The 142,635-nt window shown below is 54.6% G+C and overlaps 2 protein-coding genes across 2 annotated transcripts; one reads left to right on the forward strand and one right to left on the reverse strand.

Moving 5' to 3' along the window:
* Nucleotides 1-22,945: 22,945 nt before the first annotated feature.
* LOC142244920 (leucine-zipper-like transcriptional regulator 1 homolog) lies at nt 22,946-36,333 on the forward strand. Its single transcript, XM_075317024.1, has 8 exons — nt 22,946-23,053; nt 28,508-28,713; nt 28,926-29,005; nt 29,516-29,594; nt 33,625-33,665; nt 33,743-33,863; nt 33,938-34,124; nt 35,493-36,333. The coding sequence occupies exons 2-8, from the start codon at nt 28,551-28,553 to the stop codon at nt 35,737-35,739; spliced, it is 918 nt and encodes a 305-aa protein (XP_075173139.1). The 5' UTR covers nt 22,946-23,053; nt 28,508-28,550; the 3' UTR covers nt 35,740-36,333.
* A 4,285-nt stretch (nt 36,334-40,618) lies between these two features.
* EPB41L5 (erythrocyte membrane protein band 4.1 like 5) lies at nt 40,619-110,176 on the reverse strand. The gene is given in 28 exon segments (XM_075317025.1): nt 40,619-41,201; nt 41,418-41,551; nt 41,786-41,825; nt 41,903-41,990; nt 42,564-42,570; nt 44,060-44,153; nt 44,362-44,451; nt 44,531-44,586; nt 44,698-44,820; nt 45,740-45,779; nt 45,781-45,832; nt 45,961-46,127; nt 50,454-50,567; nt 58,630-58,677; nt 58,759-58,786; nt 58,894-59,000; nt 59,613-59,782; nt 59,981-60,050; nt 67,816-67,904; nt 72,009-72,096; nt 72,225-72,345; nt 74,528-74,580; nt 91,686-91,730; nt 92,178-92,256; nt 93,749-93,791; nt 95,239-95,343; nt 105,166-105,352; nt 110,095-110,176. Coding segments are annotated over 27 exon segments (2,289 nt in total). The 5' UTR covers nt 105,346-105,352; nt 110,095-110,176; the 3' UTR covers nt 40,619-41,143.
* Between the last annotated feature and the right edge of the window lie 32,459 nt (nt 110,177-142,635).

Below are 142,635 nucleotides of genomic sequence, written 5' to 3' on the forward strand. Positions count from 1 at the left end.
GCACCCAATCACAGCAGCCGGTGGGCGTGTCTATACTGTGCAGTAAAATAAATAAATAATTAAAAAAAACGGTGTGCGGTCCCCCCCCATTTTAATACCAGCCAGATAAAGCCACACGGCTGAAGGCTGGTATTCTCAGGATGGGGAGCTCCACGTTATGGGGAGCCCCCCAGCCTAACAATATCAGTCAGCAGCCGCCCAGAATTGCCGCATACATTATATGCGACAGTTCTGGGACTGTACCCGGCTCTTCCCGATTTGCCCTGGTGCGTTGGCAAATCGGGGTAATAAGGAGTTATTGGCAGCCCATAGCTGACAATAAGTCCTAGATTAATCATGTCAGGCGTCTATGAGACACCCTCCATGATTAATCTGTAAATTACAGTAAATAAACACACACACCCCTGAAAAAAATCATTTATTAGAAATAAAAAACACAAACAAATTCCCTCATTACCAATTTATTAACCCCGACAAAGCCCTCCATGTCCGGCGTAATCCAGGATGGTCCAGCGTCGCATCCAGCTCTGCTGCATGCAGGTGACAGGAGCAGCAGAAGACACCGCCGTTCCTGTCACCTCCACGCAGCTAATGAGATTAGTAGCGCGATCAGCTGCTGTCACTGAGGTTACCCGCGGCCACCGCTGGATCCAGCGGTGGCCGCGAGTTACCTGACTGACAGCAGCTGATCGCGCTACTCATCTCATTTGCTGCGTGGAGGTGACAGGAGCGGCGGTGTCTTCTGCTGCTCCTGTCACCTGCATGCAGCAGAGCTGGAAGCGACGCTGGAGGTCCGTGGATTACGCCGGACATGGAGGGCTTTGTCGGGGTTAATAAATTGGTAATGAGGGAATTTGTTTGTGTTTTTTATTTCTAATAAATGATTTTTTCATGTGTGTGTGTGTTTATTTACTGTAATTTACAGATTAATCATGGAAGGTATCTCTGAGAGACGCCTGACATGATTAATCTAGGATTTAGTGGCAGCTATGGGCTGCCAATAACTCCTTATTACCCTGATTTGCCAACGCACCAGGGCAAATCGGGAAGAGCCGGGTACAGTCCCAGAACTGTCGCATATAATGTATGCGGCAATTCTGGGCGGCTGTTGGCTGATATTGTTAGGCTGGGGGGCTCCCCATAACGTGGAGCTCCCCATCCTGAGAATACCAGCCTTCAGCCGTATGGCTTTATCTGGCTGGTATTAAAATGGGGGGGGGACCGCACGCCGCTTTTTTTAATTTATTTATTTATTTCACTGCACAGTATAGACACGCCCACCGGCTGCTGTGATTGGGTGCAGTGAGACAGTTGTCACTCAGCGTGGTGCGCGTGTGTGACTGCAACCAATCACAGGCGCCGGTGGGCGGGTAAAGCAGGGAATACGAGATTGATTAATGAGCGGCCGGGTTTTTCAAAATAGTAAAAGCCGCCGGAGTTTTTATAACAGCCGTGCAGCGCCGCGCCGGAGATCGGGGAACGGTAAGTATGAGAGAGGGGGGGGAACTGACCGACAGACAGCTACAGGGACAGACAGACAGAGAGACCGACCGACAGACATAGAGACCGACCGACGGACTGAGGGAGAGAACGAAACAGAAAAAGAAAAAAGACCGACATCACATGAAAAAAGCACAAAACGTACAGGGAGCAAACAGAGATGCGTCCGTGTCACTCGGACGTGCGCACAGACCCATTGACTTTCATTGGGTCCGTGCTGCGTGTTGCGTGCAGAAAACGGACATGCTGCCGTGCAAAACGCACACAGGTACGGATCACGGACACGGACAAACGGACATGCATCAAAAACGCACGTGGAGCTTTTATCATACAATAACATTGGTGCACGTTTGGCCGTGTCTCCAGTATACACGGAAACGGACCAAACACGCACGTGTTTCACGGATGTGTGTTTCAGGCCTGACATGTAGCTGCAGTACACGTCAGGTAATTAACCCCATGTGTACTGTAGCTAGGAGAGCAGGGAGCCAGCGCTAAGCAGTGTGCGCGGCTCCTGCTCTGTGCACATGTAGCTGCAGCACACATCGGGTAATTAACCCCATGTGTACTGTGGCTAGGTGTGCGCTGGTAACCAAGGTAAATATCGGGTTGGTTACCCGATATTTACCTTAGTTACCAAGCGCAGCATGCTTCCACGTGTAGTCACGCTCCAGCGATCCCTGCCAGGTCAGGTTGCTGGTGGGATCGCTGGAGCGTCGCAGTGTGACATCTCACCAGCAACCTCCTAGCAACTTACCAGCGATCCCTATCAGGTTGGATCGTTGTTGGGATCGCTGGTAAGTTGTTTAGTGTGACTGGGCCTTAAGGCTTCATTCACACCGGCGTCCGGCATCGGAGGTGACAGAATTGGACGCTGTACGGTAACGATGCTCGTCTGCCAGCGTCACCCAGAGTCTCTCACATGCCATAATCAGATCACAGGAGCGGAGAAGACGGAAGATTCGTGTCTCCATCTCCGCCGCCTGCCCGTACATCAGACTGATGTCACCCGAGCGCCGTCCGATGTGTCACACACTCCATAGACTTCAATGGGACTGCACCATCTGATGTGTCACAGGCTCCATAGACTTCAATGGGACTGCATCGTCCGATGTGTCACACGCTCCATAGACTTCAATGGGACTGCATCGTGCGATGTTTCACACGCTCCATAGACTTCAGTGGGACTGCCCCGTCCGATGTGTCACACGCTCCATAGACTTCAATGGGACTGCCCCGTCCGCTGTATCACACGCTCCATAGACTTCAATGGGACTGCACCGTCCGATATACATTATTAACCTATTTTTTTTTTTACTTGAAGTGAGTTTTATTTGATAAACGATGAGCCCTATCAGTGAGTCATCTTGTTAATGAAAGAGAAATTAAATACAAACAACATTGTAAAAATACTGAAGTTTGTGAACAAAAGAAGTTTTCCGAGATCACTATGAAAAAACCCCCAGAATAGTGAATGCAGCTCTGGAGTAAAATACAGGAGGTAACTCAGGATCACTAATGTATGTACACAGTGACTGCAGCAGCAGAATAGTGAGTGCAGCTCTGGAGTATAATACAGGAGGTAACTCAGGATCAGTAATGTAATGTATGTACACAGTGACTGTACCAGCAGAATAGTGAGTGCAGCTCTGGAGTTTAGTACAGTATAAGTAGGTCACGCTGTTACTTTGCTGTGGATGTTGCCTTATTGGTATCAGTAGCTTTTGCTCTTTACGATCTCCAGCGATGAATTTGCCTTTCTCCCATCTGATCTCGCAGCCATAGGTAATATTTTCGGTAGGGTCAGATTAGTCTTCCCTTTGAATAGACTGTGGCCCTAATCTCGGAGATGTCGCTCGTCTTTATCCATAGGGATGTGACTGTATGGATGGTTTCCCGCCTCAGCCTCTTGAAACTAATGTTCCCTGATTGTTCCCATTTGAGGGTCTGGAGTGGGCCACATAAATCGGTTTATACCAAAACAAAAAAAGGAGAAAGAGCGACCATTTGTCAGGACTTAAGTGCGACAAAAATCTCCAGGAGCTTCCAACTGTGTGATGAACCCAAAAAAGGGGCTTGAATTGGCGTCACGTTTCGCCGAGGCTTAGCCACGGACACACACGTCGCAGAGATGAATGGTGTCCACAATGGACGCTTTGGCGAGAACAATGGCCTCTGTAAGCAAAACAGCGGAGAACTTGGCTTGCAAGGGAAAACGTGGCAAAGCCTGATAATGGGAGAATGCAGTCGCCCCCAGTCCCTGCGCCAAAGAGAATTGAGTTACCTCTTAATTTGACATTGTGGGATTCGGCCCCCACATTCTGTATGCTGATCCTCACAGCCACCCTGAGTGAGGGCAGTGATGCCGAAAACTGTGAAATGGTCACTGAGCAAAGCGAAAACAGGCCCCTCTCCCCCAACACACGGGGGACAAGACATCCCGGAGAACAATGGCGTCACCCTACATACAAGGCAGAGGCATTTATTGCAATGTGCGGGCCATGGATCTACGATAAGTCATGGAGGAGAGGGAAATTCATCTCTAAATACAGAATAACAGTGTCCGTTATCTGGAAGGTGAAAATACAGAGCAGAAAAACATGGGAACCTTGTAAGCTCAATGCCAGGCGGCAGCTGCGACAGCAGATACAATCTAAAGCTGCCGGGATAAATCCCTGTGAATGTAATGAAATATTGACAATATAAATCACTTGAGTACGTATATTGAATATGGGACACCAGGGATAGGAGAAGTTATCCTGGTGCCCAAGGCAGGGATTTCCAAAAGTGCCCCATCTGGACAGTACAGTTTGGAATCCACAATCTTATCATGATTTAGGAGAGATGGTGCCATCCGCTCATGGTGCTAGTGTAGGGGATGCTGTCCTGAATCCGTACTTTGCGCCCCTCAACCTAGTCCACTCAACTCTGTTGTGCTCCACATCAGGTGGCACGGCTGCTCCCATGTGATCATTACCTCTGGCCAATAAGACATCAAGATGCACACATGTGTTTAGGCTGATGTTAGGGTTGGGGCTGACGCTGATACTGGATCTGACTCTGACTCTGGGGCTGACTCTGGGGCTGACACAGGGACTGGAGTTGATGTTGAGGCTGTTGCTGAAGCTGACTGTGAGCCTGACTCTGTGGTTAGGGTTGAGACTGATGCTGGGGCTAAGACTGACTCTGGGGTTGAGGCTGACTCTGGGGCTGAGGCTGACTCTGAGGCTGGGATTGAGGCTGGGGCAGAGGCTGACTCTGGGGCTGAGGCTGACTCTGGGGCTGGGGTTGACTCTGGGGCTGGGGTTGACTCTGGGGCTGGGGTTGACTCTGGGGCTGGGGTTGACTCTGGGGCTGGGGTTGACTCTGGGGCTGGGGTTGACTCTGGGGCTGGGGTTGACTCTGGGGCTGGGGTTGACTCTGGGGCTGAGGTTGACTCTGGGGCTGGGGTTGACTCTGGGCCTGGGGCTGACTCTGGGGCTGGGATTGAGGCTGGGGCAGAGGCTGACTCTGGGGCTGGTGTTGACTCTGGGGCTGGTGTTGACTCTGGGGCTGGGGTTGACTTTGGGGCTGGGGTTGACTTTGGAGCTGGGGTTGACTCTGGGGCTGGGGTTGGCTCTGGGGCTGGGGTTGGCTCTGGGGCTGGGGTTGGCTCTGGGGCTGGGGTTGACTCTGGGGCTGGGGTTGACTCTGGGGCTGGGGTTGACTCTGGGGCTGGGGTTGACTCTGGGCCTGGGGCTGACTCTGGGCCTGGGGCTGACTCTGGGGCTGGGGTTGACTCTGGGGCTGGGGTTGACTCTGGGGCTGGGGTTGACTCTGGGGCTGGGGTTGACTCTGGGGCTGGGGTTGACTCTGGGGCTGGGGTTGACTCTGGGGCTGGGGTTGACTCTGGGGCTGACTCTGGGGCTGGGATTGAGGCTGGGGCAGAGGCTGACTCTGGGGCTGGTGTTGACTCTGGGGCTGGGGTTGACTCTGGGGCTGGGGTTGACTCTGGGGCTGGGGTTGACTCTGGGCCTGGGGCTGACTCTGGGCCTGGGGTTGACTCTGGGGCTGGGGTTGACTCTGGGGCTGGGGTTGACTCTGGGGCTGGGGTTGACTCTGGGGCTGACTCTGGGGCTGGGATTGAGGCTGGGGCAGAGGCTGACTCTGGGGCTGGTGTTGACTCTGGGGCTGGTGTTGACTCTGGGGCTGGTGTTGACTCTGGGCCTGGGGCTGACTCTGGGGCTGGGGTTGACTCTGGGGCTGGGGTTGACTCTGGGGCTGACTCTGGGGCTGGGATTGAGGCTGGGGCAGAGGCTGACTCTGGGGCTGGTGTTGACTCTGGGGCTGGTGTGACTCTGGGGCTGGTGTTGACTCTGGGGCTGGGGTTGACTCTGGGGCTGGGGTTGACTCTGGGGCTGGGGTTGACTCTGGGGCTGGGGTTGACTCTGGGGCTGACTCTGGGGCTGGGATTGAGGCTGGGGCAGAGGCTGACTCTGGGGCTGGTGTTGACTCTGGGGCTGGTGTTGACTCTGGGGCTGGGGTTGACTCTGGGGCTGGGGTTGACTCTGGGGCTGGGGTTGACTCTGGGGCTGGGGTTGACTCTGGGCCTGGGGTTGACTCTGGGCCTGGGGCTGACTCTGGGCCTGGGGCTGACTCTGGGGCTGGGGTTGACTCTGGGGCTGGGGTTGACTCTGGGGCTGACTCTGGGGCTGGGATTGAGGCTGGGGCAGAGGCTGACTCTGGGGCTGGTGTTGACTCTGGGGCTGGGGTTGACTCTGGGGCTGGAGTTGACTCTGGGGCTGGGGTTGACTCTGGGCCTGGGGCTGACTCTGGGCCTGGGGCTGACTTTGGGCCTGGGGCTGACTCTGGGCCTGGGGCTGACTCTGGGGCTGGGGCTGACTCTGGGGCTGGGGTTGACTCTGGGGCTGGGGTTGACTCTGGGGCTGACTCTGGGGCTGGGATTGAGGCTGGGGCAGAGGCTGACTCTGGGGCTGGTGTTGACTCTGGGGCTGGTGTGACTCTGGGGCTGGTGTTGACTCTGGGGCTGGGGTTGACTCTGGGGCTGGGGTTGACTCTGGGGCTGGGGTTGACTCTGGGGCTGGGGTTGGCTCTGGGGCTGGGGTTGGCTCTGGGGCTGGGGTTGACTCTAGGGCTGGGGTTGACTCTGGGGCTGGGGTTGACTCTGGGGCTGGGGTTGACTCTTGGGCTGGGGTTGACTCTGGTGCTGGGGCTGACTCTGGGGCTGGGATTGAGGCTGGGGCAGAGGCTGACTCTGGGGCTGGTGTTGACTCTGGGGCTGGTGTTTACTTTGGGGCTGGGGTTGACTCTGGGGCTGGTGTTGACTCTGGGGCTGGTGTTGACTCTGGGGCTGGGGTTGACTCTGGGGCTGGGGTTGACTCTGGGGCTGGGGTTGGCTCTGGGGCTGGGGTTGGCTCTGGGGCTGGGGTTGGCTCTGGGGCTGGGGTTGGCTCTGGGGCTGGGGTTGACTCTGGGGCTGGGGTTGACTCTGGGGCTGGGGTTGACTCTGGGGCTGGGGTTGACTCTGGGGCTGGGGTTGACTCTGGGGCTGACTCTGGGACTGGGGTTGACTGTGGGGCTGGGGCTGACTCTGGGGCTGACTCTGGGGCTGACTTTGGGGCTGAGGCTGACTCTGGGGCTGGTGTAGACTCTGGGGCTGGGTTGACTCTGAGGCTGAGTCTGGGGTGGAGGCTGGGTTGACACTGATGCTGGGTCTGAGGCTGACTCTGGGGCTGACTCTGGGGCTGGGGCTGACTCTGGGGCTGGGGCTGACTCTGGGGCTGGGGCTGACTCTGGGGCTGGGGCTGACTCTCTGGGGCTGGGGCTGACTCTGGGGCTGAGGCTGACTCTGGGGCTGAGGTTGACACTGACGCTGGGGCTGGGGCTGACTCGGGGGCTGAGGCTGACTCTGGGGCTGGGGTTGACACTGACGCTGGGGCTGGGGCTGACTCGGGGGCTGGGTCTGACTCTGGGGCTGGGGTTGACACTGACGCTGGGGCTGGGGCTGACTCTGGGGCTGGGGTTGACACTGACGCTGGGGCTGGGGCTGACTCGGGGGCTGGGGCTGACTCTGGGGCTGGGGTTGACTCTGGAGATGTAGGGATACCCATAGAGGGGCACGAGTCATAAGCCCCAAAAAGACAGTGTTTCATTAGGTCGTCGCTGTTCAAGGATTTCCATTTGTGACCAGATGGCTGATAACAGGGAGTGATAGGTAAGATTCCCTGGTCCTAGACTCATCCTCTATCCTGTAATGGCTAATAACAGAAAGTCATTAATCTTACATTCATTATATCCCTCACTGTAAATAGCTGATAACAGAGGGCAATAGACTGCATTGGCTTGTTATTCCCTCCATGGCCTGAAATACCTGATACCAGATGGTGTTTGTGACGACATGGCCTCTGTCAGTGCCTAGCGTGGGTTACATTTCTTAAAATTCAGCCAGACATGATGATAGTTTGTTTATAAATGGGGGATAAGCCCCTCATTGTTTCTACAAGACTCTTCAAGGAGTCTAGTGTTAAGGTGGGTTCACACATAGCGACGACGACAGCGACGTCGCTGCTACGTCACCATTTTCTGTGCGCTGTCGCTGTGTGTGACATCCAGCAACGACCTGGCCCCTGCTGTGAGGTTGCCGCTCGTTGCTGAATGTCCAGCTTCATTTTTTGGTTGTCGCTCTCCCGCTGTGACGCACATAACGCTGCGTGTGACAGCAAGAGAGCGACGAAATGAAGCGAGCAGGGAGCAGGGAGCAGGGAGCCGGCGTCTGACAGCTGCGGTCAGCTGTAACCAAGATAAACATCGGGTAACCAAGGTAAGCCCTTTCCCTGGTTACCTGATATTTACCTTAGTTACCAGCGTCCGCCGCTCTCGCTGCCAGTGCCGGCTCCTGCTCTCTGCACATGTAGCTGGAGTACACATCGGGTAATTAACCCCATGTGTACTGTGGCTAGGAGAGCAGGGAACAGGGACGCCCCCTGACGAAGGTTACACACCGAAATGCGCATTGGGTGCAATCCACTGCAGTTGCTTATATCCAGGTAATATATAAATCTTGATTTACCTTGCATTATTCTGCCCAATTCTGTTCTGGCTCTTGGGTCTATGGATTTTATCCATAAGCCTATGTGTATGGTTTGTGCACTATATGGGGGGTAAATGGATGCCTTTTCTGCTGGTCTAAATGATCCACAATTCTGTGTGTTTTGACCAGTGTTAGTGCAGGCATATGCTAGATTAACTTTTTGCACTATAAATATCAGGTCCTTATTTCCCTCCCCCCCCCATCTATATCATAGATTGAATACTGTGTATTATATTATGCACTAAAGATATTTAAAGTACCTATATTAGGTGTCTCTTAACTGCACGCTCTATACTATCTATTCTAACAGCGCTTTATATTGTTATATGCAGGAGATACACCTTATTTTAAGGTTTGTTTATATCTTCTTTACGACTAGGCCAGTATCAGTAATGATTTCTTCCCTTTTTGGGCGCATTTGTGCAATGTTTTTCTTACATATATCCTTATGACTGAATATTGTACAGCATGTCTATTTTTGCATCCATCTTTTTGCTAACTGCAGTGATGTAAACCGTTTGTTGACCCCTTTTCACTACTCTGCACTAATAAAATTATAATTCAGACCTAATTGATCGCCTCTTTGTGTATTTACTGGATTGGAGTAAGCAGCCCCGGAAGCTCTGAGGCACGGACCTTCTAATCCCTGGTGAGCAGCGGAAGGGGGAGACTCTGTGGCCGGTTACATTTGTGTTTTGCTGGTTATGTGTTATGTACTGTTAATTGTTTGGGATCCAATAAAGTCTTAATATTGTGGTTCCCTCACCCTGTGTTGTCTGAGTAGTGTTCCGCCCACGGTTAAGGAGATCGGCGTTCAGTTGGGATGAGCCCTGGGCCACGCTGTCTTTCTAAAGGCGGCCGGGCCAGCGGACGAGAGCACCCACTGACCCCCATGTCTCCACAGGAGAGCACCCACTGACCCCCGTGTCTCCACAGGAGAGCACCCACTGACCCCCGTGTCTCCACAGGAGAGCACCCACTGACCCCCGTGTCTCCACAGGAGAGCACCCACTGACCCCCGTGTCTCCACAGGAGAGCACCCACTGACCCCCGTGTCTCCACAGGAGAGCACCCGCTGACCCCCGTGTCTCCACAGGAGAGCACCCACTGACCCCCGTGTCTCCACAGGAGAGCACCCGCTGACCCCCGTGTCTCCACAGGAGAGCACCCGCTGACCCCCGTGTCTCCACAGGAGAGCACCCGCTGAACCCCGTGTCTCCACAGGAGAGCACCCACTGAACCCCGTGTCTCCACAGGAGAGCACCCGCTGATCCCCGTGTCTCCACAGGAGGGCACCCACTGACCCCCGTGTCTCCACAGGAGAGCACCCACTGACCCCCGTGTCTCCACAGGAGAGCACCCACTGACCCCCGTGTCTCCACAGGAGAGCACCCACTGACCCCCGTGTCTCCACAGGAGAGCACCCACTGAGCCCCGTGTCTCCACAGGAGAGCACCCACTGACCCCCGTGTCTCCACAGGAGAGCACCCACTGACCCCCGTGTCTCCACAGGAGAGCACCCACTGACCCCCGTGTGTCCACAGGAGAGCACCCACTGACCCCTGTGTCTCCACAGGAGAGCACCCGCTGACCCCCGTGTCTCCACAGGAGAGCACCCGCTGACCCCCGTGTCTCCACAGGAGGGCACCCACCGACCCCCGTGTCTCCACAGGAGAGCACCCACCGACCCCCGTGTCTCCACAGGAGAGCAACCACTGACCCCCGTGTCTCCACAGGAGAGCAACCACTGACCCTCGTGTCTCCACAGGAGAGCACCCACTGACCCCCGAGTCTCCACAGGAGAGCACCCACTGACCCCCGAGTCTCCACAGGAGAGCACCCACTGACCCCCGTGTCTCCACAGGAGAGCACCCACTGACCCCCATGTCTCCACAGGAGAGCACCCACTGACCCTATGTCTCCACAGTGTTCACCTCTCCTATATTGGCCCTCTGCCTGACCTGAAGTGGCTGATAACAGGAAGCAACAGAACATATTCACCTGTCCTGTACTTATCCTATGACTGGCCAGAAATGGCTGATAACAGAGAAAGAAGAGAAACAATAGGCTGTTTGTAGTCACACAGCGAGATGACACAATACAGACGGCCGGGTCCCTTTAAATCCATCCGTCCTGTTCTAATTTTGGAGCTCGTGTTTCTATATTTAGATGAATATTGATCGACAGCAGAAAACAAACAAAACAGTAAATAAGTCAATTAGTTCTAATACATCCCCCCTCCCCCGCTCCTCGCTCCCCCCGGGTCACCACTGAGTCGCTCGTGGTTTTCCAATATTTATTGACTTTACTTTGTGTATAACCTCTAATATCCGGCCATCACATTGTATAACATAATGCACTTAAAGGAGCAACACACAGTACATAGAAGAGCGCCCCCTGCTGAAATCTACAATATACGGGGGACATAGGTCCAGGCTCTGTGCGGAGTCATGTTCCCCCCTCCATGTCTGTATGGACCTTGTGCACTGGGCACAGTCATGGGGAACAGAGAAGGGTCTTCCCCAAACTGTTCCCACAAAGCTGAGCTACAATTGTCCACAATGTCTTGTGCTGAAGATTAAGATTTCCCATCACTTGTATAAGAGGCTGCAGCCGCCCCCTGATAACAGCCCGGAGCATCATCATCATCCATCATCTGTACAGCGGGCACAATGCAATAAGGGGGTAACGTCCTCCATCACCAAACCCAGACTCATCCATCAGCAGATCCATCAGCGCACAGAACACGTCTCCTCCAGAGTCCAGTGGTGGTGGTGTTACATCCCGCTCCATCCGATTCTTGGCATAGGGCTTGGTGATGTGCGGCTCGGCCTTGTGCTTGGTGATGTACGGCTCGGCCTTGTGCTTGGTGATGTACGGCTCGGTATTGTGCTTGGTGATGTATGGTTCGGCATTGTGCTTGGTAATGTACGGCTCGGCATTGTGCTTGATGATGTATGGCTCGGCATTGTGCTTGGTGATGTATGGCTCGGCATTGTGCTTGATGATGTACGGCTCGGCATTGTGCTTGGTGATGTACGGCTCGGCATTGTGCTTTGTGATGTATGGCTCGGCATTGTGCTTGGTGATGTACGGCTCAGCATTGTGCTTGGTGATGTGCGGCTCAGCATTGTGCTTGGTGATGTAGGACTCGGCATTGTGCTTGGTGATGTATGGCTCGGCATTGTGCTTGGTGATGTACGGCTCGGCATTGTGCTTGGTGATGTACGGCTCGGCATTGTGCTTGGTGATGTAGGACTCGGCATTGTGCTTGGTGATGTACGGCTCGGCATTGTGCTTGGTGATGTACGGCTCGGCATTGTGCTTGGTGATGTACGGCTCGGCATTGTGCTTGGTGATGTACGGCTCGGCATTGTGCTTGGTGATGTACGGCTCGGCATTGTGCTTGGTGATGTACGGCTCGGCATTGTGCTTGGTGATCTACGGCTCGGCATTGTGCTTGGTGATGTACGGCTTGGCATTGTGCTTAGTGATGTACGGATCGGCATTGTGCTTGGTGATGTACGGCTGCAGTAGCTGCTCGGCATTGTGCTTGGTGATGTATGGTTCGGCATTGTGCTTGGTGATGTACGGCTCGGCATTGTGCTTGGTGATGTATGGCTCAGCATTGTGCTTGGTGATGTACGGTTCGGCATTGTGCTTGGTGATGTACGGCTCAGCATTGTGCTTGGTGATGTACGGCTCAGCATTGTGCTTGGTGATGTGCGGCTCAGCATTGTGCTTAGTGATGTACGGCTCGGCATTGTGCTTGGTGATGTACGGCTGCAGTAGCTGTTCGGCATTGTGCTTGGTGATGTATGGTTCGGCATTGTGCTTGGTGATGTATGGATCGGCATTGTGCTTGGTGATGTATGGCTCGGCATTGTGCTTGGTGATGTACGGCTCGGCATTGTGCTTGGTGATGTACGGCTCGGCATTGTGCTTGGTGATGTATGGCTCGGCATTGTGCTTGGTGATGTACGGCTCGGCATTGTGCTTAGTGATGTACGGCTCGGCATTGTGCTTGGTGATGTACGGCTGCAGTAGCTGCTCGGCATTGTGCTTGGTGATGTATGGTTCGGCATTGTGCTTGGTGATGTACGGCTCGGCATTGTGCTTGGTGATGTATGGCTCAGCATTATGCTTGGTGATGTACGGCTCGGCATTGTGCTTGGTGATGTACGGCTCAGCATTGTGCTTGGTGATGTACGGCTCAGCATTGTGCTTGGTGATGTACGGCTCAGCATTGTGCTTAGTGATGTACGGCTCGGCATTGTGCTTGGTGATGTACGGCTGCAGTAGCTGTTCGGCATTGTGCTTGGTGATGTATGGTTTGGCATTGTGCTTGGTGATGTATGGCTCGGCATTGTGCTTGGTGATGTACGGCTCGGCATTGTGCTTGGTGATGTACGGCTCGGCATTGTGCTTGGTGATGTACGGCTCGGCATTGTGCTTGGTGATGTACGGCTCGGCATTGTGCTTGGTGATGTACGGCTCGGCATTGTGCTTGGTGATGTACGGCTCGGCATTGTGCTTGGTGATGTATGGCTCGGCATTGTGCTTGGTGATGTACGGCTCGGCATTGTGCTTGGTGATGTACGGCTCGGCATTGTGCTTGGTGATGTACGGCTCGGCATTGTGCTTGGTGATGTACGGCTCGGCATTGTGCTTGGTGATGTACGGCTCGGCATTGTGCTTGGTGATGTACGGCTCGGCATTGTGCTTGGTGATGTACGGCTCGGCATTGTGCTTGGTGATGTACGGCTCGGCATTGTGCTTGGTGATGTACGGCTCGGCATTGTGCTTGGTGATGTACGGCTCGGCATTGTGCTTGGTGATGTACGGTTCGGCAATGTGCTTGGTGATGTACGGCTCGGCATTGTGCTTGGTGATGTACGGCTCGGCATTGTGCTTGGTGATGTACGGCTCGGCATTGTGCTTGGTGATGTACGGCTCGGCATTGTGCTTGGTGATGTACGGCTCGGCATTGTGCTTGGTGATGTACGGCTCGGCATTGTGCTTGGTGATGTAGGGCTCGGCATTGTGCTTGGTGATGTACGGCTCGGCATTGTGCTTGATGATGTACGGCTCGGCATTGTGCTTGGTGATGTACGGCTCGGCATTGTGCTCGGTGATGTACGGCTCGGCATTGTGCTTGGTGATGTACGGCTCGGCAATGTGCTTGGTGATGTACGGCTCGGCATTGTGCTTGGTGATGTACGGCTCGGCATTGTGCTTGGTGATGTACGGCTCGGCATTGTGCTTGGTGATGTACGGCTCGGCATTGTGCTTGGTGATGTACGGCTCGGCATTGTGCTTGGTGATGTAGGGCTCGGCATTGTGCTTGGTGATGTAGGGCTCGGCATTGTGCTTGGTGATGTATGGCTCGGCATTGTGCTTGGTGATGTACGGCTCGGCATTGTGCTTGGTGATGTAGGGCTCGGCATTGTGCTTGGTGATGTACGGCTGCAGTAGCTGCTCGGCCATGAAGCTCTCGGCGGACGCAGTGTTTGTGCTGATGTCATTGGGGAGGTCTGCACTCTGCAGTTACGGGGTCAGGAGAGCGGTGGAGATTTTTCCTATTTGTTATTAATCATCTGTTATTCATTATTTTCAATCAAAGATAAAAATCTGCCTCTTCTGGTGACAGCGAGTCGTGTGCTGCAGCGACACCTGCAGGTGAGAGGAGGTAGTGCGCTGTCACATGAGGGTGGTAGTTACTTTCCGGTCCATTGCCTCCATCCTATAATCCTGCGGAGCTGATCCAGAGGAAAGCGATGGCCCTTATGAGGCAGATGACGATGATACTTATATATCGGTTGCAGACGTTGCGCTGTGACCTTCCATCCTATGTGACCCCCATGATGGCGTCGTCTCGTCCCCGGGATGTCCAGGGCACCGGCTTCCCCTGATGCGGAGAATAATGAGATGACAGTGAATAGCATTTTAATTTCCAGACACGAGGACAAATGTCTGATTCATCTCTGATGGGGGGTTATAGTGCATGTCATTGGGGTGAGTAGTTATAATATAAGCAGCCGATCAGATACGTGACCGCTGCCAGCGATCTATGACATGAGCGACATCATCGGCCGAGATCAGGGGTCAAGCTTCAGCCTGAAGGTGACGGAAGACACCAGGGTCAGAGACTTGTGGTGACCTCTTGTAGGGGCCAGTGTCCTCCTCGCTGCTTCCTTCCTCTTCAGGACGAGTTTTGCATTTGAAAGATCAGTGAATAATAAGAGGAGGATGAGGCTCAGTGCAGCGGCCATCACTGCGACCAGCCTGTGGTCAATCACTGATCAGGCGGCATCACTGCGACCAGCCTGTGGTCAATCACTGATCAAGCGGCATCACTGCGACCAGCCTGTGGTCAATCACTGATCAAGCGGCATCACTGCGACCAGCCTGTGGTCAATCACTGATCAAGCGGCCATCACTGCGACCAGCCTGTGGTCAATCACTGATCAAGCGGCATCACTGCGACCAGCCTGTGGTCAATCACTGATCAAGCGGCATCACTGCGACCAGCCTGTGGTCAATCACTGATCAAGCGGCCATCACTGCGACCAGCCTGTGGTCAATCACTGATCAAGCGGCATCACTGCGACCAGCCTGTGGTCAATCACTGATCAAGCGGCCATCACTGCGACCAGCCTGTGGTCAATCACTGATCAAGCGGCATCACTGCGACCAGCCTGTGGTCAATCACTGATCAAGCGGCCATCACTGCGACCAGCCTGTGGTCAATCACTGATCAGGCGGCATCACTGCGACCAGCCTGTGGTCAATCACTGATCAAGCGGCATCACTGCGACCAGCCTGTGGTCAATCACTGATCAAGCGGCCATCACTGCGACCAGCCTGTGGTCAATCACTGATCAAGCGGCATCACTGCGACCAGCCTGTGGTCAATCACTGATCAGGCGGCATCACTGCGACCAGCCTGTAGTCAATCACTGATCAAGCGGCATCACTGCGACCAGCCTGTGGTCAATCACTGATCAAGCGGCATCACTGCGACCAGCCTGTGGTCAATCACTGATCAAGCGGCCATCACTGCGACCAGCCTGTGGTCAATCACTGATCAAGCGGCATCACTGCGACCAGCCTGTGGTCAATCACTGATCAAGCGGCATCACTGCGACCAGCCTGTGGTCAATCACTGATCAGGCGGCATCACTGCGACCAGCCTGTGGTCAATCACTGATCAAGCGGCATCACTGCGACCAGCCTGTGGTCAATCACTGATCAAGCAGCCATCACTGCGACCAGCCTGTGGTCAATCACTGATCAAGCGGCATCACTGCGACCAGCCTGTGGTCAATCACTGATCAAGCGGCATCACTGCGACCAGCCTGTGGTCAATCACTGATCAAGCGGCCATCACTGCGACCAGCCTGTGGTCAATCACTGATCAAGCGGCATCACTGCGACCAGCCTGTGGTCAATCACTGATCAAGCGGCATCACTGCGACCAGCCTGTGGTCAATCACTGATCAAGCGGCCATCACTGCGACCAGCCTGTGGTCAATCACTGATCAAGCGGCATCAGTGTGACCGCAGCGCCACCCAGTGCTGACTCCGCGCATTACACCCGGCCTGGTATCACTGACTATGGAGGACACAGACTGCAGAGGCCCCTGTGAAGAGCAGTATATGGGCCCTGTGCAGTCCAAAAGCTCCTCATAATGCACAATTCCACCTGCTCGTGAGGCAGATAAGGCCCGCAGACCTCCTGGGCCCCTGCGGGCACTACCATGCTCAGGGGCTCAGTACTCGTAACTAGTGATGAGCGGGCACTACCATGCTCAGGGGCTCAGTACTCGTAACTAGTGATGAGCGGGCACTACCATGCTCGGGTGCTCAGTACTCGTAACTAGTGATGAGCGGGCACTACCATGCTCGGGTGCTCAGTACTCGTAACTAGTGATGAGCGGGCACTACCATGCTCGGGTGCTCAGTACTCGTAACTAGTGATGAGCGGGCACTACCATGCTCGGGTGCTCAGTACTCGTAACTAGTGATGAGCGGGCATTACCATGCTCAGGGGCTCAGTACTCGTAGCTTCAAGAGGAACCTCAAGACCCACCTTTTCCAACAAGCCTACAACCTACAATAACCCTCAGTCCAGTACACCACTGCGCAACCAGCTCTGTCCTCACCTATTGTACCATCACCCATTCCCTGTAGACTGTGAGCCCTCGCGGGCAGGGTCCTCTCTCCTCCTGTAGACTGTGAGCCCTCGCGGGCAGGGTCCTCTCTCCTCCTGTAGACTGAGCCCTCGCGGGCAGGGTCCTCTCTCCTCCTGTACCAGTCTGTTTTGTACTGTTAATGATTGTTGTACGTATACCCTCTTTCACTGTAAAGTGCCATGGAATAAATGGCGCTATAAAAATAAATAATAATAATACTCGTAACTAGGGATGAGCGGGTACTGCCATGCTCGGGTGCTCAGTACTCGTATCTAGCCATGAGGCAGAGGGGCTCCGAGCTGCAACATTGGAGTAGGGGGGGCCCAAACTGTGACATTGGGGCAGGGGGGCCCCGAGATGTGACATTGGAGCAGGGAGGCCCTAAGCTGTGACATTGAGGAGTGGGGCCCCGAGCTGTGACGTTGGGGTAGGGGGGCTCTGAGCTGTGACATTGGGGCAGGGGGGCCCTGAGCTGTGACATTGGGGCAGGGGGCTCTGAGCTGTGACATTGGGGTAGGGAGGCTCTGAGCTGTGACATTGGGGCAGGGGGGCCCTGAGCTGTGACATTGGGGCAGGGGGGCCCTAAGCTGTGACATTGAGGAGTGGGGCCCCGAGCTGTGACGTTGGGGTAGGGGGGCTCTGAGCTGTGACATTGGGGCAGGGGGGCCCTGAGCTGTGACATTGGGGCAGGGGGCTCTGAGCTGTGACATTGGGGTAGGGAGGCTCTGAGCTGTGACATTGGGGCAGGGGGGCCCTGAGCTGTGACATTGGGGCAGGGGGGCCCTGAGCTGTGACATTGGGGCAGGGGGCTCTGAGCTGTGACATTGGGGCAGGGAGGCCCTGAGCTGTGACATTGGGGCAGGGGGGCTGTGAGCTGTGACATTGGGGCAGGGGGGCCCTGAGCTGTGACATTGGGGCAGGGGGGCTCTGAGCTGTGACATTGGGGCAGGGGGGCCCTGAGCTGTGACATTGGGGCAGGGGGGTCCTGAGCTGTAACATTGGAGTAGGGGGGTTCTGAGCTGTGCTATAGTGCTGAGAGGGTTTTTAATTGGTCAGATTTTGGGTTTGGGTTTTAGGAATGACCACTAGAGCTGGGAGGGTCCGGCCGCACAATTACCTGCACTTCCAGGTTTTTGGATCAAGCGATAAAGAGCGGCTCACCTACCGCACTGGTGTCTACAGAGGCGAACTGGGACTGGGTCTGGGATTGGGACTGGGTCTGGGTCTCGGACTGGGTGTGAGACTGGATCTGGATCTGGGATTGGGTCTGGATCTAGGACTGGGTCTGGATCTAGGACTGGGTCTGGATCTAGGACTGGGTCTGGGTCTGGATCTAGGACTGGGTCTGGATCTAGGACTGGGTCTGGATCTAGGACTGGGTCTGGATCTAGGACTGGGTCTGGATCTAGGACTGGGTCTGGATCTGGGACTGGGTCTGGATCTAGGACTGGGTCTGGATCTGGGACTGGGTCTGGATCTGGGACTGGGTCTGGATCTAGGACTGGGTCTGGATCTAGGACTGGGTCTGGATCTGGGACTGGGTCTGGATCTGGGTCTGGACCTGGGTCTGGATCTGGGACTGGGATTGGAGATGTAAGGAAGACCTATATGGACTGTCCTGGGGATTTTGTGTCTTCTTTATACTTTTGCTGGAGGAAATGTTATTTTGTTTTGTTCTTTTGGAAGTTTATGGACTATAAATCTGCTGCTGCTGCCGGTGAATCCGCTCCAGACGGCACAAGCGATGGGCGATATATTACTACAATGCGGTAAGAAAAAAAGGAAACATCAGCGATCATAGAGACAGAATGGAGGAGGAAGCGAGAGAACATCAAGGAGCCACAACCACAGCCTTAAAGGGGAAGTCTACTTAGAAAAGATTCCTTCCTGCCACAGATCTGCACAAGCTGCCCCCTGCGCTCCAGGTTTCCTCTGCCTCCTCTGCGGTCTCCACCTGCTCTGTGGTCTCTGCCTCCTCTGCGGCCTATGCCTCCTCTGCCTCCTCTGCGGCCTCCGCCCCCTCTGCCTCCTCTCCGGCCTCCGCTTCCTCTCCGGCCTCCGCTTCCTCTCCGGCCTCCGCTTACTCTGCGGCCTCCGCCTCCTCTGCGGCCTCCGCCTCCTCTGCCTCCTCTCCGGCCTCCGCCTCCTCTGCGGCCTCCGCCTCCTCTGCCTCCTCTCCGGCCTCCGCCTCCTCTGTGGCCTCCGCCTCCTCTGCCTCCTCTGCGGCCTATGCCTCCTCTGCCTCCTCTGCGGCCTCCGCCCCCTCTGCCTCCTCTCCGGCCTCCGCTTCCTCTCCGGCCTCCGCTTCCTCTCCGGCCTCCGCTTACTCTGCGGCCTCCGCCTCCTCTGCGGCCTCCGCCTCCTCTGCCTCCTCTCCGGCCTCCGCCTCCTCTCCGGCCTCCGCCTCCTCTGCGGCCTCTGCCTCCTCTGCGGCCTCCGCCTCCTCTGTGGCCTCCGCCTCCTCTGCGGCACACCGACATGCATATGCAATGTGTTTTTTAATATATATTTCATACTCTGAAAAGTTAGATTGGACAGATGATGCGGCCGCAGCTCACTCCGGTTCTCGCACAGCGCAGCGTTAGTTCCTGCTGCTCCAGCCTCTGGGGTTTGTTCTCTGAACGCTCTTCATAGGCTGCCACACTGAACGTCGTAGAGTCTCCATAGGACTACGCCGGAGCTGCTGGGAATGTGATGTTGGTGAATGAGGGGCCTCTGCTCTTTATTTCTCTTCTCTTTATTTCCCTGCTCTTTATTCCTCTACTCTTTATTCCTCTGCTCTTTATTTCCCTGCTCTTTATTTCTCTGCTCTTTATTTCTCTGCTCTTTATTCCTCTGCTCTTTATTTCTCTGTTCTTTATTTCTCTGCTCTTTATTTCTCTGCTCTTTATTTCTCTGCTCTATATTTCCCTGCTCTTTATTTTTCTGCTCTTTATTTCTCTGCTCTTTATTTCTCTGCTCTTTATTTCTCTCCTCTTTATTTCCCTGCTCTTTATTTCTCTGATCTTTATTTCTCTGCTCTTTATTTCTCTCCTCTTTATTTCCCTGCTCTTTATTTCTCTGATCTTTATTTCTCTGATCTTTATTTCCCTGCTCTTTATTTCTCTGCTCTTTATTTCTCTGCTCTTTATTTCCCTGCTCTTTATTTCTCTGCTCTTTATTTCTCTGCTCTTTATTTCCCTGCTCTTTATTTCTCTGCTCTTTATTTCCCTGCTCTTTATTCCTCTGCTCTTTATTTCCCTGCTCTTTATTTCTCTGCTCTTTATTTCTTTGCTCTTTATTTCTCTGCTCTTTATTTCTCTGCTCTTTATTTCTCTGCTCTTTATTTCTCTGCTCTATATTTCCCTGCTCTTTATTTTTCTGCTCTTTATTTCTCTGCTCTTTATTTCTCTGCTCTTTATTTCTCTCCTCTTTATTTCCCTGCTCTTTATTTCTCTGCTCTTTATTTCCCTGCTCTTTATTTCCCTGCTCTTTATTTCTCTGCTCTTTATTTCTCTGCTCTTTATTTCCCTGCTCTTTATTTCTCTGCTCTTTATTTCTCTGCTCTTTATTTCCCTGCTCTTTATTTCTCTGCTCTTTATTTCCCTGCTCTTTATTCCTCTGCTCTTTATTTCTCTCCTCTTTATTTCCCTGCTCTTTATTCCTCTGCTCTTTATTTCTCTCCTCTTTATTTCCCTGCTCTTTATTTCCCTGCTCTTTATTTCTCTGCTCTTTATTTCTCTGCTCTTTATTTCCCTGCTCTTTATTTCCCTGCTCTTTATTCCTCTGCTCTTTATTCCTCTGCTCATTATTCCTCTGCTCATTATTCCTCTGCTCACTTTATTCCTCTGCTCTTTATTTCCCCGCTCTTTATTTCCCCGCTCTTTATTTCTCCGCTCTTTATTTCTCCGCTCTTTATTTCTCCGCTCTTTATTTCCCTGCTGTTTATTTCCCTGCTGTTTATTTCCCTGCTGTTTATTTCCCTGCTGTTTCTCTCTTTTTATGTCTTTCAGATTCGCTTTAGTGGACTCCGCCGGATTCATTGGATTACACCAGAACTTCAAGGTTTTTTTAATTTATTTTTTAATAAATTGGTGAATGAGGGCTGGTGTTGATGTGTTTTTTTTAAAATAAAATATTTTTTGTTGAATTTTTTTTACATCTACTGAATTAGTAATAGGCGTGTCTGATAGATGCCAGATGACATCAAATCAACTGTAAAAACAATTACCCCAACTGCCACCGCACCAAGGCAACGAGAAGAGCCAGGCAAAGCTCCAGAATTGGAGTATCTAATGGATGTGTTACTACTGGGGTGGCTGCGGGCTGCTATTTTTAGGCAGGGAATGACCAAATAACCATGGGCCTCCCCAGGCTGATAATACCGGCCCTCTGCTGTCTGCTTTACCTTAGCTGCTTATGAAAAAGTTTTTTTTTTAATTACTTATTTGCTAAATACAAGGCTAAACACACTTTGGTGCCACATGAAAGGCAATGGGTGCAAGCTTAGAATATATAGAGGGTGGGACATTATATAGGTGTTTCACCTCTATCTACAGCTTTATATTCTTGTTTTGTTATTGTTTCAAAATCTAAAATGTATGAGAGTATTGTCTAATGTAGAAGATTATGTAAAAAATGGATGTCACATGGCGCCTAAGTGAGGGGAAACTCGCAGATCGGACCTGCAGCATTGCCTGACACGGGCCGAGAGCCACGAGGGATTTTCTCACATTGGACTCATCTGATTTATACACTCGTGTGATCGAGGCTGAAGACAAAAACTGATAAGAAGCAACAGCAATGGGGGATCACATGGTCTGGGACTTGTCCCAAAAACTACTGAAGAAAAGGGCTCATAAGACCCGGGCTGGGCAAAGTGCGGCCCCCGGGCACATCCGGGCACATCCGGCCCCTGGGCACATCCGGGCACATCCGGCCCCCAGGCACATCCGGCCCCCGGGCACATCCGGGCACATCTGGCTGGTACAGTCTGGCCCTTTTTGTTAATTTAAAAATGTAAAATATGAAAATATTTGGGGGGCGGAGGCTAAAATACAAAAGAAATGCATCATCTGTAACTTGAGACCATTTCATCTAAACTTGCTTAACTGTTAACAGTAATGTTGACCGGCGTGCTCAGACTTTTGCATTCCACTGTATGCGGGGGCTTATATTGTATATAGGGGGATGTCGGCATTCTTACTTCTGCTCAATATTAAGACATTAAATTAATATAAAATAATAATTAATATGTTAATATTAATATTGAGCATCATTCATTTCAGCCTATTGATTTGGCCCCCACTGTCTCTTAGTGGCCCCTCGGGAAAATATATTGCAAACCCCTGGACTAATCATATTAAGCAGCTGCACTGACTGTAGCTGTCCACTAGAGGTCACTGTTACTATGAGGAAAAATGCACAGCTCAAAAGTAATAACGAGAAATGCAAGAAAAACTACGGACATAACAGCTATCCCGGAGCTGCACTCACTGTTCTACTGATGCAGTCACTGTGTACATACATTACATTACTGATCCTGAGTTACCTCCTGTATTATACTCCAGAGCTGCACTCACTATTCTGCTGCTGCAGTCACTGTGTACATACATTACATTACTGATCCTGAGTTACCTCCTGTATTATACTCCAGAGCTGCACTCACTATTCTGCTGATGCAGTCACTGTGTACATACATTACATTACTGATCCTGAGTTACCTCCTGTATTATACTCCAGAGCTGCACTCACTATTCTGCTGGTGCAGTCACTGTGTACATACATTACATTACTGATCCTGAGTTACCTCCTGTAATATACTCCAGAGCTGCACTCACTATTCTGCTGGTGCAGTCACTGTGTACATACATTACATTACTGATCCTGAGTTACCTCCTGTATTATCCTCCAGAGCTGCACTCACTATTCTGCTGGTGCAGTCACTGTATACATACATTACATTATTGATCCTGAGTTACCTCCTGTATTATCCTCCAGAGCTGCACTCACTATTCTGATTTCCCAGCATGCCCTGCACAGGTTGTGTCTTTCTGTCTGGTGATGTTATACCTATTTTGCTCTCTGGTTATTCCACCTTTCACCACCAGGTGTCGCTTCTGATCGCAGGGGGCGGAGTCCTCCCTTTCTTGAGGACATTGTTGGCTCCGCCCTCACCCGTCTTCGCTCCTCCCCGGGGGGCGGGCACACACGGTGACGTCATTACGGTTTCGGGGTTTTCTCCGGTTTCTGGGCCTGAGCTGTCATCTCGGGACATGCGCGCAGTCAGGTGAGTGATGTCGCGATAATGCGCTGCTGTTATGTCATGATATAAGGCAGTGCGCAGACATTTATAACGGGAGATGGAGGAGCGGTGACGTCCGGACACTGACTGGTATCACGACATGACGGTATCTGCTGTGCGCGGCCCCTCCCGCCGGGATAACGGAGGAGCGGGAGTCAGGGGCTGCGGAGACCCCGTGTGCTGCCCCTCCCGCCGGGATAACGGAGGAGCGGGAGTCAGGGGCTGCGGAGACCCCGTGTGCGGCCCCTCCCACCGGGATAACGGAGGAGCGGGAGTCAGGGGCTGCGGAGACCCCGTGCGCGGCCCCTCCCGCCGGGATAACGGAGGAGCGGGAGTCAGGGGCTGCGGAGACCCCGTGTGCTGCCCCTCCCGCCGGGATAACGGAGGAGCGGGAGTCAGGTGCTGCGGAGACCCCGTGTGCTGCCCCTCCCGCCGGGATAATGGAGGAGCGGGAGTCAGGGGCTGCGGAGACCCCGTGCGCTGCCCCTCCCGCCGGGATAATGGAGGAGCGGGAGTCAGGGGCTGTGGAGACCCCGTGTGCGGCCCCTCCCGCCGGGATAACGGAGGAGCGGGAGTCAGGGGCTGCGGAGACCCCGTGTGCTGCCCCTCCCGCCGGGATAATGGAGGAGCGGGAGTCAGGGGCTGTGGAGACCCCGTGTGCGGCCCCTCCCGCCGGGATAACGGAGGAGCGGGAGTCAGGTGCTGCGGAGACCCCGTGTGCGGCCCCTCCCGCCGGGATAACGGAGGAGCGGGAGTCAGGGGCTGCGGAGACCCCGTGCGCTGCCCCTCCCGCCGGGATAACGGAGGAGCGGGAGTCAGGGGCTGCGGAGACCCCGTGCGCTGCCCCTCCCGCCGGGATAACGGAGGAGCGGGAGTCAGGGGCTGCGGAGACCCCGTGTGCTGCCCCTCCCGCCGGGATAACGGAGGAGCGGGAGTCAGGGGCTGCGGAGACCCCGTGTGCTGCCCCTCCCGCCGGGATAACGGAGGAGCGGGAGTCAGGGGCTGTGGAGACCCCGTGTGCTGCCCCTCCCGCCGGGATAACGGAGGAGCGGGAGTCAGGGGCTGCGGAGACCCCGTGTGCTGCCCCTCCCGCCGGGATAATGGAGGAGCGGGAGTCAGGGGCTGCGGAGACCCCGTGTGCGGCCCCTCCCGCCGGGATAACGGAGGAGTGGGAGTCAGGGGCTGCGGAGACCCCGTGTGCTGCCCCTCCCGCCGGGATAACGGAGGAGCGGGAGTCAGGGGCTGCGGAGACCCCGTGTGCTGCCCCTCCTGCCGGGATAACGGAGGAGCGGGAGTCAGGGGCTGCGGAGACCCCGTGTGCTGCCCCTCCTGCCGGGATAACGGAGGAGCGGGAGTCAGGGGCTGTGGAGACCCCGTGCGCGGCCCCTCCTGCCGGGATAACGGAGGAGCGGGAGTCAGGGGCTGCGGAGACCCCGTGTGCTGCCCCTCCCGCCGGGATAACGGAGGAGTGGGAGTCAGGGGCTGCGGAGACCCCGTGCGCGGCCCCTCCCGCCGGGATAACGGAGGAGCGGGAGTCAGGGGCTGTGGAGACCCCGTGTGCTGCCCCTCCCGCCGGGATAACGGAGGAGCGGGAGTCAGGGGCTGCGGAGACCCCGTGTGCTGCCCCTTCCGCCGGGATAACGGAGGAGCGGGAGTCAGGGGCTGTGGAGACCCCGTGTGCTGCCCCTCCCGCCGGGATAACGGAGGAGCGGGAGTCAGGGGCTGCGGAGACCCCGTGTGCTGCCCCTTCCGCCGGGATAACGGAGGAGCGGGAGTCAGGGGCTGCGGAGACCCCGTGTGCTGCCCCTCCCGCCGGGATAACGGAGGAGCGGGAGTCAGGGGCTGCGGAGACCCCGTGTGCGGCCCCTCCCGCCGGGATAACGGAGGAGCCCATGGCGCTGCAGCTAATCTCCCTGGACGTGGCAAAGAAATACTGAGGAAAGGTTGTTACGCTGGAAAGTCTGGATGGTGGATAAGCCCCAATCAGGGTTCAGAGAAACTCAAACTACAGCTCAGGGGCATCAGTGTCAGTGCAAACTATCCGTCCACATCTGAATGACATGGAATACTTCGGAGGAGACCCCAGAGGACCCCACTGCTGATACAGCGACAGAAAAACGCTATAGTGGAGACCCCAGAGGACCCTACTGTTGACACAAAGATAGAAAAAAGCCAAGATGTACAAGAGGAACCAAAATCCTTCTGGTAAGGCATCTTGGACAGATGAGACCAGGATAGAGCTTTATGGTGAAGCCATCATTCTACTGTTTACTGAGAACGGAATGGGGCTACAAAGTAAAGAGCACAGCACCTACAGGCACATATGGTGGAGGGCAGAGATGTTCTGCCTCCTCTGGCACTGGGGACCTGAGTATGTGCAAGACATTAAGAAATCTGAAGATTACAGAGGATTCTGGGTGGCAATGTAGAGCCCAGGGTCAGAAAGCCGGGTATAGTCCTAGGTCAGGGGTCTCCAGCAGGACAATGACCCCAAACACTTCAAGAAGCCATAGAAATGGATGAAACAAAGCGCTGGAGAGTTCTGAAGAGGCCGCAATGAGTCCAGATCTAAACCCCATTGACACCTGGGGAGAGATCTGAAAATTAAGAGGAGAGAAGAAAAGAGAAGAGAGGAGAAGAGGAAAGAGAGGAGAGGAGACGCCTTCAAATACAAGAGACCTGGAGCCGCTTATAAGGAAGAGTGTGAGATTCCGGGTGCGAGGAGGAAGAAGCTGTGGACGGGGACAGGATGCGACTGATGGAAGGGTTTACTCCAGAGGTGCAGCCATATATTAAGAGGAGGGGACGATTGTGCCCGGCCTCATTTTCGGTGACGATATCTCCAATTTGCCTTTTATTTGTGTTTGTTCCAGAGCAGACAAAGGGAATAACCTCGTGTGACTGTAATAATTTTCTGGGAGAAATGATGTTTCATTTTCTGGAGCAATGTAAAGGGGCCGACACTTCCAGCGTTCATCGCACGTCTCCCCTCCCCCACCATATATAAATCAGGAGGAGTGATGGAGGGATCGTCATGTGAGGGGTCGCAGCCGACACTTCTTGTGTGACTTCACTCCTCTTTCCTATGTCTGAACCGTATCTCACATATTGTCTGTTCTGGAGCTCGGGAAAGCTGGGTGACAACGCTGTGATGTAACTGATGGTGGCATATATAGTTAAGGGTTATTTTAAAGGGGTTATCCAGGAATATTTTTTTTTTTAATTTATTTATTTTTTTACTATCGGCCTAAAAACAACAGAAGTGGCTTCATTTCCTGCCTGTTGCACCCGGGGCCGGCTGTGAGCGGTGCTGGACGGGTTCTGCCGGGGATTCGGCTGCTGCAGATCAGTGCTTGTTGCTCTTGTTGTTCTTCTTCTGAGCTGATCTGTTGATGGGGAGAGACTGACAGCCGGCATCATTGTGACTGACAGCAGCCCGCAGATGACATCGACATTTCTCACCATCAACCGAGCAAAGCAGACGAGAAGCCGTGGATCTGCAGCGTGACGGCCGCAGGAGCGGTCAGCGACTACCCTGAGCCGGCAGAGATCAGCACCGCGCACAACCAGCAGCGAGGAAGCAACTAAAGAAGAAGCGTCCCGGACGTCCCCTGTAAATGCATTTAAGGCTGAAAGTCCCTTTTTTTTTCCGTCATGTAACTTTTTCCACCTTTTGGCTTTTATGGTTTCATCGTTTCTCTGCACAATCAACTTTAATGTGGTCAGAAATCCGCTGAGAGGAGCTCAGAGAGGTAAGGAGAGTACGACCTCGCCTGTGCATTGTCAGGGAGCTCGCTGACAGGTTCTCAGTGAACTCCTGCAGCAAGCAGCAGACCGGGAGCATAGAGGGTACAGAAGGCAAACGGCAGGAAGCAGCAGATCGGGCACATGGAGAGTACAGAAGGCAAATGGCAGGAAGCAGCAGACCGGGAGCATAGAGGGTACAGAAGGCAAACGGCAGGAAGCAGCAGACCGGGCACATGGAGGGTACAGAAGGCAAACGGCAGGAAGCAGCAGACCGGGCACATGGAGGGTACAGAAGGCAAACGGCAGGAAGCAGCAGACCGGGCACATGGAGGGTACAGAAGGCAAACGGCAGGAAGCAGCAGACCGGGCACATGGAGGGTACAGAAGGCAAACGGCAGGAAGCAGCAGACCGGGCACATGGAGGGTACAGAAGGCAAACGGCAGGAAGCAGCACATCGGGCGCATGGAGGGTACAGAAGGCAAATGGCAGGAAGCAGCAGACCGGGCACATGGAGGGTACAGAAGGCAAACAGCAGGAAGCAGCACACCGGGCACATGGAGGGTACAGAAGGCAAACGGCAGGAAGCAGCAGACCGGGCGCATAGAGGGTACAGAAGGCAAATGGCAGGAAGCAGCAGACCGGGCGCATGGAGGGTACAGAAGGCAAATGGCAGGAAGCAGCAGACCGGGAGCATAGAGGGTACAGAAGGCAAACGGCAGGAAGCAGCAGACCGGGCACATGGAGGGTACAGAAGGCAAACGGCAGGAAGCAGCAGACCGGGCACATGGAGGGTACAGAAGGCAAACGGCAGGAAGCAGCAGACCGGGCACATGGAGGGTACAGAAGGCAAACGGCAGGAAGCAGCACATCGGGCGCATGGAGGGTACAGAAGGCAAATGGCAGGAAGCAGCAGACCGGGCACATGGAGGGTACAGAAGGCAAACAGCAGGAAGCAGCACACCGGGCACATGGAGGGTACAGAAGGCAAACGGCAGGAAGCAGCAGACCGGGCGCATAGAGGGTACAGAAGGCAAATGGCAGGAAGCAGCAGACCGGGCGCATGGAGGGTACAGAAGGCAAATGGCAGGAAGCAGCAGACCGGGCACATGGAGGGTACAGAAGGCAAATGGCAGGAAGCAGCAGACCGGGCACATGGAGGGTACAGAAGGCAAACGGCAGGAAGCAGCAGACCGGGCGCATAGAGGGTACAGAAGGCAAATGGCAGGAAGCAGCACACCGGGCACATGGAGGGTACAGAAGGCAAACGGCAGGAAGCAGCAGACCGGGCGCATAGAGGGTACAGAAGGCAAATGGCAGGAAGCAGCAGACCGGGCGCATGGAGGGTACAGAAGGCAAATGGCAGGAAGCGGCACACCGGGAGCATAGAGGGTACAGAAGGCAAACGGCACAATATTTCTAGTGGAACATAATCACAAAAATGACTTTTATTCCCGATTTACATGAACTAAGGTGGAAAAAAAAAATTAAAAATGTACCCAAATGTGGACAACCCCTTTTAATGCATTTTCCAGCAGCTGTACCTCCAGGGTCAGTCATGTGACTGGCGGCTATACCTCGCTGTGCACCCTCTGCGCCCTCTTAGACGGTCTCTGACTTTTGCGCACAGGCGGCGGTCGCTCCTCAGCGGGTGACATGTATGATGTATTGTAACCGCCACTTCTGTCCTCCAGGCTGTAGGGGGCAGTGTGAGACCATGCGTGGGACCCGGCGAGTATGATCACGGAGAGCGCGGACTGTGCCTGGGAGCCGCTGTCTCGCAGGGAGAAGGTGCCATGTGACCGCTTCAAGCACGCCGCGGTGGCGTATAATGGCTTCGTGTACGTCCATGGCGGCCGGCAGGACACCGTCCTGGGGGATTTCTGGCGCTACAGTTTAGGTGAGTGACATTTCACCTGGTCCTGCGATGAGCGGCAGTGAAGGATCGGTGACCCCAGGAGCTGGCATCATGCTGTTCCGCCCCTTTAAGCCTCCGGCGGAGCTCCGGGGCGCGTGTCTTTGGCGTCGCTCGCAGGTTCCGGCTTCTGTTGGGTAAACACTTTGTGTCTTGTGTCCTCCGCTCACATCATCACCCCCAGTCTCTTGTTTCAGCTCTCGGACGGTGGGAGCAGCTTCCGAGCTGTCGACAAGCCCCCGATAAACTGGAAGGACACTCCATGGTGGCCCACGAGGTGACTGTGCCGCTCTCCCCCGATCAGTGCCCCCCTTTATTGTGTGTGTGTATGTCTTTTTTTTTTTTTCTAAGCTTCTTAAGGTCATGACCTTAAAGGGATTCTCCACTCCAGACATATTGGTAAGATTTGCCCTAGTAGGGTGTAGAGAAGCAATAAGAGGGAGCCCCCCCCCCCCCGCCCCATCCTGGACCCTCTGGGGGTCACCTTATATCATGTCATTGACCTCCTGCATCCACTCATCATTGAGGGACCCTTCACTGAGTGAACTAGACAACCCCATAGATAGTGATAGAGGGGGCTGTGACCACCCTAGACTGGCGCTGCCATCTGCAGAGGTCGGGGTCTTCCCCCTCAGGATTGTATTAGGCTGCAGCATTTCTGTAGCGTCAGTGATCGGACCGCACTGCAGCTTTGTACCGACCCTTCTCCACGGCCCGAGACCCCTTTAAATTTAGTAAAAGAAGAATAGAACCGTTGTGATAAATTCCACCTCTCCTGTCTCCTCAGGGCCGGCTGTATGTATTCGGGGGAATGGTCGACTTTGGGGCGAATCGAGAAATGACCCCGCTATGGATGTACTTAACAGGTGAGAGATGGCGCAGGAGGGGTTAATAGGGCGGTGACTGATGTGACACACTAGCTCTTAAAGGGACAGCATTTATTTATTGGATTCATACAGCCTTAAAGGGAACACTGCAGACATTGTGCCCCCCAGCAGGGCCTTAAAGGAAATCTGTCAGGTGATTTTCTAGTACAATACTAATGTTATCTTCCAGATTCCAAATTGTATCTGCCTACACCTGACTAATGGCCTGGCCACTGAATGTATGGAGCTTACAGCAAGATAACAGGATCAGGTAAAGAAATAAAACTTACTGATCCTGAAAGGTCTCCTTAAGCCCTACTTAAAGATAACAACATTAGTAGTGTACTAAAAAATCATCTGACAGAGTCCCTTTTAAGAAGCTGTCTGACTCTTATATTACAGGGGTACTCCGGAGAAATGATAAAAAGGATTCACATTCATATAGCAGGGGCCACGCTTCTCACAACCCCCCTCCATACAGTCACAGATAAGCCCTGACCGAGCCCGATGCCGTAGGTGCCTCCACGCTCATTAACGTGGCACAGGGGGAGCAGTGGGGTGGAAGGGCAGCGGTGAGGGGAAAGGTAGCAGCAGGGGGGATGGGGAGCGGTGAGGGGAAAGGTAACAGCAGGGGGGATGGGGAGCGGTGAGGGGAAAGGTAGCAGCAGGGGGGATGGGGAGCGGTGAGGGGAAAGGTAGCAGCAGGGGGGATGGGGAGCGGTGAGGGGAAAGGTAGCAGCAGGCGGGATGGGGAGCGGTGAGGGGAAAGGGAGCAGCAGGGGGGATGGGGAGCGGTGAGGGGAAAGGGAGCAGCAGGGGGGATGGGGAGCGGTGAGGGGAAAGGGAGCAGCAGGGGGGATGGGGAGCGGTGAGGGGAAAGGGAGCAGCAGGGGGGATGGGGAGCGGTGAGGGGAAAGGGAGCAGCAGGGGGGATGGGGAGCGGTGAGGGGAAAGGGAGCAGCAGGGGGGATGGGGAGCGGTGAGGGGAAAGGGAGCAGCAGGGGGGATGGGGAGCGGTGAGGGGAAAGGGAGCAGCAGGGGGGATGGGGAGCGGTGAGGGGAAAGGGAGCAGCAGGGGGGATGGGGAGCGGTGAGGGGAAGGGGACCAGCAGGGGGGATGGGGAGCAGTGAGGGGAAAGGGAGCAGCAGGGGGGATGGGGAGCAGTGAGGGGAAGGGGACCAGCAGGGGGGATGGGGAGCAGTGAGGGGAAGGGGACCAGCAGGGGGGATGGGGAGCGGTGAGGGGAAAGGTAGCAGCAGGGGGGATGGGGAGCGGTGAGGGGAAGGGGATCAGCAGGGGGGATGGGGAGCGGTGAGGGGAAAGGTAGCAGCAGGGGGGATGGGGAGCAGTGAGGGGAAGGGGACCAGCAGGGGGGATGGGGAGCAGTGAGGGGAAAGGTAGCAGCAGGGGGGATGGGGAGCAGTGAGGGGAAAGGTAGTAGCAGCAGAGGGGGAGCAGTGAGGGGAAGGGTAGTAGCTGGGGGATTCGGACCAGTGACGGCAAAGGGAGCAGCAGGGGGGATGGGGAGCAGCAGGGGGGAAAGGAAGCAGTGAGGGAAAGGGAACAATGAGGGGAAGAGAAGCAGTGGGGGGAAGAGAAGAAGCTGGGGGAGCAGCAAATGGAAATGAGCAGTTAGTGGAAGGGTAGCAGTGGGGGAGGGGGCAAGGGGAGCAGCGAGGGGGAAGGGTGCATCACTTGTCGCATTTAAACTGTGACAGAGCACAAAGGGCAGTGCAGGAATCATGGCGGCACACGAGCTGGGAATTAACATGCAGATAGAACAGAACAAGCCCTGCCTGTGCATCCTGCCTGTGCTTTCTGCATCTGCCTCCTGCCTGTGCCTCCTGCATCTGCCTCCTGCCTGTGCTTCCTGCCTGTGCGTCGTGCATCTGCTTCCTGCCTGTGCGTCCTGCCTGTGCGTCCTGCCTGTGCTTTCTGCATCTGCCTCCTGCCTGTGCCTCCTGCATCTGCCTCCTACCTGTGCTTCCTGCCTGTGCGTCGTGCATCTGCCTCCTGCCTGTGCTTCCTGCCTGTGCGTCCTGCCTGTGCGTCGTGCATCTGCCTCCTGCCTGTGCGTCCTGCCTGTGCGTCCTGCCTGTGCGTCCTGCCTGTGCCTCCTGCCTGTGCGTCCTGCCTGTGCCTCCTGCCTGTGCCTCCTGCCTGTGCCTCCTGCCTGTGCTTCCTGCCTGTGCCTCCTGCCTGTGCCTCCTCCCTGTGCGTCCTGCCTGTGCCTCCTGCCTGTGCGTCCTGTGCCTCCTGCCTGTGCTTCCTGCCTGTGCCTCCTCATCATCTTGTTTGTGAGATGTCACCTGCCCCGTCTCTCTGCTTGCACAGGTCTGACTCTGCACACAGACACATTAGGTTTGTTCAGTGCTGGCAGGCTGCAGATCCACAGCTTGTGTGTGACGTGTCGAGGAGCGTGACCGCCACAGACAAGCTGTGAAGAAGCAGCCGACAGATCACATGGGGAGACTGGATGAGGAGCACAAAGCATAGAATGATCTACAGAAGGACAAACACAACATCACGCTCGGTCCGGGGCTGGCGTGCATAACAAGTGATAAGTAAGCCACTGAGGCGGTATAAAGGGGAGTGGCTTGCATTGGGAGCAGGAAGCAAGCCACTCCCTCTGATTAGTGGCGAAGCTTCCCAGAAGGAAGGAGGGGCCCCGTCAGTGAGTGCTTCAGAACAGTTCATACTGTGACTTCTGAAATCCCTACTACTGGATGTGAGCTATGGCAATGTGAAAAAAAAAAAAAAAAATATATATATATATATATATATATATATATATATATATATATATATATATATATATATATATATATATATATATATATATATATATATATATATATATATATATATATACACACAGTTGCAGGTCCTGGAGGTGTCACTGCCGTGGCTAGCCTCGCTGATGTAGAGCCAGAGATGCAGGTTCCAGCACATATAGGGCTGAGAGGTGTTTTCTAATGAAGCTGGATTTAGGGTGTAGGTTTTAGAAATGAGCAGAAGAGCTGGGTGGACTGGCCGTTACCTACCGCCTTTCCAGGCTTTGCAGCTCATTTAAGTCGCAGGTGAGCTGCCGGAGAAAGGGTGGACAGGTGGAGACATGTGCTGGTTTGTCTTCATAGACGTCTACGGGTCCATGAAAAACACGTAAGGCACAATGGTGACATCCACGTGCCATCTGTGTGACACGGACCACAATTAAATGCATTCAAGAAAATTTATGATTTTTATGAGTTTCAAGATGGATTTTACTACTATTAACGAAATAAATATTTTAAAAGAAAAAAAACACGTGGGGTCCCCTCATTTTTGATAACCAGACAAGGTAAAGCAGACAGCTGGAGGCTGGTATTATCAGGCTGCGGAAGCCCATGGTAATTTGTCCTTTCCCAGCCTAAAAATAGCAGCCCACACCCCAGGAGTGACGCATTCATTAATGTCCCAATTCTGGCCTTTTGCCCGACTCTTTCCGATTGCCCTGGTGAGGTGGCATTCAGGGTAATGGTTAATAGGGTTGATGTCAGCTGTGTAATATCAGCTGGCATCAAGCCCAGGAGTTAGTGAAAGACACACACAGCAAAAAAAAATACTTTTATTAAAACATGAAAAAACAAAACAAAAACCCAGGCCGGTCTGATAATACCGGCCCCCGGCTGTCTGCTTTACCTTACCTCAAAAATAGAGGGGACCCCACTCCACTTTTTTCCTTTTAATTATTTATCTATCGATTTATCCACATCTTTAACACATAATAAATAAATTTTATTTATATATATATATATATATATATATATGGAATTTTTTTTTTCTTGCCCCGGAGTAACCCTTTAATAGTAGAGAATGTTATTGCAAATGTTGAAAAATAACGGGAGGGTTCCTTTACCAATAACATTGTGTTCTCGGTCACATTCTGCTCCAATAAGAAATGTTTCGTTACAAATAATAAAATAGTGACAAGAGGATAAATGAGACAAAGAACTGAGACAAGTATTATGTGATTATTTCTCCCACCAGAAACCAGACGATGGTGTGAGGTGACGGCCCGGGAAGGACAGGTAAATGTTGTTACAATGATGGTGCTGCTCCTCGGGGGCGGGGCTACACAGAAATAAAGCTTCTCTGTGCATTACAGGAGAAAAGACCCACAAACAGGAAGGGGCACAGCGCCGTCGTGTACCAGTCGGCAATGTTTGTTTACGGAGGCTACTTCGATATTGAGGGGACAGTGGAGGAATTCTGGGTGTTTGATTTTGGTAATTGTAACAGATATAAATGTCTCCCCCGATGTCACCTGTAACATTGATGGTCACTGTCTCCTCTTTGGCAGAATCACAGAAGTGGTCACAGCTGAGTCCTCACACACGAGGCCTGGGCCCGGGGCCCCGGCACGGACACTCCTGTGTGACCCATAATGCTGCTATGTTCTTGTTTGGTGGACTAAAGAATATGTCCGAACAAAACGATTTCTGGAAATTTGATTTCCGGAGACATATCTGGTCAGTCATCAAAACCAGGTGAGATTAGTATTAGAGTAGTTATATTCTTGTATATAGGGAGCAGTATTATAGTAGTTATATTCTTGTACATAGGGGGCAGTATTATAGTAGTTTATATTCTTGTACATAGGGGGCAGTATTATAGTAGTTATATTCTTGTACATAGGAGCAGTATTATAGTAGTTATATTCTTGTATATAGGAGCAGTATTATAGTAGTTATATTCTTGTACATAGGAGCAGTATTATAGTAGTTATATTCTTGTATATAGATGTATTATAGTAGTTATATTCTTGTATATAGGGGGCAGTATTATAGTAGTTATATTCTTGTACATAGGAGCAGTATTATAGTAGTTATATTCTTGTATATAGATGCAGTATTATAGTAGTTATATTCTTGTACATAGGGGCAGTATTATAGTAGTTATATTCTTGTATATAGGGGGCAGTATTATAGTAGTTATATTCTTGTACATAGGGGCAGTATTATAGTAGTGATATTCTTGTACATAGGGGCAGTATTATAGTAGTGATATTCTTGTACATAGGGGCAGTATTATAGTAGTGATATTCTTGTACATAGGGGGGCAGTATTATAGTAGTTATATTCTTGTATATAGATGTAGTATTATAGTAGTTATATTCTTGTACATAGGGGGCAGTATTATAGTAGTTATATTCTTGTACATAGGGGCAGTATTATAGTAGTTATATTCTTGTACATAGGGGCAGTATTATAGTAGTGATATTCTTGTACATAGGAGCAGTATTATAGTAGTTATATTCCTGTATATAGGGGCAGTATTATAGTAGTGATATTCTTGTACATAGGAGCAGTATTATAGTAGTTATATTCTTGTATATAGGGGCAGCATTATAGTAGTGATATTCTTGTACATAGGGGGGCAGTATTATAGTAGTTATATTCTTGTATATAGGGAGCAGTATTATAGTAGTTATATTCTTGTATATAGATGTAGTATTATAGTAGTTATATTCTTGTACATAGGAGTATTATAGTTGTTATAGTCTTGTACATAGGGGCAGTATTTTAGTAGTTATATTCTTGTACATAGGGGGGCAGTATTATAGTAGTTATATTCTTGTACATAGGGGCAGTATTATAGTAGTTATATTCTTGTACATAGGGGCAGTATTATAGTAGTGATATTCTTGTACATAGGAGCAGTATTATAGTAGTTATATTCCTGTATATAGGGGCAGTATTATAGTAGTTATATTCTTGTACATAGGGGCAGTATTATAGTAGTTATATTCTTGTACATAGGGAAAGTATTACAGTAGTTATATTCTTGTAAATAGGAGCAGTATTATATTTGTTATATTTCATACATCTTTCTTTGGTTCCTCTTTCTATATGAAGCTTTGGACCTCCGAAATCTGTCGGGCATGCGTGTGTGCTCCATCGCGGCTGTCTCTGGCTCCTCGGGGGAGGGTTACCGTCTCGCACTCCTGCACATAACTTGTGGAAATATCATTTTGCTTCTCGCACTTGGAAGAAAATCTCCAGGGTGAAGCAGAGAGTGGATTGTGCGCGGATGTATCACTCCGTGGTGGCGGTGGGCGGCGGGTGCCACATCTGGCGGCAGGGACTCTACGCTGTGCGGTGAATACGTGGAGGCGCCCGGCGGTGATTCCTCCGCAGAGAAGATTTATTCCTTTCTTACTTTGAGCTCCAATAAAGTGTCCACAATCTCCAGCTCCAACCTCATAGAGATGACGACGTTTACTGCGCGGCCGGCGTCCCCCGTCCTCTGCTCCTGCTCGTTCTCCGCCGCCGGCGATGAGCAGCGTCTTGTGACCGGGTACGAAAACGAGTCTTTTACGCTCCTGGAGGAGGAATATCCACCCCCGGCCGTTATCTGCGGGGATCCGGCCCAGGAGGAAGACGTCTTCCTGATGATCGGCGGCCGGCCGCTCTCCAGACATTGCGAGATCTCCGTAGGGCGGATTATGGTGGATTAACGGCGAGGCAGGCGGTGATCTGCTGGATTATCTGTTACACTGTGCAGCTGCCACCTCCGGAGCAACCAGTAGCGACACCTATTGTATGGTGGAAAGAAACCTCAAAAAAAATGCTGCATTCACAGGTGCTATGGCGCTGGACAATGGACAAGTAGTTTGTTTTCTGTTATCAGCCATCTCAGGATGAGTAAGGGAAACTCTCTGCTGCACTTATGTTAAGACTTTAGCGTTACCGGCCCTTTAAATGTTACCGTTGTGGTTGCAGGGACGGATGTGTCATGTTCTATATTGGGACAGTATCCTGGACGTGGTGGCGGCTCCTGATCCTCGGAGAGTCCGTCTCCTGCAACCGATGCCCTATCTGCAGGTTATTAATAACCCGCGACCTATGACCTGAGCTGTAATAAGACGGAGACCATGAGCAAGTACAGACGGTTGGAGGAGTCACCTGGCCCTGTGCCTTAATGGGGAGGGTGGACATCATGAAGGGGGGGGGGGGGGGTTTAACTGGTCCTCTAAGGAATGAGTGGGGGGATCCGCAAGTGCACTTAATGTGACGGCTGAAGAATATAACACTGCAACCAATTGTATTAAACAAAAGCCAGCAAAGCAGCAGGGAAAAATGTGCGAAAAGCCCCCATAACGCAGCCCACAGGGGAAATCTGTGCAAGAAGCCCCCATAACGCAGTGACCGGGGAAAAATGTGCAAGAAGCCCCCATAACGTAGCCCCCGGGTGGAAAAATGTGCGAAAAGCCCCCATAACGCAGCCCATGGGGGAAAAAGGTGCAAGAAGCCTCCATCCTAACGTAGCCCCCGGGTGGAAAAATGTGCGAAAAGCCCCCATAACGCAGCCCACGGGGGAAAAAGGTGCAAGAAGCCCCCATAACGCAGTGACAGGGGAAAAAATGTGCAAGAAGCCCCCATAACGTAGCCACAGGGGAAAAATGTGCGCGAAGCCCCCATAACGTAGCCCCCGGGTGGAAAAATGTGCGAAAAGCCCCCATAACGCAGCCCATGGGGGAAAAAGGTGCAAGAAGCCTCCATCCTAACGTAGCCCCCGGGTGGAAAAATGTGCGAAAAGCCCCCATAACGCAGCCCACGGGGGAAAAAGGTGCAAGAAGCTCCCATAACGCAGTGACAGGGGAAAAATGTGCAAGAAGCCCTCATAACGTAGCCCCCGGGCGGAAAAATGTGTGCGAAGCCCCCCTAACGTAGCCCTCGGGTGGAAAAATGTGCGAAACGCCCCCATAACACAGCCCACGGGGGAAGAAGGTGCAAGAAGCCCCCATAACACAGTGACAGGGGAAAAATGTGCAAGAAGCCCCCATAACGTAGCCACAGGGGAAAAATGTGCAGAAAGCCCCCATAATGTAGCCCCCAGGCGGAAAAATGTGAGAGAAGCCCCCATAACGTAGCCAAACTGGGGGGGAAAGTGTGTGAGAAGCCCCCATAACACAACCACTGGGGAAAAATGTACAAGAAGCCCCCATAATGCAACCACAGGGAAAAAATGTGCGAGAAGCCCCCCATAACGCAGCCAAACAGTGGGGGAAAGAGTGTGAGAAGCCCCCATAACTCAGCCCGTTGAAAGGGGGGAAAAAAAAAAAAAAAATTAACGCAGCCACAGGGAAAAAAGTGCAATAAACCCCTAAAACACAGCCAAACAGTGGGGGGAAAGGGTGCGAAAACCCCCCCATAATGCAGCCACAGGGAAAAATATGCGAGAAGCCCCCATAACTCAGCCTGCGGGGAGAAAAAAAAAAAGTGCAAGAAACCCCCATAACGCAGCCACAGGGGGAAGGAGTCGTCCACGGACTGCACCTGCCGGCGGAGCGTCGTCTTCCTATTTATGTGCCAAATCCAGCTCGCCGTGTTGGCCGGGACACAGACCGCGGAGTCTATGGAGAAGACCTCTTAAAGGGGAAGTCCACACCCGTGGCTGGGAAGCGCTGACTGTTTCCCGCTGTCCATTGTGCCATAAACTTTTGCTTGTAACGAACAATCTGCAGATTTTTATTGTAAAGAGCAAATAAAACAAACTTTATAAGACGTTTCTGACTTTTCTGTCCCTTCTGCAGACGCCCCATTCTCTGTGCGGAGTTAATAGAGAAGGATCGTCTTCCAGAGCCACTAAGTCATCACAAGAACACGTCACTGCGTACGGTCCATCCTCTGGTGCCTGCAGTGTAAAGCATGGAGGTGAGGGACGTGTGCACATTGTTATCACTGGACGTCTGTTACCGCGGAATCTTCTAGTGCTGGATACATAGAAGAAGCGTCACTATGGAAACCAGAGTGACTGTGACTACTTTCAAAAGGACTGGAATAGTGTCTCATGGCGCCTGCTCCTTATCAGTAGAGGCGTTCAGGATCTGTGGAAAGCTGGGTGTGGACCCCGATTGTCGCCGGATTCTCTTGCAGGGGGTCTGGTGTACGGCGGCTTCGGCCTCGTTCAGGACGTGATCTATGGCGCCAGATCTCAGTATCCCGCCGCCGCGCGGCTCCGTCCACGAGGGGAAGTCCGAGCCGAAGAATGAAAACCAGAAATAAAGCGGATTATTTTTTTTTTTTTAATTTGACGTAAAATAGAATAATTTCCCCGATGATGAGTATAGCACAAACCGGAGTCTACAAAGAATCGGCGCAAAAAAAGTGACAAAAATAAATTACATCCTGATCTACAGCAAAAGCCTCAATATCAAAAGAGTAAAAACCCCATTAGTGCGAAAAATACAGAAAAAACGGTCAGTGACTACGAGGGCGGAGCTTAACATAACCCCGCCCACCAGTGAAGACTATACAGACCGGCGCTGCGTCCCCCCAGTTACAGCCAGAGCTGCACTCTAAATTCTGCTGTTCTGTCCTCTCTGATGCTCCACTCACAGCCGGAGCTGTAGCTATGGCAGACTGCAGCTGATGTGCCAGATTAGACCGCACCACAGATTAAGAAAAACGTCTGCCGCCCACGGACAATCGCAGCACTGTAACTGCAGCTTCGGCTGTGACTAGAGGATGAGAGGACGTAACCAGAATCCTCTTCACCTTCAGTGTAAATGATTAGAGACCAAAACTGTTTAGTGATAACGTGCGAGATGAGAGGACGTGCCAGAAATCTACGACTGGTGCAGACTACAGGGGAAATGCTGGGAGTTGTAGTGCTCAGTGGTTACAGGATTCACATCACAATAGAGACATCAGAACGTTTCCTGGACCGGAGGAGTAACTGAGGCTCGGTCAGCCATTGTGACAACGCGACTGCGACCTGCACAGGATGAGCCGACGCAAGGTCAGAAACCAAGGGAAGACTTCACCTCTGGTCCTCACGATCCTCCCGGCCCGGTGCGGAGATACATCCCAGACACGTAGCTACACACCCGGGGTCACAGCTTGTGCTCCAGAGCTGCAGTCACATTTAGCTGGAATAATCCCACAGAGAGCATATGCTTTGCTGGAGCAGAGTTATGAATGCAGCTCCGGCTGTGATTAGAGCAGGAGATCCAGTACAAATACAGACATGACCATGACATGCAGCGTCACATACAAAACCATCAACCTGAAACCTCCTGACCCTTCCCACCATTATAAATGTAGTTAATGTGCGATACCAAGAGCGGAGCACTGCCTGCGGCACAGTGTGGCAGAATTATAGTGCGTGTCTCCTTTAAGGAGTCACAGTGATACATTGTAACATGCTGGGGATACAGTATCCAGCACCTACAGCTGCATCAGTCTCCGGCCGCTGCAGATTTTTCATTGAGCACCAGTATCAAAGGTTTCAGGACAGAAACGGATGAAGACCCACTAACAATTGTCTGTGCATCTGCAACACTGAAACGCAGCTGCAGCTCGGAACCAGTCAGGTAACTTTAGATATAACACTAAATGCTCCCAGGTCCAGGAGGAGTGCGGGGTGACTAAAGTATGAAGTAACAACACTCTAGTCACATCCAGAGCTGCATTTACAGTTTAATCTGCACCCCAGGAAGCACCTCTGTACAGCCAGAGGGTTTAGGCTGCAGTTCTGGATGTGACTGGTGTAGATGACGTGAAGGATCAGCGAAATATAGAAAGTCTCCAATCTATGGTAGAAAAAAAACCTCTATGGTAGAAAAAAAACCTGCACCTAACCAAAGAACAAAACAAAAAAAAGCGTTAAAACTTTCCACGGCAGATCGGCCGCCCGCGCCCATCACCAGGGGGCGGAGGAGCGGCAGGTCCAGGGTTGCGGCAGTGACACTGTGTGAAATGTAAACAGTTCAGCATTTCTCTAATATAATAAAAGAATAAAACAAAAAGTTAATGAAAAATTCATCATAAAAAAAAAAATCACGAGACAACGGTGGTAAAAAGAGTCACAGGCCGCGGCGTCAGAGGGGGCGAAGCGTCACGAGGGCTCAGAGGGGGCGAAGCGTCACAAGGGCGTGGGTGCAAAGCTTCAGGGGGGGCGAGGGCTCAGGGGGGGGGGGGGGGGGGCGAGGGCTCAGGGGGTGGGGGGGGGGCGAGGGCTCAGGGGGAGGGGGGGGGGCGAGGGCTCAGGGGAGGGGGGGGGCGAGGGCTCAGGGGAGGGGGGGGGGCGAGGGCTCAGGGGAGGGGGGGGGGCGAGGGCTCAGGGGAGGGGGGGGGGCGAGGGCTCAGGGGAGGGGGGGGGGGCGAGGGCTCAGGGGAGGGGGGGGGGGCGAGGGCTCAGGTGCAAAGCTTCAGAAGGTGAGGGATCAGGTACGACCCGAGAGATCCCTCCGCCCGGAGGAAAACAGTTTTATGACGCCCGCAATCTCGGGACACACAGTTAACCTTTAGCATCACTCCATTAAAAGCGCGCAGAAGTCCGGGTAAGGCAGAGGCGGCCAGGAGACGTCACACATTGGGTCAGTCCCCAATCATCATCTGACGGCTGCGGGGGGGGGGGGGGGGGGAGCGGGTCCAGTGTATCGATAGTGTAAAGTGACGGATCCTCTTATCGGCTGTCAGTGAATCTGTTCAGGCTCATCTGCAGCTTCTTGTACTGATAGTGCCGTCCCTTTAAAATGTCCAGTCTCCCACATGGCGCCTCACAGTTCGGTGGTCAGAAGACATCGCGGTCTGGTCACTTCCTCAGAAACGATGGTGCTGAAATAAACCGTAAGTGTGAACAGAAGTCAGCGATCACAGCGCTGTGCACCCTCTACAATACAAGGGTGAGACCAGCGCCACTCCTGTGCACAGGACGAGTCTGGTACTGCAGCTAACCTATCTCAGGGGAGCGGAGCTGCAATACCAGACACAACCACACACAGGGGCGGCGCAGGTTCCGGAAGCAGCTGTGGGACCTTCACTGTCCAGGACCTCACCTGGAGGGCAGCGGCAGGGCTCACACCGAGGGTCTCTGCACCAGCGGACGGCGAGTCCATCACATTATTCAGGACTTTTGCTGGCAGCGAAGTCTCCGTTCCGAGGTGACCATTAGATACGACTCCACTCTGAAAAGACCAAGAATCAGTGAGAAAACGTCTGTCCCCGGCTAAGATGGCGAGAAGTTGTTCCTCCAGTCACATCCAGAGCTGCCGCTGCGGGGCGTTCTGGGAGTTGTAGTGTTCTCATCTGATGCCACAGTAAAAGATGATAGAGCCACTCGCCATCAGATGTAAAAAAAACCCAAAACACACAACTGGAAAAATGGGGCCATAAGTATCAATAACTGGCCCTGTACTTACCGGTATCAACCACCGGGGGGCGATAGATGAGTAGGACGGGGACCTGCGGGAAAACAGACAAGTCAGCGGCGCCCACACTGAGGGACAGAGCGAGGTCCGTGTACTGGCGGAGGAGTTACCGGCGGTGGAGACGGTGCAGCAAGGCTCTCTGTGAGGTCAATCAGGTTCTCTGTCAGCGACGCCAGCAGCAGGTCCAGGTCATCGGGTCGCCGTCCTGCAGGGGAGAAAACAAAATCTGGTGAAAGAGCGGCTCCTCACCCTCCCCCCAATGCTGTAACCGGCCCCCACGAGTGGCCTGCGCACCCTCCACATAACCCCACAACAGGTAAAGGCCGCGGCCTGGGGTTATAAAGTCCAGTCTCCGGATAAGGGTTCGGTTTCACTTGCGTTTTTACACGGGCGAGTGCAATCCGATAAAACATTGGACTGCTCACACTCTGGTGCAAAACTATGAGGCACCGTCCATCTGCGATTGAGGTCTCCTGCCATTGCGGGCCCGAGCAATCAATCGCCGCATGCTGCGTTTGGCAGCGAGTCTCGGCTCATGCACCCCCATACAAGTCTATGGGAGCGTGTGAAACATCGCACTACACTCGCATGTCATCCGAGCGCAGTACGATGTACGCAGAGACAGACAGCAGAGGAGATGGGAGAAAAGCGCAGCCGTGATACAATCGCAAGCAGCAGGAGATCTAGCATATCACAGCACAAGCTACGCGCAAGTGGATCCGAGGCCCAATGGAAACTTCTGCAAATGTTTAATATCCCTTGTTACCATTCACTAACTACAAGCAGGGGTCTTTGGGGTGGGGGGGCAGGAGATATACAAAAATGTGTTACCATCTAAATGTCTAAGGCTAGGTTCACATTTCCGTTGTTTTGCAGCAGTCACATGTGCTGCTTGACGCTTGTGACTGATGCGTTGTACAACGGATGACAGGAATAGAATTCATTGTCGGACTCCGTTGTAAAAGAGAAAGTGATCAGCCGATCGCTCACAGCAGCCGGCCGCCGGGTGATCAGCCGATCGCTCACAGCAGCCGGCCGCCGGGTGATCAGCCGATCGCTCACAGCAGCCGGCCGCCGGGTGATCAGCCGATCGCTCACAGCAGCCGGCCGCCGGGTGATCAGCCGATCGCTCACAGCAGCCGGCCGCCGGGTGATCAGCCGATTGTTCGGCCTCCGAGAATGTGTGCGGGGGCGGAGTTCGGGGTGGGGGAAGCCGAGCGGGGCCATGGCACTGAGGAAGTCAGTGCCGGGGACTGCATGGCTGGGGACAGGCGAGTGTGTACACATGCCGAGAGCGGGAGGGGGTGGAGCCGAGTGGGTAAGTGTCGGGCTCCCTGCACACGTAGCCAGGGTAAATATTGGGTAACTAAGCAAAGAGCATTGCTTAGTAACCCGATGTGTACCCTGGTTACGTGCTCAGGGAGCCAGAGAGAGCATGCGCAGCGAAATCCTACGGAAAAAACGTTACAAGCTGCGTTCCGGCCGCCTGACTGTCAGTGGTTCCACGACTGATCAGTTGGGCAGAGGGTGCAACGCAGCATCATCAGTCACAATCCGCCGCTCATACAAGGCTATGGGAACAACGGAATCCGCCAAACGGATTCCGTTGTCTACCAGAGCCGCGGATTGTGACTGATACAAATTGACGGAAATGTGAACCTAGCCTAAAGCTCCCCCCTGACCTCGTCCTACTCTGCAGCTCGAGTAAATGCATCAGCAGCACAAGTCTCTCCGGTGCGGATTTGTGACAATGTATCGGTCTAGAGCTCTTCTCATAGATAATATAATGTAACAAATCTGCAGCCGTGAGAAGGATCAGGGCAGATTTCTGCCCCTAACAAAATAAATTCGGTAAGGCGCTCTGCTGAGCCCGTCACAGCGGGAAAGATTGAGCCGACGGATCAGCGGTAATAAAGGAGCGATGCTCTGCAGGGACATAACGCAATGGAAGATTTCATCTTATGAGATTATTATACACCACACACTGACCCAGGTATTACGTGGGGGTCAGCACTGCTAGATGATCACCCATCCCTGACTGCAGGGGGCGCCACACAGGTCTCCTCATCCCTGATGAGGACAGCCTGGTGCTCTTAGACCTCGGTCAGCGGGGTACAGCCAGCGATCCGTGCTCAAACCCACAAATCACATCCCCCACCACCGGACCCCACAACTTCCCCAAGTTACAGCTGTGGTTTTCACTGGATTTCCCCTATAATCCCCATCCTGATGCAGTGCCCGGCGGGGGTGAGGTGGGGGCATTACCTTGAGGTGTGCGGCCTCTTCTGGGGGTGGTAGTGTAGACGACATCAGCGAGGTCTCAAGTTTTGATTCTTTTAGTTCCTGGGACCCAAAATTTCTATTGAAAAGTCATAAAATATGAAGAACATTGTCCAATAATGAATGTAGATAGATGAAACGTGCGAAGGAGGGGGAGGGAATGCAGACGAAACGTGCGTGGGATGGAGGGCAGATGGAGCGTGTGAGGGGGTTGAAGGATGAGAAAGGTATGGAGTAGGAGCCGCACATTGGGGAGAAGGGCAGAGATGGCGCCGGACGTCACTCACGTTATGAACGCGGTCTGCACTGGAGTTTGCGGTTCCCGGTCCGGACTTTCCTGCACCAATGCACGGTTATTGACCTTCACATTGAGGCTTCTGCAGTGGAGATATCGGCCGTTATCCCGGGAAGACTGGTTATCTACAGAGGATATCGGGGGGCGATGGAGACACTTACCGGGGAGACGCCTCCTCGGCGCTCGTGTGACTGATCCCCAGATCATCTCCCATCACCTGTGAAGACACAAAGCTCCGGGTCACGGGAGACAGACCCTCGGCTGCCGCAGTACGGTGCGGCCGGTGCCACCGAGCGCCTGGTGCAGCCTCAACGCATAAAGACGTCACCTTCTGTCCGGCCTCCACCTGCGCCTTCAGGATGTTGCTCTTTATGTCGGTGGGCGGCCATAGTGCAGCCGGAGCCTCCACCTTGTTATTCAGACATTTCTCCAGAAGCTTCACCGGATCCTCCTGATCGACAATGATGGGGGTTATTCCAGAAGAAAAGAAGATCTGCAGGTCAAGGAGCAAGAAGCAAAGCCACGAGACCCCAAACAGGGAAACAGGCGGAAATTCAGGTGAGGGGAACAGAAGAGGACGGACCCCTAGGTGCGGGGAGGGCACAGGTGGAGGCTAACAGAGGGCACAGGTGGAGGCTAACAGAGGGCACAGGTGGAGGCTAACAGAGGGCACAGGTGGAGGCTAACAGAGGGCACAGGTGGAGGCTAACAGAGGGCACAGGTGGAGGCTAACAGAGGGCACAGGTGGAGGCTAACAGAGGGCACAGGTGGAGGCTAACAGAGGGCACAGGTGGAGGCTAACAGAGGGCACAGGTGGAGGGTAACAGAGGGCACAGGTGGAGGTTAACAGAGGGCACAGGTGGAGGTTAACAGAGGGCACAGGTGGAGGGTAACAGAGGGCACAGGTGGAGGGTAACGGAGGGCACAGGTGGAGGCTAACGGAGGGCACAGGTGGAGGGTAACAGAGGGCACAGGTGGAGGGTAACAGAGGGCACAGGTGGAGGGTAACAGAGGGCACAGGTGGAGGGTAACAGAGGGCACAGGTGGAGGTTAACAGAGGGCACAGGTGGAGGTTAACAGAGGGCACAGGTGGAGGTTAACAGAGGGCACAGGTGGAGGGTAACAGAGGGCACAGGTGGAGGGTAACAGAGGGCACAGGTGGAGGCTAACGGAGGGCACAGGTGGAGGCTAACGGAGGGCACAGGTGGAGGGTAACAGAGGGCACAGGTGGAGGGTAACAGAGGGCACAGGTGGAGGGTAACAGAGGGCACAGGTGGAGGGTAACAGAGGGCACAGGTGGAGGGTAACAGAGGGCACAGGTGGAGGGTAACAGGGGAGGGGGGGGCAGAGCCAGAATCTACTCTCGGTACCTGCTTGTTCACGTTGACATTTAATCGCAGCGGGGGGGACGGCGACGTTCATGGCGTCCGCATTATTCAGCTTCACATTCATATCTTCAAAAGCTGAAAACAAAAACTAGATCAGAAGAGGACAGCGGGCAGGAGGGGTGGCGAGATAAAGAAAGTGCCCCCCAATCATGGCCGCTCACCCCGAGAACAAGTGACACCCTTTCCCGGGAGGGCTTCTTTACCTGGGCCGTGGTCCAGCTCGGTAGTGGGCAGTTCCTCTAGGCAGGGGTTGGTGAAGGCCAGGACTCCAGCATCCAGACCGGCTCCGGGGCTCGTGGTGATCGGCGGCGCCAGCATCTCGTCCAGTTTGTTTTCCAGCAATTCCTGACTGTCCGTTACACTAACAAAGCTGTGGAGGCAGCAGCAGAAGCCTGAGAACCTGCCCCCGGAGCAGCGCTCAGAGCCACCCTGTGCTGCGCTGCCACTGACGGATCCGCAGCAGCTTGTCCAGTGTGCGCGGCAGCGGTGGAGGCAGCAGCAGAAGCCTGAGAACCTGCCCCCGAAGCAGGGCTCAGAGCCGCCCTGTGCTGCGCTGCCACTGACGGATCCGCAGCAGCTTGTCCAGTGTGCGCGGCAGCAGTGGAGGCAGCAGCAGAAGCCTGAGAACCTGCCCCCGAAGCAGGGCTCAGAGCCGCCATGTGCTGCGCTGCCACTGACTGATCCGCAGCAGCTTGTCCAGTGTGCGCGGCAGCGGTGGAGGCAGCAGCAGAAGCCTGAGAACCTGCCCCCGGAGCAGCGCTCAGAGCCACCCTGTGCTGCGCTGCCACTGACTGATCCGCAGCAGCTTGTCCAGTGTGCGCGGCAGCGGTGGAGGCAGCAGCAGAAGCCTGAGAACCTGCCCCCGGAGCAGCGCTCAGAGCCACCCTGTGCTGCGCTGCCACTGACGGATCCGCAGCAGCTTGTCCAGTGTGCGCGGCGGCGGTGGAGGCAGCGGCCATAGAAACCAGCAGACCTCTCCTCCGCAGGAGCCCAGAATGCAAGGAGGACAGTGAAGACCGACACAATGGCCGACCCCGGGGAGGACGGCGCTCACCCTCATCTCACAAGGACCCTCTTATACAGGGAGAGAATATGGGGCCGAGACCAATATCAGGGGCCACAACCTTCCGGTCCTATGAGGACCCCAACTCTACAGAATAATGGGGGATTAACCATCTATTACCTGAAGGTCCGGATCAGGTGCGGGGCCCGAGGGGCGCAGGTCGGGAGCGATGCCCCCGAGCTCTATACAGGAATCATTCATACAGGTTTGGACAGAACAGGTTTATTTGGGTTTTTGTTCTTACACAGAAGCGACGGCGTCTGCACCGGAGCAGAGGACGACCCTCAGCGCTGGCGGCGGATGCCTAATACTTGTGCTTACGTCCCTCTGGTAACACTTCCTGTCCAGCTCTTCTGATTAGCGGCCGTATGCACGAATCCTACATAGCATGAAGCTGACGGAGCGCAGGGACAGGAAGTGTTATCATGAGGACACGGATAATCCATGTGTCCGGATCTCCGGGGATTCGGCCTTCTCTTGTAGATTGTAACAGAAGCGTCTTTCCTCGAATGTTCCTCTGGGGCCTGCGGGGAAAGCGAGGCCCAGATATCGCGCCCATAACGCTGGACCCTTCCCCACAAGACCCCCAGGGACAATGGCAGCATGGTGTCCGCTGTATTGACCTTGTGACATGGACTGGTGCTGGGGAGCAGCGGGGGCTCCTCAGCGGCCGGCGTCCTCCAGGCGGTAAAGATGCAGAGTCCGGTATGATACAATATGACGTCTCCGAGCTCCGGCCTATAACTGCGTCATGGCCGCCCGGGGGTTCAGACCGCGGAGCTCCATCGGTTTCCCGGCATTTCTCGCGTTGTGCTGATGCACAAAGTGGGTGTAGCTCCTGTCCGCCATCAGCGAGGACGACGACTGCGGCTTCCGGTGACTCCCGCCGTCCTGCGCGGCGCCCGGCGCTCCCACGGGCCTGCGGTGGGTTTATTTAAAGACTAAAGATTAATATCATCATAAAACGACGAGAAAACGATGAGAAAAACCCGCAAACGAGAGAAAAGCAAGAAAAAGGACGCGGAGAGGAAATTCAGCGAGCGCTGCTGCAACCCGGGAATCACCAGAAGAGCAAGCGGATCATTGATAGGAGGAAATATTCAGCGAGCGCTGACACAACCCGGGAATCATCAGAAGAGCAATAGGAGGAAACATTCAGCGAGCGCTGCCGCAACCCGGGAATCACCAGAAGAGCAAGCGGATCATTGATAGGAGGAAACCTTCAGCGAGCGCTGCTGCAACCCGGGAATCACCAGAAGAGCAAGCGGATCATTGATAGGAGACATTCAGCGAGCGCTGCTGCAACCCGGGAATCACCAGAAGAGCAAGCGGATCATTGATAGGAGGAAATATTCAGCGAGCGCTGACACAACCCGGGAATCATCAGAAGAGCAATAGGAGGAAACATTCAGCGAGCGCTGCCGCAACCCGGGAATCACCAGAAGAGCAAGCGGATCATTGATAGGAGGAGACATTCAGCGAGCGCTGCCGCAACCCGGGAATCACCAGAAGAGCAAGCGGATCATTGATAGGAGACATTCAGCGAGCGCTGCCGCAACCTGGGAATCATAAGGGCAAGCGGATCATTGATAGGAGGAAATATTCAGCGAGCACTGCCGCAACCCGGGAATCACCAGAAGAACAAGCGGATCATTGATAGGAGGAAACCTTCAGCGAGCGCTGCCGCAACCCGGGAATCACCAGAAGAACAAGCAGATCATTGATAGGAGGAGACATTCAGTGAGATCAGAGATCACCAGCATCAGAAGAACATCAGGATCAGATCAGCGACAGCCCAACCTGCGATTATGGGATATGACCGCTTCAGGACGGAGAATCGGGAAGTGGATCAGGTCACGGATGATTGTTTATTCATTAGATCCCAGGAGTGAGAATTATCTGACGGGATCACTGATCAATCATTACAAACATCAGATCACGACCAACAGTCAGGAGTGCGTCATCCGAGCAGATCCTCGGCTACGGGCCCAGATCACATCGATGAGTATAAGATCCTTAGCATAACCCTGGATGATTATTGTTGGATTTGCCCGGATCACAGAGATCAGATCCCGCACCGTCCTCCAGACTGATCATTAACACTCGATCACTGACTGTTGGTCACTTAGATCCAGCTGATTGTGCAGACTGGATCATTGATTATTAGTGATGAACACTGGTTCCTAAGGTCAGGATCAACTGATTAGTCTGATTGGATTATTGATCGCTTCTCTCCAGATCTGATCAGTTTGTGAGTTATTGATCAGAAATGGTGATCACTAAGGATCAGATCATGGATTATTGATCACAGAAATCTACATCCTCATATTACGGAGCTGATTGGACTCGGCAGAGATCAGGCTTTATATCTGCAGAAAGATACAAAGAATCAAGTTCCCAGAGATCAGAGCGAAGCAGAGCCCCCCGCCCCCAGCAGAGCCGAGCGCCCCCAGCAGAGCCCCCCGCCCCCAGCAGAGCCGAGCGCTTAGAGGAGCCGATCTATGGATACGGATAGCAGCGATCACAGCCGATATCCGTATCACAGGACCCCCAGTAGAGCCCCCCGCCCCCAGCAGAGCCCCCCGCCCCCAGCAGAGCCGAGCGCTCAGAGGAGCGATCTATGGATACAGATGGCAGCGATCACAGCCGATATCCGTATCACAGGACCCCCAGCAGAGCCCCCCGCCCCCAGCAGAGCCCCCCGCCCCCAGCAGAGCCCCCCGCCCCCAGCAGAGCCGAGCGCTCAGAGGAGCGATCTATGGATACAGATGGCAGCAATCACAGCCGATATCCGTATCACAGGACCCCCAGCAGAGCCCCCCGCCCCCAGCAGAGCCCCCCGCCACCAGCACCGCCCACACCACAAGCTGATCAGCAATGGCCGATTTGTGATACAAGGAAAGCAGCGCAGCACAGACCGCAGCACAGGACGAGTATACAGACATGGCGGCAAATCAGCGTCCAGCTCCCCTCCCCCACCCCAAGGGATCAGGACAAACTAGTGAGGAAGATGACGCCCACTACCAACAACCACCCTCATCATGAGTCTTCTGTAAATAAATCTCACTTTCTGCACCTTTCTGCTTTGCGCTTTCTTTTGACCTCCGTTTGCTGTCAGTGACTGAGAACATTGCTGGAGAGTCCAGAATCCTGGGCGGCCGGGACACCGGAGCGTTACAATGTGTCAGTGCAGGGAATCTCCGCAGTCTGGAGTCCAGACCTGGATACACTGATCGGACGAGTGTAACGAATATGTCTATTCACTGACGGCAAGCAGAGAGATTAGCAAAGGCAGGAAATTAATACAGAAAGGAGTTTAGAAAGTTGATAAAACTCAGTAATTCACAGCTGGGACCCCCCATTGTTAGGTCCATTAAAGGGGTCGCCCCGAGGAACGGATGGGAGAGGTTCACGGCTCCCATAGAGCTCACCAGACAGATCCAGTAGTGCCCAGATAAGGCCCCTGTGCCACGTCCTGGTGACACGACCTCCAGTATTCAGGACAAGCCCTTTAAGGACGACTATAATAAATGTGTGGAGAGAGAAGCCGCCTCTATCAATGGCTGCCGCCCCCCGATGGGCAGAGGCCCGGGAGCTGAACCCGACCATCAACCATCACTGGCAGAAACCAACCGTCTCTTCTCCGGCGACTCGGATCCCGGACCCTGATGGAGGCCGTCAATGTCATAGAGTGACGGCTGAGCTGGACCCGAGGGCGGCGGGCGGACGGGGGGCTTCACCGGCCAAAACCTGCAATACAGGCAACAAGTCATGATACTGCATCTAATCCTGTGTGATACTGCCATCTACATCACTGTATCTAATCCTATCCTGTGTGATATTGTCTGCTGAGCCGTGAATCTAATCCTCTGTGTGATACTGTCTGCTGAGCCGTGAATCTAATCCTCTGTGTGATACTGTCTGCTGAGCCGTGAATCTAATCCTCTGTGTGATACTGTCTGCTGAGCCGTGTATCTAATCCTCTCCTGTGTGATACTGTCTGCTGAGCGGTGTATGTAATTGTCACAAACCACCGGGGGGTCACTCAGAAATCCCCCGCGCTGGCTACCAGTACGTCACAATCGGGGGGTAACAAGTGGGTGTCACCCCTCCTTTATACCTCCCGACCGACAGACAGAGCACGTGACGCGCTCTCTAGCGCCCCTCTTATAGTCAGGCCAATTATGGAATTGCCCGACCATAAGCAAGGAGGCCGCTATACTACTTATGCCGATTATTGAAGGGTCCCCGGTGAGAGTAGGGTATATATTCCCCCGACCTCCGCGGGCGGAATATATAAAATCTCCCCGAATCTCACTGGCCTCCCCACAATAATCCTTGGCACAATTCGCTGCCACCAACCGATTTACGGTAACTATTAGCCGAACACACAGACGTGGGATTCAAGATCGAGATAACAGAACAGCCCAAGATTAATTATATAATTTAATCAGCCTAAAGCCACACTAGAAACTACAATACATACAATAGGGAATCTACAGAATATACATATGTCAGAGTACAGTTACAATCAAAGCATGGGTTACAAACAGGCATACACAGTTCCAGCAGTTACCTTGTTGCGTCTGGCCACAGGGGGGCGCTGTACCCAGGTTTCTAGGATCCTTCCCACAGATGTTTCCTACACGTGCCCCCAGCGAAAAGAACACTGGAAAATGGCCGAAATAGGGTTATCAACCTGGACAAATCCAGGTCCCCTCCTACCTTCGTGACCTCAGAGGGAGCACTGCTCCACCCCTGGCTGGAGTTATGGACAAAATCCACAACATGGAATATGGCCATAACTTTGCCTGGGAGCGTCGTAGGCGGACGCCAACGCTCTCATTGTGACAGTTATGAATTTAGCTACAGAACGAGGGGACTCATGACCTGTCTGCCAGTTCCCCATTGGCTGATATCACGCCTGGGGCATTTCCCAATGTCCTGCTCCCATAAAAAGGGTGTGCCGGCATCGTCCGCATGCGGAGACACCATTTTTATGGTTGCCATATTTATCGGAAATATGGCTTGCGAGATATGAACCATTTTTTACTGGAGTCGTTCTGTCTGCTAGTTCCATAGCCTTGCTAATGAGATACAACTCTTGTTACAGGGTGACGGCAGGGAGTCATCCTGTGTCCATTGTTCCCACACCACCTCATCTCCATATCACAGGACATGGCCATGGAGGTGTAAGTGGAACACTGAGAACAAGAAGGGAGGGGGCACTGCCAGGGAGTGATGAGGGATTATGACTGGAGTCATAATTCATCTTCATATCCCGGGATTTGCCTCACACCTCCCCCCTTTTGAGGGCGCTAGGGGGCAGCACACTCCGGTGTTCCCCCGTGCGCCCGTCCGCGACCTCTCCTTGTCGGGACAGCCCGTCTGCGTTACCGTGGTCACGGCCCCTTTTGTGGCGAATGGTGAAGTTGTATTGCTGGAGCGCAAGGCTCCATCGCAACAATCGCCCATTCGTCCCAGAGACGGTGTGCAACCAGCTGAGGGGATTGTGGTCCGTCTCCACGATGAAGTGGCGCCCGTATAGATAGGGTTGCAGACGCTGCAGGGCCCACACTATGGCCAGGCACTCCTTCTCCATCGTGGAATAGGCAACTTCCCTTGGTAACAGCTTCCTGCTCAGGTACAAGACTGGGTGCTCTTGGCTCGCAGAGTCCACCTGGCTGAGCACCGCACCGAGGCCGAAGTCACTGGCGTCGGTCTGTACTACAAACGGCCGCGTGAAGTCGGCTGCCTGTAGCACGGGCGGGCTGGACAGGGCGTCCTTTAGGGCCCGGAAGGCTGTCTCGCAGTCCATTGTCCAATCGACTGCAGAGGGCAGCTTCTTCTTGGTGAGGTCCGTCAAGGGCTTTGCCAGGCTACTATAGCATGGAACAAACCTCCTATAGTACCCAGCGGTCCCCAAGAAGGACATCACCTGCTTCTTGGTCCTGGGGGTGGGCCAGGATGCGATGGCTTCCACTTTCTCAGGCTCGGGCTTCAGTGTTCTCCCCACCTACCCGGTGACCGAGGTACTGGACCTCGCTCATGGCCAGCTGACACTTTCCCGGCTTGATGGTCAAACCTGCCCGGTGGATCCGCCTGAGCACCTGTGCTAGATGCTCTAGGTGGTCCTCCCAGGTGGGACTGAAGACGGCAATGTCATCCAGGTACGCGGCCGCGTACCCTTCAAGTCCCTTGAGCAGGGTGTTGACCATCCGCTGGAAAGTGGCAGGGGCATTCCTCATCCTGAATGGCATCACCGTGGACTCGTACAGTCCAAATGGGGTAATAAAGGCAGAGCGTTCCCTGGCCTTGCGAGTCAGGGGGATCTGCCAATATCCCCGGCTCAGATCCATGATGGTCAGGTACTGAGCCCCGGCCAACTGATCGAGCAGGTCATCGATGCGTGGCATTGGGTACGCATCGGCGACCGTGACCGCATTGAGCCCCCTGTAGTCCACGCAGAACCGAGTGGTTCGGTCCTTCTTAGGGACGAGGACTACAGGCGAGGCCCAAGCGCTGTTGGATGCCTGGATCACCCCCAGCTTCAGCATCTCGTCAATCTCCTGGCGCATGTGTTGCTGCACCTCCAGGGAGACCCGATATGCTGAACGCCGGATCGGGGGATGATCCCCAGTGTCCACGTGATGGACAGCCAAGTCAGTCCTTCCGGGCTGGTTGGTAAACAACCCCCGGAAGGGGAGGAGGGTGGCCCACAGCTGGGACCGTTGGTCTTCCAAGAGCTGGTGGCCAACCTCCACATCCTCAATGGATCCGCCTGCCCTAACCTGGGCTAGCATATCCAAGAGGGTTTCCGCTTCTCCCTCCTCGGGCAGGTTGCACACGGGGAGCGCACATGCCTCCCGCTCATGATGTGCCTTCATCATGTTCACATGGAAGGGCTTCCGCCTTCCACGGGCAGGGTCCAGGGTGACCAGGTACGTTACAGGGTTGAGCTGCTGGTTTAACCTGGCCTTGGTCTTAGCGATCCCTAGGTGTCCGGCCATCGGAATCTCATGTGCGATCCGCAACAACTCCGTCCGGAACGGATAGGGTACCACCAACTGTCGGTCCCTGGGCCACGCCTCCGGTGAACCCTGCTGGACCGTGGCCCGGTACAGCCGTCCTTGGTCCCAGACCACTCGCTCCGGGTCCGAGTCCGAGGGAGGCTGTGCCGCCTGCTCCTTAAGAGCTTTCAGGCTGTCGTCAGCTTCTAACGCTGCCTGAAACCCCTGACTAGATGTGGCCAGAATCGACGAGACTGTCACATCTTCGGTCAGTACCCCCGGGACCTGTGTCCTGGCCTCCACCTGACTCGGCTGCCACTTGGTCAGACGGGGAAGAGCTATCGGACCTCCGGGAGGCCCCTTGGCTTCCAGCACTCCCACTGCGGGTGACAGCGGCCACAGCCGCTGCGACCGTGGGTCGTGCCTGCTCCTCCTCCGTTCCTGACCAAGTCGCCGGTTCAGGCAGACCGACCTGGCTTCCTGACACCCCGGTTGTGGGGGAACCATGCACCGAGATCTTACCTGGGAGCACTTCCGCTCCTGGACCGGCCCCAATCTCACCTGCCTGTTCCCCTCCTGCAGCAACAGAACCCCGCTGTGAAACCTCTGGGGACCGCACATTTGCTGTGGTAGCCCCCACCCCACACACTGGTCCTCCCCCTGCAGCACCCTGCTCTCTGCTTATCCCTGCAGAGGGCAGCAGATCCCAGCTCACAGGCTGGTTACTTGTAGAGGCATTGTCACACCTTTCTCTGACCCCCTCCCCTGTCACAGCTGCAGCTGTGTGTGTGTCTATGGTGTCTGTGCAAGCAGAAATATCAGAGTTCACTCCCTCCTCCCTTACATCATTCATAGATAACACATTAACATTGTTAGGAGTCATGTCAGTACGGGCTGAAGGTTCAGCCCTTGGGGGGGGCCCAAACTGGGAGGTTATCTGCCCCAAATCTGTCCCAAGTAGCACGTTTGCAGGGATCCGATCAGTTACCCCCACCTCCCTCACCCCCCGCCCTGCGCCCCAGTCCACATAAATGTCAGCAACAGGCAGCGCCGGGTCAGTGCCTCCAATCCCGGAGACAGCGAGGGTTTTTCCAGGGATCAAGTCTTGGGGGGACACCATCTCAGGCCGCACCAGAGTCACCTCCGAGGCGCTGTCTCGCAGTCCTATGGTCACAGACCGGCCGACGGTGACAGGTTGGAAGCTGTCCAGGGACCTACCACCACCCCCACCCACACAATACACCTTGGGCGGCCCTTGGGACGGGGACGGAGCCGGGGCCTTGGGACGCTGAGGGCACATGGCCTTGAAGTGTCCAGGTAGGTTGCACTGGTGGCACCGTCTTGGTTCCGCCACGGGCCTGGAGAGGGGAGTTGAGGGGGACACCCCCTGCAGTCTAGGGGCAGGTGGGGCAGTCGCAGAATTCATCTTACCCCCTCTCCAGGTGCTGCTGGTGGCCGCTCTCCTGGCCTCAGGGGCCCGGTTGTTGGTGTAGTCATCGGCAAGGGCAGCTGTAGCCGTGGACCCCTTTGGCTTCTGGTCTCGGATGAACTGGCGGAGATCCTCAGGGCAGTTCCACAAGAGTTGCTCCGTGATGAACAAGTCCAGGATCTCCGGTCCGGTGGAAAGCTGCAGGCCTTGGGTCCAGTGGTCGGCAGCTCGGGCAAGTGCCCGCCGGTGGTCAGCCCAGGAGTCCTTTGGTCCCTTCTGTAGGCTCCGGAACTTCTTGCGGTAGGACTCTGGAGTGAGGTTGTACTGTTGGATCAGGGCCCGCTTGATGGTGTCGTAGCCCTGATCTGCCTCAGCAGGCAAGTCCCCAAGGATATCCAGGGCCTTACCCCTTAAACGGGGGGTCAGGTATTTGGCCCACTGGTCCTTGTCCAGATGGTGCTGCAAGCAAGTCCGTTCAAAAGCAGTCAAGAAAGAGTCCAAGTCTCCATCCTTCTCCAGCACTGGGAAGTCCTCAACACGGACCTTTGGAAGTTTGGTGTCTCGAAGGTCACATGTGGCTGATGAGGGCCGGAGCTGAGCTAGCTGCAGCTGGTAGTCACGGTCTGCCTGTCGCTCTCGCTCTTCACGCGCTGCCTGCCGCTCTCGCTCCGCAGCCTCACGCTCTGCGTGCCGCTCCGCAGCCTCAGCGTCACGCGCTGCCTGCCGCTCTGCCCTGCGCTCTGCCAGGAGTTCCTTGTAGCCCTTCTGGTCTCCAGCCTGGAGAAGGGCCATAGCCATTTGAAGAAGGCTATCCGAGCCTCCCAGGCTCGGTGGAATGGCACGTGGTGATCTGCGGCACGCTGCAGAGCTAGGCGATTCACTGTCCCTTTCAGAGCGGAGGGCTGGCATCTGGCTCGTTGAGGAACCTTGGGTGAGCTCCTCCTCATCTTGTCCAGCAGTGCCAGGTTGCGCAATGTCCTCGGCAGAACGGTTTTCTGGCGTCGAGCTCCTGGAGGACTCGTGGGCAACCTCCTCATTGCTGTCCACAGCACCGTCCTCCCTCTCTTCGGCTCCTGCCTTAGCATTGGCCAGTTGCATAGCTCTGCTCCTGGTGCCATCAGCCATTCTTGCAGACTTTTGGTCACTGACACAGAACTGACACCTGATGCCTCCACACACCTTACAGTATCTGCACTCTGACACTCTAGTGTTGAGCTAGTCTGAAGACCCCAGCAGCCACAGCTGCTGCAGGCAGTCTTTAGTGTCTGGGAGTATGGGTCTCACACTCACACACACTATTATCTCGATCCCACCGCTATGCCACCAATATGTCACAAACCACCGGGGGGGTCACTCAGAAATCCCCCGCGCTGGCTACCAGTACGTCACAATCGGGGGGTAACAAGTGGGGGTCACCCCTCCTTTATACCTCCCGACCGACAGACAGAGCACGTGACGCGCTCTCTAGCGCCCCTCTTATAGTCAGGCCAATTATGGAATTGCCCGACCATAAGCAAGGAGGCCGCTATACTACTTATGCCGATTATTGAAGGGTCCCCGGTGAGAGTAAGGTATATATTCCCCCGACCTCCGCGGGCGGAATATATAAAATCTCCCCGAATCTCACTGGCCTCCCCACAATAATCCTTGGCACAATTCGCTGCCACCAACCGATTTACGGTAACTATTAGCCGAACACACAGACGTGGGATTCAAGATCGAGATAACAGAACAGCCCAAGATTAATTATATAATTTAATCAGCCTAAAGCACACTAGAAACTACAATATATACAATAGGGAATCTACAGAATATACATATGTCAGAGTACAGTTACAATCAAAGCATGGGTTACAAACAGGCATACACAGTTCCAGCAGTTACCTTGTTGCGTCTGGCCACAGGGGGGCGCTGTACCCAGGTTTCTAGGATCCTTCCCACAGATGTTTCCTACACGTGCCCCCAGCGAAAAGAACACTGGAAAATGGCCGAAGTAGGGTTATCAACCTGGACAAATCCAGGTCCCCTCCTACCTTCGTGACCTCAGAGGGAGCACTGCTCCACCCCTGGCTGGAGTTATGGACAAAATCCACAACATGGAATATGGCCATAACTTTGCCTGGGAGCGTCGTAGGCGGACGCCAATGCTCTCATTGTGACAGTTATGAATTTAGCTACAGAACGAGGGGACTCATGACCTGTCTGCCAGTTCCCCATTGGCTGATATCACGCCTGGGGCATTTCCCAATGTCCTGCTCCCATAAAAAGGGTGTGCCGGCATCGTCCGCATGCGGAGACACCATTTTTATGGTTGCCATATTTATCGGAAATATGGCTTGCGAGATATGAACCATTTTTTACTGGAGTCGTTCTGTCTGCTAGTTCCATAGCCTTGCTAATGAGATACAACTCTTGTTACAGGGTGACGGCAGGGAGTCATCCTGTGTCCATTGTTCCCACACCACCTCATTTCCATATCACAGGACATGGCCATGGAGGTGTAAGTGGAACACTGAGAACAGGAAGGGAGGGGGCACTGCCAGGGAGTGATGAGGGATTATGACTGGAGTCATAATTCATCTTCATATCCCGGGATTTGCCTCACAGTAATCCTATCCTGTGTGATACTGTCTGCTGAGCCGTGTATCTAATCCTCCCCTGTGTGATACTGTCTGCTGAGCCATGTATCTAATCCTCTCCTGTGTGATACTGTTTGCTGAGCTGTGCATCTAATCCTCTCCTGTGTGATACTGTCTGCTGAGCCGTGTATCTAATCCTCTCCTGTGTGATACTGTCTGCTGAGCAGTGTATCTAATCCTATCCTGTGTGATACTGTCTGCTGAGCTGTGTATCTAATCCTCTCCTGTGTGATACTGTCTGCTGAGCAGTGTATCTAATCCTATCCTGTGTGATACTGTCTGCTGAGCTGTGTATCTAACCCTCTCCTGTGTGATACTGTCTGCTGAGCTGTGTATCTAATCCTCTCCTGTGTGATACTGTCTGCTGAGCTGTGTATCTAATCCTCTCCTGTGTGATACTGTCTGCTGAGCTGTGTATCTAATCCTATCCTGTGTGATACTGTCTGCTGAGCCGTGTATCTAATCCTCTCCTGTGTGATACTGTCTGCTGAGCCGTGTATCTAATCCTCTCCTGTGTGATACTGTCTGCTGAGCTGTGTATCTAATCCTCTCCTGTGTGATACTGTCTGCTGAGCCGTGTATCTAATCCTCTCCTGTGAGATACTGTCTGCTGAGCTGTGTATCTAATCCTGTCCTGTGTGATACTGTCTGCTGAGCTGTGTATCTAATCCTGTCCTGTGTGATACTGTCTGCTGAGCTGTGTATCTAATCCTCTCAGATACGCCGCTCTTACTTGCTGAGCTCCGTTATTTTGTACCGCAGGATCCGTCCGGTCGGCGCTGCAGGCAGAATAGAAACACGCGGTTAGGGATGCGGCGCTCTTCCTTCTGGGACATCGCGGCGCCGCGGTCGTCACTCACCTCATCAGCTCCGCTCTTGAAGCTTGTGCTGTGAAGAGAGAAAGACACGAGATTATAGCATTTTGCAGCAGCAGTAAAGCGGTCTCCTTAGCGGCGTCTTCATCACTCCGCTGATCCGCGCAGGTCGCTTCCTACCTCGATTTAGCAGCGTTCTCCGCGAGTAGCGTTTGCTGGGTCTCCGCTCGAAGGACGCGGAGCGCCGGGGTTTACTGGATTTGGTCGTCTGGTATTCAGTTTTCCCGCTGAAAAGAGACCAAATAACAGAAGATGAAAAGGGAAAAATTATATTCACAGATCAGTGAATTTACATAGGACTGCAAAGCCGATAAACAGGGTCAGCTCTGCTGCATCCAGACGGAATCGGGAGCGTAAAGAAAACGACTCATCAGTGCGAGTTATGAGTTCTGCTCCGGTCACATCCAGAGCTGCACCGATCAGCACCAATGCACTGCACAAGCGGGAGCGAAACGGAGCGCAGCTCTGGATGTGACCACAGCAGAAGCATCCCCTCCTCACCTGTATCTGAACCGCGAGCCGCACAGCACGGAGCAAAACGGAGTGCAGCTCTGGATGTGACTGCAGCAGAAGCATCCCCTCCTCACCTGTATCTGAACCGCAAGCCGCACAGCACGGAGCAAAACGGAGTGCAGCTCTGGATGTGACTGCAGCAGAAGCATCCCCTCCTCACCTGTATCTGAACCGCGAGCCGCACAGCACGGAGCAAAACGGAGTGCAGCTCTGGATGTGACCGCGGCAGAAGCATCCCCTCACCTGTATCTGAACCGCGAGCTGCACAGCAGGGAGCAAAACAGAGCGCAGCTCTGGATGTGACTGCAGCAGAAGCATCCCCTCACCTGTATCTGAACCGCGAGCCGAGCCGTATAAATCCGGAGCGGCTGGAGCTTTTCTGCGTGGGCCCCCGGAGGCGGAAGAAGGCGTGATGCTCCACCGCGCACTTCCACAGGTGCTTGCAGGCCTTCGGATGCTCCATCTTAAAGACAAACGTGTGCTCCTGCTCCTTCCCCTTTAAATCAGAAGTTACAATTAGTCTAAGCCGGACCTGCGGAGTCCGGACCACCACAGCGGCGGTAACAGTCCTTAAAGACACACACACGTAATTATAAACGTAGCCCCAGGACGACAAAAGCAGCAGAGGTCGTCTCCAGCTCCATACATATACCCAGCACAGCGCCCCCCGCAGGACGGACCCCGCACTCCTCACCTGCTCATCGTCCTCCACCACCACCAGCGTCAGTCTCGACTTCTTAAAGTCCAGGCGGGTTATTTTGGGCCTGCGAAAGAGGATTGGAGAGAAAATGAATGACAGGTAGCAGAGTTATTAGAAATGGTGCCGTTACTCCAGGAGCCGGCTGCGCGGGATCACGGGAAGCCATGACGAGGATCTCCAGCCAAAGTCCAATCTCTGCACACCGCATTATTGTCACGATCCTTCAGTCTCGGATTGCTGTCAGTGAATGGAATCCTTCTCTATAATGAAAGGCTGAACCTGCGCGACAACTTCACAGCTGAGGGTTTGTTACAATTGAATCCAGGTTATAAATGCTCTGAGGTTACAATGTATCAGTGCAGGGAAGAAGTAACGGGGAATTGTGCAGCTGCTGATGTATTTATCTGGACTGAACACATTGTAGCAAACCTTCAGCTGTGAGAAGTCTGAGGCCGATGCACAGATTCAGCCATTTGAAGTACACAACTCCCTAGTCACTGACAGCAAGCAGAGATCCTGCAGACTGCGGCCTGAACCGGAGGCCATCAGAGGCGGAGGGGAACTGTAAATTTGTGAGCGCTTATTGACAACGTGTCCAATAATCCGGGAACGACTGATAATCTGGTGCCGGATCCCAGATGCCGGATCCCAGGAACCACAGAACGTCTGATCATCTGGTGCCGGATTACAGGAACCACGGAACGTCTGATCATCTGGTGCCGGATCCCAGACGCCGGATTACAGGAACCACGGAACGTCTGATCATCTGGTGCCGGATTACAGGAACCACGGAACGTCTGATCATCTGGTGCCGGATCCCAGACGCCGGATTACAGGAACCACGGAACGTCTGATCATCTGGTGCCGGATTACAGGAACCACGGAACGTCTGATCATCTGGTGCCGGATCCCAGACGCCGGATTACAGGAACCACGGAACGTCTGATCATCTGGTGCCGGATTACAGGAACCACAGAACGTCTGATCATCTGGTGCCGGATTACAGGAACCACAGAACGTCTGATCATCTGGTGCCGGATTACAGGAACCACGGAACGTCTGATCATCTGGTGCCGGATTACAGGAACCACGGAACGTCTGATCATCTGGTGCCGGATTACAGGAACCATGGAACGTCTGATCATCTGGTGCCGGATTACAGGAACCACGGAACGTCTGATCATCTGGTGCCGGATTACAGGAACCACGGAACGTCTGATCATCTGGTGCCGGATTACAGGAACCACGGAACGTCTGATCATCTGGTGCCGGATTACAGGAACCACGGAACGTCTGATCATCTGGTGCCGGATTACAGGAACCACGGAACGTCTGATCATCTGGTGCCGGATTACAGGAACCACGGAACGTCTGATCATCTGGTGCCGGATTACAGGAACATCTTGTGTATTAAGATTTACACAGCAGGAAGTGCTGAGGAGGGAGTGACGCCGCATTTGGGAGCCCCCAGCGCTAATCTACCGGACGGGAGGAGTCCGGTTACACCACAACCTGCATGAGGAAATACCGGACATTGCTCAGATGCTGCAATCACAGTATCCTGGAGAATGGGTCACCTTATGTAACACCGGGGCGCCCCCTGCTGGTGCAGACCGGCATTACAAGTGCAGCAACATTAGTCCTCCTCGCCAATTGGATAATCACATGCATAAGGGGCTGTGTGTGTATAATAAATATATAAAGAAGGGAATTTTGTTACTTACCGTAAATTCCTTTTCTTCTAGCTCTTATTTGGAGACCCAGACGATCGGGTGTATAGCTACTGCCTCCGGAGGCCACACAAAGCAATTACACTAAAAAGTGTAAGGCCCCTCCCCTTCTGGCTATACACCCCCAGTGGGATCACTGGCTCACCAGTTTTAGTGCAAAAGCAAGAAGGAAGAAAGCCAAGAACTGGTTTAAACAAATTCACTCCGAAGATACGTCGGAGAACTGAAAACCATTCAACATGAACAACATGTGTACCCGAAAACAACCAAAAATCCCGAAGGACAACAGGGCGGGTGCTGGGTCTCCCAATAGGAGCTAGAAGAAAAGGAATTTACGGTAAGTAACAAAATTCCCTTCTTCTTCGGCGCTCTATTGGGAGACCCAGACGATTGGGACGTCCAAAAGCTGTCCCTGGGTGGGTAAAGAAATACCTCATGTTAGAGCTGCAAGACAGCCCTCCCCTACGGGGAGGCAACTGCCGCCTGCAGGACTCTTCTACCTAAGCTGGCATCCGCCGAAGCATAGGTATGCACCTGATAATGTTTGGTGAAAGTGTGCAGACTCGACCAGGTAGCTGCCTGGCACACCTGCTGAGCCGTAGCCTGGTGTCGTAATGCCCAGGACGCACCCACGGCTCTGGTAGAATGGGCCTTCAGCCCTGATGGAACCGGAAGCCCAGCAGAACGGTAGGCTTCAAGAATTGGTTCTTTGATCCATCGAGCCAGGGTGGCTTTGGAAGCCTGCGACCCTTTGCGCTTACCAGCGACAAGGACAAAGAGTGCATCGGAGCGGCGCAGGGGCGCCGTGCGGGAAATGTAGATTCTGAGTGCTCGCACCAGATCTAACAAATGTAAATCCTTCTCATACCGATGAACTGCATGAGGACAAAACGAAGGCAAAGAGATATCCTGATTAAGATGAAAAGAGGATACCACCTTCGGGAGAAACTCCTGAATGGGACGCAGCACAACCTTGTCCTGGTGGAAGACCAGGAAAGGAGCCTTGGATGACAGCGCTGCTAGTTCAGACACTCTCCGAAGAGACGTGACCGCTACCAGAAAGGCCACTTTCTGTGAGAGTCGAGAAAGTGACACATCCCTCAGAGGCTCAAAGGGCGGCTTCTGGAGGGCAACCAGTACCCTGTTCAGATCCCATGGATCTAACGGCCGCTTGTACGGGGGTACGATATGACAAACCCCCTGCAGGAACGTGCGTACCTTAGAAAGTCGTGCTAGACGCTTCTGAAAAAAGACGGATAGCGCCGAGACTTGCCCTTTAAGGGAGCCGAGCGACAAACCTTTTTCTAACCCAGATTGCAGGAAAGAAAGAAATGTAGGCAATGCAAATGGCCAGGGAGACACTCCCTGAGCAGAGCACCAGGATAAGAATATCCTCCACGTTCTGTGGTAGATCTTAGCGGACGTGGGCTTCCTAGCCTGTCTCATGGTGGCAACGACCCCTTGGGATAATCCTGAAGACGCTAGGATCCAGGACTCAATGGCCACACAGTCAGGTTCAGGGCCGCAGAATTCCGATGGAAAAACGGCCCTTGGGACAGCAAGTCTGGTCGGTCTGGTAGTGCCCACGGTTGGCCGACCGTGAGATGCCACAGATCCGGATACCACGCCCTCCGTGGCCAGTCTGGGGCGACGAGTATGACGCGGCTGCAGTCGGATCTGATCTTGCGTAGCACTCTGGGCAAGAGTGCCAGAGGTGGAAACACATAAGGGAGCCGGAACTGCGACCAGTCTTGCACTAAGGCGTCTGCCGCCAGAGCTCTGTGATCGCGAGACCGTGCCATGAAGGTTGGGACCTTGTTGTTGTGCCGGGACGCCATTAAGTCGACGTCTGGCCTTCCCCAGCGGCGACAGATTTCCTGAAACACGTCCGGGTGAAGGGACCATTCCCCTGCGTCCATGCCCTGGCGACTGAGGAAGTCTGCTTCCCAGTTTTCTACGCCGGGGATGTGAACCGCGGATATGGTGGAGGCCGTGGCTTCCACCCACATCAGGATCCGCCGGACTTCCTGGAAGGCTTGCCGACTGCGTGTCCCCCCTTGGTGGTTGATGTATGCCACCGCTGTGGAGTTGTCCGACTGAATTCGGATCTGCCTTCCTTCCAGCCACTGCTGGAAGGCTAGTAGGGCAAGATACACTGCTCTGATTTCCAGAACATTGATCTGAAGGGTGGACTCCTGCTGGGTCCACGTACCCTGAGCCCTGTGGTGGAGAAAAACTGCTCCCCACCCTGACAGACTCGCGTCTGTCGTGACCACCGCCCAGGACGGTGGTAGGAAGGATCTTCCCTGTGATAATGAGGTGGAAAGGAGCCACCACTGCAGAGAGTCCTTGGCCGTCTGGGAAAGGGAGACTTTCCTGTCCAGGGATGTTGACTTCCCGTCCCATTGGCGGAGAATGTCCCATTGAAGAGGGCGCAGATGAAACTGCGCAAACGGAACCGCCTCCATTGCCGCCACCATCTTCCCGAGGAAGTGCATGAGGCGTCTTAAGGAGTGCGACTGACTCTGAAGGAGAGACTGCACCCCTGTCTGTAGTGACCGCTGCTTGTCCAGCGGAAGCTTCACTATCGCTGAGAGAGTATGAAACTCCATGCCAAGATACGTCAGTGATTGGGTCGGTAACAGAGTTGACTTTGAGAAGTTGATGATCCACCCGAACGTCTGGAGAGTCTCCAGTGCAACGTTCAGGCTGAGTTGGCATGCCTCTTGAGAGGGTGCCTTGACAAGTAGATCGTCCAAGTAAGGGATCGCAGAGTGTCCCTGAGAGTGCAAAACTGCTACCACTGCTGCCATGACCTTGGTGAACACCCGTGGGGCTGTCGCCAGACCAAATGGCAGAGCTACGAACTGAAGATGGTCGTCTCCTATCACGAAGCGTAGAAAGCGTTGGTGCTCTGTAGCAATCGGCACGTGGAGATAAGCATCTTTGATGTCTATTGATGCTAGGAAATCTCCTTGAGACATTGAGGCAATGACTGAGCGGAGGGATTCCATCCGGAACCGCCTGGCGTACACATGCTTGTTGAGCAGTTTTAGGTCCAGAACAGGACGGAATGAGCCGTCCTTTTTTGGCACCACAAAGAGATTGGAGTAAAAACCTTGTCCCTGTTCCCGAAGAGGAACAGGGACCACCACTCCTTCTGCTCTTAGAGAATGCACCGCCTGCAGAAGGGCATCTGCTCGGTCGGGATGTGGGGAGGTTCTGAAGAACCGAGGCGGAGGACGAGAACTGAACTCTATCCTGTACCCGTGAGACAAAATGTCTGTTACCCACCGGTCTTTGACCTGTGGCAGCCAAATGTCGCAAAAGCGGGAGAGCCTGCCACCGACCGAGGATGCGGAGGGAGGCGGCCGAAAGTCATGAGGCAGCCGCCTTGGAAGCGGTACCTCCGGTTGCTTTCTTGGGGCGTGAGTGAGCCCGCCAGGAATCAGAGCTCCTTTGCTCTTTCTGAGTCCCTTTGGACGAGGAGAATTGGGGCTTGCCTGAGCCTCGAAAGGACCGAAACTTTGATTGCCACTTCCTCTGTGGAGGTTTGCTTGATCTGGGCTGGGGTAAGGAAGAGTCCTTACCCTTGGACTGTTTAATGATTTCCGCCAATTGCTCACCAAACAGTCTGTCTCCAGATAGTGGCAAGCTGGTTAAACATTTTTTAGAAGCAGAATCTGCTTCCAGACTCCTGATCACCCACCTCTGTCTCATCATATAGAGACCCTTCTCGCAGAGACCCTGACCAGCGTGACGACGTGGAGGGTCTTTCCCAGCGAGCTCGCTTAGGCGGCCTGGGACTGTCATCAGAGTCAGAGTCCTCAGCCTGTGATGCCTGGGACCCCCTTGAAGTACGGATTAGTTCCAACTGAGGGGGACCGGGGAACATAGACACAGCAGTGTCCATGGTCTGAGCAACTGGCCTGGACTGCAAGGTCTCCAGGATTTTTGTCATAGTCACAGACATTTTATCAGCAAAGACTGCAAATTCTGTCCCCGTCACCGGGGCAGGGTTCACAGGCGTCTCAGCCTGGGCTACCACCACCATAGACTCTGGCTGACGAAGTGCCACTGGGACTGAACATTGCACACAATGAGAGTCATTGGAGCCTGCTGGTAGATTAGCCCCACATGCTGTACAAGTAGTGTACACAGCCCGTGCCTTGGCACCCTTGCGTTTTGTGGATGACATGTTGCTGTCTCCTCAGAGCAATATAGGGGTATACAGCCAAGAAGCGACCGTACAGTGCAGTATATATATATATATATATATATATGGTACAGGAAAAAGTACACCAATACACACTGTGGCACTAGTGGGGCCAGCACTAATGTGCTGCTTACCGCCCGCTAAACGCGGGTGTGTGGTCCAGAAATCCCTAGTCTTGGGTCTCCCAGAGCCTGTGTCCGTCCTCCAGCCAGACTGCATGCAGGAATGGCTGCCGGCGTCCTGTGGAGGGGGGGCGGGCCCTGGGCGTGTGCAGACCAAAAGCGGGAAACCTGCGTCCCACTGTGCCTAGTGAGAGGGCTGGAGCATGTAAATAAGGCTCCAGCCCTCGGCGCTGACGATTGCACAGCGTCTGTCCCATTCCCTGATTGACAGGGAGGGGGCGGGAACGAAGCGGAGCTAGGCCGCAAAAGCCGGGGACTAAATTTATAAGCGCCGCCGCCGTAAAAGTGCGGTCGGCGCTAAGTCCCCGGCGCACTACAAGTCCCAGCCGCGCCGCCGCTCCGAGAGTGGCCGGCGCGGTAGTTCCCAGCACATGAATCCACACAGCTAAGCTGCTGTGACTCAAACCCCAGCGTGCAGCGCTACTGTCCCCGGCGCACTAACACACCCAGCAAGTCTGGCGTGTGCGTGCCTGTCTGTACGGGGACACAGAGTACCTGAAAGTTGCAGGGCCTTGTCCCTGAACGGTACCCAGCTCCACATCCAGCAGGTTCAATGGGTCTGTGGACGGAGCCCGGCCTCAGGGCTTGGAGGCCGGTAAGATCCCACTTCCTCAGAGCCCCTCAGGGGGATGGGGAAGGAAAACAGCATGTGGGCTCCCGCCTCCGTACCAGCAATGGGTACCTCAACCTTACAAACCGCAAGTGGGGTAAGAAGGGAGCATGCTGGGGGCCCCATATGGGCCCTCTTTTCTTCCATCCGATAGAGCCAGCAGCTACTGCTGACTAAACAGTGGAGCTATGCGTGGATGTCTGACCTCCTTCGCACAAAGCAGAAAACTGGTGAGCCAGTGATCCCACTGGGGGTGTATAGCCAGAAGGGGAGGGGCCTTACACTTTTTAGTGTAATTGCTTTGTGTGGCCTCCGGAGGCAGTGCTATACACCCAATCGTCTGGGTCTCCCAATGGAGCGCCGAAGAAATATATAATTATACATATACACACACACATGCATGTACATATATATAGTACATACATACCTATCCTCTATATATATAGGCCTATCCCTGGTATCTATACCCATATTCGCTCAGGCTATGGGCCCTGCTCCTGCAGCTTCGGGAAGGTTTGGAGGGTTTATCCGCCACATGGTGCCCCTGGTGATACATCCATAGCACGTATATTTGAGAACCAGTGCAGTGTATATAATACCGCCAGGTGCCAATCTTCGTCTTTAACCTCACAATGCATTGCTGTGTGGGTGTTGCGTATGTTGGGATTGCGCCTCTATCGGGACCCTCTGTGACCCTGTGTGACCCTGCCGGGTATTCTGGTTGATCACAATTTTGGAAATGTGTTTGCTGCCGCTGTTTTTGCACAGCACAGATCCGTGTCCGGTGTCGCTCAGTTCTTTTATAGAAGCGCCCGGGGCAGGAAGGAGCGCGGCTATCGCACCTACAGTAAGGCGCAGATGATGGCGCCGCTGATCTCAGGTCTGCAGCCGGCCGAAGATCTAGACTGCTATCAAGGACCACCCGCCCAGATAGTGCCCCCAACCCTCCGACCGTGACCTCTCGCCCCATACATCCCCCACCCCACAGTGCACACCGAGACCCCCAATATGCAGTGCAGCAGCTACACAATAAAAACCTGTCCTGATGCTGCTGGAGCGTTCACTGCGGCGCCGCTCATCTCCGGACTCACCAGAAGAACAGCCCGATCTTTGTGATCCCCTCGAACACCAGGACGCCGGTCGGGGTCAGTCCGAGCTGATAGTCATTGCCATCTCGAGCCTGAAGAAGACACAAGCGGGGGAGGGGAGCGGTCAGGACCGGACCCTCGGGGGGCCCTCAGCTAAATCCAGGGGGCACAGAGATTGCCAGAGCCAGGAGCACTCCTCAGCCGGGCTCTGCAGAAGCATGCTGGGAGTTGTAGTTACACTAGAGGCCACAGATGACTGGTGCATACAGCATTAGAGCAGACGCAGCGCCGCTTATCTCTAGTGACACATGAATCCCGGCAGCAGACGCAGCGCCGCTTATCTCTAGTGACACTGCATGAATCCTGGCAGCAGACGCAGCGCCGCTTATCTCTAGTGACACTCCATGAATCCCGGCAGCAGACGCAGCACCGCTTATCTCTAGTGACACTCCATGAATCCCGGCAGCAGACGCAGCGCCGCTTATCTCTAGTGACACATGAATCCCGGCAGCAGACGCAGCGCCGCTTATCTCTAGTGACACTCCATGAATCCCGGCAGCAGACGCAGCACCGCTTATCTCTAGTGACACTGCATGAATCCCGGCAGCAGACGCAGCGCCGCTTATCTCTAGTGACACTGCATGAATCCCGGCAGCAGACGCAGCGCCGCTTATCTCTAGTGACACTGCATGAATCCCGGCAGCAGACGCAGCGCCGCTTATCTCTAGTGACACTGCATGAATCCCGGCAGCAGACGCAGCACCGCTTATCTCTAGTGACACTGCATGAATCCTGGCAGCAGACGCAGCGCCGCTTATCACTAGTGACACTGCATGAATCCCGGCAGCAGACGCAGCACCGCTTATCTCTAGTGACACTGCATGAATCCTGGCAGCAGACGCAGCACCGCTTATCACTAGTGACACTGCATGAATCCCGGCAGCAGACGCAGCGCCGCTTATCACTAGTGACACTGCATGAATCCCGGCAGCAGACGCAGCGCCGCTTATCTCTAGTGACACTGCATGAATCCCGGCAGCAGACGCAGCACCGCTTATCACTAGTGACACTCCATGAATCCCGGCAGCAGACGCAGCACCGCTTATCTCCAGTGACACATGAATCCCGGCAGCAGACGCAGCGCCGCTTATCACTAGTGACACTGCATGAATCCCGGCAGCAGACGCAGCGCCGCTTATCACTAGTGACACTGCATGAATCCCGGCAACAGACGCAGCGCCGCTTATCACTAGTGACACTGCATGAATCCCGGCAGCAGACGCAGCGCCGCTTATCTCCAGTGACACTCCATGAATCCCGGCAGCAGACGCAGCGCCGCTTATCACTAGTGACACTGCATGAATCCCGGCAGCAGACGCAGCGCCGCTTATCACTAGTGACACTGCATGAATCCCGGCAGCAGACGCAGCGCCGCTTATCTCTAGAGACACTCCATGAATCCCGGCAGCAGACGCAGCGCCGCTTATCTCTAGAGACACTCCATGAATCCCGGCAGCAGACGCAGCGCCGCTTATCACTAGTGACACTGCATGAATCCCGGCAGCAGACGCAGCGCCGCTTATCACTAGTGACACTGCATGAATCCCGGCAGCAGACGCAGCGCCGCTTATCACTAGTGACACTCCATGAATCCCGGCAGCAGACGCAGCGCCGCTTATCACTAGTGACACGCCATGAATCCCGGCAGCAGACGCAGCGCCGCTTATCACTAGTGACACTCCATGAATCCCGGCAGCAGACGCAGCGCCGCTTATCTCTAGTGACACTCCATGAATCCCGGCAGCAGACGCAGCGCCGCTTATCACTAGTGACACTGCATGAATCCCGGCAGCAGACGCAGCGCCGCTTATCACTAGTGACACTGCATGAATCCCGGCAGCAGACGCAGCGCCGCTTATCTCTAGTGACACTCCATGAATCCCGGCAGCAGACGCAGCGCCGCTTATCACTAGTGACACTGCATGAATCCCGGCAGCAGACGCAGCGCCGCTTATCTCTAGTGACACTCCATGAATCCCGGCAACAGACGCAGCACCGCTTATCACTAGTGACACTGCATGAATCCCGGCAGCAGACGCAGCGCCGCTTATCACTAGTGACACTGCATGAATCCCGGCAGCAGACGCAGCGCCGCTTATCTCCAGTGACACTCCATGAATCCCGGCAGCAGACGCAGCGCCGCTTATCACTAGTGACACTGCATGAATCCAGGCAGCAGACGCAGCACCGCTTATCTCCAGTGACACTCCATGAATCCCGGCAGCAGACGCAGCGCCGCTCATCTCCAGTGACACCCCATGAATCCCGGCAGCAGACGCAGCGCCGCTTATCTCTAGTGACACTCCATGAATCCCGGCAGCAGACGCAGCACCGCTTATCTCCAGTGACACCCCATGAATCCCGGCAGCAGACGCAGCGCCGCTTATCACTAGTGACACTGCATGAATCCCGGCAGCAGACGCAGCGCCGCTTATCACTAGTGACACTGCATGAATCCCGGCAGCAGACGCAGCGCCGCTTATCACTAGTGACACTGCATGAATCCCGGCAGCAGACGCAGCGCCGCTTATCACTAGTGACACTGCATGAATCCCGGCAGCAGACGCAGCGCCGCTTATCTCCAGTGACACTCCATGAATCCCGGCAGCAGACGCAGCGCCGCTCATCTCCAGTGACACCCCATGAATCCCGGCAGCAGACGCAGCGCCGCTTATCACTAGTGACACTGCATGAATCCCGGCAGCAGACGCAGCGCCGCTTATCACTAGTGACACTGCATGAATCCCGGCAGCAGACGCAGCGCCGCTTATCACTAGTGACACTGCATGAATCCCGGCAGCAGACGCAGCGCCGCTTATCACTAGTGACACTGCATGAATCCCGGCAGCAGACGCAGCGCCGCTTATCACTAGTGACACTGCATGAATCCCGGCAGCAGACGCAGCGCCGCTTATCTCCAGTGACACTCCATGAATCCCGGCAGCAGACGCAGCGCCGCTTATCACTAGTGACACTGCATGAATCCCGGCAGCAGACGCAGCACCGCTTATCTCCAGTGACACTCCATGAATCCCGGCAGCAGACGCAGCGCCGCTCATCTCCAGTGACACCCCATGAATCCCGGCAGCAGACGCAGCGCCGCTTATCACTAGTGACACTGCATGAATCCCGGCAGCAGACGCAGCGCCGCTTATCACTAGTGACACTGCATGAATCCCGGCAGCAGACGCAGCACCGCTTATCACTAGTGACACTGCATGAATCCCGGCAGCAGACGCAGCGCCGCTTATCACTAGTGACACTGCATGAATCCTGGCAGCAGACGCAGCGCCGCTTATCTCCAGTGACACTCCATGAATCCCGGCAGCAGACGCAGCGCCGCTTATCACTAGTGACACTGCATGAATCCCGGCAGCAGACGCAGCACCGCTTATCTCCAGTGACACTCCATGAATCCCGGCAGCAGACGCAGCGCCGCTCATCTCCAGTGACACCCCATGAATCCCGGCAGCAGACGCAGCGCCGCTTATCACTAGTGACACTGCATGAATCCCGGCAGCAGACGCAGCGCCGCTTATCACTAGTGACACTGCATGAATCCCGGCAGCAGACGCAGCGCCGCTTATCACTAGTGACACTGCATGAATCCCGGCAGCAGACGCAGCACCGCTCATCTCCAGTGACACCCCATGAATCCCGGCAGCAGACGCAGCACCGCTTATCTCCAGTGACACATGAATCCCGGCAGCAGACGCAGCGCCGCTTATCTCCAGTGACACATGAATCCCGGCAGCAGACGCAGCGCCGCTTATCTCCAGTGACACATGAATCCCGGCAGCAGACGCAGCGCCGCTTATCTCTAGTGACACTCGAATCCCGGCAGCAGACGCAGCGCCGCTCATCTCCAGTGACACCCCATGAATCCCGGCAGCAGACGCAGCGCCGCTTATCTCTAGTGACACTCGAATCCCGGCAGCAGACGCAGCGCCGCTTATCTCTAGTGACACTGCATGAATCCCGGCAGCAGACGCAGCGCCGCTTATCTCTAGTGACACTGCATGAATCCCGGCAGCAGACGCAGCGCCGCTCATCTCCAGTGACACCCCATGAATCCCGGCAGCAGACGCAGCGCCGCTTATCTCTAGTGACACTCGAATCCCGGCAGCGCCGCTCACCTTCACGATGTGCATGTCCACGCCGTACATCTCCAGCCACTTGGCTTTGTTCAGGTAGTTGGTCTCGGCCTCCGCCGGCATCTGACCCCTGGGGGAGAGAAGGGAGGAGATCGGCCATTACAATCATCTCCCACAAGGGGGCGATCTACGTCCTGCAGGACCGGGGCCAGGAAACCCGACGTCACTCGCAGGATAAAGGACCTGGCCCCCGACCACCTGAACTCCTTCCACTTCTGGAACACGGCGAGCTCTATCTCCTCCGTCTGCGTCGGTACAAAGCGAAATTCTGACACCAGGTCCGGCGAGTGCTCCAGCGGGTCAAAGTCACCCAGCTCCCCTGGAAGAAGGAAAAAAAAACTATTCATCATGGAGAAGTATACAGACCCCCGAAGACGACACCTGGACCCCCAGGGTCCTCTTCCACCATCACTGCACTGCGCACAGGAGTCCGCAGCGTCTCAGGGTGGCCGGGTCACACGGGGTTAATCACCCGACACTGAGGGGAAAGGTTAACACAGGACCCCTCTGGAAATATCATGTCTCCCGGCAGCGAGCGCCAGCGCGTCCAAATCCGGATTACAATCCCATCTCATCCCCACAAGCTGCTTATGAGCACAGCAGCCAGACAGGGGCCGGCACGCCAACGAGAAAGCGAGCGAGCAAGCGGGGGCCGGACCACCAACGAGAGAGCAAGCGCAAGAGAGCGAGCGAGCATGGGCCTGACCACCAATGAGAGAGCAAGCGTGAAAGAGCGAGCGAGCATGGGCCTGACCGCCAACAAGAGAGCAAGTAAGAGTGGGCTGACACTTCAAGAAGAGAGTGAGTACAAGAGAGCGGACGAGAGGGGGCCAGCACGCCAACGAGACAGCAAGTGAGAGGGGGCTGGCTCGCCAATGAGAGACTGAGCGCGAGTGATACATTGAGCGAGAAGGCGCCGGCCCACCAACAAGAGCGTGCAACAGAGCGAGCGAGTGAAAGAGGGTCGGCCTGCCAATGAGAGAGCAAGCGCAAGTGAGGAGACAGAGCGCACAAGAGCGAGACAGAGCGCACAAGAGCGAGACAGAGCGCACAAGAGCGAGACAGAGCGCACAAGAGCGAGACAGAGCGCACAAGAGCGAGACAGAGCGCACAAGAGCGAGACAGAGCGCACAAGAGCGAGACAGAGCGCACAAGAGCGAGACAGAGCGCACAAGAGCGAGACAGAGCGCACAAGAGCGAGACAGAGCGCACAAGAGCGAGACAGAGCGCACAAGAGCGAGACAGAGCGCACAAGAGCGAGACAGAGCGCACAAGAGCGAGACAGAGCGCACAAGAGCGAGACAGAGCGCACAAGAGCGAGACAGAGCGCACAAGGGCGAGACAGAGCGCACAAGAGCGAGACAGAGCGCACAAGAGCGAGACAGAGCGCACAAGAGCGAGACAGAGCGCACAAGAGCGAGCGAGAGAGAGCGCACAAGAGCGAGCGAGAGAGAGCGCACAAGAGCGAGCGAGAGAGAGCGCACAAGAGCGAGCGAGAGAGAGCGCACAAGAGCGAGCGAGAGAGAGCGCACAAGAGCGAGCGAGAGAGAGCGCACAAGAGCGAGCGAGAGAGAGCGCACAAGAGCGAGCGAGAGAGAGCGCACAAGAGCGAGCGAGAGAGAGCGCACAAGAGCGAGCGAGAGAGAGCGCACAAGAGCGAGCGAGAGAGAGCGCACAAGAGCGAGCGAGAGAGAGCGCACAAGAGCGAGCGAGAGAGAGCGCACAAGAGCGAGCGAGAGAGAGCGCACAAGAGCGAGCGAGAGAGCGCACAAGAGCGAGCGAGAGAGCGCACAAGAGCGAGCGAGAGAGCGCACAAGAGCGAGCGAGAGAGCGCACAAGAGCGAGCGAGAGAGCGCACAAGAGCGAGAGAGAGAGCGCACAAGAGCGAGAGAGAGAGCGCACAAGAGCGAGAGAGAGAGCGCACAAGAGCGAGAGAGAGAGCGCACAAGAGCGAGAGAGAGAGCGCACAAGAGCGAGAGAGAGAGCGCACAAGAGCGAGAGAGAGAGCGCACAAGAGCGAGAGAGAGAGCGCACAAGAGCGAGAGAGAGAGCGCACAAGAGCGAGAGAGAGAGCGCACAAGAGCGAGAGAGAGCGCACAAGAGCGAGAGAGAGCGCACAAGAGCGAGAGAGAGAGCGCACAAGAGCGCGAGAGAGCGCACAAGAGCGAGAGAGCGCACAAGAGCGAGAGAGAGCGCACAAGAGCGAGAGAGAGCGCACAAGAGCGAGAGAGAGCGCACAAGAGCGAGCGAGTAAGAGGGGGCCCACCAACGAGATAGCAAGAGAGTGCGAGAGCAATAGAGCGAGCGAGGGGTGGCTGGCCTGCAGATGAGTGAGAGTGAGGGAGAGAGTGATGGAGTGAGGGAGAGGGGCCGGCCCGCCAATGAGAGAGAGCGTGCAAAAGGGGGGCGGGTGCAAACGAGAGGGTGGGGGCAGGATCCCATGACACCCGACCCCTATGTGCCACACCCATGTAGTGGCAGCGCCATTCCCCACCGCTTACCTTGGAGTGTGTACGCCGCCAACTGCACAGCAGTGTCAAATGGGCACTCCAGCCTGAAAGACAATGGCATCAATAGACTAAGAGTGCAGGTGAGGCAGAGCCAGGAAATAACGGGCACCTGTCACTTTAAGCTTAAAAAACAAAAAAAAAAAAACACGTGGGGTTAACACTGAACAGAAGAGGATTTCTATGATCGCTGGAGCGTCAGTGATACTGATCCGGCGCCACCACGTCCGACCCAACAACCAATCACTGCGCCAGGGTGGAGACTGCCAGGTGCGCGCCATCGCACAACATCCAGACCGCAGCTGAGGAGCATTACCCAGAGGATTGTCCCTCTGTAACTCTGCCTGGAAGTTAAAAGGGCCTCTATCAGCAGAGAACGACTGTTCACACCAAGCACAGGAGCTCGGTGCATCATGGAGCCCAAACATTGCAGTGCAGCGTCCTTCCTGCTTGTCATCCATCAAAGGAGAGGACGGGCAGAGCGAGAAAGTGAGCAGGAAGAAAGGAGACAGCAAGCAAGCAGGAAGGAGAAAGAGAACAAGCAGGAAGGAGAAAGAGAACAAGCGGGAAGGAGAAGGAGAACAAGCGGGAAGGAGAAGGAGAACAAGCGGGAAGGAGAAGGAGAACAAGCGGGAAGGAGAAGGAGAACAAGCGGGAAGGAGAAGGAGAACAAGCGGGAAGGAGAAGGAGAACAAGCGGGAAGGGAGAAGGAGAACAAGCGGGAAGGGAGAAGGAGAACAAGCGGGAAGGGAGAAGGAGAACAAGCGGGAAGGGAGAAGGAGAACAAGCGGGAAGGGAGAAGGAGAACAAGCGGGAAGGGAGAAGGAGAACAAGCGGGAAGGGAGAAGGAGAACAAGCGGGAAGGGAGAAGGAGAACAAGCGGGAAGGGAGAAGGAGAACAAGCGGGAAGGGAGAAGGAGAACAAGCGGGAAGGGAGAAGGAGAACAAGCGGGAAGGAGAAGGAGAACAAGCGGGAAGGAGAAGGAGAACAAGCGGGAAGGAGAAGGAGAACAAGCGGGAAGGAGAAGGAGAACAAGCGGGAAGGAGAAGGAGAACAAGCGGGAAGGAGAAGGAGAACAAGCGGGAAGGAGAAGGAGAACAAGCGGGAAGGGAGAAGGAGAACAAGCGGGAAGGGAGAAGGAGAACAAGCGGGAAGGAGAAGGAGAACAAGCGGGAAGGAGAAGGAGAACAAGCGGGAAGGAGAAGGAGAACAAGCGGGAAGGAGAAGGAGAACAAGCGGGAAGGAGAAGGAGAACAAGCGGGAAGGAGAAGGAGAACAAGCGGGAAGGAGAAGGAGAACAAGCGGGAAGGAGAAGGAGAACAAGCGGGAAGGGAGATGGAGAACAAGCGGGAAGGAGAAGGAGAACAAGCGGGAAGGAGAAGGAGAACAAGCGGGAAGGAGAAGGAGAACAAGCGGGAAGGGAGAAGGAGAACAAGCGGGAAGGGAGAAGGAGAACAAGCGGGAAGGGAGAAGGAGAACAAGCGGGAAGGGAGAAGGAGAACAAGCGGGAAGGGAGAAGGAGAACAAGCGGGAAGGAGAAAGAACAAGCGGGAAGGAGAAAGCGAGCAGGGAGGGTAGGTGCACTATAATGATGGCTGCGATGATGCTCGAGCGGCTGTGTTTGGTGTGGTCATTCTGCGCTTGGTGCGGTCATTCTGCGCTTGGTGCGGTCATTCTGCGCTTGGTGCGGTCATTCTGCGCTTGGTGCGGTCATTCTGCGCTTGGTGCGGTCATTCTGCGCTTGGTGCGGTCATTCTGCGCTGACAGAGGCCCATTAAGTAAAGTCGCGCTTGTTCCTTCGCTGTGAAGCGCGATGGGCTTATTCTACGGTTACAGGAAGCGGGAAGGTTCATCCCCAGATACCGGACATTAGATCTGCACTGTGTGCACCGGAGGGAGAATAAAGCCTCCTCCAGAGCTGCCAGAAAAAAAAAATATTTCATATGCTAATACGGGGGCTTCCAGGCACAGACCCCCAATACTGAGCTGCCTGCACTCCATCACCGCTCTGCACGGACACCGCAGCCGCAAATCGCAGAGGGTCATTGCCAGCTCCTGACTGCACCACAGAACTGAGCGGCCACCTAAGGCAGGAGCCGGCGGCCACGACACCCAGCGAGCGGCCACGACACCCAGCGAGCGGCCACGACACCCAGCGAGCGGCCACGACACCCAGCGAGCGGCCACGACACCCAGCGAGCGGCCACGACACCCAGCGAGCGGCCACGACACCCAGCGAGCGGCCACGACACCCAGCGAGCGGCTGCCTTAGGCGGGACCAGCGGTGATTCTGCGAGCAGCAGCTGCAGTGTCAGAGTAAAGGTGCGGAGCAGATGATTGACAGCAACGTGAGCGCCAAGATTTGATTGCGCCGTGCCAAGAGTGCAGACGCCCCCTCATTAGCACAAATGAAGGGAATTTTGTTACTTACCGTAAATTCCTTTTCTTCTAGCTCTTATTGGGAGACCCAGACGATTGGGTGTATAGCACTGCCTCCGGAGGCCACACAAAGCATTACACTAAAAAGTGTAAGGCCCCTCCCCTTCTGGCTATACACCCCCAGTGGTATCACTGGCTCACCAGTTTTAGTGCAAAAGCAAGAAGGAGGAAAGCCAATAACTGGTTTAAACAAATTCACTCCGAAGTAACATCGGAGAACTGAAAAACCGTTCAACATGAACAACATGTGTACCCGAAAACAACCAAAAATCCCGAAGGACAACAGGGCGGGTGCTGGGTCTCCCAATAAGAGCTAGAAGAAAAGGAATTTACGGTAAGTAACAAAATTCCCTTCTTCTTCGGCGCTCCATTGGGAGACCCAGACGATTGGGACGTCCAAAAGCTGTCCCTGGGTGGGTAAAGAAATACCTCATGTTAGAGCTGCGAAGACAGCCCTCCCCTACGGGGATGTCACTGCCGCCTGCAGGACTCTTCTACCTAGGCTGGCGTCCGCCGAAGCATAGGTATGCACCTGATAATGTTTGGTGAAAGTGTGCAGACTCGACCAGGTAGCTGCCTGGCACACCTGTTGAGCCGTAGCCTGGTGTCGCAATGCCCAGGACGCACCCACGGCTCTGGTAGAATGGGCCTTTAGCCCTGATGGAAACGGAAGCCCAGCAGAACGGTAGGCTTCAAGAATTGGTTCTTTGATCCATCGAGCCAGGGTGGCCTTAGAAGCCTGCGACCCTTTGCGCTTACCAGCGACAAGGACAAAGAGTGCATCCGAACAGCGCAAGGGCGCCGTGCGGGAAATGTAGATTCTGAGTGCTCTCACCAGATCTAACAAATGTAAATCCTTCTCATACCGATGAACTGCATGAGGACAAAAAGAAGTCAAAGAGATATCCTGATTAAGATGAAAAGAGGATACCACCTTCGGGAGAAACTCCTGAATGGGGCGCAGCACTACCTTGTCCTGGTGGAAGACCAGGAAGGGAGCCTTGGATGACAGCGCTGCCAGCTCAGACACTCTCCGAAGAGATGTGACCGCTACCAGAAAAGCCACTTTCTGTGATAGTCTAGAAAGTGAAACCTCCCTCAGAGGCTCGAAGGGCGGCTTCTGGAGGGCAACTAGTACCCTGTTCAGATCCCATGGATCTAACGGCCGCTTGTACGGGGGTACGATATGACAAACCCCCTGCAGGAACGTGCGTACCTTAGAAAGTCGTGCTAGACGCTTCTGAAAAAAAAAAAAACGGATAGCGCCGAGACTTGCCCTTTAAGGGAGCCGAGCGACAAACCTTTTTCTAACCCAGATTGCAGGAAAGAAAGAAATGTAGGCAATGCAAAAGGCCAGGGAGACACTCCCTGAGCAGAGCACCAGGATAAGAATATCCTCCACGTTCTGTGGTAGATCTTAGCGGACGTGGGCTTCCTAGCCTGTCTCATGGTGGCAACGACCCCTTGGGATAATCCTGAAGACGCTAGGATCCAGGACTCAATGGCCACACAGTCAGGTTCAGGGCCGCAGAATTCCGATGGAAAAACGGCCCTTGGGACAGCAAGTCTGGTCGGTCTGGTAGTGCCCACGGTTGGCCGACCGTGAGATGCCACAGATCCGGATACCACGCCCTCCTTGGCCAGTCTGGGGCGACGAGTATGACGCGGCTGCAGTCGGATCTGATCTTGCGTAGCACTCTGGGCAAGAGTGCCAGAGGTGGAAACACATAAGGGAGCCGGAACTGCGACCAATCTTGCACTAAGGCGTCTGCCGCCAGAGCTCTGTGATCGCGAGACCGTGCCATGAAGGTTGGGACCTTGTTGTTGTGCCGGGACGCCATTAGGTCGACGTCCGGCCTTCCCCAGCGGCGACAGATTTCCTGAAACACGTCCGGGTGAAGGGACCATTCCCCTGCGTCCATGCCCTGGCGACTGAGGAAGTCTGCTTCCCAGTTTTCTACGCCGGGGATGTGAACTGCGGATATGGTGGAGGCCGTGGCTTCCACCCACATCAGAATCCGCCGGACTTCCTGGAAGGCTTGCCGACTGCGTGTCCCCCCTTGGTGGTTGATGTATGCCACCGCTGTGGAGTTGTCCGACTGAATTCGGATCTGCCTTCCTTCCAGCCACTGCTGGAAGGCTAGTAGGGCAAGATACACTGCTCTGATTTCCAGAACATTGATCTGAAGGGTGGACTCCTGCTGGGTCCACGTACCCTGAGCCCTGTGGTGGAGAAAAACTGCTCCCCACCCTGACAGACTCGCGTCTGTCGTGACCACCGCCCAGGACGGTGGTAGGAAGGATCTTCCCTGTGATAATGAGGTGGGAAGAAGCCACCACTGCAGAGAGTCCTTGGCCGTCTGGGAAAGGGAGACTTTCCTGTCCAGGGATGTTGACTTCCCGTCCCATTGGCGGAGAATGTCCCATTGAAGTGGGCGCAGATGAAACTGCGCAAACGGAACCGCCTCCATTGCCGCCACCATCTTCCCGAGGAAGTGCATGAGGCGTCTTAAGGAGTGCGACTGACTTTGAAGGAGAGACTGTACCCTAGTCTGTAGTGACCGCTGCTTGTCCAGCGGAAGCTTCACTATCGCTGAGAGAGTATGAAACTCCATGCCAAGATACGTCAGTGATTGGGTCGGTAACAGAGTTGACTTTGAGAAGTTGATGATCCACCCGAACGTCTGGAGAGTCTCCAGTGCAACATTCAGGCTGAGTTGGCATGCCTCCTGAGAGGGTGCCTTGACAAGTAGATCGTCCAAGTAAGGGATCACAGAGTGTCCCTGAGAGTGCAAGACTGCTACCACTGCCGCCATGACCTTGGTGAACACCCGTGGGGCTGTCGCCAGACCAAATGGCAGAGCTACGAACTGAAGATGGTCGTCTCCTATCACGAAGCGTAGAAAGCGTTGGTGCTCTGTAGCAATCGGCACGTGGAGATAAGCATCTTTGATGTCTATTGATGCTAGGAAATCTCCTTGAGACATTGAGGCAATGACTGAGCGGAGGGATTCCATCCGGAACCGCCTGGCGTTCACATGCTTGTTGAGCAGTTTTAGGTCCAGAACAGGACGGAATGAGCCGTCCTTTTTTGGCACCACAAAGAGATTGGAGTAAAAACCTTGTCCTTGTTCCCGAAGAGGAACAGGGACCACCACTCCTTCTGCTCTTAGAGAATGCACCGCCTGCAGAAGGGCATCTGCTCGGTCGGGATGTGGGGAAGTTCTGAAGAACCGAGGCGGAGGACGAGAACTGAACTCTATCCTGTACCCGTGAGACAAAATGTCTGTTACCCACCGGTCCTTGACCTGTGGCAGCCAAATGTCGCAAAAGCGGGAGAGCCTGCCACCGACCGAGGATGCGGAGGGAGGCGGCCGAAAGTCATGAGGCAGCCGCCTTGGAAGCGGTACCTCCGGTTGCTTTCTTGGGGCGTGAGTGAGTCCGCCAGGAATCAGAGTTCCTTTGCTCTTTCTGAGTCCCTTTGGACGAGGAGAATTGGGGCTTGCCCGAGCCTCGAAAGGACCGAAACTTTGACTGCCACTTCCTCTGTTGAGGTTTGCTTGATCTGGGCTGGGGTAAGGAAGAGTCCTTACCTTTGGACTGTTTAATGATTTCCGCCAATTGCTCACCAAACAGTCTGTCTCCAGATAATGGCAAGCTGGTTAAACATTTTTTAGAAGCAGAATCTGCTTTCCATTCCTTTAACCACAAGGCTCTGCGCAAAGAAGGGAATTTTGTTACTTACCGTAAATTCCTTTTCTTCTAGCTCTTATTGAGAGACCCAGACGATTGGGTGTATAGCACTGCCTCCGGAGGCCACACAAAGCAATTACACTAAAAAGTGTAAGGCCCCTCCCCTTCTGGCTATACACCCCCAGTGGGATCACTGGCTCACCAGTTTTAGTGCAAAAGCAAGAAGGAGGAAAGCCAATAACTGGTTTAAACAAATTCACTCCGAGTAACATCGGAGAACTGAAAACCGTTCAACATGAACAACATGTGTACCCGCAAACAAACCAAAAATCCCGAAGGACAACAGGGCGGGTGCTGGGTCTCCCAATAAGAGCTAGAAGAAAAGGAATTTACGGTAAGTAACAAAATTCCCTTCTTCTTCAGCGCTCTATTGGGAGACCCAGACGATTGGGACGTCCAAAAGCTGTCCCTGGGTGGGTAAAGAAATACCTCATGTTAGAGCTGCAAGACAGCCCTCCCCTACATGGAGGCAACTGCCGCCTGCAGGACTCTTCTACCTAGGCTGGCGTCCGCCGAAGCATAGGTATGCACCTGATAATGTTTGGTGAAAGTGTGCAGACTCGACCAGGTAGCTGCCTGGCACACCTGTTGAGCCGTAGCCTGGTGTCGTAATGCCCAGGACGCACCCACGGCTCTGGTAGAATGGGCCTTCAGCCCTGATGGAACCGGAAGCCCAGCAGAACGGTAGGCTTCAAGAATTGGTTCTTTGATCCATCGAGCCAGGGTGGCTTTAGAAGCCTGCGACCCTTTGCGCTTACCAGCGACAAGGACAAAGAGTGCATCCGAACGGCGCAAGGGCGCCGTGCGGGAAATGTAGATTCTGAGTGCTCTCACCAGATCTAACAAATGTAAATCCTTCTCATACCGATGAACTGCATGAGGACAAAACGAAGGCAAAGAGATATCCTGATTAAGATGAAAAGAGGACACCACCTTAGGGAGAAACTCCTGAATGGGGCGCAGCACTACCTTGTCCTGGTGGAAGACCAGGAAGGGAGCCTTGGATGACAGCGCTGCTAGCTCAGACACTCTCCGAAGAGATGTGATCGCTACCAGAAAAGCCACTTTCTGTGAGAGTCTAGAAAGTGAAACCTCCTTCAGAGGCTCGAAGGGCGGCTTCTGGAGGGCAACTAGTACCCTGTTCAGATCCCATGGATCTAACGGCCGCTTGTACGGGGGAACTATATGGCAAACCCCCTGCAGGAACGTGCGCACCTTAGAGAGTCGTGCTAGACGCTTCTGAAAAAAGACGGATAGCGCCGAGACTTGCCCTTTAAGGGAGCCGAGCGACAAACCTTTTTCTAACCCAGATTGGAGGAAAGAAAGAAGGGTAGGTAATGCAAATGGCCAGGGAGACACTCTCTGAGCAGAGCACCAGGATAAGAATATCCTCCACGTTCTGTGGTAGATCTTAGCAGACGTGGGCTTCCTAGCCTGTCTCATGGTGGCAACGACCCCTTGGGACAATCCTGAAGACGTTAGGATCCAGGACTCAATGGCCACACAGTCAGGTTCAGGGCCGCAGAATTCCGATGGAAAAACGGCCCTTGGGACAGTAAGTCTGGTCGGTCTGGTAGTGCCCACGGTTGGCCGACCGTGAGCTGCCACAGATCCGGATACCACGCCCTCCTCGGCCAGTCTGGGGCGACAAGTATGACGCGGCTGCAGTCGGATCTGATCTTGCGTAGCACTCTGGGCAAGAGTGCCAGAGGTGGAAACACATAAGGGAGCCGGAACTGCGACCAATCTTGCACTAGGGCGTCTGCTGCTAGAGCTCTTTGATCGCGAGACCGTGCCATGAATGTTGGGACCTTGTTGTTGTGCCGGGACGCCATTAGGTCGACGTCCGGCCTCCCCCATCGGCGACAGATTTCCTGAAACACGTCCGGGTGAAGGGACCATTCCCCTGCGTCCATGCCCTGGCGACTGAGGAAGTCTGCTTCCCAGTTTTCTACGCCGGGGATGTGAACTGCGGATATGGTGGAGGCCGTGGCTTCCACCCACATCATAATGCGCCGGACTTCCTGGAAGGCTTGCCGACTGCGTGTCCCCCCTTGGTGATTGATGTATGCCACCGCTGTGGAGTTGTCCGATTGAATTCGGATCTGCTTCCCTTCCAGCCACTGCTGGAAGGCTAGTAGGGCAAGAAACACTGCTCTGATTTCCAGAACATTGATCTGAAGGCTGGACTCCTGCTGAGTCCACGTACCCTGAGCCCTGTGGTGGAGAAACACTGCTCCCCACCCTGACAGACTCGCGTCTGTCGTGACCACCGCCCAGGATGGAGGTAGGAAGGATCTTCCCTGTGATAAGGAGGTGGAAAGGAGCCACCACTGCAGAGAGTCCTTGGCCGTCTGGGAAAGGGAGACTTTCCTGTCCAGGGATGTCGACTTCCCGTCCCATTGGCGGAGAATGTCCCATTGAAGTGGACGCAGATGAAACTGCGCAAACGGAACCGCCTCTATTGCCGCCACCATCTTCCCGAGGAAGTGCATGAGGCGTCTTAAGGAGTGCGACTGACCTTGAAGGAGAGCCTGCACCCCTGTCTGTAGTGACCGCTGCTTGCTCAGCGGAAGCGTCACTATCGCTGAGAGAGTATGAAACTCCATGCCAAGATACGTTAGTGATTGGGTCGGTGACAGATTTGACTTTGGGAAGTTGATGATCCACCCGAACGCCTGGAGAGTCTCCAGTGCAAAATTCAGGCTGAGTTGGCATGCCTCCTGAGAGGGTGCCTTGACCAGTAGATCGTCCAAGTAAGGGATCACAGAGTGTCCGTGAGAGTGCAAGACTGCTACCACTGCCGCCATGATCTTGGTGAACACCCGGGGGGCTGTCGCCAGACCAAATGGCAGAGCCACGAACTGAAGATGTTCGTCTCCTATCACGAAGCGCAGAAAGCGTTGGTGCTCCGTAGCAATCGGCACGTGGAGATAAGCATCTTTGATGTCTATTGATGCTAGGAAATCTCCTTGGGACATTGAGGCAATGACTGAGCGGAGGGATTCCATCCGGAACCGCCTGGCGTTCACATGCTTGTTGAGCAGTTTTAGGTCCAGAACAGGACGGAAGGAGCCGTCCTTTTTTGGAACCACAAAGAGATTGGAGTAAAATCCTCGCCCCCGTTCCAGAGGGGGGACAGGGATCACGACTCCTCCTGCTCTTAGAGAGTCCACCGCCTGCAGCAGGGGCATCTGCTCGGTTGGGGTGTGGGGAGGTTCTGAAGAACCGAAGTGGAGGCCGAGAACTGAACTCGATTCTATACCCGCGAGACAAAATGTCTGTTACCCACCGGTCTTTGACCTGTGACAGCCAAATGTCGCAAAAGCGGGAGAGCCTGCCACCGACCGAGGATGCGGAGGGAGGAGGCCGAAAGTCATGAGGTAGCCGCCTGGGAAGCAGTTCCTCCATTTGCTTTCCTGGGGCGTGAGTGAGCCCACCAGGAATCTGAGCTCCCTTGTCCTTTCTGAGTCCCTTTGGACGAGGAGAATTGGGGCTTGCCCGAGCCTCGAAAGGACCGAAACCTCGACTGCCACTTTTTCTGTTGAGGTTTACTTGCTCTGGGCTGTGGCAAGGAAGAGTCCTTACCCTTGGACTGTTTTATGATTTCAGCCAATGGCTCACCAAACAGTCTGTCTCTAGATAATGGCAAGCTGGTTAAGCATTTTTTGGAACCAGCATCTGCTTTCCAGTCCTTTAACCATAAGGCTCTGCGCAAAACCACAGAATTGGCGGCCGCCATAGAGGTACGGCTCGTAGATTCTAGGACAGCATTGATAGCATAGGTCGCAAACGCAGACATTTGCGAAGTTAGGGACGCCACCTGCGGTACTGCTGGATGCATGATAGCATCCACCTGTGCTAAACCAGCTGAAATAGCTTGTAGTGCCCACACGGCCGCGAATGCTGGAGCAAACGACGCGCCGATAGCTTCATAGACAGATTTCAACCAAAGGTCCATCTGTCTGTCGTTGGCATCTTTAAGTGAAGCGCCATCCTCTACTGCGACTATGGATCTAGCCGCAAGCTTGGAAATTGGGGGATCCACCTTTGGGCACTGAGTCCAGCGTTTGGCCACTTCAGCGGGAAAAGGATAACGGGTATCCTTAGAACGTTTAGAGAAACGCTTGTCTGGATGAGCGTCGTGCTTCTGGATTGATTCTCTGAAGTCAGAGTGGTCCAAAAAAGCACTTAATTTACGCTTGGGATACAGGAAATGGAACTTCTCCTGCTCTGCAGCTGCCTCCTCTGCAGAAGGGGCTGGGGGAGAAATATCCAACAGCCTATTAATCGCCGATATAAGGTCATTAACCATGGCGTCACCATCAGGGGCATCCAGATTGAGAGGGGCCTCAGGATTAGAATCCTGATCACCGTCCTCAGTCTCATCACAGAGAGACTCTTCTCGCTGAGACCCTGAGCAGTGTGATGACGTCGAGGGTCTTTCCCAGCGAGCTCGCTTAGGCTGCCTGGGACTGTCATCTGAGTCAGAGACTTCAGCTTGTGATGCTTGAGACCCCCTTGAAGTACGGATTAGTTCCAACTGAGGGGGACCGGAGAGCATAGCCACAGCAGTGTCCATGGTCTGAGGAACTGGCCTGGCCTGCAAGGTCTCCAGGATTTTTGTCATAGCCTCAGACATTTTATCAGCAAACACTGCAAAGTCTGTCCCCGACACCGGGGCAGGGTTCACAGGCGTCTCTGCCTGGGCTACCACCACCATAGGCTCTGGCTGACGAAGTGCCACTGGGACTGAACATTGCATACAATGTGAGTCTTTGGAGCCTGCCGGTAGATCAGCCCCACATGCAGTACAAACAGTGTACACAGCCCGTGCCTTGGCAGCCTTGCGTTTTGCGGATGACATGTTGCTGCCTCCTCAGAGCAGTACAGGGTGTCCAGCCAAGAAGCGACCTTACAGTGCAACTATATATATATATGGTACCAAGAAAAAAGTACACTAATATATCACTGAGGCACTAGTGGGGCCAGCACTACTGTGCAGCTTACCGCCCGCTTAGGAGCGGTGTGTGGTCGCCAGAAATCCCTTTAGTCTGGGTCTCCCAGAGCCTGCTGCCTCTCCCCAGCCAGACCGCATGTGTAATGGCTGCCGGCGTCCTTGTGGAGAGGGGGGGGCGGGCCCTGGGCGTATAGACGAAGAGCGGGAAGCCTGCTTCCCCCTGTGCCTAGTGAGAGGGCTGGAGCATGTAAATAAAGCTCAAGCCCTCGGCGCTGCCATTGAGCAGCGTCTCTCCCCTACCCTGATTAACAGGGTGGGGGCGGGAACGAAGCGGCGCTAGGCCGCAGAAGCCGGGGGCTAAAGTTAGAAGCGCCGCCGCCGTAAAAGCGCGGTCGGCGCAAAGCCCCCGGCGCACCACAAGTCGCAGCTGCGCCGCCGCTCCAGGAGCGGTCGGCGCAGTAGTTCCCAACACACAACGTCACTCAGCAAAGCTGCAGTGACCTAACCCCCAGCGTACAGCGCCACTGTCCCCGGCGCACTATAACGCTCAGCAAGCCCTGAGAGCGTCCGTGCCTGCCGGGGACACAGAGTACCTGAAAGTTGCAGGGCCTTGTCCCTGAACGGCACTCCCGCTCCCAATCCAGCAGGTTCTATGGGTCTGTGGATGGAGCCCGGCCCCAGGGCTTGGGGGCCGGCAAGATCCCACTTCCACAGAGCCCTCCAGGGGATGTGGAAGGAAAACAGCATGTGGGCTCCAGCCTCTGTACCAGCAATAGGTACCTCAACCTTACAAGCACCAACCGCGGGTGAGAAGGGAGCATGCTGGGGGCCCCATATGGGCCCTCTTTTCTTCCATCCGATAGAGCCAGCAGCTACTGCTGACTACAAACAGTGGAGCTATGCGTGGATGTCTGACCTCCTTCGCACAAAGCAGAAAACTGGTGAGCCAGTGATCCCACTGGGGGTGTATAGCCAGAAGGGGAGGGGCCTTACACTTTTTAGTGTAATTGCTTTGTGTGGCCTCCGGAGGCAGTGCTATACACCCAATCGTCTGGGTCTCCCAATAGAGCGCCGAAGAAACTACAGAGTTGGCGGATGCCATTGAGGTACGGCTCGTAGAGTCCAGTACCGCATTGATAGCGTAGGTCGCAAACGCAGTCATTTGCGTAGTTAAGGACGCCACTTGCGGCACTGCTGGACTTAAGAAAGAGTCCACCTGTGCCAAACCAGCTGAAATAGCTTGGAGCGCCCACACGGCCGCGAATGCTGGAGCAAACGACGCGCCAATAGCTTCATAGACAGATTTCAACCAAAGGTCCATCTGTCTGTCATTGGCATCTTTAAGTGAAGCCCCATCCTCCACTGCAACTATGGATCTAGCTGCAAGCCTGGATATTGGAGGGTCCACTTTTGGACACTGGGTCCAGCGTTTGACCACGTCAGGGGGAAAGGGATAACGTGTATCCTTAAGACGTTTGGAAAAACGCTTGTCCGGATTAGCATGGTGTTTCTGGATTGATTCTCTGAAGTCAGAGTGGTCCAGAAAGGTGCTCAATTTACGCTTGGGATACAGGAAATGGAACTTCTCCTGCTGTGCAGCTGCCTCCTCTGCAGAAGGGACTGGGGGAGAAATATCCAACAGCCTATTGATGGCCGCTATAAGGTCATTTACCATAGCGTCACCATCTGGCGTATCCAAATTGAGTGCGGTGTCAGGGCTAGACTCCTGATCACCCACCTCTGTCTCATCATATAGAGACCCTTCTCGCTGAGACCCTGACCCACGTGATGACGTGGAGGGTCTCTCCCAGCGAGCACGCTTAGGCGGCCTGGGACTGTCATCAGAGTCAGAGCCCTCAGCCTGTGATGCCTGGGACCCCCTTGAAGTACGGATTAGTTCCAACTGAGGGGGACCGGGGAACATAGACACAGCAGTGTCCATGGTCTGAGCAACTGGCCTGGACTGCAAGGTTTCCAGGATTTTTGTCATAGTCACAGACATTTTATCAGCAAAGACTGCAAATTCTGTCCCCGTCACCGGGGCAGGGTTCACAGGCGTCTCAGCCTGGGCTACCACCACCATAGGCTCTGGCTGACGAAGTGCCACTGGGACTGAACATTGCACACAATGAGAGTCGTTGGAGCCTGCTGGTAGATTAGCCCCACATGCTGTACAAGCAGTGTATACAGCCCGTGCCTTGGCACCCTTGCGTTTTGTGGATGACATGTTGCTGTCTCCTCAGAGCAATATAGGGTATACAGCCAAGAAGCGACCGTACAGTGCAGTATATATATATAGATATCTGGTACAGTAAAAAGTACACCAATACAACACTGTGGCACTAGTGGGGCCAGCACTAATGTGCTGCTTACCGCCCGCTAAACGCGGGTGTGTGGTCGCCAGAAATCCCTAGTCTGGGTCTCCCAGAGCCTGTGTCCGTCCTCCAGCCAGACTGCATGCAGGAATGGCTGCCGGCGTCCTGTGGAGGGGGGGCGGGCCCTGGGCGTGCCAGACCAAAAGCGGGAAACCTGCGTCCCACTGTGCCCAGTGAGAGGGCTGGAGCATGTAAATAAGGCTCCAGCCCTCGGCGCTGACGATTGCACAGCGTCTGTCCCATTCCCTGATTGACAGGGAGGGGGCGGGAACGAAGCGGAGCTAGGCCGCAAAAGCCGGGGACTAAATTTATAAGCGCCGCCGCACTACAAGTCCCAGCCGCGCCGGCGCGGTAGTTCCCAGCACATGAAGTCACACAGCTAAGCTGCTGTGACTCAAACCCCAGCGTGCAGCGCTACTGTCCCCGGCGCACTAACACACCCAGCAAGTCTGGCGTGTGCGTGCCTGTCTGTACGGGGACACAGAGTACCTGAAAGTTGCAGGGCCTTGTCCCTGAACGGTACCCAGCTCCGTATCCAGCAGGTTCACTGGGTCTGTGGATGGAGCCCGGCCTCAGGGCTTGGGGGCCGGTAAGATCCCACTTCCTCAGAGCCCCTCAGGGGGATGGGGAAGGAAAACAGCATGTGGGCTCCAGCCTCCGTACCCGCAATGGGTACCTCAACCTTACAAACCACAAGTGGGGTAAGAAGGGAGCATGCTGGGGGCCCTAGTATGGGCCCTCTTTTCTTCCATCCGACATAGTCAGCAGCTACTGCTGACTAAACAGTGGAGCTATGCGTGGATGTCTGACCTCCTTCGCACAAAGCACAAAACTGGTGAGCCAGTGATCCCACTGGGGGTGTATAGCCAGAAGGGGAGGGGCCTTACACTTTTTAGTGTAATGCTTTGTGTGGCCTCCGGAGGCAGTAGCTATACACCCAATCGTCTGGGTCTCCCAATGGAGCGCCGAAGAAGGGAATTTTGTTACTTACCGTAAATTCCTTTTCTTCTAGCTCCTATTGGGAGACCCAGACGATTGGGTGTATAGCACTGCCTCCGGAGGCCACACAAAGTATTACACTAAAAAGTGTAAGGCCCCTCCCCTTCTGGCTATACACCCCCAGTGGGATCACTGGCTCACCAGTTTTAGTGCAAAAGCAAGAAGGAGGAAAGTCAATAACAGGTTTAAACAAATTCACTCCGAAGTAACGTCGGAGAACTGAAAACCATTCAACATGAACAACATGTGTACCCGAAAAACAACCACAAATCCCGAAGGACAACAGGGCGGGTGCTGGGTCTCCCAATAGGAGCTAGAAGAAAAAGGAATTTACGGTAAGTAACAAAATTCCCTTCTTCTTCGGCGCTCCATTGGGAGACCCAGACGATTGGGACGTCCAAAAGCTGTCCCTGGGTGGGTAAAGAAATACCTCATGTTAGAGCTGCAAGACAGCCCTCCCCTACGGGGAGGGAACTGCCGCCTGCAGGACTCTTCTACCTAGGCTGGCGTCCGCCGAAGCATAGGTATGCACCTGATAATGTTTGGTGAAAGTGTGCAGACTCGACCAGGTAGCTGCCTGACACACCTGTTGAGCCGTAGCCTGGTGTCGTAATGCCCAGGACGCACCCACGGCTCTGTCAGAATGGGCCTTCAGCCCTGATGGAACCGGAAGCCCACCTCCTTCGCACAAAGCTTGAAAACTGGTGAGCCAGTGATCCCACTGGGGGTGTATAGCCAGAAGGGGAGGGGCCTTACACTTTTTAGTGTAATTGCTTTGTGTGGCCTCCGGAGGCAGTGCTATACACCCAATCGTCTGGGTCTCCCAATGGAGCGCCGAAGAAAGCTTTTTTTCTGGCAGCTCAATCACTGGAGGCGACACCACAGGGCGGACTTACAGGGGCCACGTCCCCTACAGAACTGTGTATGTGGATTTCTTAGCGATTGGGAGCAGCTGACAGTTTCCCTTTAACACCGTCCTGATCGACGGCTTCTCACAGATGAGGGTTTGTTAAAGGGCTGCTGTCAGCAGAGAATGACTGTTCACACCAGGCACAGGAGTGTCATGGTGCGGCCGGTCATTAGACGGCAGCTCCCCTCCTGCTGCGGCCGGTCATTACACGGCACCTCCCCTCCTGCTGCGGCCGGGCATTACACGGCACCTCCCCTCCTGCTGCGGCCGGGCATCACACGGCACCTCCCCTCCTGCTGCGGCCGGTCATTACACGGCACCTCCCCTCCTGCTGCGGCCGGGCATCACACGGCACCTCCCCTCCTGCTGCGGCCGGGCATCACACGGCACCTCCCCTCCTGCTGCGGCCGGGCATCACACGGCACCTCCCCTCCTGCTGCGGCCGGGCATCACACGGCACCTCCTCTCCTGCTGCGGCCGGGCATTACACGGCACCTCCTCTCCTGCTGCGGCCGGGCATTACACGGCACCTCCTCTCCTGCTGCGGCCGGGCATTACACGGCACCTCCTCTCCTGCTGCGGCCGGGCATTACACGGCACCTCCTCTCCTGCTGCGGCCGGGCATTACACGGCACCTCCTCTCCTGCTGCGGCCGGGCATTACACGGCACCTCCTCTCCTGCTGCGGCCGGGCATTACACGCCACCTCTCCTGCTGCGGCAGGGCATTACACGGCACCTCCCCTCCAGCTGCGGCCGGGCATTACAGGGCACCGCCCCTCCTGCTGCGGCCGGGCATTACACGGCACCTCCCCTCCTGCTGCGGCCGGGCATTACACGGCACCTCCCCTCCTGCTGCGGCCCGGCATTACACGGCACCTCCCCTCCTGCTGCGGCCCGGCATTACACGGCACCTCCCCTCCTGCTGCGGCCCGGCATTACACGGCACCTCCCCTCCTGCTGCGGCCCGGCATTACACGGCACCTCCCCTCCTGCTGCGGCCCGGCATTACACGGCACCTCCCCTCCTGCTGCGGCCCGGCATTACACGGCACCTCCCCTCCTGCTGCGGCCAGGCATTACACGGCACCTCCCCTCCTGCTGCGGCCGGGCATTACACGGCACCTCCTCTCCTGCTGCGGCCGGGCATTACTCGGCACCTCCCCTCCTGCTGCGGCCGGGCATTACTCGGCACCTCCCCTCCTGCTGCGGCCGGTCATTACACGGCACCTCCTCTCCTGCTGCGGCCGGGCATTACACGGCACCTGCCCTCCTGCTGCGGCCGGTCATTACACGGCACCTGCCCTCCTGCTGCGGCCAGGCATTACTCGGCACCTCCCCTCCTGCTGCGGCCGGGCATTACACGGCACCTCCCCTCCTGCTGCGGCCGGGCATTACACAGCAGCTCCCCTCCGGCTGCGGCCGGTCATTACATTTCCCAAGGTGCAGATAGGAGATAGAAGCCGGCGGAGGCTGCACTGTAAGGTTTGGCCGCACCACGGCCCTGTGCTTGGTGTGAACAGTCAGGGAATCCAGCCTGATACATTGTAACGGAGGGGGATCTGTGCGATGCGGTCACCTTTACACTGGACACAAAGCCCAAGTATCAGAGAAAGTGCAAGGACTTTCCACTCTGCCGTGATGGGGGCGACAGCAGCCCCTCTACAGGCCGATATTCTGGAGACTTACAGTAATGTGGGATGTGGGGGTGTACTTACTTTCCACTGAGAATATCTTGTTTCAGTTGCAGAACAAACAAATATCTGTGAAAACAGAAAGAAAATAATGAGTGTGATACCGAGCGCCGCATCTAATCCCAGCATCTCATCCCTCTGCTGATTTCTGCATCCAATCTTATTGGGATACAGTTTGTTTTCTGAGCTGCTGCATCTAATCCTATCATGTGATATGCAGCTCTGCACAGTATCTAAGCCCGTGATGTGATACGCAGCTTAGCACAGTATCTAAGCCCGTGATGTGATACGCAGCTCAGCACAGTATCTAAGCCCGTGATGTGATACGCAGCTCAGAACAGTATCTAAGCCCGTGATGTGATACGCAGCTCTGCACAGTATCTAAGCCCGTGATGTGATACGCAGCTCTGCACAGTATCTAAGCCCGTGATGTGATACGCAGCTCAGCACAGTATATAAGCCCGTGATGTGATACGCAGCTCTGCACAGTATCTAAGCCCGTGATGTGATACTTGCCTGGTGAGCTCCTCCCGCAGGTTGTTGGGCTCCGAGGAGTAGAACTTCACCCTCACATGCAGACAGTACGGGGGTCCGACTGCCGGAGAAAAACACACAGTGTCAGCTTCATCTAATGCATCCGGACCGGAGCGCTGACCCGGACTCCCCCCGCGTCAACCGCAGCTCCGCGCCACTGAGATATGATCGAACCAGACAGCGGCGGAATAATCCAGTGCCAGGAAGAGTTACTGCAGCGGAGGGGGCTTAAACGGGAACTCCACCCTGAGCAGAGACCCCCAACAGGCATTGGAACTCGAGGGCCCCAAAATCACGGCTTTGAGAAGAGCAATAATATGAAAAGGTCCAGAGTGACAGCCCAGCCCCACCGGGCTCCAGGGACCCGCCGCCCACCACCGGGCTCCAGGGACCCGCCGCCCACCACCGGGCTCCAGGGACCCGCCGCCCACCACCGGGCTCCAGGGACCCGCCGCCCACCACCGGGCTCCAGGGACCCGCCGCCCACCACCGGGCTCCAGGGACCCGCCGCCCACCACCGGGCTCCAGGGACCCGCCGCCCACCACCGGGCTCCAGGGACCCGCCGCCCACCACCGGGCTCCAGGGACCCGCCGCCCACCACCGGGCTCCAGGGACCCGCCGCCCACCACCGGGCTCCAGGGACCGGACCCCACACCCTGCAGCCCCCGGCTCTGCACCTCCCCGATATTTTGCTGTATACTTCATGTATATAAATATAACCTGATACAATTACACTTCCCTCGGACCATGAAAACCTCGCTGCCCCAGGAAGTCGGCAAACAGCAGAATGGTGAGCGCAGCTCTGGATGTGAGTGGAGAAGCCTTAAAGTGCCGCACATTCCACAGATGAACAATGAAGGTAACAAGCTCGGGTCTACATGCAGGGTCCGTGCCCCGGGAGGGGGGGGCCATACGCTCGCTCGGCCGGGGACGTCTCCACCTGATGGCGACCTCAGCCGCTCTCTAATTTCAGGCATCAGAGATTGAGGAATGCAGAACGACCTTCACCCAATTAAGTCATTTTATAGGATGTGACCAATGATTGCGGTCACTGAGCGCAGCATTCCTCCCCCGCACCAAGGTGGCAGAGCGCACAATTCACCCTCCTGCCAGGGAGGCCACGGGAGCCGGGACAGAGGCAGCTCCAGGGCCCAGCTGCGCTCTTAAAGGAGACACGACACCTGCAGATCTGAGCACCTGTAGTGTTACGCAGGACTGATGACTGCGCAATGTCACCTCCTACAAGAGCAGAGAAAGAACGAAATCTGCCCCCGAGAGGCGCAAAAACAACGTGACGGGGTGCGGTACCGACACTGAGCGGGAAGGGGGGGGCGGGGTGGATGTATGGTACTGACTGTGCGGGGGAGGGGGGGGGGTGGATGTATGGTACTGACTGTGCGGGGGAGGGGGGGGGGTGGATGTATGGTACTGACTGTGCGGGGGAGGGGGGGGGGGGTGGATGTATGGTACTGACTGTGCGGGGGAGGGGAGGGGTGGATGTATGGTACTGACTGTGCGGGGGAGGGGGGGGGGGGGGGGCGACGACACTTACTCTTCACCTGCTTTTTAATGCTCTTCGTGTTGTCCAACCAGTGCTGAGGAGAGAGGGGAGAGAAGGGTTAACACCACCGGTAATATCTGAGAGCATACCTGCAGTCCTATGTAACACCACAGATAACAGTGATATCTCTGGGTACAGATAATGTAGATGTCACCTGCAGTCCTATGTAACACCACAGATAACAGTGATATCTCTGAGTACAGATAATGTAGATGTCACCTGCAGTCCTATGTAACACCACAGATAACACAGTGATATCTCTGAGTACAGATAATGTAGTGATGTCACCTGCAGTCCTATGTAACACCACAGATAACAGTGATATCTCTCTGAGTACAGATAATGAAGTAGATGTCACCTGCAGTCCTATGTAACACCACAGATAACACAGTGATATCTCTGAGTACAGATAATGTAGTAGATGTCACATGCAGTCCTATGTAACACCACAGATAACACAGTGATATCTCTGAGTACAGATAATGTAGTAGATGTCACCTGCAGTCCTATGTAACACCACAGATAACAGTGATATCTCTCTGAGTACAGATAATGTAGTAGATGTCACATGCAGTCCTATGTAACACCACAGATAACACAGTGATATCTCTGAGTACAGATAATGTAGTAGATGTCACCTGCAGTCCTATGTAACACCACAGATAACAGTGATATCTCTCTGAGTACAGATAATGAAGTAGATGTCACCTGCAGTCCTATGTAACACCACAGATAACACAGTGATATCTCTCTGGGTACAGATAATGTAGTAGATGTCACCTGCAGTCCCATGTAACACCACAGATAACACAGTGATATCTCTGAGTACAGATAATGTAGTAGATGTCACCTGCAGTCCTATGTAACACCACAGATGACACAGTGATATCTCTGGGGACAGATAATGTGGTAGATGTCCCCTGCAGTCCTATGTAACGCCACATACACTGCACTATTACTCTGTATATATTACACACTTATAATCTGATACATTGTATATTTTCGACTATACTTCATCTGTCACTTAACTCTTTCCTGTACAAGTGCCCCCCCCCATTATTTTGCTCCATTAGTGGCTGTGAGACCCCCCCCCCCCCCCGGGAGACCCCCTGCTGGAGGACCCCCGCTCCCCTCGGTGCCTGTCTCCGAGCTGCACAATTCCAGCGCAGGAATGTGGAGGAGAAGAAAGAAAACAGGCTCCGAGATGAAGAAAAACAGCGGCCGCTCCTCATTCCCGGCCTCCCCCACCCCGGCCTGGTACTCTGCCCCGGGGAGAGCAGGAGCAGGGGCCACAACCGTCCCGAGATCAGGGGGGCCCACAACCGTCCCAAGATCGGGGGGGGCACAACCGTCCCAAGATCGGGGGGGGGGGCACAACCGTCACAAGATCGGGGGGGCACAACCGTCCCGGGATCAGGGACACAGGATCGGTCATTATAGAGTGAAGGGGCTGCAGCCCCCCACCGCGCCCCCCGTGTTACCGGCACTTGTGCGGAGTCCATGAACTGCAGCCCGAAGTAGTCCTTCTCGATCAGGTCCAGGTGATACATGATTTGCTCGAACAGCTCCTGACCCTTCGCTTTTTTCTGAAAAAAAAAGAAGAAAACCAGGAATTAACCCTGTGAGCGCCAATATTTATAAGAAAGATCCACACAACACCCCCCAGCAAACCCCCAAATACGCACTGCGCCCCCAATCACAGCATTAATATCGCAGAAGAATCAGGAAATAATGAACAAATTTAGAGCTACAATATATGTCAGCTGCTGTCCTCTGTTATCAGCCATCACATTTTCATATAAATTTACCATGTTGTGGGGTTTTCTACCCCTGGAGTGCCGGCCCCCACTCTTTCCTGGAGTCAGTGTGTGACGCTCGGCCCCCCGGTGTTTCTTCCACCATTTGCAGAGTTGCACCACTCAGTTTGGGCATCGCTCTGTGCCCCTGCGGGGTCTTGTGCCCACTGAGCCACCATAGCCCCCCACTTCAATCAGCCAGTGTGCAGGGAGAGGGGCCCCGCACAGACATAGGGGTCCTAGCCGGGGGCACAGACAGAATTCATGGGGTTCCCATGGAAGAAGTCCTAAACACCCTCCTACCCCAATGATATCATGTCTACAGCACTTATGACCGCTGCAGCCAATCATGGAGCGCAGCATTGAGGGGATTGGCTGCAGCGGTGATGTGTGCTGTAGTCGTGGTGTCACTGCAGCAGAGAGGCAGCGCTGGACTCTGGAGAGTGAAACACATTACATTAACCCCGCGTAGACCATTAGAAATCACCAGAGCTGCAGTCTAGGGGTATGGGGTGGTTATTAGTGGAGACATGATTTAAGGGATTTTCCATGAATATTTTTCTCTGTCCATTGCGTTGTGCTACATGAAAATAATAAAATTCAGCAGTTACCGGCCTCGGCGGCTCCGGCGTTCACCGGCGGCTGCAGGGATAGGGGAACCGGCGGGTCCTGTCCTCTACACACACTGCTCTCCATGCGCCCCAGGTGGACACCGCGCTGGCAGGAGCCTGGCAGGACGCACACGGCCGGCATTGTGCCCACGTCCAAGGACAGGTGCAGAGTACAGGCTGCCGCACACACCTCCTGGCAGACGCCGGCACAGCAATATCCTCCGCACCGCTCTGATGTGGAGCGAGCGACGCCGGAGAAAACCTTAATAAACCACCATGTTCTCCCTCCGCAGCACCATCACATCGCTGCTAATGCCCTGGTGGTCCCCGAGGGGCCGCGTTAGACAATGAACACAGCAGCAGAGAGGGACACAGAAGAAGTGTGCAGACATTACAGCACAGACTAATATAATATAATATAATATAATATAATATAATATAATATAATATAATATAATATAATATATATATATATATATATATATATATATATAAACACACACACACACAAAATGGGCATGGAAAGGTTTTACCTCACAGAAAGGATCATCTACGATCCCATGCTGTAATGTGTGTATACTCTATATCTCCCCCCATCTGTATAACTCTGTTGTGTCCACCCCCCTTCTATTACACAGCGGGGGACATATATAACTATTACCCCAGCACCATTCAGGAGTCTAGGAAAGCTGGGTGATGGCAGAGGTCCAATGTCTGTGCTCAGTTCTGGTTCCAGCTCCGGCTGTACCGGATTTTATTCAGGAATTCTTTTGCATTCCTTCACAAACACTTAAGACAGTGATGATCTGTGAAGGGCCCAGATAAAAGCTGGAGAACTGGTTTATCACTGGTCAGGGCTGTGAATGAGGAGGAATGTGGTGGCCATGACCAGGGAGGGGGCAGGGAGGGCGCAGGACGCCCGGGGGCAGGGAGGGCGCAAGACGCCCGGGGGCAGGGAGGGCGCAAGACGCCCGGGGGCAGGGAGGGCGCAAGACGCCCGGGGGCAGGGAGGGCGCAAGACGCCCGGGGGCAGGGAGGGCGCAAGACGCCCGGGGGCAGGGAGGGCGCAAGACGCCCGGGGGCAGGGAGGGCGCAAGACGCCCGGGGGCAGGGAGGGCGCAAGACGCCCGGGGGCAGGGAGGGCGCAAGACGCCCGGGGGCAGGGAGGGCGCCGGACGCCCGGGGGCAGGGAGGGCGCCGGACGCCCGGGGGCAGGGAGGGCGCCGGACGCCCGGGGGCAGGGAGGGCGCCGGACGCCCGGGGGCAGGGAGGGCGCCGGACGCCCGGGGGGCAGGGAGGGCGCCGGACGCCCGGGGGCAGGGAGGGCGCCGGACGCCCGGGGGCAGGGAGGGCGCCGGACGCCCGGGGGCAGGGAGGGCGCCGGACGCCCGGGGGCAGGGAGGGCGCCGGACGCCCGGGGGGCAGGGAGGGCGCCGGACGCCCGGGGGCAGGGAGGGCGCCGGACGCCCGGGGGCAGGGAGGGCGCCGGACGCCCGGGGGCAGGGAGGGCGCCGGACGCCCGGGGGCAGGGAGGGCGCCGGACGCCCGGGGGCAGGGAGGGCGCCGGACGCCCGGGGGCAGGGAGGGCGCCGGACGCCCGGGGGGCAGGGAGGGCGCCGGACGCCCGGGGGCAGGGAGGGCGCCGTCTGGGTCCCGGCTGAAAAGCCTCTTTGTGTCTCTTAATGAGCCGAGCTGGGGCCATTGTTCTGGACACGGGGCTGCACCTCATCCCGCTCCTGCTGCGCAACAAGTGACCATCAAGATCCTGGCCCAGCGGCTCAACGGTGCCAGAAGTGCAAACGCCGAGGAGCCCCAAACAAGCGCCGCAGGGCCCCAAACAAAGGGCAGAGGGGCCCCAAACAAAGGGCAGAGGGGCCCCAAACAACCAGAACCAAGCACCTGATAATACAAGTCCTGAGACTGTGGAAACCACAACGGAGGCTCAGTGGGCGGCATCACATGACGGGATTAGATACATCAGCTCAGACAGTATCACACATGGAAGGCTTAAGCTGGGTTCACACATAGCGACAGCGACGTCGCTGTTACGTGATGTGTTATGTGACGCAACAGTGACCTTGTAAGTCGCTGTTACGATCGCTGCTTAGCTTTCAAACACAGCGACGCAGCAGCGATCATATAAAAATAGCAACAAAAAGAGGACAATGTCCTCCAAAAATCAAGCATTACTCACAGCCCGCCTGATCTAATAGAAGGGCGTCACCTAATAGGCTGCAGGTTTGTGACTGTGTCATCTGCATGTGAACAGCGCTCTATGCAAGCCACTAGTGTGCAGTTTTATCATCCAGCATTCGCCCCCTCCATTCCATGGAGGTGTGTGTGTGATCTGCTTCTCCTGCACCTGTGACGCTTCCACATTAGTGGGGGTTTAGCTGTATCCTGGTAGAGCATTAGCTTTTGGCCTGGGCGATGTACACACTGCAGCCCAACTTGCTGTGAGTAATAGCAGCGATCATAACGACACGCGTCGCTGTGCTACAGAGAGCCGGAGCCGCGCACACTGCTTAGTGCCGGCTCCTGCTCTCCTAGCCACAGTACACATGGGGTTAATTACCCGATGTGTCCTGCAGCTACATGTGCAGAGAGCAGGAGCCGGCGCACACTGCTTAGTGCCGGCTCCTGCACTCCTAGCCACAGTACACATGGGGTTAATTACCCGATGTGTCCTGCAGCTACATGTGCAGAGAGCCGGAGCCGCGCACACTGCTTAGTGCCGGCTCCTGCTCTCCTAGCCACAGTACACATGGGGTTAATTACCCGATGTGTACTGCAGCTACACGTGCACAGAGCAGGAGCCGGCGCTGGCAGCGAGGGCAGCGGAGGCTGGTAACTAAGGTAAATATCGGGTAACCGGGGAAAGGTCTTCCCTTGGTTACCTGATGTTTACCTTGGTTACAGCTTACCGCAGCTGCCAGACTCCGGCTCCTGCTCGCTTCAGTTTGTCGCTCTCTCGCTGTCACACACAGCGACAGCGCACAGAAAATGGTGACGTAGCAGCGACGTCGTTGTCGTCGCTGTGTGTGACATCCACCCTTAGATACACAGCTCAGCAGGCAGATTATGACCGCATCTAATCCTATTATGTGTGATACTGACTGTACATAATCTATGGATGATCAATGGGCAGCGAGGAATCATTTTCCCCCTGGGCTAGAGATGGCAGATAACAGCGAGGACACAAGCTCCCATCAGTCCTTCCATGCAGGCACAGGGCAGCGGCGGCGGCTTCCACGTCCTGAGCCGCGGAGGCCGAGATACCTGCAGGGAGCGGAGAGGTTCTTCTTTGGATGCAGCCTGCAGTGTAAAGAACGGAGGTTGTAAATAACGGTCTCTATAGGGTCTATAGTTCTGGGCGTTTTTACTTTATCCTCAATTGTTCTTCCATGTTCCCCTTTGGTGCAGTCACGTTACAGGATCTCCCCGCGCCGATGTCCAGCCGGTGAATGTTTAACTTCTGCTGCTATTTGTGGATTTATTTGGTTTTCCTGAACTTTCACTGATGTGAGGACGTGGCACAAACATCCCGGAGAAGCAGCCGGGGCCACGTCCCTCAGACAACTCCTCCTGTCACACAACCGCAACGTGAACTGACCTCGAATGAAGGCTACAGCGGACAAAGGGAAGAGTCTGCGGTGCCCCCCGCCAAGAGTCCGGGACACCGGCATCTGACAGTCCTACTGATCACTAGGATGGAGAATCCCTCTGTCCCTGTTCCATCCCCCACCGCTCAGTCCCTCCCACCGCTCCATTCCTCCTGCGCTCCGTCCCCCACCGCTCAGTCCCTCCTGCGCTCCCACCGCTCCGTCCCTCCCAGCGCTCCGTCCCTCCGTTCTTCCCGTCCCTCCTGCGCTCCGTTCCTCCTGCGCTCAGTCCCCCCTGCCGCTCAGTCCCCCCTGCCGCTCAGTCCCCCCTGCCGCTCAGTCCCCCCTGCCGCTCAGTCCCCCCTGCCGCTCAGTCCCCCCTGCCGCTCAGTCCCCCCTGCCGCTCAGTCCCCCCTGCCGCTCAGTCCCCCCTGCCGCTCAGTCCCCCCTGCCGCTCAGTCCCCCCTGCCGCTCAGTCCCCCCTGCCGCTCAGTCCCCCCTGCCGCTCAGTCCCCCCTGCCGCTCAGTCCCCCCTGCCGCTCAGTCCCTCCTGCCGCTCAGTCCCTCCTGCCGCTCAGTCCCTCCTGCCGCTCCGTCCCTCCTGCCGCTCCGTCCCTCCTGCCGCTCCGTCCCTCCTGCCGCTCCGTCCCTCCTGCCGCTCCGTCCCTCCTGCGCTCCGTCCCTCCTGCGCTCCGTCCCTCCTGCGCTCCGTCCCTCCTGCTGCTCCATAATCCGCCACATTTTTGCGATCTGTCCCCAAAACTTAAATATCACATAAAAACTCCGGCCACCATCTTTTGCACTTCCATTCCTAGCCATTTTCTAGACCTCTGCTTGCTTTCCAGAGTGAACACCTCTCACCTCGCTTCTATCAAGGCTACACCTGCACCGATACACTGTAACAAACTACCAGGACAGGAGAGAGGTTGGTGCTGATGATGCTCATAGCATTGTCCGGACTGGACACAAGGTAACAAACCCTCTGCTGTGAGATTTACATTTTCCCATCGCTCTATTAATGTAAGCAGAACAGTTTCCCTCTCTCCGCAGCAGAGATCCGGGAAATACGGAGGACGCTGTGAAGCAAAAGTATCAAAGTGAGAAACGTTTTTGGTATCAAATGCTTTAAAACTCAATGTAACTAATAAGAGGAGAGAAGTGCGACACAGGCATAAAGCTGGGGTCACCCGGAGGGGGGCATCGGGGAGCGACCCTTCACAGCTGCCCGTTATGGGGGGAGGGGTTTTGCCTCGTCGTAACTGAACATTTCCCTGGTGCAATCAGATAAGTGGTTGTCACCGGATCACATGACCTGCCCAGTGATACATTGTATCAGCGGAGGATCGCAGGGAGCGCAGCGCAGAGCACCGGAGGCCGCACAGGACGAGGAGGAGGAGTTTTCGAGGCTGGAGGTTGATCCCTGTAGTTTGGCCTCGGTCACATGAGCAGATAAATAAGGGTGCAATGTAAGGTGGGGGGGGGGGGGTGAGACAAAAAAATAAGGCAATGCATGTCACACGGAATAGCAAACAGAGGGCACTCGTCCTCCTCCTGGGTGAGAATCGGGCGGTTCTTTATGCGCTCCGATCAGCGGATTCCAGTCGTCTTCTCTATTAGTCATTAGTTTGGGTTCAAGTTTCAAAACAATAATCAGTGTGGCTTAGACGAACGTAAAGAAGTACTGCTGGCACTGCTGTGCCTGAGCCTGGTGTACAGACACTACATACTGAAGTACTGCTGGCACTGCTGTGCCTGAGCCTAGTGTACAGACACTACATACTGAAGTACTGCTGGCACTGCTGTGCCTGAGCCTGGTGTAGAGACACTACATACTGAAGTACTGCTGGCACTGCTGTGCCTGAGCCTGGTGTAGAGACACTACATACTGAAGTACTGCTGGCACTGCTGTGCCTGAGCCTGGTGTAGAGACACTACATACTGAAGTACTGCTGGCACTGCTGTGCCTGAGCCTGGTGTACAGACACTACATGCTGAAGTACTGCTGGCACTGCTGTGCCTGAGCCTAGTGTAGAGACACTACATGCTGAAGTACTGCTGGCACTGCTGTGCCTGAGCCTGGTGTAGAGACACTACATACTGAAGTACTGCTGGCACTGCTGTGCCGGAGCCTGGTGTAGAGACACTACATACTGAAGTACTGCGGTGCCTGAGCCTAGTGTAGAGACACTACATACTGAAGTACTGCTGGCACTGCTGTGCCGGAGCCTGGTGTAGAGACACTACATACTGAAGTACTGCGGTGCCTGAGCCTAGTGTAGAGACACTACATACTGAAGCACTGCTGTGCCGGAGCCTGGTGTACAGACACTACATACTGAAGTACTGCTGGCACTGCTGTGCCGGAGCCTGGTGTACAGACACTACATACTGAAGTACTGCTGGCACTGCTGTGCCTGAGCCTGGTGTACAGACACTACATACTGAAGTACTGCTGGCACTGCTGTGCCTGAGCCTGGTGTAGAGACACTACATACTGAAGTACTGCTGGCACTGCTGTGCCTGAGCCTAGTGTAGAGACACTACATACTGAAGTACTGCTGGCACTGCTGTGCCGGAGCCTGGTGTACAGACACTACATACTGAAGTACTGCTGGCACTGCTGTGCCGGAGCCTGGTGTAGAGACACTACATGCTGAAGTACTGCTGGCACTGCTGTGCCTGAGCCTGGTGTAGAGACACTACATACTGAAGTACTGCTGGCACTGCTGTGCCTGAGCCTGGTGTAGAGACTACATACTGAAGTACTGCTGGCACTGCTGTGCCTGAGCCTGGTGTAGAGACTACATACTGAAGTACTGCTGGCACTGCTGTGCCTGAGCCTGGTGTAGAGACTACATACTGAAGTACTGCTGGCACTGCTGTGCCGGAGCCTGGTGTACAGACACTACATACTGAAGTACTGCTGGCACTGCTGTGCCGGAGCCTGGTGTAGAGACTACATACTGAAGTACTGCTGGCACTGCTGTGCCGGAGCCTGGTGTACAGACACTACATACTGAAGTACTGCTGGCACTGCTGTGCCGGAGCCTGGTGTAGAGACACTACATACTGAAGTGCCCGCAGTACTTCCCATTTGTCTCGGCCACACTGTGATAAGGACAGATGAGGTGGAATCATTGTTCCGTTTCCTTCACTTATTTTGTATGAATCGCGTCTACAATTAAAGACCCCGCATATTGGAGTAAGAGACTGCAGCGACCCCCTCCATATTATTACACACCGACACCGTATCCACCAACACTGAACCGCAGATCTGACGCTCTGGACATCTCTACACGTCGTATCTGATAACTGTAGAGCGCTGTAAGTCACCACCGAGAAATATAATTCTGGAGGGTCCCCCCCCCCCCCCCCTCGGGCGAATGTGACAGAAGCGTCTCCCCCCGTTATTACAAGAGACGGCGCTCAATGACTAAAGAGAAAGACAGAACCGGTCCAACGGCAGAATCAGCGGATCAGGCAGAAACCGGGGAAAAGCAACACCACAGGTTATATCAGCACTGGAGCGTTATCAGAGGGGCTGATATCAGTCACACAGTGCCTTGCGAAAGTATTCAGCCCCCTTGAATTTTTCACCCTTTTCCCACATTTCAGGCTTCAAACAAAGATAAAATGTTAATGTTCTGGTGAAGAATCTACAACAAGTGACACAATTGTGAAGAGGAAGGAAATTTATTGCTTATTTTAAACTTTTATAAAACATAATAAACTGATAATTGGTGCGTGCAATATTATTCATCCCCTGTAAGTGAATCCTTTGTAGCGCCCCCTTTTGCTGCGATTACAGCTGCAGTCTCTTGGGGGATGTGTCTATCAGTTTTGCACATGGAGAGGTGAAATTCTCGCCCATTCTTCCTGTGTAAACAGCTGGAGCTGAGTGAGGTTGGATGGAAGCGTTTGTGAACAGCAGTTTTCAGCTCTTTCCACAGGTTCTCGATTGGGTTCAGGTCTGGACTTGGCCATTCTAACACCTGGATACGGTTATTTGTGAACCATTCCATTGTAGATTTTGCTTTATGTTTGGGATCATTGTCTTGTTGGGAGACAAATCTCCGTCCCAGTCTCAGGTCTTTTGCAGACTCCAACAGGTTTTCTTCCAGAATGGTCCTGTATTTGGCTCCATCAATCTTCCCATCAATTTTACCATCTTCCCTGTCCCTGCTGAAGAAAAGCAGGCGCAAACCATGATGCTGCCTCCACCATGTTTGACAGTGGGGATGGTGTGTTCAGGGGGATGAGCTGTGTTGCTTTTATCGTTTGGCATTGTGCCCATATAGTGTGATTTTGGTTTCCTCTGAGCAGAGCCCCTTCTTCCACATGTTTGGTGTCTCCAGGTGGCTTGTGGCAAACTTTAAACAACACTTTTTATGGATATCTTTGAGAAATGGCTTTCTTCTTGCCACTCTTCCATAAAGGCCAGATTTGTGCAGTGTAGACTGATTGTTGTGCTATGGACAGACTCTCCCCCCTCAGCTGTAGATCTCTGCAGATCATCCAGAGGGATCATGGGCCTCTTGGCTGCATCTCTGATCAGTCTTCTCCTTGTGCGAGATGACAGTTTGGATGGACGGCCGGGTCTTGGTAGATTTGCAGGGGTATGATTCTCCTTCCATTTCACTATGATCGCTTGCACAGGGCTTCTTGGGATGTTTAAAGTTGTGGAAATCTTTTTATAACCAAATCCAGCTTTAAACTTCTCCACAACAGTATCCTGGACCTGCCTGTTGTGTTCCTTGGTCTTCATGATGCTCTCTGCGCTTTACACAGACCCCTGAGACTATCACAGAGCAGGGGCATTATACGGAGGCTTCATTACACACAGGGGGATTATATTTATCATCATCAGTCATTTAGGACAACATTGCATCATTCAGAGACCCTCAATCACCTTCTGGAGGGAGTTTCCTGCACTGAAAGTAAAGGGGATGAATAATATTGCACGCCACAATTTTCAGTTATTTATTTTTTATAAAAGTTTAAAATAAGCAATAAATTTCCTTCATCTTCACAATTGTGTCACTTGTTGTTGATTCTTCACCAGAACATTCACATTTTATTTTTATGTTTGAAGCCTGAAATGTGGGAAAAGGTTGACAAATTCAAGGGGGCTGAATACTTTCACAAGGCACTGTATGTACTGTCTGGGGTTATATCAGCACTGGAGCATTATATGAGGGGTTATAATTATGTGTATATGTATATATCAGGGTAATTATGCAGAGCAGTCTACAGCCCCGCCCCAGAGGATCCTGTGAGCCCCGCCCCCTTGTAAACACCACGAATATTAGCAATAAAAAGGCCACGATATGTGGAGGAGTGATAATAAAACAAGAGCATGCGGTCCCGGTTTCGGCCCTGGACCCTGGTCCCGCACTCACCGGCAGATCCACGCTGACATCGCTGCCGTCCAGGAGGGAGACTCTGCATGTGATGATGGAGCGGGCGTCCCCGGCCGCCGGGATGTGCGTCACCGCTCTTTGGGCTTCTCGCAGTCGTTCCTTCTCCGCATGTCGGCGCATAGACCGGCGCCCGAGGGTCCGGCGGAAAAAACTCAACATCTTCAGGCTGCAAAACAGAGGAGAGCAACATAAGCGAAAAATTACAGAAGGGGGTAACGTCTTCAGAAGTGACAGCGAGAGCGGGACCCGGGGGACCGCCCTGGGTCCGAGGAGGAGGGGACCGAGCGTCACCCACTCCAGTCTATGGGCGAAATCTGCCGGAACCAGCGACATCCAGAGACTAACGGGTTTCATCTAATGAATCTGCGCTGGCGACGATCAGACCCGGCGTCACCCCCAGACAGGCAGAAACCGGACACAGACCCACAGGGGGCGACAGAGGAGAGGAACAGAGGTCATATCTGCGGCCCCCACTGGCCAATAGAAAGCTCAATAACAAACGTAACCGGCCCCAACAGGGCCCGTCCCCTCTGCCCCAACAGGGCCCGTCCCCTCTGCCCCAACAGGGCCCGTCCCCTCTGCCCCAACAGGGCCCGTCCCCTCTGCCCCAACAGGGCCCGTCCCCTCTGCCCCAACAGGGCCCGTCCCCTCTGCCCCAACAGGGCCCGTCCCCGGCCCCATCAGGACACAGATATAGTCAGTGACTCCGGCCTCCGTGTATTGGAGTCTGAGCGGGTATAGAATATAAAACCCCTCCACCCCTCCGCCTGTCCGCAGACCCTCCACCGCTGCTCCCCATCACCATGCTTTACACTGCAGCTCTGCTCGTCCAGTACAGGGAGGATTTTCATTACAGCAAGAACTCAATGATTATTAACTACAAGAAATGAAGTCACAGAAACTGTGGCCAAGAGGTGGCAGAGCGAGGACTGAGGCTGATCGGCATTAAAGGGGCGGCCGAGGACCAGACCTGAGGTGGCCTCTGAGGAGACCTCCCCTTTAAGTCGACCTCGCTTCCTCTCTAGTCTTCGCACAGCGCTGGGACATTAGATTGTCAGCTCTGCAGGTGAGGACAGACGCTCTGCTGGGTGCGGCGCGCGGTCACATCAAGAGTCCTGAGAACACAAAATTAGGAAGAAGGCGAGAAAGCGGACATTATGGCAACGCCGTAATACAGGGGAGCAATCACCCACAGAGCGGGAACTACTACCCCCAGCAGGCGGTGCAGAGCCGAACGAGAAACACTGAGGACGCGTCCCATCTGGAGGGGTTCAGTCACAGGTTCATCGGGTCCTGCTGGGAAATCCCAGGGTGTGGGACAGCAGCAATCCAGCGGCTGGAGAAGAACAACAGACAAAGTCGCCTCTGCTACATCCCGGCTCATGCTGGGGCCGATCACTGCACTGGGGCCCAAGAGCTTGGAAGATGTGTGAATGCCACCTATCGCTCTCTGTTATCAGCTACTTCAGGCCAGAGAGGGTCTAACTGTAGGAATGATGAGTGCAAGGTATTACTCCCTGTTATCAGCCATCTGTCTGGCATGGGGCTGATCTTCAGTATTGGGGTTTCCCCCAGGAGCTGCTGATCTTTGTAGTGTTTTCGTCATTGCTGCATCACCCGGACACAGCTTCGGGGGGCGCAGAGACCCCAGAAGAGACCCCACCTGAGCAAACACCCTGCCCTCGCTCCCACACCCAGCAGATACACATCCACTACTACACCTGCCATTGCTGGAGACCCAGGGCCGGCGGAGAACTACAACCCTCATCATGGTCGTCTGCAGCCTCCAGGTACAGACAGAAGCAACATGACTAAGAGGACTGAGGGGCCGCAGCGTGTACTGTCCGGGGCCCAGGCCCTGCTGAGACCCCCGGGGCAGGACTGTACCCAGAATACAGGGAGGACTACAGAGCGACCAGGAGCCTCCGGCCTAAAGACCCTCCGCACACGGAGCACTGACATCCACGGGGGACGCGCGGGGCCATCCGTAACCACGGGGAACACGCGCGGGGCCGTCCGTAAACCATGGGGGACACACGGGGCCCCCAGATCTGGAGACAGCATTTGGACTGAAGAAAAGTTGGTTCAGCTTCTATTTTGGTCAGTTTGGTTGCAGAAGTTTTCACGCCCTGCAGCCCCACCACCGTGCGGAGCTGCCGCCCAACCTACTGTCTCCTCCCCAAAACCCTTTAGAATGTAAGCCCGCAAGGGCAGGGCCCTCTTCCCTCTGCACTAGTCTGTCTACTGTAACTTGTATATGTGTTCTGTATATGTAACCCCCTTCTCATGTACAGCCCCATGGAAACTATGCTGCTCTATAAATAAATAATAATAATAATAATAATAATAATAATAATAATAATAATAATAATAATAATAATAATAAATACTAGCAGCAGAGGTGTACTGTGCAGTGGAGCATGCTGGGAAATACTGCGCCATATATTCCCACTGACCGCCAGGCTGTGTACACACCTCAACATCCTGCGTCAGATTCTACACAAGATAAACAAAATCACCCGCCGGTGACCCCCGATTATCGCTTTATATTTTTGCTTTTCCCTCTTTTCCTGATGCAGAGAAGCAGCGGCAACTCCTAGAGAACGCGTCAGTCAGCGCCTCAAACCGCACATAAGACGCCGCAGCCACCAGAGGCACGGCGGCCACCAGACACCCCGCAGCCACCACCACAGACACCCCGCAGCCGCCACCACAGACACCCCGCAGCCGCCACCACAGACACCCCGCAGCCACCAGAGGCACGGCGGCCACCAGACACCCCGCAGCCACCACCACAGACACCCCGCAGCCGCCACCACAGACACCCCGCAGCCGCCACCACAGACACCCCGCAGCCACCAGAGGCACGGCGGCCACCAGACACCCCGCAGCCACCACCACAGACACCCCGCAGCCGCCACCACAGACACCCCGCAGCCGCCACCACAGACACCCCGCAGCCACCAGAGGCACGGCGGCCACCAGACACCCCGCAGCCACCACCACAGACACCCCGCAGCCGCCACCACAGACACCCCGCAGCCACCAGAGGCACGGCGGCCACCACAGCCACCCCGCAGCCGCCACCACAGACACCCCGCAGCCACCACCACAGACACCCCGCAGCCACCAGAGGCACGGCGGCCACCACAGACACCCCGCAGCCGCCACCACAGACACCCCGCAGCCACCAGAGGCACGGCGGCCACCAGACACCCCGCAGCCACCACCACAGACACCCCGCAGCCGCCACCACAGACACCCCGCAGCCACCAGAGGCACGGCGGCCACCACAGCCACCCCGCAGCCGCCACCACAGACACCCCGCAGCCACCACCACAGACACCCCGCAGCCACCAGAGGCACGGCGGCCACCACAGACACCCCGCAGCCGCCACCACAGACACCCCGCAGCCACCAGAGGCACGGCGGCCACCAGACACCCCACAGCCACCAGAGGCACCATAGAGGCACGGTGGCCACCACAGACACCCCGCAGCCGCCAGAGGCACGACCGCCACTACAGACACCCCACAGCCACCAGAGGCACCATAGAGGCACGGCGGCCACCACAGACACCCCGCAGCCACCAGAGGCACCATAGAGGCACGGTGGCCACCACAGACACCCCGCAGCCGCCACCACAGACACCCCGCAGCCACCAGAGGCACGGCGGCCACCACAGACACCCTGCAGCCGCCAGAGGCACGGCGGCCACCACAGACACCCCGCAGCCGCCAGAGGCACGGCGGCCACCACAGACACCCCGCAGCCACCAGAGGCACCATAGAGGCACGGCGGCCACCACAGACACCCCGCAGCCACCAGAGGCACCATAGAGGCACAGCAGCCACCACAGACACCCCACAGCCACCAGAGGCACGGCCGTCACTACAGACACCCCGCAGCCACCAGAGGCACCATAGAGGCACAGCCGCCACTACAGACACACCAGAGGCACAGCCGCCACTACAGACGCTCCGCGGTCACAAGAGGCATCACAGAGGCACGGCGGCCACCGCAGACGCACCACAGAGGCACGGCGGCCACCAGACACCCCGCAGCCACCAGAGGCACAGCCGCCACTACAGACGCTCCACGGCCACAAGAGACATCATAGAGGCACGGCGGCCACCACAGACACCCCACAGCCACCAGAGGCAGCATAGAGGCACGGCGGCGGCCACCACAGACACCCCGCAGCCACCAGAGGCACAGCCACCACTACAGACGCTCCACGGCCACAAGAGGCATCACAGAGGCACGGCGGCCACCACAGAGGCATCACAGAGGCACGGCGGCCACCACAGAGGCATCACAGAGGCACGGCGGCCACCACAGAGGCATCACAGAGGCACGGCGGCCACCACAGAGGCATCACAGAGGCACGGCGGCCACCACAGAGGCATCACAGAGGCACGGCGGCCACCACAGAGGCACAGCGGCCACCACAGAGGCACAGCGGCCACCACAGAGGCACAGCGGCCACCACAGAGGCACAGCGGCCACCACAGAGGCACGGCGGCCACCACAGAGGCACGGCGGCCACCACAGAGGCATCACAGAGGCACGGCGGCCACCACAGAGGCACAGCGGCCACCACAGACACCCCGTGACCTTCGCAGACGCCTGGCGGCCACTATAATCACCCTCCAGCAGACGATAAACGACACAAGATCCGATCACTTTCCCCAAATATGATAAGGAATAATCCAGAATAAGGAGCAAAGTGACAGCGTCCCCGCATCAGACAGTCGGCCGACCACATCGTGCAGCCGCTCATCCTCACACTGTCGGTCGGCTGTCCTTTTATGGCCGATCTGTGGTCCTCCGGTCCTGAGCTCCACACAGCAGGAGCCTCGGCCCAATGTGTCGGGAGCTGCGCCCTCCTCCGCCGGCGGCGCTCACCTCGGTGCCGGTGTCGGTTCTGGACTCGGATCCGCAGATCTCACTCCTCACATCTCCCAGGAAATGGCGTCTGGAGCTGCGGGCAGGAGCGGAACTCTTAAAGCGGCGCCGCCCCGAGCTGGTGGGGTCCGCACAGAGGGCGTCTCCGGCTCCGGGATCTGAGGCTCTGGGGAGACGCCGCAGAAAGTGGGAAGTTTATTATCAGCGGCTGTTATTATAGATAAAACCGCAGAAAAGCCAGAAATAACTGCTGAAGAGCAAATCCAACAGGTGTGAACAGGCGAAGAGTGAAAAATAAACCGCAGCTCTGAAGTGTATGGTGAGAGCGTGCGATCTGCACCGGGGTCTATGGTGAGAGCGTGCGATCTGCATCGGGGTCTATGGTGAGAGCGTGCGATGTGCATCGGGGTCTATGGTGGAAGCGTGCGATGTGCACTGGGGTCTATGGTGAGAGCGTGCGATCTGCACCGGGGTCTATGGTGAGAGCGTGCGATGTGCACCGGGGTCTATGGTGAGAGCGTGCGATGTGCACCGGGGTCTATAGTGAGAGCGTGCGATGTGCACTGGGGTCTATGGTGAGAGCGTGCGATGTGCATCGGGGTCTATAGTGAGAGCGTGCGATGTGCACCGGGGTCTATGGTGAGAGCGTGCGATGTGCATCGGGGTCTATGGTGGAAGCGTGCGATGTGCACTGGGGTCTATGGTGAGAGCGTGCGATGTGCACCGGGGTCTATAGTGAGAGCGTGCGATGTGCACCGGGGTCTATGGTGAGAGCGTGCGATGTGCACCGGGGTCTATGGTGAGAGCGTGCGATCTGCATCGGGGTCTATGGTGGAAGCGTGCGATGTGCACTGGGGTCTATGGTGAGAGCGTGCGATGTGCATCGGGGTCTATGGTGGAAGCGTGCGATGTGCACTGGGGTCTATGGTGAGAGCGTGCGATCTGCACCGGGGTCTATGGTGAGAGCGTGCGATGTGCATCGGGGTCTATGGTGGAAGCGTGCGATGTGCACTGGGGTCTATGGTGGAAGCGTGCGATGTGCACCGGGGTCTATGGTGAGAGCGTGCGATGTGCACTGGGGTCTATACAAGGTTATCCTGGAAAAACAGCGGCTTCCTTCTGCTCAGGCAATGTTCCCCAACTCTGAGGACTGGTTTTTCCAGCAGGACAATGCACCATGCCACACAGCTAGGTCATTCAATGTGTGGATGAAGGACAAACGCATCAAAACCCTGTCATGGCCAGCCCAATCTCCAGACCTGAACCCCATTGAAAACCTCTGGAATGTAATCAAGAGGAAGATGGATAGTCACAAGCCATCAAAGAACTGCTTACATTTCTGCACCAGGAGTGGCATAAGGTCACCCAAAAGCCGTGTGGAGACCGGAGGAAAGCGGCCAAGATGCAGGAAAGCTGGGATTAATAATCCTGGTTATTCCACAGAATATTGATTTCTGAGTCTTCCTGAGGTAAATCATTATTATATTGTTGTGTGTAAATGATGATGGACTTGTTTTCTTTGCATTATTTGCGGTGAATACAATGCATTGTTCTGTTATTATCACCATTTCTCATTTTCAGAAAATAAATGCAACATTTATTGCTGGAAATTCGGAGACGTCGTCAGATTATAGAATAAAGAATAATTTACATTTTACTCAAAAATATAAAGAGAAAAATCAGAAAAACTGACAATTGTGCAGCGGTCTCTTATTTTTTGCCAGAGCTGTATATATATATACACAGAGTAGATGCATTCTTCCAGTGCACAGATCAGCCTCCTCCGAGGACCGGCCTCTTCCAGCAGAGTCCTCTCCTGATGGCACCGGCCATCGATTACTTTGTAGCAGTTCGGCCTCTGGATCTTGGTGCATTCCTGGCAGAGGAACTCCTGAAACTCCTACCTGTCTGTGCCTTTAAGCAGGAAATTCAAAATTTAAAGGGGCAACGCCACCTGACATCTACAAAGCACCCAAATAACTGTAAGGCTACTTTCACACTTGCGTTGAACAGCATCCGTTGCATTGCGTTGTGTGACGGATGCAACGGATGTGTTGCATTTAGTGGCAAAATGGATGCAACAAAACAACGGAATCTTTTTTTTTTTCTTCTTTTGTTTGACCAGCGGCAGACTATTGTGAACGATCAGCTGATCGCTCACGGCAGCCGGTCGCCAGGTGATCAGCTGATCGTTCGGCCGCCGAGAATGTGTGAGGGGGGCGGAGTGCAGGGTGAGTGGAGCCGAGCGGGACCATGGCGCTGAGGACGTCAGTGCAACGAGGAATGCAAGGCTGGGGACAGGTGAGTGTGAGTGTGTGTGTGCGTGCGTGTGTACATGTGGACTGGAGTGCGGGAGGGGGCGGAGCCGAGCGGGAAAGTGCCAGGCTCCCTGCACACGTAGCCAGGGTAAATATCGAGTAAGTAGGCAAAGCACTTTGCTTGGTTACCCGATATTTACCTTGGTTACCAGCGTACACCGCTTAGAGCTGGCTCCTTGCACCCGTAGCCAAGGTAAATATCGGGTAACTAGGCAAAGCGCATTGCTTAGTAACCCGATGTTTACCCTGGTTACGTGTGCAGGGAGCCAGAGAGAGCATGCGCAGCGAAATCCTACGGATTGTGCTGCTCAAAAAACGCTACATGCTGCATTTCCTCTGCCCGACGCAGCATCAAAATAACAGCGCTGCGTCGTGCAGCGGATGCAACGCAAGTCCATCCGTTGCTATCCGTAGCTAATAGAAGTCTATGAGGAATATAACGGTTTCCTGCAGCGGTTACCGTAATTCCTCAAGGCTTCGGATAACATCGGAAGCCGTCCAACGCAAGTGTGAAAGTAGCCTAAGACGCACCCGGTGTGGGATAAACACTTTTCTTCGTGGGGTGCCCGCTGTAATGCAGGGTGGGGTGCTATATCGCTCCACAATGCTCCGGACAGAACAATCTGCGGCCAGTATAGTAGCCGCCAGGTATATAGATATATAGACGTCACGGCTTGGGCTAGAGACATACGTCAGACGGCCAAAGCCCGCTCCGTGCAGCGGCTCCATCGCAGCATTTACAGGTGAGTGTCGCCGCATTGTGACTCGTGAGGTTCAGCAACAAATCACAACCCCCCCCCCCCCCCCAATCTGTCCACACTTTTTCCACTTGCTTGTTCCAGTGGCGGACGTTTAGGGAAGGTGATGAGACCCCATTCTTTATAGCCTGCGCGCCTGTAACTGGGGGCTCATGTATTATACTCTATGACGTATTTATTGCCTGTACTTGTTCCCTCCATTGTAAAGCGCTGCAGTATATGTTGGTGCTATAGAAATATAATCATCATTATTGTTCTGCATTATGCTGCGCAGAACGATCTGGCGTCCGAGTCCCACGAAATGTTGGGTGACGCCTCCATTATGGGAAAGTGAGGAGCGGTTCCTGTAAATGGAGGATGGCGCCACGTTTGCTCCGTGCGGGTCCAGGATGCAGCGCGTTTTCTTCGCTCACTTTTTTGTCGTTATGTTTCATTATATTTTTAGAAAAGCTCATTTTTTCTCATTCCTGAAATGACATCCCATCATGGCCACCGCTATAATGAATGGCGGCCACCGCTGTAATGAATGGGGGCCTCCGCTATAATGAATAGGGGCTACCGCTATAATGAATGGCGGCCACCGCTGTAATGAATGGGAGACACCGCTGTAATGAATGGGGGCCTCCGCTATAATGAATGGCGGCCAGCGCTATAAGGAATGGCGGCCACCGCTATAATGAATGGCGGCCACCGCTATACTGAATGGGGGCCTCCGCTATAATGAATGGCGGCCACCGCTATAATGAATGGCGGCCACCGCTATAATGAATGGCAACCACGGCTATATTGAATGGGGCTTTCCGCTATAATGAATGGAGGCCTCCGCTATAATGAAGGGGGGCGACCACTACAATGAATGGCGGCCACCGCTACAATGAATGGGGGCCACCGCTATAATGAATGGGGGCCTCCGCTATAATGAATGGCGACCTCAGCTATAATGAATGGCGGCCACCGCTACAATGAATGGGGGCCACCGCTATAATGAATGGGGGCCACCGCTATAATGAATGGGGGCCTCCGCTATAATGAATGGGGGCCTCCGCTATAATGAATGGGGGCCACCGCTGTAATGAATGGGGGCCACCGCTACAATGAATAGCGGCCACCGCTATAATGAATGGGAGTCACCGCTATAATGAATGGGGGCCACCACTATAATGAATGGGAGTCACCGCTATAATGAATGGGGGCCTCAGCTATAATGAATGGCGGACACCGCTATAATGAATGGTGGACACCGCTATAATGAATGGGGGCCTCAGCTATAATGAATGCCGGCCACCGCTATAATGAATGGTGGCCACCGCTAAAATGAATGGCGGCCACCGCTATAATGAATGGGGGCCTCCACTATAATGCATGGGGGCCTCCGCTATAATGAATGGGGGTCTCCGCTATAATGAATGGCGGACACCGCTATAATGAATGGGGGCCTCAGCTATAATGAATGGCGGACACCGCTATAATGAATGGGGGCCTCCACTATAATGCATGGGGGCCACCGCTATGATGAATGGGGGCCTCCGCTATAATGAATGGGGGCCACCGCTATAATGAATGGCGGCCACCGCTATAATGAATGGGGGCCTCCACTATAATGCATGGGGGCCACCGCTATAATGAATGGGGGCCTCCGCTATAATGAATGGCGGACACCGCTATAATGAATGGGGGCCTCAGCTATAATGAATGGCGGACACCGCTATAATGAATGGGGGCCTCAGCTATAATGAATGGGGGCCTCAGCTATAATGAATGGCGGACACCGCTATAATGAATGGTGGACACCGCTATAATGAATGGGGGCCTCAGCTATAATGAATGGCAACCACGGCTATATTGAATGGGGCTTTCCGCTATAATGAATGGAGGCCTCCGCTATAATGAAGGGGGGCGACCACTACAATGAATGGCGGCCACCGCTACAATGAATGGGGGCCACCGCTATAATGAATGGGGGCCTCCGCTATAATGAATGGCGACCTCAGCTATAATGAATGGCGGCCACCGCTACAATGAATGGGGGCCACCGCTATAATGAATGGGGGCCACCGCTATAATGAATGGGGGCCTCCGCTATAATGAATGGGGGCCTCCGCTATAATGAATGGGGGCCACCGCTGTAATGAATGGGGGCCACCGCTACAATGAATAGCGGCCACCGCTATAATGAATGGGAGTCACCGCTATAATGAATGGGGGCCACCACTATAATGAATGGGAGTCACCGCTATAATGAATGGGGGCCTCAGCTATAATGAATGGCGGACACCGCTATAATGAATGGTGGACACCGCTATAATGAATGGGGGCCTCAGCTATAATGAATGGCGGCCACCGCTATAATGAATGGTGGCCACCGCTAAAATGAATGGCGGCCACCGCTATAATGAATGGGGGCCTCCACTATAATGCATGGGGGCCTCCGCTATAATGAATGGGGGTCTCCGCTATAATGAATGGCGGACACCGCTATAATGAATGGGGGCCTCAGCTATAATGAATGGCGGACACCGCTATAATGAATGGGGGCCTCCACTATAATGCATGGGGGCCACCGCTATGATGAATGGGGGCCTCCGCTATAATGAATGGGGGCCACCGCTATAATGAATGGCGGCCACCGCTATAATGAATGGGGGCCTCCACTATAATGCATGGGGGCCACCGCTATAATGAATGGGGGCCTCCGCTATAATGAATGGAGGACACCGCTATAATGAATGGGGGCCTCAGCTATAATGAATGGCGGACACCGCTATAATGAATGGGGGCCTCAGCTATAATGAATGGGGGCCTCAGCTATAATGAACAGCGGCCACCGCTATAATGAATGGCGGCCACCGCTATAATGAATGGCGGACACCGCTATAATGGATGGGGGCCTCAGCTATAATGAATGGGGGCCTCAGCTATAATGAACAGCGGCCACCGCTATAATGAATGGCGGCCACCGCTATAACATGGCCGCGCGCCTCCAGTTCTGCAGGTTGTAACAGATTCTGAAATGTTTCACGGAGACAAACAAGTCCAAGGAAATACATGTATAATACTTGACTCCAGAAGACCTTAAAGGGCCAGTACCGTCTGGTGAGAACGAAACTCCACCGCTGTGTAATGAAACGTTCTGTCAACTTCTAATAGACGTCTCAAGATCTCTGCTTGCTTTCCTGGGTTGTTGATTAGGGTTTATTTTACAGAGACATATTCCAGGGCTGGATGTTACAATGTGTCCCCGGGGGTCTCACAGCAAAGACGCTATAATGAATTAGCTCTCAGGCTCCAGGACCTGACATCGCTCTGCTGCTTTCCTGTTAGCTCTCAGGCTCCAGGACCTGACATCTCTCTGCTGCTTTCCTGTTAGTTCTCAGGCTCCAGGACCTGACATCTCTCTGCTGCTTTCCTGTTAGCTCTCAGGCTCCAGGACCTGACATCTCTCTGCTGCTTTCCTGTTAGTTCTCAGGCTCCAGGACCTGACATCGCTCTGCTGCTTTCCTGTTAGTTCTCAGGCTCCAGGACCTGACATCTCTCTGCTGCTTTCCTGTTAGTTCTCAGGCTCCAGGACCTGACATCTCTCTGCTGCTTTCCTGTTAGTTCTCAGGCTCCAGGACCTGACATCGCTCTGCTGCTTTCCTGTTAGTTCTCAGGCTCCAGGACCTGACATCGCTCTGCTGCTTTCCTGTTAGCTCTCAGGCTCCAGGACCTGACATCTCTCTGCTGCTTTCCTGTTAGTTCTCAGGCTCCAGGACCTGACATCGCTCTGCTGCTTTCCTGTTAGTTCTCAGGCTCCAGGACCTGACATCGCTCTGCTGCTTTCCTGTTAGCTCTCAGGCTCCAGGACCTGACATCTCTCTGCTGCTTTCCTGTTAGCTCTCAGGCTCCAGGATCTGACATCGCTCTGCTGCTCTCCTGTTAGTTCTCAGGCTCCAGGACCTGACATCGCTCTGCTGCTTTCCTGTTAGCACTCAGGCTCCAGGACCTGACATCGCTCTGTTGCTTTCCTGTTAGCTCTCAGGCTCCAGGACCTGACATCGCTCTGCTGCTTTCCTGTTAGCTCTCACGCTCCAGGACCTGACATCTCTCTGCTGCTTTCCTGTTAGCTCTCAGGCTCCAGGACCTGACATCGCTCTGCTGCTTTCCTGTTAGCTCTCAGGCTCCAGGACCTGACATCTCTCTGCTGCTTTCCTGTTAACTCTCAGGCTCTAGGACCTGACATCGCTCTGCTGCTTTCCTGTTAGCTCTCAGGCTCCAGGACCTGACATCTCTCTGCTGCTTTCCTGTTAGCTCTCAGGCTCCAGGATCTGACATCGCTCTGCTGCTTTCCTGTTAGCTCTCAGGCTCCAGGACCTGACATCGCTCTGCTGTTTTCCTGTTAGTTCTCAGGCTCCAGGACCTGACATCGCTCTGCTGCTTTCCTGTTAGTTCTCAGGCTCCAGGACCTGACATCGCTCTGCTGCTTTCCTGTTAGCTCTCAGGCTCCAGGATCTGACATCGCTCTGCTGCTTTCCTGTTAGCTCTCAGGCTCCAGGACCTGACATCTCTCTGCTGCTTTCCTGTTAGCTCTCAGGCTCCAGGACCTGACATCGCTCTGCTGTTTTCCTGTTAGTTCTCAGGCTCCAGGACCTGACATCGCTCTGCTGCTTTCCTGTTAGCTCTCAGGCTCCAGGACCTGACATCTCTCTGCTGCTTTCCTGTTAGCTCTCAGGCTCCAGGATCTGACATCGCTCTGCTGCTTTCCTGTTAGCTCTCAGGATCCAGGACCTGACATCGCTCTGCTACTTTCCTGTTAGTTCTCAGGCTCCAGGACCTGACATCGCTCTGCTGTTTTCCTGTTAGTTCTCAGGCTCCAGGACCTGACATCGCTCTGCTGCTTTCCTGTTATCTCTCAGGCTCCAGGACCTGACATCGCTCTGCTGCTCTCCTGTTAGCTCTCAGGCTCCAGGACCTGACATCTCTCTGCTGCTTTCCTGTTAGCTCTCAGGCTCCAGGACCTGACATCTCTCTGCTACTTTCCTGTTAACTCTCAGGCTCCAGGACCTGACATCGCTCTGCTGCTTTCCTGTTAGCTCTCAGGCTCCAGGACCTGACATCGCTCTGCTGCTTTCCTGTTAGCTCTCAGGCTCCAGGACCTGACATCGCTCTGCTGCTTTCCTGTTAGCTCTCAGGCTCCAGGACCTGACATCGCTCTGCTGCTTTCCTGTTAGCTCTCAGGCTCCAGGACCTGACATCGCTCTGCTGTTTTCCTGTTAGTTCTCAGGCTCCAGGACCTGACATCGCTCTGCTGCTTTCCTGTTATCTCTCAGGCTCCAGGACCTGACATCGCTCTGCTGCTCTCCTGTTAGCTCTCAGGCTCCAGGACCTGACATCTGTCTGCTGCTTTCCTGTTAGCTCTCAGGCTCCAGGACCTGACATCGCTCTGCTGCTCTCCTGTTAGTTCTCAGGCTCCAGGACCTGACATCGCTCTGCTGCTCTCCTGTTAGTTCTCAGGCTCCAGGACCTGACATCTGTCTGCTGCTTTCCTGTTAGCTCTCAGGCTCCAGGACCTGACATCGCTCTGCTGCTCTCCTGTTAGCTCTCAGGCTCCAGGACCTGACATCTCTCTGCTACTTTCCTGTTAACTCTCAGGCTCCAGGACCTGACATCGCTCTGCTGCTTTCCTGTTAGCTCTCAGGCTCCAGGACCTGACATCCCTCTGCTGCTTTCCTGTTAGCTCTCAGGCTCCAGGACCTGACATCGCTCTGCTGTTTTCCTGTTAGTTCTCAGGCTCCAGGACCTGACATCGCTCTGCTGCTTTCCTGTTAGCTCTCAGGCTCCAGGATCTGACATCGCTCTGCTGCTTTCCTGTTAGCTCTCAGGCTCCAGGACCTGACATCTCTCTGCTGCTTTCCTGTTAGCTCTCAGGCTCCAGGATCTGACATCGCTCTGCTGCTTTCCTGTTAGCTCTCAGGCTCCAGGACCTGACATCGCTCTGCTGCTTTCCTGTTAGTTCTCAGGCTCCAGGACCTGACATCGCTCTGCTGCTTTCCTGTTAGCTCTCAGGCTCCAGGACCTGACATCGCTCTGCTGTTTTCCTGTTAGTTCTCAGGCTCCAGGACCTGACATCGCTCTGCTGCTTTCCTGTTAGTTCTCAGGCTCCAGGACCTGACATCGCTCTGCTGCTTTCCTGTTAGCTCTCAGGCTCCAGGACCTGACATCGCTCTGCTGCTTTCCTGTTAGCTCTCAGGCTCCAGGACCTGACATCTCTCTGCTGCTTTCCTGTTATCTCTCAGACTCCAGGATCTGACATCGCTCTGCTGCTTTCCTGTTAGCTCTCAGGCTCCAGGACCTGACATCGCTCTGCTGTTTTCCTGTTAGTTCTCAGGCTCCAGGACCTGACATTGCTCTGCTGCTTTCCTGTTAGCTCTCAGGATCCAGGACCTGACATCGCTCTGCTACTTTCCTGTTAGTTCTCAGGCTCCAGGACCTGACATCGCTCTGCTGCTTTCCTGTTATCTCTCAGGCTCCAGGACCTGACATCGCTCTGCTGCTCTCCTGTTAGCTCTCAGGCTCCAGGACCTGACATCTGTCTGCTGCTTTCCTGTTAGCTCTCAGGCTCCAGGACCTGACATCGCTCTGCTGCTCTCCTGTTAGCTCTCAGGCTCCAGGACCTGACATCTCTCTGCTGCTTTCCTGTTAGCTCTCAGGCTCCAGGACCTGACATCTCTCTGCTACTTTCCTGTTAACTCTCAGGCTCCAGGACCTGACATCGCTCTGCTGCTTTCCTGTTAGCTCTCAGGCTCCAGGACCTGACATCGCTCTGCTGCTTTCCTGTTAGCTCTCAGGCTCCAGGACCTGACATCGCTCTGCTGCTTTCCTGTTAGCTCTCAGGCTCCAGGACCTGACATCTCTCTGCTGCTTTCCTGTTAGTTCTCAGGCTCCAGGACCTGACATCGCTCTGCTGCTTTCCTGTTAGCTCTCAGGCTCCAGGACCTGACATCGCTCTGCTGCTTTCCTGTTAGCTCTCAGGCTCCAGGACCTGACATCTCTCTGCTGCTTTCCTGTTAGTTCTCAGGCTCCAGGACCTGACATCTCTCTGCTGCTTTCCTGTTAGCTCTTAGGCTCCAGGACTTGACATCTCTCTGCTGCTTTCCTGTTAGCTCTCAGGCTCCAGGACCTGACATCTCTCTGCTACTTTCCTGTTAACTCTCAGGCTCTAGGACCTGACATCGCTCTGCTGCTCTCCTGTTAGCTCTCAGGCTCCAGGACCTGACATCTCTCTGCTGCTTTCCTGTTAGCTCTCAGGCTCCAGGATCTGACATCGCTCTGCTGCTTTCCTGTTAGCTCTCAGGCTCCAGGACCTGACATCGCTCTGCTGTTTTCCTGTTAGTTCTCAGGCTCCAGGACCTGACATCGCTCTGCTGCTTTCCTGTTAGCTCTCAGGCTCCAGGATCTGACATCGCTCTGCTGCTTTCCTGTTAGCTCTCAGGCTCCAGGACCTGACATCGGTCTGCTTCTTTCCTGTTAGTTCTCAGGCTCCAGGATCTGACATCGCTCTGCTGCTTTCCTGTTAGCTCTCAGGCTCCAGGACCTGACATCGCTCTGCTGTTTTCCTGTTAGTTCTCAGGCTCCAGGACCTGACATCGCTCTGCTGCTTTCCTGTTAGCTCTCAGGCTCCAGGACCTGACATCGCTCTGCTGTTTTCCTGTTAGTTCTCAGGCTCCAGGACCTGACATCGCTCTGCTGCTTTCCTGTTAGCTCTCAGGCTCCAGGACCTGACATCGCTCTGCTGTTTTCCTGTTAGTTCTCAGGCTCCAGGACCTGACATCGCTCTGCTGCTTTCCTGTTAGTTCTCAGGCTCCAGGACCTGACATCGCTCTGCTGCTTTCCTGTTAGCTCTCAGGCTCCAGGACCTGACATCGCTCTGCTGCTTTCCTGTTAGCTCTCAGGCTCCAGGACCTGACATCTCTCTGCTGCTTTCCTGTTAGCTCTCAGGCTCCAGGATCTGACATCGCTCTGCTGCTTTCCTGTTAGCTCTCAGGCTCCAGGACCTGACATCGCTCTGCTGTTTTCCTGTTAGTTCTCAGGCTCCAGAACCTGACATCGCTCTGCTGCTTTCCTGTTAGCTCTCAGGATCCAGGACCTGACATCGCTCTGCTACTTTCCTGTTAGTTCTCAGGCTCCAGGACCTGACATCGCTCTGCTGCTTTCCTGTTATCTCTCAGGCTCCAGGATCTGACATCTCTCTGCTGCTTTCCTGTTAGTTCTCAGGCTCCAGGACCTGACATCTCTCTGCTGCTTTCCTGTTAACTCTCAGGCTCCAGGACCTGACATCGCTCTGCTGCTTTCCTGTCAGCTCTCAGGCTCTAGGACCTGACATCGCTCTGCTGCTTTCCTATTAGCTCTCAGGCTCCAGGACCTGACATCTCTCTGCTACTTTCCTGTTAACTCTCAGGCTCCAGGACCTGACATCTCTCTGCTGCTTTCCTGTTAGTTCTCAGGCTCCAGGACCTGACATCGCTCTGCTGCTTTCCTGTTAGCTCTCAGGCTCCAGGACCTGACATCGCTCTGCTGCTTTCCTGTTAGCTCTCAGGCTCCAGGACCTGACATCTCTCTGCTGCTTTCCTGTTAGTTCTCAGGCTCCAGGACCTGACATCTCTCTGCTGCTTTCCTGTTAGCTCTTAGGCTCCAGGACTTGACATCTCTCTGCTGCTTTCCTGTTAGCTCTCAGGCTCCAGGACCTGACATCTCTCTGCTGCTTTCCTGTTAGCTCTTAGGCTCCAGGACTTGACATCTCTCTGCTGCTTTCCTGTTAGCTCTCAGGCTCCAGGACCTGACATCTCTCTGCTGCTTTCCTGTTAGCTCTCAGGCTCCAGGACCTGACATCTCTCTGCTGCTTTCCTGTTATCTCTCAGGTTCCAGGACCTGACATCGCTCTGCTGCTTTCCTGTTAGCTCTCAGGTTCCAGGACTTGACATCTCTCTGCTGCTTTCCTGTTAGCTCTCAGGCTCCAGGACCTGACATCTCTCTGCTGCTTTCCTGTTAGCTCTTAGGCTCCAGGACTTGACATCTCTCTGCTGCTTTCCTGTTAGCTCTCAGGCTCCAGGACCTGACATCTCTCTGCTGCTTTCCTGTTAGCTCTCAGGCTCCAGGACCTGACATCTCTCTGCTGCTTTCCTGTTAGCTCTCAGGTTCCAGGACCTGACATCGCTCTGCTGCTTTCCTGTTAGCTCTCAGGTTCCAGGACCTGACATCGCTCTGCTGCTTTCCTGTTAGCTCTCAGGCTCCAGGACCTGAAATCGCTCTGCTGCTTTCCTGTTAGCTCTCAGGCTCCAGGACCTGACATCGGTCTGCTTCTTTCCTGTTAGTTCTCAGGCTCCAGGACCTGATATTGCTCTGCTGCTTTCTTGTTAGCTCTCAGGCTCCAGGACCTGACATCTCTCTGCTACTTTCTTGTTAGTTCTCAGGCTCCAGGACCTGACATCTCTCTGCTGCTTTCCTGTTAGCTCTCAGGCTCCAGGACCTGACATCTCTCTGCTGCTTTCCTGTTAGCTCTCAGGCTCCAGGACCTGACATCTCTCTGCTACTTTCTTGTTAGTTCTCAGGCTCCAGGACTTGACATCTCTCTGCTGCTTTCCTGTTAGCTCTCAGGCTCCAGGACCTGACATCTCTCTGCTACTTTCTTGTTAGTTCTCAGGCTCCAGGACCTGACATCTGTCTGCTGCTTTCCTGTTAGCTCTCAGGCTCCAGGACCTGACATCTCTCTGCTGCTTTCCTGTTAGCTGTCAGGCTCTAGGACCTGACATTGCTCTGCTGCTTTCCTGTTAGCTCTCAGGCTCCAGGACCTGACATCTCTCCGCTACTTTCCTGTTAGCTCTCAGGCTCCAGGACCTGACATCGCTCTGCTGCTTTCCTGTTACCTCTCAGGCTCCAGAACCTGACATCTCTCTGCTGCTTTCCTGTTAGCTCTCAGGCTCCAGGACCTGACATCGCTCTGCTGCTTTCCTGTTAGCTCTCAGGCTCCAGGACCTGACATCGCTCTGCTGCTTTCTTGTTAGCTCTAAGGCTCCAGGAGCTGACATCTCTCTGCTGCTTTCCTGTTAGTTCTCAGGCTCCAGGACCTGACATCTCTCTGCTGCTTTCCTGTTAACTCTCAGGCTCCAGGACCTGACATCGCTCTGCTGCTTTCCTGTTAGCTCTCAGGCTCCAGGACCTGACATCGCTCTGCTGCTTTCCTGTTAGCTCTCAGGCTCCAGGACGTGACATCGCTCTGCTGCTTTCCTGTTAGCTCTCAGGCTCCAGGACCTGACATCTCTCTGCTGCTTTCCTGTTAGTTCTCAGGCTCCAGGACCTGACATCGCTCTGCTGCTTTCCTGTTAGCTCTCAGGCTCCAGGACCTGACATCGCTCTGCTGCTTTCCTGTTAGCTCTCAGGCTCCAGGACCTGACATCTCTCTGCTGCTTTCCTGTTAGTTCTCAGGCTCCAGGACCTGACATCTCTCTGCTGCTTTCCTGTTAGCTCTTAGGCTCCAGGACTTGACATCTCTCTGCTGCTTTCCTGTTAGCTCTCAGGCTCCAGGACCTGACATCTCTCTGCTGCTTTCCTGTTAGCTCTTAGGCTCCAGGACTTGACATCTCTCTGCTGCTTTCCTGTTAGCTCTCAGGCTCCAGGACCTGACATCTCTCTGCTGCTTTCCTGTTAGCTCTCAGGCTCCAGGACCTGACATCGCTCTGCTGCTTTCCTGTTAGCTCTCAGGCTCCAGGACCTGACATCGCTCTGCTGTTTTCCTGTTAGTTCTCAGGCTCCAGGACCTGACATCGCTCTGCTGCTTTCCTGTTAGCTCTCAGGCTCCAGGATCTGACATCGCTCTGCTGCTTTCCTGTTAGCTCTCAGGCTCCAGGACCTGACATCTCTCTGCTGCTTTCCTGTTAGCTCTCAGGCTCCAGGATCTGACATCGCTCTGCTGCTTTCCTGTTAGCTCTCAGGCTCCAGGACCTGACATCGCTCTGCTGTTTTCCTGTTAGTTCTCAGGCTCCAGGACCTGACATCGCTCTGCTGCTTTCCTGTTAGCTCTCAGGCTCCAGGACCTGACATCGCTCTGCTTTTTTCCTGTTAGTTCTCAGGCTCCAGGACCTGACATCGCTCTGCTGCTTTCCTGTTAGCTCTCAGGCTCCAGGACCTGACATCGCTCTGCTGTTTTCCTGTTAGTTCTCAGGCTCCAGGACCTGACATCGCTCTGCTGCTTTCCTGTTAGTTCTCAGGCTCCAGGACCTGACATCGCTCTGCTGCTTTCCTGTTAGCTCTCAGGCTCCAGGACCTGACATCGCTCTGCTGCTTTCTTGTTAGCTCTCAGGCTCCAGGATCTGACATCTCTCTGCTGCTTTCCTGTTAGTTCTCAGGCTCCAGGACCTGACATCTCTCTGCTGCTTTCCTGTTAGCTGTCAGGATCCAGGACCTGAAATCGCTCTGCTGCTTTCCTGTTAGCTCTCAGGCTCCAGGACCTGACATCTCTCTGCTGCTTTCCTGTTAGTTCTCAGGCTCCAGGACCTGACATCTCTCTGCTGCTTTCCTGTTAGTTCTCAGGCTCCAGGACCTGACATCTGTCTGCTGCTTTCCTGTTAGCTCTCAGGCTCCAGGACTTGACATCTCTCTGCTGCTTTCCTGTTAGCTGTCAGGCTCTAGGACCTGACATCGCTCTGCTGCTTTCCTGTTTGCTCTCAGGATCCAGGACCTGAAATAGCTCTGCTGCTTTCCTGTTAGCTCTCAGGCTCCAGGACCTGACATCGCTCTGCTGCTTTCCTGTTAGCTCTCACGCTCCAGGACCTGACATCGCTCTGCTGCTTTCCTGTTAGCTCTCAGGCTCCAGGACCTGACATCGCTCTGCTGCTTTCCTGTTAGCTCTCAGGATCCAGGACCTGAAATCGCTCTGCTGCTTTCCTGTTAGCTCTCAGGCTCCAGGACCTGACATCTCTCCGCTACTTTCCTGTTAGCTCTCAGGCTCCAGGACCTGACATCGCTCTGCTGCTTTCCTGTTAGCTCTCAGGCTCCAGGACCTGACATCTCTCTGCTGCTTTCCTGTTAGCTCTCAGGCTCCAGGACCTGACATCGCTCTGCTGCTTTCCTGTTAGCTCTCAGGCTCCAGGACCTGACATCGCTCTGCTGCTTTCTTGTTAGCTCTCAGGCTCCAGGATCTGACATCTCTCTGCTGCTTTCCTGTTAGTTCTCAGGCTCCAGGACCTGACATCTCTCTGCTGCTTTCCTGTTAGCTGTCAGGATCCAGGACCTAAAATCGCTCTGCTGCTTTCCTGTTAGCTCTCAGGCTCCAGGACCTGACACCTCTCTGCTACTTTCCTGTTAGTTCTCAGGCTCCAGGACCTGACATCGCTCTGCTGCTTTCCTGTTAGCTCTCAGGCTCCAGGACCTGACATCGCTCTGCTGTTTTCCTGTTAGTTCTCAGGCTCCAGGACCTGACATCGCTCTGCTGCTTTCCTGTTAGTTCTCAGGCTCCAGGACCTGACATCGCTCTGCTGCTTTCCTGTTAGCTCTCAGGCTCCAGGACCTGACATCGCTCTGCTGCTTTCTTGTTAGCTCTCAGGCTCCAGGATCTGACATCTCTCTGCTGCTTTCCTGTTAGTTCTCAGGCTCCAGGACCTGACATCTCTCTGCTGCTTTCCTGTTAGCTGTCAGGATCCAGGACCTGAAATCGCTCTGCTGCTTTCCTGTTAGCTCTCAGGCTCCAGGACCTGACATCTCTCTGCTGCTTTCCTGTTAGTTCTCAGGCTCCAGGACCTGACATCTCTCTGCTGCTTTCCTGTTAGTTCTCAGGCTCCAGGACCTGACATCTGTCTGCTGCTTTCCTGTTAGCTCTCAGGCTCCAGGACTTGACATCTCTCTGCTGCTTTCCTGTTAGCTGTCAGGCTCTAGGACCTGACATCGCTCTGCTGCTTTCCTGTTTGCTCTCAGGATCCAGGACCTGAAATAGCTCTGCTGCTTTCCTGTTAGCTCTCAGGCTCCAGGACCTGACATCGCTCTGCTGCTTTCCTGTTAGCTCTCACGCTCCAGGACCTGACATCGCTCTGCTGCTTTCCTGTTAGCTCTCAGGCTCCAGGACCTGACATCGCTCTGCTGCTTTCCTGTTAGCTCTCAGGATCCAGGACCTGAAATCGCTCTGCTGCTTTCCTGTTAGCTCTCAGGCTCCAGGACCTGACATCTCTCCGCTACTTTCCTGTTAGCTCTCAGGCTCCAGGACCTGACATCGCTCTGCTCCTTTCCTGTTAGCTCTCAGGCTCCAGGACCTGACATCTCTCTGCTGCTTTCCTGTTAGCTCTCAGGCTCCAGGACCTGACATCGCTCTGCTGCTTTCCTGTTAGCTCTCAGGCTCCAGGACCTGACATCGCTCTGCTGCTTTCTTGTTAGCTCTCAGGCTCCAGGATCTGACATCTCTCTGCTGCTTTCCTGTTAGTTCTCAGGCTCCAGGACCTGACATCTCTCTGCTGCTTTCCTGTTAGCTGTCAGGATCCAGGACCTAAAATCGCTCTGCTGCTTTCCTGTTAGCTCTCAGGCTCCAGGACCTGACACCTCTCTGCTACTTTCCTGTTAGTTCTCAGGCTCCAGGACCTGACATCTCTCTGCTGCTTTCCTGTTAGTTCTCAGGCTCCAGGACCTGACATCTGTCTGCTGCTTTCCTGTTAGCTCTCAGGCTCCAGGACCTGACATCTCTCTGCTGCTTTCCTGTTAGCGGTCAGGCTCTAGGACCTGACATCACTCTGCTGCTTTCCTGTTAGCTCTCAGGATCCAGGACCTGAAATCGCTCTGCTGCTTTCCTGTTAGCTCTCAGGCTCCAGGACCTGACATCGCTCTGCTGCTTTCCTGTTAGCTCTCAGGCTCCAGGACCTGACATCTCTCTGCTGCTTTCCTGTTAGCTCTCAGGCTCCAGGACCTGACATCGCTCTGCTGCTTTCCTGTTAGCTCTCAGGCACCAGGACCTGACATCTCTCTGCTGCTTTCCTGTTAGCTCTCAGGCTCCAGGACCTGACATCTCTCTGCTGCTTTCCTGTTAGCTCTCAGGCTCCAGGACCTGACATCGCTCTGCTGCTTTCCTGTTAGCTCTCAGGCACCAGGACCTGACATCTATCTGCTGCTTTCCTGTTAGTTCTCAGGCTCCAGGACCTGACATCTCTCTGCTGCTTTCCTGTTAGCTCTTAGGCTCCAGGACTTGACATCTCTCTGCTGCTTTCCTGTTAGCTCTCAGGCTCCAGGACCTAACATCTCTCTGCTGCTTTCCTGTTAGCTCTTAGGCTCCAGGACTTGACATCTCTCTGCTGCTTTCCTGTTAGCTCTCAGGCTCCAGGACCTGACATCTCTCTGCTGCTTTCCTGTTAGCTCTCAGGCTCCAGGACCTGACATCTCTCTGCTGCTTTCCTGTTATCTCTCAGGTTCCAGGACCTGACATCGCTCTGCTGCTTTCCTGTTAGCTCTCAGGTTCCAGGACCTGACATCGCTCTGCTGCTTTCCTGTTAGCTCTCAGGCTCCAGGACCTGAAATCGCTCTGCTGCTTTCCTGTTAGCTCTCAGGCTCCAGGACCTGACATCGGTCTGCTTCTTTCCTGTTAGTTCTCAGGCTCCAGGACCTGATATTGCTCTGCTGCTTTCTTGTTAGCTCTCAGGCTCCAGGACCTGACATCTCTCTGCTACTTTCTTGTTAGTTCTCAGGCTCCAGGACCTGACATCTCTCTGCTGCTTTCCTGTTAGCTCTCAGGCTCCAGGACCTGACATCTCTCTGCTGCTTTCCTGTTAGCTCTCAGGCTCCAGGACCTGACATCTCTCTGCTACTTTCTTGTTAGTTCTCAGGCTCCAGGACTTGACATCTCTCTGCTGCTTTCCTGTTAGCTCTCAGGCTCCAGGACCTGACATCTCTCTGCTACTTTCTTGTTAGTTCTCAGGCTCCAGGACCTGACATCTGTCTGCTGCTTTCCTGTTAGCTCTCAGGCTCCAGGACCTGACATCTCTCTGCTGCTTTCCTGATAGCTCTCAGGCTCCAGGACCTGACATCGCTCTGCTGCTTTCCTGTTAGCTCTCAGGCTCCAGGACCTGACATCGCTCTGCTGCTTTCTTGTTAGCTCTCAGGCTCCAGGATCTGACATCTCTCTGCTGCTTTCCTGTTAGCTCTCAGGCTCCAGGACCTGACATCGCTCTGCTGCTTTCTTGTTAGCTCTCAGGCTCCAGGACCTGACATCTCTCTGCTGCTTTCCTGTTAGTTCTCAGGCTCCAGGACCTGACATCTCTCTGCTGCTTTCCTGTTAGTTCTCAGGCTCCAGGACCTGACATCTGTCTGCTGCTTTCCTGTTAGCTCTCAGGCTCCAGGACCTGACATCTCTCTGCTGCTTTCCTGTTAGCGGTCAGGCTCTAGGACCTGACATCGCTCTGCTGCTTTCCTGTTAGCTCTCAGGATCCATGACCTGAAATCGCTCTGCTGCTTTCCTGTTAGCTCTCAGGCTCCAGGACCTGACATCGCTCTGCTGCTTTCCTGTTAGCTCTCAGGCTCCAGGACCTGACATCTCTCTGTTGCTTTCCTGTTAGCTCTCAGGCTCCAGGACCTGACATCTCTCTGCTGCTTTCCTGTTAGTTCTCAGGCTCCAGGACCTGACATCTCTCTGCTGCTTTCCTGTTAGCTCTTAGGCTCCAGGACTTGACATTTCTCTGCTGCTTTCCTGTTAGCTCTCAGGCTCCAGGACCTGACATCTCTCTGCTGCTTTCCTGTTAGCTCTTAGGCTCCAGGACTTGACATCTCTCTGCTGCTTTCCTGTTAGCTCTCAGGCTCCAGGACCTGACATCTCTCTGCTGCTTTCCTGTTAGCTCTCAGGCTCCAGGACCTGACATCTCTCTGCTGCTTTCCTGTTAGCTCTCAGGTTCCAGGACCTGACATCGCTCTGCTGCTTTCCTGTTAGCTCTCAGGTTCCAGGACCTGACATCGCTCTGCTGCTTTCCTGTTAGCTCTCAGGCTCCAGGACCTGAAATCGCTCTGCTGCTTTCCTGTTAGCTCTCAGGCTCCAGGACCTGACATCGGTCTGCTTCTTTCCTGTTAGTTCTCAGGCTCCAGGACCTGATATTGCTCTGCTGCTTTCTTGTTAGCTCTCAGGCTCCAGGACCTGACATCTCTCTGCTACTTTCTTGTTAGTTCTCAGGCTCCAGGACCTGACATCTCTCTGCTGCTTTCCTGTTAGCTCTCAGGCTCCAGGACCTGACATCTCTCTGCTGCTTTCCTGTTAGCTCTCAGGCTCCAGGACCTGACATCTCTCTGCTACTTTCTTGTTAGTTCTCAGGCTCCAGGACTTGACATCTCTCTGCTGCTTTCCTGTTAGCTCTCAGGCTCCAGGACCTGACATCTCTCTGCTACTTTCTTGTTAGTTCTCAGGCTCCAGGACCTGACATCTGTCTGCTGCTTTCCTGTTAGCTCTCAGGCTCCAGGACCTGACATCTCTCTGCTGCTTTCCTGTTAGCTGTCAGGCTCTAGGACCTGACATCGCTCTGCTGCTTTCCTGTTAGCTCTCAGGCTCCAGGACCTGACATCTCTCCGCTACTTTCCTGTTAGCTCTCAGGCTCCAGGACCTGACATCGCTCTGCTGCTTTCCTGTTAGTTCTCAGGCTCCAGGACCTGACATCGCTCTGCTGCTTTCCTGTTAGCTCTCAGGCTCCAGGACCTGACATCTCTCCACTACTTTCCTGTTAGTTCTCAGGCTCCAGGACCTGACATCGCTCTGCTGCTTTCCTGTTAGTTCTCAGGCTCCAGGACCTGACATCGCTCTGCTGCTTTCCTGTTAGCTCTCAGGCTCCAGGACCTGACATCGCTCTGCTGCTTTCCTGTTAGCTCTCAGGCTCCAGGACCTGACATCTCTCTGCTGCTTTCCTGTTAGCTCTCAGGCTCCAGGACCTGACATCGCTCTGCTGCTTTCCTGTTAGCTCTCAGGCTCCAGGACCTGACATCGCTCTGCTGCTTTCTTGTTAGCTCTCAGGCTCCAGGATCTGACATCTCTCTGCTGCTTTCCTGTTAGTTCTCAGGCTCCAGGACCTGACATCTCTCTGCTGCTTTCCTGTTAACTCTCAGGCTCCAGGACCTGACATCGCTCTGCTGCTTTCCTGTTAGCTCTCAGGCTCCAGGACCTGACATCGCTCTGCTGCTTTCCTATTAGCTCTCAGGCTCCAGGACCTGACATCTCTCTGCTGCTTTCCTGTTAGCTCTCAGGCTCCAGGATCTGACATCGCTCTGCTGCTTTCCTGTTAGCTCTCAGGCTCCAGGACTTGACATCTCTCTGCTGCTTTCCTGTTAGTTCTCAGGCTCCAGGACCTGACATCGCTCTGCTGCTTTCCTGTTAGTTCTCAGGCTCCAGGACCTGACATCTCTCTGCTGCTTTCCTGTTAGCTCTCAGGCTCCAGGACCTGACATCTCTCTGCTGCTTTCCTGTTAGTTCTCAGGCTCCAGGACCTGACATCTCTCTGCTGCTTTCCTGTTAGCTCTTAGGCTCCAGGACTTGACATCTCTCTGCTGCTTTCCTGTTAGCTCTCAGGCTCCAGGACCTGACATCTCTCTGCTGCTTTCCTGTTAGCTCTTAGGCTCCAGGACTTGACATCTCTCTGCTGCTTTCCTGTAAGCTCTCAGGCTCCAGGACCTGACATCTCTCTGCTGCTTCCTGTTAGCTCTCAGGCTCCAGGACCTGACATCTCTCTGCTGCTTTCCTGTTATCTCTCAGGTTCCAGGACCTGACATCGCTCTGCTGCTTTCCTGTTAGCTCTCAGGTTCCAGGACCTGACATCGCTCTGCTGCTTTCCTGTTAGCTCTCAGGCTCCAGGACCTGAAATCGCTCTGCTGCTTTCCTGTTAGCTCTCAGGCTCCAGGACCTGACATCGCTCTGCTGTTTTCCTGTTAGCTCTCAGGCTCCAGGACCTGACATCTCTCTGCTGCTTTCCTGTTAGCTCTCAGGCTCCAGGACCTGATATTGCTCTGCTGCTTTCTTGTTAGCTCTCAGGCTCCAGGACCTGACATCTCTCTGCTACTTTCTTGTTAGTTCTCAGGCTCCAGGACCTGACATCTCTCTGCTGCTTTCCTGTTAGCTCTCAGGCTCCAGGACCTGACATCTCTCTGCTGCTTTCCTGTTAGCTCTCAGGCTCCTGGACCTGACATCTCTCTGCTACTTTCTTGTTAGTTCTCAGGCTCCAGGACTTGACATCTCTCTGCTGCTTTCCTGTTAGCTCTCAGGCTCCAGGACCTGACATCTCTCTGCTACTTTCTTGTTAGTTCTCAGGCTCCAGGACCTGACATCTGTCTGCTGCTTTCCTGTTAGCTCTCAGGCTCCAGGACCTGACATCTCTCTGCTGCTTTCCTGTTAGCTGTCAGGCTCTAGGACCTGACATCGCTCTGCTGCTTTCCTGTTAGCTCTCAGGCTCCAGGACCTGACATCTCTCCGCTACTTTCCTGTTAGCTCTCAGGCTCCAGGACCTGACATCGCTCTGCTGCTTTCCTGTTAGTTCTCAGGCTCCAGGACCTGACATCGCTCTGCTGCTTTCCTGTTAGCTCTCAGGCTCCAGGACCTGACATCTCTCCGCTACTTTCCTGTTAGTTCTCAGGCTCCAGGACCTGACATCGCTCTGCTGCTTTCCTGTTAGTTCTCAGGCTCCAGGACCTGACATCGCTCTGCTGCTTTCCTGTTAGCTCTCAGGCTCCAGGACCTGACATCGCTCTGCTGCTTTCCTGTTAGCTCTCAGGCTCCAGGACCTGACATCTCTCTGCTGCTTTCCAGTTAGCTCTCAGGCTCCAGGACCTGACATCGCTCTGCTGCTTTCCTGTTAGCTCTCAGGCTCCAGGACCTGACATCGCTCTGCTGCTTTCTTGTTAGCTCTCAGGCTCCAGGATCTGACATCTCTCTGCTGCTTTCCTGTTAGTTCTCAGGCTCCAGGACCTGACATCTCTCTGCTGCTTTCCTGTTAACTCTCAGGCTCCAGGACCTGACATCGCTCTGCTGCTTTCCTGTTAGCTCTCAGGCTCCAGGACCTGACATCGCTCTGCTGCTCTCCTGTTAGCTCTCAGGCTCCAGGACCTGACATCGCTCTGCTGCTTTCCTGTTAGCTCTCAGGCTCCAGGACTTGACATCTCTCTGCTGCTTTCCTGTTAGTTCTCAGGCTCCAGGACCTGACATCGCTCTGCTGCTTTCCTGTTAGCTCTCAGGCTCCAGGACCTGACATCGCTCTGCTGCTTTCCTGTTAGTTCTCAGGCTCCAGGACCTGACATCTCTTTGCTGCTTTCCTGTTAGCTCTCAGGCTCCAGGACCTGACATCTCTTTGCTGCTTTCCTGTTAGTTCTCAGGCTCCAGGACCTGACATCTCTCTGCTGCTTTCCTGTTAGCTCTTAGGCTCCAGGACTTGACATCTCTCTGCTGCTTTCCTGTTAGCTCTCAGGCTCCAGGACCTGACATCTCTCTGCTGCTTTCCTGTTAGCTCTTAGGCTCCAGGACTTGACATCTCTCTGCTGCTTTCCTGTTAGCTCTCAGGCTCCAGGACCTGACATCTCTCTGCTGCTTTCCTGTTATCTCTCAGGTTCCAGGACCTGACATCGCTCTGCTGCTTTCCTGTTAGCTCTCAGGTTCCAGGACCTGACATCGCTCTGCTGCTTTCCTTTTAGCTCTCAGGCTCCAGGACCTGAAATCGCTCTGCTGCTTTCCTGTTAGCTCTCAGGCTCCAGGACCTGACATCGGTCTGCTTCTTTCCTGTTAGTTCTCAGGCTCCAGGACCTGATATTGCTCTGCTGCTTTCTTGTTAGCTCTCAGGCTCCAGGACCTGACATCTCTCTGCTACTTTCTTGTTAGTTCTCAGGCTCCAGGACCTGACATCTCTCTGCTGCTTTCCTGTTAGCTCTCAGGCTCCAGGACCTGACATCTCTCTGCTACTTTCTTGTTAGTTCTCAGGCTCCAGGACTTGACATCTCTCTGCTGCTTTCCTGTTAGCTCTCAGGCTCCAGGACCTGACATCTCTCTGCTACTTTCTTGTTAGTTCTCAGGCTCCAGGACCTGACATCTGTCTTCTGCTTTCCTGTTAGCTCTCAGGCTCCAGGACCTGACATCTCTCTGCTGCTTTCCTGTTAGCTGTCAGGCTCTAGGACCTGACATCGCTCTGCTGCTTTCCTGTTAGCTCTCAGGCTCCAGGACCTGACATCTCTCCGCTACTTTCCTGTTAGCTCTCAGGCTCCAGGACCTGACATCGCTCTGCTGCTTTCCTGTTAGCTCTCAGGCTCCAGGACCTGACATCTCTCTGCTGCTTTCCTGTTAGCTCTCAGGCTCCAGGACCTGACATCGCTCTGCTGCTTTCCTGTTAGCTCTCAGGCTCCAGGACCTGACATCGCTCTGCTGCTTTCTTGTTAGCTCTCAGGCTCCAGGATCTGACATCTCTCTGCTGCTTTCCTGTTAGTTCTCAGGCTCCAGGACCTGACATCTCTCTGCTGCTTTCCTGTTAGCTGTCAGGATCCAGGACCTGAAATCGCTCTGCTGCTTTCCTGTTAGCTCTCAGGCTCCAGGACCTGACATCTCTCTGCTGCTTTCCTGTTAGTTCTCAGGCTCCAGGACCTGACATCTCTCTGCTGCTTTCCTGTTAGTTCTCAGGCTCCAGGACCTGACATCTGTCTGCTGCTTTCCTGTTAGCTCTCAGGCTCCAGGACTTGACATCTCTCTGCTGCTTTCCTGTTAGCTGTCAGGCTCTAGGACCTGACATCGCTCTGCTGCTTTCCTGTTTGCTCTCAGGATCCAGGACCTGAAATCGCTCTGCTGCTTTCCTGTTAGCTCTCAGGCTCCAGGACCTGACATCGCTCTGCTGCTGCTTTCCTGTTAGCTCTCACGCTCCAGGACCTGACATCGCTCTGCTGCTTTCCTGTTAGCTCTCAGGCTCCAGGACCTGACATCGCTCTGCTGCTTTCCTGTTAGCTCTCAGGCTCCAGGACCTGACATCTCTCCGCTACTTTCCTGTTAGCTCTCAGGCTCCAGGACCTGACATCGCTCTGCTGCTTTCCTGTTAGCTCTCAGGCTCCAGGACCTGACATCTCTCTGCTGCTTTCCTGTTAGCTCTCAGGCTCCAGGACCTGACATCGCTCTGCTGCTTTCTTGTTAGCTCTCAGGCTCCAGGATCTGACATCTCTCTGCTGCTTTCCTGTTAGTTCTCAGGCTCCAGGACCTGACATCTCTCTGCTGCTTTCCTGTTAGCTGTCAGGATCCAGGACCTGAAATCGCTCTGCTGCTTTCCTGTTAGCTCTCAGGCTCCAGGACCTGACATCTCTCTGCTGCTTTCCTGTTAGTTCTCAGGCTCCAGGACCTGACATCTCTCTGCTGCTTTCCTGTTAGTTCTCAGGCTCCAGGACCTGACATCTGTCTGCTGCTTTCCTGTTAGCTCTCAGGCTCCAGGACCTGACATCTCTCTGCTGCTTTCCTGTTAGCGGTCAGGCTCTAGGACCTGACATCGCTCTGCTGCTTTCCTGTTAGCTCTCAGGATCCAGGACCTGAAATCGCTCTGCTGCTTTCCTGTTAGCTCTCAGGCTCCAGGACCTGACATCGCTCTGCTGCTTTCCTGTTAGCTCTCAGGCTCCAGGACCTGACATCGCTCTGCTGCTTTCCTGTTAGCTCTCAGGCTCCAGGACCTGACATCGCTCTGCTGCTTTCTTGTTAGCTCTCAGGCTCCAGGATCTGACATCTCTCTGCTGCTTTCCTGTTAGTTCTCAGGCTCCAGGACCTGACATCTCTCTGCTGCTTTCCTGTTAGCTGTCAGGCTCTAGGACCTGACATCGCTCTGCTGCTTTCCTGTTAGCTTTCAGGATCCAGGACCTGAAATCGCTCTGCTGCTTTCCTGTTAGCTCTCAGGCTCCAGGACCTGACATCGCTCTGCTGCTTTCCTGTTAGCTCTCACGCTTCAGGACCTGACATCGCTCTGCTGCTTTCCTGTTAGCTCTCAGGCTCCAGGACCTGACATCGCTCTGCTGCTTTCCTGTTAGCTCTCAGGATCCAGGACCTGAAATCGCTCTGCTGCTTTCCTGTTAGCTCTCAGGCTCCAGGATCTGACATCGCTCTGCTGCTTTCCTGTTAGCTCTCAGGCTCCAGGACCTGACATCTCTCTGCTGCTTTCCTGTTAGCTCTCAGGCTCCAGGACCTGACATCGCTCTGCTGTTTTCCTGTTAGTTCTCAGGCTCCAGGACCTGACATCGCTCTGCTGCTTTCCTGTTAGCTCTCAGGATCCAGGACCTGATATCGCTCTGCTACTTTCCTGTTAGTTCTCAGGCTCCAGGACCTGACATCGCTCTGCTGCTTTCCTGTTATCTCTCAGGCTCCAGGACCTGATATCGCTCTGCTGCTTTCCTGTTAGCTCTCAGGCTCCAGGACCTGACATCTCTCTGCTGCTCTCCTGTTAGCTCTCAGGCTCCAGGACCTGACATCTGTCTGCTGCTTTCCTGTTAGCTCTCAGGCTCCAGGACCTGACATCGCTCTGCTGCTTTCCTGTTAGCTGTCAGGCTCTAGGACCTGACATCGCTCTGCTGCTTTCCTGTTAGCTCTCAGGCTCCAGGACCTGACATCGCTCTTCTGCTCTCCTGTTAGCTCTCAGGCTCCAGGACCTGACATCTCTCTGCTGCTTTCCTGTTAGCTCTCAGGCTCCAGGACCTGACATCGCTCTGCTACTTTCCTGATAACTCTCAGGCTCCAGGACCTGACATCGCTCTGCTGCTTTCCTGTTAGCTCTCAGGCTCCAGGACCTGACATCGCTCTGCTGCTTTCCTGTTAGCTCTCAGGCTCCAGGACCTGACATCGCTCTGCTGCTTTCCTGTTAGCTGTCAGGCTCTAGGACCTGACATCGCTCTGCTGCTTTCCTGTTAGCTCTCAGGCTCCAGGACCTGACATCTCTCCGCTACTTTCCTGTTAGCTCTCAGGCTCCAGGACCTGACATCGCTCTGCTGCTTTCCTGTTAGCTCTCAGGCTCCAGGACCTGACATCTCTCTGCTGCTTTCCTGTTAGCTCTCAGGCTCCAGGACCTGACATCGCTCTGCTGCTTTCCTGTTAGCTCTCAGGCTCCAGGACCTGACATCGCTCTGCTGCTTTCCTGTTAGCTCTCAGGATCCAGGACCTGAAATCGCTCTGCTGCTTTCCTGTTAGCTCTCAGGCTCCAGGACCTGACATCTCTCCGCTACTTTCCTGTTAGCTCTCAGGCTCCAGGACCTGACATCGCTCTGCTGCTTTCCTGTTAGCTCTCAGGCTCCAGGACCTGACATCTCTCTGCTGCTTTCCTGTTAGCTCTCAGGCTCCAGGACCTGACATCGCTCTGCTGCTTTCCTGTTAGCTCTCAGGCTCCAGGACCTGACATCGCTCTGCTGCTTTCTTGTTAGCTCTCAGGCTCCAGGATCTGACATCTCTCTGCTGCTTTCCTGTTAGTTCTCAGGCTCCAGGACCTGACATCTCTCTGCTGCTTTCCTGTTAGCTGTCAGGATCCAGGACCTGAAATCGCTCTGCTGCTTTCCTGTTAGCTCTCAGGCTCCAGGACCTGACATCTCTCTGCTGCTTTCCTGTTAGTTCTCAGGCTCCAGGACCTGACATCTCTCTGCTGCTTTCCTGTTAGTTCTCAGGCTCCAGGACCTGACATCTGTCTGCTGCTTTCCTGTTAGCTCTCAGGCTCCAGGACCTGACATCTCTCTGCTGCTTTCCTGTTAGCGGTCAGGCTCTAGGACCTGACATCGCTCTGCTGCTTTCCTGTTAGCTCTCAGGATCCAGGACCTGAAATCGCTCTGCTGCTTTCCTGTTAGCTCTCAGGCTCCAGGACCTGACATCGCTCTGCTGCTTTCCTGTTAGCTCTCAGGCTCCAGGACCTGACATCGCTCTGCTGCTTTCCTGTTAGCTCTCAGGCTCCAGGACCTGACATCGCTCTGCTGCTTTCTTGTTAGCTCTCAGGCTCCAGGATCTGACATCTCTCTGCTGCTTTCCTGTTAGTTCTCAGGCTCCAGGACCTGACATCTCTCTGCTGCTTTCCTGTTAGCTGTCAGGCTCTAGGACCTGACATCGCTCTGCTGCTTTCCTGTTAGCTTTCAGGATCCAGGACCTGAAATCGCTCTGCTGCTTTCCTGTTAGCTCTCAGGCTCCAGGACCTGACATCGCTCTGCTGCTTTCCTGTTAGCTCTCACGCTTCAGGACCTGACATCGCTCTGCTGCTTTCCTGTTAGCTCTCAGGCTCCAGGACCTGACATCGCTCTGCTGCTTTCCTGTTAGCTCTCAGGATCCAGGACCTGAAATCGCTCTGCTGCTTTCCTGTTAGCTCTCAGGCTCCAGGATCTGACATCGCTCTGCTGCTTTCCTGTTAGCTCTCAGGCTCCAGGACCTGACATCTCTCTGCTGCTTTCCTGTTAGCTCTCAGGCTCCAGGACCTGACATCGCTCTGCTGTTTTCCTGTTAGTTCTCAGGCTCCAGGACCTGACATCGCTCTGCTGCTTTCCTGTTAGCTCTCAGGATCCAGGACCTGATATTGCTCTGCTACTTTCCTGTTAGTTCTCAGGCTCCAGGACCTGACATCGCTCTGCTGCTTTCCTGTTATCTCTCAGGCTCCAGGACCTGATATCGCTCTGCTGCTTTCCTGTTAGCTCTCAGGCTCCAGGACCTGACATCTCTCTGCTGCTCTCCTGTTAGCTCTCAGGCTCCAGGACCTGACATCTCTCTGCTGCTTTCCTGTTAGCTCTCAGGCTCCAGGACCTGACATCGCTCTGCTGCTTTCCTGTTAGCTCTCAGGCTCCAGGACCTGACATCTCTCTGCTGCTTTCCTGTTAGCTCTCAGGATCCAGGACCTGAAATCGCTCTGCTGCTTTCCTGTTAGCTCTCAGGCTCCAGGACCTGACATCGCTCTGCTGCTTTCCTGTTAGCTCTCAGGCTCCAGGACCTGACATCGCTCTGCTGCTTTCTTGTTAGCTCTCAGGCTCCAGGATCTGACATCTCTCTGCTGCTTTCCTGTTAGTTCTCAGGCTCCAGGACCTGACATCTCTCTGCTGCTTTCCTGTTAGCTGTCAGGCTCTAGGACCTGACATCGCTCTGCTGCTTTCCTGTTAGCTTTCAGGATCCAGGACCTGAAATCGCTCTGCTGCTTTCCTGTTAGCTCTCAGGCTCCAGGACCTGACATCGCTCTGCTGCTTTCCTGTTAGCTCTCACGCTTCAGGACCTGACATCGCTCTGCTGCTTTCCTGTTAGCTCTCAGGCTCCAGGACCTGACATCGCTCTGCTGCTTTCCTGTTAGCTCTCAGGATCCAGGACCTGAAATCGCTCTGCTGCTTTCCTGTTAGCTCTCAGGCTCCAGGATCTGACATCGCTCTGCTGCTTTCCTGTTAGCTCTCAGGCTCCAGGACCTGACATCTCTCTGCTGCTTTCCTGTTAGCTCTCAGGCTCCAGGACCTGACATCGCTCTGCTGTTTTCCTGTTAGTTCTCAGGCTCCAGGACCTGACATCGCTCTGCTGCTTTCCTGTTAGCTCTCAGGATCCAGGACCTGATATCGCTCTGCTACTTTCCTGTTAGTTCTCAGGCTCCAGGACCTGACATCGCTCTGCTGCTTTCCTGTTATCTCTCAGGCTCCAGGACCTGATATCGCTCTGCTGCTTTCCTGTTAGCTCTCAGGCTCCAGGACCTGACATCTCTCTGCTGCTCTCCTGTTAGCTCTCAGGCTCCAGGACCTGACATCTGTCTGCTGCTTTCCTGTTAGCTCTCAGGCTCCAGGACCTGACATCGCTCTGCTGCTTTCCTGTTAGCTGTCAGGCTCTAGGACCTGACATCGCTCTGCTGCTTTCCTGTTAGCTCTCAGGCTCCAGGACCTGACATCGCTCTTCTGCTCTCCTGTTAGCTCTCAGGCTCCAGGACCTGACATCTCTCTGCTGCTTTCCTGTTAGCTCTCAGGCTCCAGGACCTGACATCGCTCTGCTACTTTCCTGATAACTCTCAGGCTCCAGGACCTGACATCGCTCTGCTGCTTTCCTGTTAGCTCTCAGGCTCCAGGACCTGACATCGCTCTGCTGCTTTCCTGTTAGCTCTCAGGCTCCAGGACCTGACATCGCTCTGCTGCTTTCCTGTTAGCTGTCAGGCTCTAGGACCTGACATCGCTCTGCTGCTTTCCTGTTAGCTCTCAGGCTCCAGGACCTGACATCTCTCCGCTACTTTCCTGTTAGCTCTCAGGCTCCAGGACCTGACATCGCTCTGCTGCTTTCCTGTTAGCTCTCAGGCTCCAGGACCTGACATCTCTCTGCTGCTTTCCTGTTAGCTCTCAGGCTCCAGGACCTGACATCGCTCTGCTGCTTTCCTGTTAGCTCTCAGGCTCCAGGACCTGACATCGCTCTGCTGCTTTCCTGTTAGCTCTCAGGATCCAGGACCTGAAATCGCTCTGCTGCTTTCCTGTTAGCTCTCAGGCTCCAGGACCTGACATCTCTCCGCTACTTTCCTGTTAGCTCTCAGGCTCCAGGACCTGACATCGCTCTGCTGCTTTCCTGTTAGCTCTCAGGCTCCAGGACCTGACATCTCTCTGCTGCTTTCCTGTTAGCTCTCAGGCTCCAGGACCTGACATCGCTCTGCTGCTTTCCTGTTAGCTCTCAGGCTCCAGGACCTGACATCGCTCTGCTGCTTTCTTGTTAGCTCTCAGGCTCCAGGATCTGACATCTCTCTGCTGCTTTCCTGTTAGTTCTCAGGCTCCAGGACCTGACATCTCTCTGCTGCTTTCCTGTTAGCTGTCAGGATCCAGGACCTGAAATCGCTCTGCTGCTTTCCTGTTAGCTCTCAGGCTCCAGGACCTGACATCTCTCTGCTGCTTTCCTGTTAGTTCTCAGGCTCCAGGACCTGACATCTCTCTGCTGCTTTCCTGTTAGTTCTCAGGCTCCAGGACCTGACATCTGTCTGCTGCTTTCCTGTTAGCTCTCAGGCTCCAGGACCTGACATCTCTCTGCTGCTTTCCTGTTAGCGGTCAGGCTCTAGGACCTGACATCGCTCTGCTGCTTTCCTGTTAGCTCTCAGGATCCAGGACCTGAAATCGCTCTGCTGCTTTCCTGTTAGCTCTCAGGCTCCAGGACCTGACATCGCTCTGCTGCTTTCCTGTTAGCTCTCAGGCTCCAGGACCTGACATCGCTCTGCTGCTTTCCTGTTAGCTCTCAGGCTCCAGGACCTGACATCGCTCTGCTGCTTTCTTGTTAGCTCTCAGGCTCCAGGATCTGATATCTCTCTGCTGCTTTCCTGTTAGTTCTCAGGCTCCAGGACCTGACATCTCTCTGCTGCTTTCCTGTTAGCTGTCAGGCTCTAGGACCTGACATCGCTCTGCTGCTTTCCTGTTAGCTTTCAGGATCCAGGACCTGAAATCGCTCTGCTGCTTTCCTGTTAGCTCTCAGGCTCCAGGACCTGACATCGCTCTGCTGCTTTCCTGTTAGCTCTCACGCTTCAGGACCTGACATCGCTCTGCTGCTTTCCTGTTAGCTCTCAGGCTCCAGGACCTGACATCGCTCTGCTGCTTTCCTGTTAGCTCTCAGGATCCAGGACCTGAAATCGCTCTGCTGCTTTCCTGTTAGCTCTCAGGCTCCAGGATCTGACATCGCTCTGCTGCTTTCCTGTTAGCTCTCAGGCTCCAGGACCTGACATCTCTCTGCTGCTTTCCTGTTAGCTCTCAGGCTCCAGGACCTGACATCGCTCTGCTGTTTTCCTGTTAGTTCTCAGGCTCCAGGACCTGACATCGCTCTGCTGCTTTCCTGTTAGCTCTCAGGATCCAGGACCTGATATTGCTCTGCTACTTTCCTGTTAGTTCTCAGGCTCCAGGACCTGACATCGCTCTGCTGCTTTCCTGTTATCTCTCAGGCTCCAGGACCTGATATCGCTCTGCTGCTTTCCTGTTAGCTCTCAGGCTCCAGGACCTGACATCTCTCTGCTGCTCTCCTGTTAGCTCTCAGGCTCCAGGACCTGACATCTCTCTGCTGCTTTCCTGTTAGCTCTCAGGCTCCAGGACCTGACATCGCTCTGCTGCTTTCCTGTTAGCTCTCAGGCTCCAGGACCTGACATCTCTCTGCTGCTTTCCTGTTAGCTCTCAGGATCCAGGACCTGAAATCGCTCTGCTGCTTTCCTGTTAGCTCTCAGGCTCCAGGACCTGACATCGCTCTGCTGCTTTCCTGTTAGCTCTCAGGCTCCAGGACCTGACATCGCTCTGCTGCTTTCCTGTTAGCTCTCAGGCTCCAGGACCTGACATCGCTCTGCTGCTTTCTTGTTAGCTCTCAGGCTCCAGGATCTGACATCTCTCTGCTGCTTTCCTGTTAGTTCTCAGGCTCCAGGACCTGACATCTCTCTGCTGCTTTCCTGTTAGCTGTCAGGCTCTAGGACCTGACATCGCTCTGCTGCTTTCCTGTTAGCTTTCAGGATCCAGGACCTGAAATCGCTCTGCTGCTTTCCTGTTAGCTCTCAGGCTCCAGGACCTGACATCGCTCTGCTGCTTTCCTGTTAGCTCTCACGCTTCAGGACCTGACATTGCTCTGCTGCTTTCCTGTTAGCTCTCAGGCTCCAGGACCTGACATCGCTCTGCTGCTTTCCTGTTAGCTCTCAGGATCCAGGACCTGAAATCGCTCTGCTGCTTTCCTGTTAGCTCTCAGGCTCCAGGATCTGACATCGCTCTGCTGCTTTCCTGTTAGCTCTCAGGCTCCAGGACCTGACATCTCTCTGCTGCTTTCCTGTTAGCTCTCAGGCTCCAGGACCTGACATCGCTCTGCTGTTTTCCTGTTAGTTCTCAGGCTCCAGGACCTGACATCGCTCTGCTGCTTTCCTGTTAGCTCTCAGGATCCAGGACCTGATATCGCTCTGCTACTTTCCTGTTAGTTCTCAGGCTCCAGGACCTGACATCGCTCTGCTGCTTTCCTGTTATCTCTCAGGCTCCAGGACCTGATATCGCTCTGCTGCTTTCCTGTTAGCTCTCAGGCTCCAGGACCTGACATCTCTCTGCTGCTCTCCTGTTAGCTCTCAGGCTCCAGGACCTGACATCTGTCTGCTGCTTTCCTGTTAGCTCTCAGGCTCCAGGACCTGACATCGCTCTGCTGCTTTCCTGTTAGCTGTCAGGCTCTAGGACCTGACATCGCTCTGCTGCTTTCCTGTTAGCTCTCAGGCTCCAGGACCTGACATCGCTCTTCTGCTCTCCTGTTAGCTCTCAGGCTCCAGGACCTGACATCTCTCTGCTGCTTTCCTGTTAGCTCTCAGGCTCCAGGACCTGACATCGCTCTGCTACTTTCCTGTTAACTCTCAGGCTCCAGGACCTGACATCGCTCTGCTGCTTTCCTGTTAGCTCTCAGGCTCCAGGACCTGACATCGCTCTGCTGCTTTCCTGTTAGCTCTCAGGCTCCAGGACCTGACATCGCTCTGCTGCTTTCCTGTTAGCTGTCAGGCTCTAGGACCTGACATCGCTCTGCTGCTTTCCTGTTAGCTCTCAGGCTCCAG

The sequence above is a fragment of the Anomaloglossus baeobatrachus genome, chromosome 7 (assembly GCF_048569485.1).
Source record: "Anomaloglossus baeobatrachus isolate aAnoBae1 chromosome 7, aAnoBae1.hap1, whole genome shotgun sequence".
NCBI lineage: Eukaryota > Metazoa > Chordata > Amphibia > Anura > Aromobatidae > Anomaloglossus > Anomaloglossus baeobatrachus.

Coding starts and splice junctions, on each gene's coding strand:
- LOC142244920 (XM_075317024.1), top strand. CDS start 28,551: ATGATCACGGAGAGCGCGGACTGTGCCTGGGAGCCGCTGTCTCGCAGG. Junction 29,595..33,624: donor GCTATGGATGTACTTAACAG/GTGAGAGATGGC, acceptor TTCTCCCACCAG/AAACCAGACGATGGTGTGAG. Junction 33,666..33,742: donor TGACGGCCCGGGAAGGACAG/GTAAATGTTGTT, acceptor TGTGCATTACAG/GAGAAAAGACCCACAAACAG.